At 55.3% G+C, this 116,060-nt stretch overlaps 7 protein-coding genes across 20 annotated transcripts; 4 read left to right on the top strand and 3 right to left on the bottom strand.

Moving 5' to 3' along the window:
* Positions 1–16,218: 16,218 nt before the first annotated feature.
* IL12RB1 (interleukin 12 receptor subunit beta 1) lies at positions 16,219–31,594 on the bottom strand. 4 transcript variants are annotated; one of them, XM_037028853.1, is made up of 16 exons: positions 31,431–31,594; positions 30,608–30,670; positions 29,603–29,729; positions 29,018–29,190; positions 27,441–27,580; positions 24,393–24,426; positions 23,778–23,906; positions 22,976–23,058; positions 21,881–22,118; positions 20,474–20,641; positions 19,650–19,787; positions 19,150–19,305; positions 18,664–18,798; positions 17,691–17,796; positions 17,313–17,394; positions 16,219–16,670 (listed from the first exon to the last, which is right to left on the bottom strand). In XM_037028853.1, the coding sequence occupies exons 1-16, from the start codon at positions 31,489–31,491 to the stop codon at positions 16,332–16,334; spliced, it is 2,172 nt and encodes a 723-aa protein (XP_036884748.1). In that variant the 5' UTR covers positions 31,492–31,594; the 3' UTR covers positions 16,219–16,331. The 4 variants fall into 4 exon arrangements, with proteins under 4 accessions (XP_036884748.1, XP_036884749.1, XP_036884752.1 ...); XM_037028854.1 differs by having other exon boundaries at positions 19,650–19,784; XM_037028857.1 differs by having other exon boundaries at positions 16,491–16,670; positions 17,691–17,788.
* Positions 31,595–37,513: 5,919 nt separating this feature from the next.
* On the top strand, positions 37,514–72,514 carry MAST3 (microtubule associated serine/threonine kinase 3). 8 transcript variants are annotated; one of them, XM_037028956.1, is made up of 29 exons: positions 37,514–37,593; positions 42,365–42,396; positions 44,854–44,943; positions 52,926–53,014; positions 53,095–53,167; positions 53,863–53,941; positions 54,370–54,530; positions 54,719–54,794; positions 55,067–55,276; positions 55,370–55,471; positions 55,730–55,862; positions 57,351–57,412; positions 57,801–57,886; positions 58,655–58,863; positions 59,438–59,576; positions 62,254–62,386; positions 62,600–62,765; positions 63,316–63,417; positions 64,080–64,202; positions 64,989–65,098; positions 65,954–66,087; positions 66,625–66,869; positions 67,281–67,487; positions 67,786–68,012; positions 68,396–68,518; positions 68,991–69,127; positions 69,265–69,446; positions 70,325–70,565; positions 70,803–72,514. In XM_037028956.1, exons 1-29 carry the CDS (start codon positions 37,549–37,551, stop codon positions 71,080–71,082), a joined length of 3,996 nt encoding a protein of 1,331 aa, XP_036884851.1. In that variant the 5' UTR covers positions 37,514–37,548; the 3' UTR covers positions 71,083–72,514. The 8 variants fall into 8 exon arrangements, with proteins under 8 accessions (XP_036884851.1, XP_036884852.1, XP_036884850.1 ...); XM_037028957.1 differs by lacking the exon at positions 44,854–44,943; XM_037028955.1 differs by lacking the exons at positions 37,514–37,593; positions 42,365–42,396 and adding an exon at positions 43,947–44,569.
* A 1,384-nt stretch (positions 72,515–73,898) lies between these two features.
* Positions 73,899–85,766, top strand: PIK3R2 (phosphoinositide-3-kinase regulatory subunit 2). The gene is made up of 16 exons (XM_037028958.1): positions 73,899–74,094; positions 75,724–76,469; positions 79,212–79,304; positions 79,636–79,686; positions 79,767–79,898; positions 79,987–80,200; positions 80,584–80,669; positions 80,813–80,924; positions 81,013–81,111; positions 81,233–81,413; positions 81,513–81,638; positions 82,688–82,830; positions 83,056–83,232; positions 83,958–84,029; positions 84,207–84,377; positions 84,638–85,766. Exons 2-16 carry the CDS (start codon positions 76,148–76,150, stop codon positions 84,843–84,845), a joined length of 2,187 nt encoding a protein of 728 aa, XP_036884853.1. The 5' UTR covers positions 73,899–74,094; positions 75,724–76,147; the 3' UTR covers positions 84,846–85,766.
* A 2,173-nt stretch (positions 85,767–87,939) lies between these two features.
* IFI30 (IFI30 lysosomal thiol reductase) lies at positions 87,940–91,553 on the top strand. Its single transcript, XM_037028647.1, has 7 exons — positions 87,940–88,311; positions 89,236–89,418; positions 89,507–89,581; positions 89,836–89,928; positions 90,690–90,842; positions 91,024–91,077; positions 91,162–91,553. The coding sequence occupies exons 1-7, from the start codon at positions 87,955–87,957 to the stop codon at positions 91,222–91,224; spliced, it is 978 nt and encodes a 325-aa protein (XP_036884542.1). The 5' UTR covers positions 87,940–87,954; the 3' UTR covers positions 91,225–91,553.
* Positions 91,554–92,859: 1,306 nt separating this feature from the next.
* Positions 92,860–96,570, top strand: MPV17L2 (MPV17 mitochondrial inner membrane protein like 2). Of its 3 annotated transcripts, none has more exons than XM_037028651.1 (5): positions 92,860–93,936; positions 94,528–94,698; positions 95,501–95,577; positions 95,695–95,823; positions 96,027–96,570. In XM_037028651.1, exons 1-5 carry the CDS (start codon positions 93,750–93,752, stop codon positions 96,117–96,119), a joined length of 657 nt encoding a protein of 218 aa, XP_036884546.1. In that variant the 5' UTR covers positions 92,860–93,749; the 3' UTR covers positions 96,120–96,570. The 3 variants fall into 3 exon arrangements, with proteins under 3 accessions (XP_036884546.1, XP_036884547.1, XP_036884548.1); XM_037028652.1 differs by having other exon boundaries at positions 92,861–93,936; positions 95,695–95,911; positions 96,239–96,570; XM_037028653.1 differs by having other exon boundaries at positions 92,861–93,936; positions 95,695–95,911; positions 96,027–96,040.
* Positions 96,233–101,663, bottom strand: RAB3A (RAB3A, member RAS oncogene family). Of its 2 annotated transcripts, none has more exons than XM_037028649.1 (5): positions 101,510–101,663; positions 100,178–100,405; positions 99,048–99,166; positions 98,359–98,448; positions 96,233–96,369 (listed from the first exon to the last, which is right to left on the bottom strand). In XM_037028649.1, the coding sequence occupies exons 2-5, from the start codon at positions 100,403–100,405 to the stop codon at positions 96,270–96,272; spliced, it is 537 nt and encodes a 178-aa protein (XP_036884544.1). In that variant the 5' UTR covers positions 101,510–101,663; the 3' UTR covers positions 96,233–96,269. The 2 variants fall into 2 exon arrangements, with proteins under 2 accessions (XP_036884544.1, XP_036884543.1); XM_037028648.1 differs by lacking the exon at positions 96,233–96,369 and adding an exon at positions 96,615–97,435 and having other exon boundaries at positions 98,324–98,448; positions 101,510–101,662.
* A 2,879-nt stretch (positions 101,664–104,542) lies between these two features.
* Positions 104,543–115,782, bottom strand: PDE4C (phosphodiesterase 4C). Its single transcript, XM_037028851.1, has 15 exons — positions 115,593–115,782; positions 112,710–112,901; positions 112,115–112,151; positions 111,950–112,023; positions 111,742–111,794; positions 111,277–111,389; positions 111,106–111,199; positions 110,417–110,580; positions 110,119–110,217; positions 109,542–109,706; positions 109,363–109,462; positions 108,579–108,733; positions 106,898–107,020; positions 106,466–106,648; positions 104,543–105,937 (listed from the first exon to the last, which is right to left on the bottom strand). Exons 1-15 carry the CDS (start codon positions 115,736–115,738, stop codon positions 105,536–105,538), a joined length of 2,100 nt encoding a protein of 699 aa, XP_036884746.1. The 5' UTR covers positions 115,739–115,782; the 3' UTR covers positions 104,543–105,535.
* Positions 115,783–116,060: the final 278 nt, after the last annotated feature.

The raw sequence follows: 116,060 nt of genomic DNA, 5'->3' as shown, positions 1-116,060 counted from the left end.
TAAAAATGTATTGGCTGATTATGTGATATTCAAAGTTAGCCAGGAGCCCAGGTGTCTGTTTGTTCATTCTGACCTGGCCTGGGATGAAGCCCCCCCCAGCAGGTTGTGCAGATCCTGAGGGGACCCCGGCCAGACTCAGAGAAAGCACCTCATGCCTCATAGCCCTGAGGTTCATCAGCCTTGTCTCCCCAGGGTGGGAAAACCGGGTCCCCGTAAGGTCTGACGATTAGCGCGCACATCTGCCTCTGGTGAACAGGCACAGGGCTGGTGTGACAAGAATGGCACCATTATTCAAGAATTGCCCTGGAACATCAACAGGAGCCTTGGGACAAGAGAGGCCCCACAGGAGGGCAGGAGGCCGGGTCTCTTCATTCATAGCACCCGCCCCCCCCCCTGCCGGCCCCCGCCCCCTTGCCGCACCCAGAGCCCAGGGCACCCAGGGCCTGCACTGCTCAGTCAAGAGTGGCTGAATGAGCCCTGGCTTGTAGAGCTCAGTGGACTGAGCATAGGCCTGTGAATCAAAAGGTTGCTGGTTCAGTTCCTAGTCGGGCCACATGCCTGGGTTGCAGGCCAGGTCCCTAGTGAGGAGCAGATGAGAGGCAACCATATATTGATGTTTCTTTCCTTTTTTAGAACAAAACAAAACAAAAAGAGTTGCTGAATGAATGACGCCAGCTGGACAGGGTGAGGCGTCTTCCGTTGCCCCACAGGGAGAAGGACAAAAGTCCCCGCACATCCTTGGCCCAGGAGGGGGCCAGACAAATAGCACCTGGCACCTCTTCTGTGCTGGAATTTCCCAAATCGCCTGCTTGCCCAGTGCACCCTCCAGCCCATGGTGCGGTGGCCAGCTCGGGGCTCACGAGGCAGAAGGCAGGAAATGTGGCTGCAGGCTGTCGCGTGGGGTAAGGAGGCAAAGAGGGGAGCTCTGGGACGCCCAGCTGGAAACTCTCAGGGCTGAGAGCCAGGGCTGGGATGGGCACAAGAGCAACCACATAATAATGGCCACCAATGCCTAAGCGTGCCCAGCAGGTCTTGCTGGAAGAGCTCTGAGTGAAATGCCACAAAAGGCTCACCAGCCTGGTTCCATAAGTATCTCGGAGAAGGTGAAGTCAGGGAAATGCAGCAGCTGACGGAGGACTTGTGGTGACCCCAGGATGCAGGGGGTCTCAGTTCAGGCCACTGTGACAAAATACCAAAAGCCGAGTGGCTTAACCGACAGACATTCACTTCTCACAGTTCTGGGGGCTGGCATCGAAGTCCCAGGCTCTGTGCCAGCTGGCCCTCTTCCCGCTGAGTCTCCACCCGACAGACAGGGTGAGGGCGCTCTCTGGGGTCTCTCTGTTGGGTCCCTAATTCCCTTCTGGGGCCCAACCCTCATGGCCTCCTCTGGCCCCAGAGGCCCGCCTCCGAACACTACCTCTGAACAGCACTGGGATCAGAGGTTCCGGTTATGAAATTCAGGGAGGCACAAACATTCCGTTTATAAAAACACCCACCATTCTTCCACTTTTGAGGTGAGATGGAGCCCAGTGTCCAAGGCCAGAACGGGGCCGCTGAACCTACTGGCCCATTTTTTCTCTAACCACCGTAGCACCGCCTGTAAATGGCACTTTGGCCACCAGCAGAGGGACGTGGGTGGTCCCTCCCCCAGGCCCCTGGGGGGTTGTGGCAGGCGGAGTCCCCACTCCCTGCCCATAGAATCTGTGACGCCCTGTACCTGGTTGGCACAGACAAGAGAGTTCGTCTAGTGCTCGTCACTGCAGACCTGGGTGAGGGGGCACAGGCGGCCCAGGGGCCACGGGGGACTTCCCGGAAACCGAGGCGTTAGATCTGGGCTGATAATTCTGGGACTGGGTGCGTTTGTCCAAGCGCATCCAAATGTTCTCGACCGGATGTGATTTACACCCTCACCGACCTGACCTTAGAAGATTCCAGCCCTGGCGGGTGTGGCTCCGCTGGCTGGCGCGTCATCCCATAAACCGAAAGGTGGCAGGTTTGATTTCCGGTCAGGGCACACGCCCGGGTTGTGGTTCGATCCCCAGCCAGGGCACATACGAGAGGGCAACCAATCAATGTTTCTCTCTGTCTCTTTCTCCCCCTTCCTCTCTCTCTAAAGGCAATTTTTTGAATGTCCTCTGGTGAGGATAAAGGAAAAGAAAGAGTTCTGGGACAGCGATTTTCAACTTCACTTTTTTATCTCTTGGCACACATAAACTAATTACTAAAATTCTACAGCACACCAAAAATATTTTTTTACCGATCTGACAAAAATATTAGATATACTTTGGATTCATTCACACCAGACTGCTATTGCGGTGTTGGCTGCTGTTGTCATTTTTTAAATTTGACACTCTAGGGAAAAGAGGGCAGAGCCCCTGACTAAATAGTCAGGTGTTGCATGTTTTAAACATTCTTGCAGCGCACTGGCTGAAAATCACTGTTCATTGATATTTTATTGGGAGCCTGTGAAAAAAAGGCAACATAAGAGCAAAATCTAAATGCTTTAAACATAGTTTTCTGTTCAGAGACTCCTGCTTTTGATTATAGCTCTGGAAAGATGAGAGGGGATCTTGTACTCCTCACCCTGATGTCCAGACTGCCTACACATGTTCTTTCTCTCCCTTCAAAAGAAAACACATCTATATTTTCAATTGTCTAAATATTGCCTTGGGCAGGTGGCTCAGCTAGTTGGAGCATTGTCCCGTGCGCCAAAAAGTTGTGGATTCACTCTCTGGTCAGGGCACATACTAGGTTGCCAGTTCGATCCCCCATCAGGGCGCGCACAGGAGGCAACCGATTGATGTTACTCCCTCATATTGATATTTCTCTCTCTGTCTCCTCTCCTCTCTCTCTAAAATCAATAAACATATCCTTGGGTGAGGACAAAATTTTTTTTTAATTCTATTTATTTATCTTTAGATGTGAAGGGAAGGAGAGAGAGAGAATATCAATGTATGGTTGCCTCTTGTACATCCCTGCTGGGAACTGGCCTGCAACCCAGGCATGTGCCCTGACTGGGAATCGAACCACGATCGTCTGGTTCACAGGCCTGTGCTCAATCCACTGAGCTACACCAGCCAGGGCAAAAATTTTATAAATATTAGTATATAAAGCATTATATAAACAAAGAAAAAAGGTAAAAGCAGTCAGTTTAGGAGTGGAGGTATTTATAGCTGTCCCAGCTTCACATGCAGACACTGCCTCAGTTTCCCTATCTGTATATGGGGGTGACTACCCTCTGCTGTGGCCTGGGGTAGGGACCTGGTGGAACCATAGGTTAGGTGCTATGGGGCTGGGATAAATAAATCCTGAGGTCGATTTGGTGTCTTTTGACCCTCGGCTGCGTTTGCTTGTTTTATGCCAAGTTAAGTCGTTGTCCATTGTCCAAATGCTGGGGTTGTTAACTTACAGGGACACCCAGGAGCACTGTCCAGGCCAGGCTTCCGTGCGCCACTGCCCCTTGACAAGGTCCAGGCCTGGGGTTACTGTTCTAGAACAACCTTGGGGTGGGGGAAACCCAGGCCAGTATCCTGACACCCTTCAGTCCTTAGTTATCGATGCTGGGCTCAGGGTGACCAATGGGGACCCTTATGGCCCAGCAAGAGGACCTGGGAATACTGCTTTGGGGCGCATATGGCCCTAGGGGAGGGGATGAACAGGGTCAGACAAAGAGCCCAGGCCTCATCGGAATGTCAGGTGCATCGACTGTTCTCTGGAGGCTCAGGGTGTTCGTCCCACTCGGGCTGGAGGCCTGGAGGCAGGTGCGAAGGTCAGACGGGAGACCCAACTGGCCTGTGGGATGGACAGTGGGAGACAGAGGGAGACAGAGAAAAGTGGGGAGACAGAGAAGGACACACAGAGACGGGGAGGAGAGAAGAACAGAAGAACAGTGCAGAGGCAGAGAAAGGGACACCGAAGGAGACAGACACAGGGAATGGACAGCGCGACAGGGAGACAGGGAGATGATGGGAGAGCAAAGGAGATGGGGAGGCAGAGAGAGGTTCCTGGACCATCAATCCCAACCCCCACATCCGGCCAGGACTCCTTTCTGGGCTTCCAAGACGGGGCCGTCTTGCATTCTGGTGGGGAAACTAAGGCCCAGAACAGCCAATCTGCAGCTTTCCAGGCCGTGACACCAGTGGGACCCCGAGGATAGGAAGGAACAGGCAGGACCCTAAGGGTTGGGGAAGGGGCGCTGAAGAATAAAGGAGACCCCGGTTCCCTATGGGCCTCAGAGGTGGTTTGGGTCTTGGAGCTGGCTTGTCCTGTGAGGAACAACTTGGGTCTCAGCTGACCCTGGGATCAGCAAGAACCTAACAAGGCCAAAGGGGAAGGGTGTTGTGGAAACAAGGTCAGTGCCACCTGGGTCTGCTGTGAACTGGGGACAGCCCACCAGTCACTGTGCATTCTTGACTGCAAGGCACATTTGAAATTTTCCATGACATGCAGTGTTTTGAAACGACCTCTGGGCACCTGGGGCTGATCCCAGGCCCGGGTGTCCAGAATGAAGGAAAATCTCAGCTCCTTCTGGAGGCCAGCCCAGAGTGGGGGATGATGAGAAAACTCCGAGAATGTCTGGGGCCTGAGAAGAAGGCGCCAGTGGCCTCGAGGGGGCAGCTGGGAATTCCTCTCCTAGCACCCCATGTTGTTGTGGGAATGCGCTGTACCCCCACACCTGCTGGCACTCAGGTTGGAATGACCAGAGCAGGGCCCACCCCTTCTTACCTCTGGGAGGGGAACTTGTACACAGAGGGACTCCCACCCCCACCCTCCAGGGGCCGCCTTCCCTGGAGATGCTGGGGGGAAGCCGGAACGCAGGGTGAGAAAAGGGTAGCCTGAGGTCTTAGGGCAACCGGGGCCTCACTCCATTCCCTGAGACCGGCAGGCTGGGGCGGGCCTTATCGTTGATGTCCCTGTGGAAATGGGCTGAAATCCGAGCGATCAGATCTGGAGAAGCACATCACTTCACCAGGAAAAATCGCTGACCCGCAGCTTCTATCAGAAGCAGGAATAGGAGGACAGGTAAGCCAGGAGCTTAAAATGAACTTGACGCACGTCCCCACACAGGCAGGGGGAGGTGGCAGCCGTGTGAAAGCGAGAGCATCTAAAAACCTCGGGGGAAAAAACCTCACAGAACAAACCTCATGGTGGAATAAGGCACCGATGGGAAAAGAACGAGCTACTAAAATGGAAGATCAGATGGAGGCTCCGCTGCATCGAGAAGGAGGAAGACATGAGCAGGCGGGGCTCTTAGCCCAGACACAGCTGCACTCAGAGATGCTCCGGAGGGAGCACGGAGGTGGCCGGTTTACCACATTCATGGACAGGGGGGTGGAGGCTCAGAGATGCTGAGTCTCCCCTTCTGATGTCTTCGCACAATCCCAAAGTTACAAGAGGGTCAGTTTCTTTTTTTCTTAATAAAATGATTCACTTGATAAAAGGATCCTGCCATTTACATGGAAGAGCAGAGAGTTGCAAAACAGTCGGGACACTTCTGCAGAACAGGGTGGTGTTACCTGTCCTACTGGATACCGGCACCCATTACAAGTCTGTGATTGAGTAAGAGGGATACTGGCACAGGGACAGACAGACTCACAGACCAATGGGTGGGAGTGAGATGCCAATAGACACTGGATGCAGGTAAGGAATTTTGCTCTGGACGGAGAAGTCCTGCCCCACTGTGGGGACGGGAAACCATTCCATAAAAGGGCCTGGGAAGTGAGAGCCGAGTTGAAGCAATGAAATTGGAAACTATGTCACGCCATCCACAAAACTCAATTTCAAATGAGTGAAGGGGTTACATGTAAAAATAGAATAAAATAAAGCTTGAATGCCTCAGTGGACAATGCAGGCAACCTGGGAACAAGATCCCAAACAAGGGCAAATAGGGGTTAGCTACATAAGAAAAGACCGATCAGTCTGCATATACTAAAATTAGGACTTCTTGTTCATCAAAAGTCACCTTGAAGAAAGTTAAAGGCAAATTACAAACTATTGAAAGACACACACACACACACACACACACAAAAAATACAAACTAGGGGGAGATATTTGCAATACACTAGACTGACAGAGGAATTGTATCGAACATGAAGACCCCAGAGAAGGAAGCGCGTGTGGTGAGATGTTTCGCTTTAATTGGAAATAAGGAAGATACAGATTAAAACGCCAATTAGATGCCATTTGAACGGCAAAGCTACAAAATCCAACAATACCAGTTTTTTCCAAGTGGCAGATTCACAAGAAACACGCACAACTGGGAAAGGGTGGATAGTTCCTACACTTCAGAAAAGCATCTGGGGTTTCTGATCACATCAGAACCACCCCCCCAACCCGCACCCCCGAAAATGCCTGGAAGAGAAATTGACGGCCTTCTCGTGGCCACGGTGGCGGAGTGTAGGCGCTGCCCCGTCTGGCTGGGGCGCTGTGGGAGGGCAGAGTGGCCCTTGCCTGGGATGGGAAGACATGCAGAAGTGTCCTGGGGGCTCCCAAAACAACGTCCCACTACCCGGGTGGCTCAAAACAACAAAAATGTATTCTCTCGCAACTCTGGAGGCCAGAATTCTGGATCAAGGTGGGAACGGGGCTGCTCCTCCCAGAGACTGAGGGAGAGTCCGTGCCGGGAGTCTCTTCTGGCTTCCGGGGAATTCTTAGTGTTTCTTGGCTTGTAGCAGCCCCACTGCACCCTCAGCTTCTGTCACCTGGCCTTCTCCTGCGTCTCAGCTCTTTCCTGTGTCACAGCATCTCAGGCCTTTCCTTTCTCTTAATGGCACTTGTCAGTGATGTAGGACCCTGAATCCATGACAATCTTACCTCAAGATCTTTACCTGCAAATACCCTGTTTCCAAATAAGGTCACGGCCACATGTTCAGGTGGACATGTCTTTTGGAGGACACCACGCAGCCCACTGCAGGGGGACTCTGGATCCCAAGGTCATACTCTAATCCATGGAGCACCCAGCAGCCCGAGCTCCAAAGACCACATCCCCGATGCTGCCTTCCTTGTTTCCCTCTGTGTCCCAGGGACCTGGCGCACAGCCGGAGCAGTGTTTAGGCTCCGGACAGCTGGGGTTTAGGTCCCAACCCTCCGGATCAGTTACTTGGCCTCTTGGTGCCTCCGTTTCCTGGCCTGGAAAGTAAAGCTGATAACATCTGCCAGGGGAGGGTTGCACTGTGGCCCCTCATAGATATGCCTACCTGAAAACTTAGCACATGAGCTTAAAGGGTCACAGCAGATGTAGCTAGTTACAGATCTTGAGAAAAGATCATCCAGGAGTGTGGTGACCCTAAGTCCAGGGACAGTTATTCTTACAACATAAGGGGGAGAAAAGGAGACAAAGAGAGACAGGAAGGAGGCCACTTGGAGGCAGCGGCAGAGATTGGAGTGCTGTGGCTACAAGCCACGGGTTGCCAGAAGCCCCCAGAAACTGGGAGAGAAGCCTGGGACAGACTCTCCATCAGAGCCTCAGGGAGCCCACACCTTGATTCCAGATTTCTGGTCCCCTTAACTGGAAGACAGAATTTGTTGTTGTTTTAAATATTTTATTTATTTATTTTTAGAGAGAGGGGGACAGAGGGAGAAAGAGGGGGAGAGAAACATCAATGTGTGGTTGCCTCTCATGTGCCCCCTACTGGGGACCTAGTTCCAAGCCCAGGCATGTGTCCTGACTGGGAATCGAACCGGTGTCCCTTTAGTTCTCAGGCCAGCATTCAATCCACTGAGCCACACCAGCCAGGCCTTTTTTGTTGTTTTAAGTACCAGTTTACAGTCATTTTTACAGCAGCCCCAGGAAAATTCACTTATTGCCTAATAGGACTATTGGGATGATTAAATGAGGGATGCAACCTGGTATGCAGCCTAGCACACAGTAGGCACATAATGTATGCCCACTGGGAGAATCAAATGTGCTACTTCAGCAAAGTATGAAGTAAGCACCAACTGTGGACCAGTGACAAGGCTGAGTGAGGACAAGGGCACTTCTTGCCCCAGATCCTATGCTCCTGGGCATAGGTGCCCCCCAGCCCAGACAGCAGGCTCTTGGCCAGTTCCTCTCACGATACACCCAGCCTCCCACAGTGGCCCAGCAAACCGGCTGCAGCAGGCAGTTGGAGGCAGATGCTATTTGCAAACTGAAACCAGGGCCTGTGGCTTTGGTCACCCACTTGCAAAACTGGCTCTGCTATTTCCTCCCTGTGAGAAAGTCCCTCAGTGAGGGAGGGACACCCCACACAGTGTGAATAACATGGGACACGTGACCAGGCATCGCAGAGGGCGGGTGGAGGAGGTCTGACTCCACTCCAAGGGGACTTGAGCAGAGACAGCACCTGGCCTATAAAGTAGAGCTGGGGACCTTACCTGAGAAAACTGTATCTCAGTTTCCCCATCTGCAACTGGGCCACCTGGGAGTGGAGGGAGAAAGTCACGGCTCCTGGCTGTATGAGTGACTTCAGTTCTCTGAGCCTCTGTTTTCCCATCCGGGAACTGGTGGGAAGCACACAGCCACCAGACTGGCCACATGGCACCACCTCTTTCCTGTGAGAGACACATATCGAACCTTATCGCCCTTCCTGAGACCATCCCAGGGTGACCTACTACTATTTATTTATTTTTCTTAATGATTCCATTTATTCATTTTTGACAGAGGGGAAGGGAAAGAGAGAGGGACAAAAACATCAGTGTGTGGTTGCCTCTCACAAGCCCTCCACCGGTGACCTGGCCCGTAGCCCAGGCATGTGCCCCGGCCGGGAATCAATCAGGCAGCCCCTTGGTTTGCAGGCCGGAATTCAATCCACTAAGCCACACCAGCCAGGGCTGACCTACTGCTCTTAAGGTGAAGCCCAAGGCCCTGCTCAGGGCCCTCCAAGGCCCCATGAGGTCCAGCCCTGCAGCCCACCTACATTATCTCCCACTACTGCCTCCTTGGGGCCTCAGCCCCAACACCGCCTCTTCCAGGAGGCCTTCAGTGGCTGCCTGTGTAGCAAGACCCCCCCATCCCCATGTCTGGCCGTGTGCCCTGTGTTATTCACACTGTCTGACTCCTCCCCTGGCCCAGACCATGACTCCCGCAACAGCAGGGGTATATCTCAACTGTCCCAGTTGTGTCCCCAGGCCCAGGCCCAGGGCCCGGTACACGGGAGGCACCTGGTAAATGACTCTTATTACCAGTGTGCTCATGTTGAGTACATTGATTTGACACTGCTTAGGACAAAATACAGACCCCTGATGGCAAGAGAGGGAGAACGGGCCAGGGGGTGGCAATGACATTTGAGCTGAGACTCGAAGGAGGTGGGAGAGCTATCTGGGCATCTGGGGAAAAGGTTCTGTGAAGAGTCATGGCCTGTGCAAAGGCCCTGAGGCAGGAGAGTGTCTGGCTGGCTGGAGGCCTGAGCAGAGCAAGGGGCAGGGGAAGAAGCAAGGGCAGCAAGACCAGCAGGGCCTGTGACCAAGGGGAGGACTTTGGCTTTTACCTTGACAGAAGAGGGAGCCACAGCAGTTCTGAAGAGGGGAAGGATGAATCTGACTGCAGCCACCATGGACAGAAGAGTGTGGGGGCTGAGAAGAGAAGCAAGGGGACCAGGGACAATGATGGGGCTGGAGCAGGTGATAAAAAGGGGTTGGATTTGGAAACAACTTCACTGGTGGATGGGGCAGGAAGGCAGAATAGAGTCAAGGACACCTGTTTGGTCCCATTTCACAGGGGAAACTGAGGCTCTGGGGATCTGGGTAAAGGGGAGGCTAAAAGGAACAGGTGGCCAAGATCAGGGAGGGAACCTCAGGCTCCCGCCACCCTGAGTCCCCAGGGCCACCAGCTTTCTCCTGATGCAGCCCCCCTCTATCCTTCTGTCCTTCTCTATTATTTTATCTTTATAATTTCAAACCCTGTCAGAGGGAAGGAGCTTACCACTCACAGTTGACAACAGGCATGACCTGATTTCACACAGATTCGTTTGTGCCCCCAGCAATCCCGAGACACCAGCACCATGCCTGTTTTACAGACAAGGAGGCTGAGGCTCAGGGAGACCAAGCAGTCATCCAGGTCAACGGATGGTAGAGGAGGGATCAGAGCCCGAATATCAGGCTCAGGGCCAGATTCCTGACAGTGTGGTCCCTGGGGGGACATTGAATGTCCCACCCTGGAATGCCTCCACAGTTCCCTGCCCCAGAGAGGGGCTGGGGCAGAGTTTTTACGTCCTCACATTCTTGCATGTCATGCATTTGTAAGCTCATTTGTTGATTCGTTCCCTGTCACTTCCAGGGCCTGCCTTGTGCAGGTTGGTGTCCCAGCTGGGGGGTTCTGAGCCTTAATGCAGTTTTGCAGAGTCAAGGCCAGGGCAGAGGGAGGCACGCGACGTTGGGGGTCCCCAGGAGTGTGGGAGGCTTTCTCAAGAAGAGACCCTCAGCCAGAGAATTCCTGAGGTTTCTTCTCTGCCCTTCTGTCCTACGCCATGATAAAAGGCAGGGAGGGTGGGGACACTGTGGGACTTCCTGACCCCGGAGTCTCCTTGGCCCTGCCTTGGACCTTGCCCGCTGGTCCCCATTTCCGGCTGGTACCAGACAGCCACCAATACCACTGGGACAGGGTCTGGGCCAACCGCCAGACTGGCCGCTGGGAAAGCGACTCCAGGCTGAGGGGCTGTCACTGCCCAGCCCGCCCTTTCGGAAACATCTGTGCTGACTGCTCAGGGACAGGAGGCGGGAAGGCGGCCGAGAACCTCAGAGTTCGGCGGTGGGACCAGGGCGACCAGGGTGACCAGGGACGGGTCTTCCTTATACAGGCCTCAGTTTCCCCATCTCAAAGCTGCAGGGTTGGGGGGACCCTGTGTCTCAAGACTGGGTGCTGAGCTGCTGGGCTTCCAACATTAGAAAGGTCCTCCAGGCAGCAAGTGAGGGTCCCAGGAGGCCAGGAGCAGGCTCCACAGGGGGAGGCTGGGGAGAGATTCAAAACTGGGTTTGTTGCAGGAGGCCTGGCCCAAGGACACTGGCTAGGCCTCAGCTGACCTGACTGGTGGGGGTCTAGTCTGGGAGCAGGGCTGAGGGAGAGACAGAGGCAGTGAGAGAGACAGACAAAGAGAGACGGGGGAAGGGTGAGAGGGAGACACACAGAGAGACTGGGAGAAAGACCGGACAGGAAGCGAGTCAGCCGAGGGAGACCCAGGCCCCACACCTAGCAAATCTGAGGGTGCAGAGCCAGATCCTGGCGGGCTGGACCAGGGAGCCCCTGAGTGGGATGAAGCTGTCTCCTGAACAAACCATGGCTCTAATGTCACAGATAATATTAGCTACGGCTTCCTAGGGCGCGATACCCTGGGGCCTGGCTCCCTCTCACCTCTCACAGCCCTCGAGGAGGGTTAGTTACCCTCGTTTCTCCCCCAGGGAAACCGAATCTCGGAAACTGCACGGCTGGCCGAAGGCAGAGCCAGGACCTGCCCCAAGGCTGCCAGACACTTGTCAGCTGGCTGTGACCTCCCCAGTCTCCCAACCCTAAGCAACAGGATGACTTGCAGAGACCAAATCTGCCCCTCCACACACCTCCCCCACCCCTGACCCCGGCTGCCTAGGAGAGTGTTTTCCTTCCCTCCTCTTGGGTGTTTTGGTTTCAGCAGGAACCGCCTGCCGGAACTGGAGCTGGCAGGGTCGGCCCAGGACTGAACTGGAACCAGGAGCGGCTCCGAGCCAGGGTGGGGACAGCAACCTCCATCCCAATCCGGACCAAACAGGTCCCCTCCTACCTCCCCACCTTCACCCCCACTGTCACCCCGTGCCTCAGTTTCCCCACCTGGAAAGTGGGGCCCAGCAAGGGTGCGGCCCCTACTTGTGGCCATTGGAGGCCTGTCCCTGGCCGCAGCCACGGGGCAGACGGCTCCAGCGCGGTTTCCCTCGTCCCTGCCAAGTTCCTGTGTTCTCCGTTATTAAACATTGATGGAGGCTGCTTGTGGCTGCCGGAGAACCTCTGAGTGGTAGGACAGAGTTGGAGGCAGACACCCCAACCCCAGCAGGGTTGGTTCAGGGCCAGCTGGGGGGGGGCACTTGGTTGATAGAAGGACAGGGACAGGTGCCTGCAGAGACCAGAATTCTTAGCTGTACACTTGAAGGACAAGGGACCAAAGAAAACACACAAATTGGACTCTGTATCAAACTTACAACATTTCTATGACAAAAGACACTCTTTTAAAAAAGGATTTTATTTATTTATTTTTAGAGAGAGGGGAAGGAAAGGAGAAAGGGAGAGAAACATAAATGTGTGGTTTCCTCTCATGCAGCCCTCACTGGGAACCTGGCCCACAACCCAGACATGTGACCTGACTGGGAATTGAATTTGTGACCCTGTGGTTCGCAGGCTGGCACTCAATCCACTGAGCCACACCAGCCAGGGTAAAAGACACTCTTAAGTTAATGAAAAGACAACCACAGAATGGAAAAAGATATTTGAAATCATGTATCCAACAAGGAGCTAATATCCAGAATAAAGAGCTCTTATAACTCAATAAAGAGATATATAACCCAATGAAAAGTGAGCCAGGATTCTAACAGACATGTATCCAGAGAACACACAAATGACAGATATGCACCTGAAAAGGTACTCAAGTCATTAGTCACCAGGGAAATGCACATGAAACCACAGCAGCACCACCTCACACGCACGACAATGACCAGACAGAACAACCGGGAAAAGGGGCTATTGATGAGGCTGTCGGAACTGGAATGCTCTTGACCACAGCTGACGGCAAGAACGTAAATGTGCAGCTGCTTCGGAAAAACCTGCTGGTTCCCTAATAAGTTAAACTCACGTTCCCCATACGACCCAGCAATTCCACTCCCAGGTATAGACCAACGGAAGTGAGGACCCACTCACCCCAAAACCCGCACAGTGTTCACAGCAGCACTGGTCACACTCGCCAAAAGGTGGAAATAACCCAAGTGCCTATCGACCGATGAAGGATAAACAGTAACACATCTACACAGTGCAATGTCGCTCAGCCGCACGAGGGAGGGGGCTCTGGCACACGCTGCAACGTGGCCGAGCCTCGAAAATATGTTGCCGCATTTCTTTCACAAAATAAGACACAGAAGGTCCACAGTGTACGACTCCACGTATGTGAAATGGCCAGAACAGGCGGACCCCTAGAGACCAAAAGCAGACTGGTGGTCATCAGGGGGAGTGACTGCTCATGGGGTTGGGGTCTCCTTTGGGGTCATGGAATGTTCTAGAACTAGATAGAGGTGCTGGTTGTACAACATGGTGAATGTGCTAAGTGCCACTGAAGTGTTTACTTTAAAAGGACAATTTGGGTGGTGTGTGAATATATATATATATATATATATATATATATATATATATATATATATTTTTTTTTTAAAGGAGGAATGGGCAAAGGCTCCCAGTTGAGGGCAGAGCATTCCTGGCACCTGGGGGACACAGGCCACCAAGTGTGAGAGGACAGGTCAGAGCTGTTCCTGGTCACCTCCTGTGGCCCACGGTCCCTGGAGACCTCTGACACCCAGCCCTGTCCTGGCTCGGGGGCGGCGGCAGAGACAACCTCTCTCTCTGACCAAACCCAGGAGCCACCAGAGAGACGGAGGCGGGAGGCGTCTGAGGGGTAAACTAAAGCAGCCAGTCTCCCTGGTGGTGATGCTTCCTGGCTCACAGTGGGAACCGTGAGGAAAGGGAGAGTCGGCCCAAGTCAGGCAGAGAGAGAGCAGAGGAAGTGAGAAGGGGGTAAGGGTCTGGTGTGGTCAGCTCACCCATTTTACAGCCAGAACACCAAGGCCAGCAAAACTGAGTCAGCTGCTGGGGACTGAACCACAACAGGAAGAATACGAACAAGTCACAAATCTGGTCTCCATTGCTCCAGGACAGTCTCTCCCTTGGCCTAAGAGTAAACCCTTAGGCCCCCCTGGCCCTTGAGCTGTGACCTCTATCTCCCCCTCACCCACTTTCATCAGCCACACCTGTCTCAGGCCCTTTGATCTTGCTGTTCTGGCCTCTTTTCATCATCTTGACCCTAGTGCCACCTCCTCCAGGAAGTCTCCCCCCACCCCTATTCCTCACACATCTGTCTTCCACACCCAACCAGGAGCCCCTCATGATGGGAACTGTGCAAGACACGACTTGGTATACAGTAGGTGCCCAACACTAACTTCCTGAATCAACGAGTGAATAAAGCTAGGAGATGTTGTCTACCACAGCCTTGACTCCTGGAGTTACTGGGAGGAGCTCAAGGATCACCACCCAGGGGAGCCCAGGGCAGACACTCCATAAGCACTGGGCCAGGGCTCTGCTAAGCAGGGTTGCCCAACCCACTGAGCTAAGGACCCCAGCCAGTGCTCTGAACCCCTTCCTGTTACACAGACAGGCAAGCAGATGCACAGAGAGGAATCTCCACAGGAGTGATCTCCACAGGAGAAACAGAACTCAAAGTGGCTTCAACAAAAAGGGAACCTGATTTAATAAAGAATCTTAGGGCTATAGGCTTCAGGCATGGCTAGCTCCAGGGACTAAGGATTCATTTTTCTGTACTGCTGTCCTCCTTGCAGGCTTCTCTTCCGGGAAAGCTCAGCCTTTCCCAGGTGGAAGTATGGTGTCCCTTTCCCCATTCACTTCAGCAAGTTCTAGGCAGTGCTCAAGACAGATTTAACTCCTACTCCTCGGTTCCAGAGGGTTGTGCCTGGGGGTAAGTTTTCTGCCAAACTGGGTCCTGTGCTACTGGGTGGGTCCAAGACTGGCACTGCAGACACAGGGGCCTCGAGCTCCCCGGAGGCTCCACTGTGGGGGTGGGGATGGAGGGGATGAAGCTGTTGACCCAGCATCCTCTCCTGTCTGTTCATCTGGCTGCACCACTGTCTGGGCCACCTTCTCGGGCTGGAGCCCCATCTAGACGCAGAGATAGGAAACTGAACGCCCCTCCCCCTAAACTGGCAAAACCTAAACCTCTTACCTCGCAGTCTTACCGGGTGTCTGACCTCCCTCACCCATTGTCCTCATCTCATTTTGCCATAAAACTCAGTGGTTCTGAGTTTTAATCTCTGCCCCCCACCTCGTTTTTTATTAAACCGGAAAAGTTTGTTTTGCAAACTCCGTGGGAGGTGCGAGGCGGAGGGACGGGCCGGCCGGCGCACGGGAGACACGGGCTGCTACTGCCACCTGCTGGTCATGTGGGAATGTGCGACAACTCAAAGTTGAGAGGGAGGTAGGGCGGGGAGGGGTCAGGAAGCTGCGAGTTCGGAGTATGTGCGGGGGTGAGAGGCGCTGGGCTTCCTGCAGGGCTTTGGTTGTGAGGAGGAGGGAGAAACTCCAGGTCCCGGCCTGAGCCCGGGTCAGAGGGCCAAGCGGCTCCTGGAAGGGCGGGGGCAGGTACTGGGGCAGCGAACCAAGGTTCCTGTTTTGGGGGAGACCCAAGCCCAGTCTCCCTTGGGCCGTCCCTCACCCTGCCCAGTCCAGACTTTGGAGAGTGATCATCCATCTGTGTCTCCTCCCGACTGGGTGCTCTTGGGGGAACCCAGAAAGAAAGATTAATAGATGCATGTGGAATGAATGAATGAATAAATGAATTCTCGGATTCCTATTTGGGGATTTTGAGCAGAAATTCAGGCTTCAGCCAGAGGAAAGACACCCAAGGGAAGGCTCATGTACTGAGGCTTAGACTCCCCCAACAGCTCTGTGACATCCCCGTCGTCACTACTCCCACCTTACAGTGGGGAGACTGAAGCCAGAAAGCTGCTCTCATCTCCCTCAGAAGGTGAGAGGCCCCCTTCCTTTCCCCTCACCTAGACCCTCTGAGCCTGGAGACCCTGCAATGCCTGGGGTCCAGACTCCCCATGCAGTGCTCCTGGGACAGGATGCCTGGCGCAGGGCCCTGGGCTCAGTTTAGCCTCCTTTGGGCCACCCGCCAGTGTATCCCACCCAAACAGGCCAGTGACAGCCCCTGTCCCTGTCCCTGTCCCTGTCCCTGCCCCACTGAGGTCAGGCCTGGTCTCATGTGGCAGCTTTTGTTTCATGGAGGTTCTTGGGGGTTCCCTCACAGGACTAGGGAGAGAGCAATGGTGGCAGAATCTGGAAATGGGGTATGGGTCCCTTGGCCGGAGTTTGACTCCTGCCCATGCTGTGTGGCTGCAGGAGAGCCACGGCCCTCTCTGTGCCTCAGTGGTCACATCTGTAAACTAGTCAAATAGGACAGTGATGCACCTCAGACTTCATGCAAGTGTCTGAATGAAACAGGCTGGGGAAGCAATAAGCATTTACTAACCAGCTGCTGTGATTTCAGCATCAGTTTTCCCGTCTATAAGATGAGGTAGACAGTTCTGTTTTTCCTTCAGGCCTCCAGGCCCCTGTGTCAAGTACCATCGGGCCTGGGGCTCTGCATTTGTTCTCCCAGGAGCAGGGACAGTCCAGCCGCCTGGACGGGGCTGCTCTCCAGCCTGTCCTGCCCAAAGAGCCCCAGGGCCCCTGCCTCAGGATGTCCTTGCACCTGTCTCTTCTCTTCCAAGGGCAGCTCTGTGTCTGGGGCTGGCTCAGGGGTGTCTCGAGACAGCTCCATATTGGCCTTGGGAGGGCTGGGTGTGTCCAGGTCAGCCCTGTCACCTTGTTCACAGGGCATGGTCACCACCAGGGCTTCTTTCAGGGACTCTTCCTCCTCCTGCAGGAAGTCTGCCGTGCTTGTCCACTGCCAAGCCTGGAGAGGAAGGACAAGCTGAGACTGTGAGCAGGACCCTATTTCCCGTTTACATAAGGATGGAGTGGACCTGGTCCCTACTGGCTAAATTCTCTAACATCTTGAGACGAATGTGAGGATCTGTTGGAAGGACCTCCATTTCTCTTTGGGAAATTGCACCTGCTTTTCTCTAGTTAGTGGGACTGGGCATGTGACCCTGAGAGTTTTACTCCAGTTAATGGGGGAAATGAACATTCTCTTCCACGGGGGAAGGCAGAGCCTGCCTGAAAGAAAAGCCTGTAGGAAGGACAGCAGCACAGAAACATGGATCCATAGTTCCTGGATCCAGCCATGCCTGAAGCCCACTATGCTGAATTTTTTGTTTTTTCCTATCAGTTTCCCTTTTGTGAAAGCCACTCTGAGTTGTTTCTACTACTAGGAAATGGCCCACAGGAAGTTTTCCTTTGGGCCTCTGCTTGCCCATCTATAAAATAGGACAGGTTTTAAGACTATACTTCCAGGGATAATTTCTATAGTTCATTAAAATAGGACAGGTTTTTTTGAGCCTCTGCCTTAGTGAGTTAGGGTAGAATACTCAGCAGAGCCCTGGCCCAGAGTATGGACCCAATCATCAGGACTTGGAATTAGACACAGAGCCCTTACCTGCTTCCCCTGGCTGCCAGGGAACTCCACCGCAGTGCTGGCACATGGTGTGGGCAGGGGTGGGCACAGGTGCGGCAAGGCCCTGGAGGGGCAGGGGAGCCAGTCAGAGGATCAGTGCTTCGGGCTATTCTTATTGTTTTGTTGTTCTGACTTTTTCTTATGTTCACCAGGTTGTAAAGGGAGTGAGGATGTGGGCTGGGGAAGGCAGTGCAAGAGTCTGCAGCCCCGGGGTCACATCCCACCTCAGCCCCCACTGCTGGACGCCCTGACCATCTGAGCACAAATTCCTACTAGGCGTGCGTGGTTATTACTATTGTTACTGCTGTTACTATAGCTGTTGTTGGGGGACCGCGTCGGGGAGAGATGACGATGAGTTACCTGCTCAGGCCGAAGTACCCTAGGACGCCCAGGAGGAGAATGCTCAGGAAGCTCCCCAGAGACGCGAGGATGATGGCCAGATCGGACACCTCCAGAAGCTGGATTTCTTGGGAGTGGGAGAGCTTGGGTTGGGGGAGGGATATCTCCTGCCTATGGTCAGGGAGGGCGCTGGGTGGGCCAGGCCCTCCGTCAACTCCCTGTTCACCCTGGCACACCATGGGCCCCCACTGTGCTTCAGTTTCCTCATCTGTGAACTGGAGAACCGGGGGACCCACCTGATCCATGTGACTGTGAGGCTTGGCACACAGGAAGCGCTCAGGACTCGGTCGCTGCCCGGGACCCAGAGCTGCCCCACCATACTAGCCTGACTGTTGGTTCCTGATTTCACTGCACGGACAACAGGCAGGGAGCATGGCAGGAACAGGGATCTCTGAGTCTTCAGATGCCTCACAGCCACATACCTCAAGACAACGGAGCCCACCTCCTTAGCTTTGTGATGAGAAACAGCCATTCATTCACATGCATTCATTCATTTACTCAATAAACAGCCCCCCTGCTCCCTCTTTCTCTCCAGGAGCCACCAGCTGGGGGAGGCAGAGCCAGACACAGACACCCTCACCCGTTCCCGGGGTGTTCTGTGAGGAAGAGAGGCAATCACAGCTGGAGGGTGCCCAGAGGGAAGCACAGAAGGCTTCCTGGAGGAGAAAGTTTTCACGCTAAGATTTGAAGGATGAATAGGAGTTTGACAACAGGGAGAACAAACATTCCAGGCAGAGAGGCCCTCATGGGTAAGGCCACAGGGGTATGAGAGAAGATTGAAAGGAGAGGTGTAGGATGAGGTTGGTGGAGGCGGTGGGAGCAGATCAGGCTGGGCCTTCCTCCCGAAGGCGATGCGTGGATGCTGTCAGACTCAGGTGGGATGGGCAGCACATGCTGGGTAAATTCCTGAGCCCAGCCCCTGGCCGCCACTCACCCATGTGGAAGTGCTGGGGCTGGCTCCAGGCGCCCCTCGCTGTTTCCGTGTCTGCTCGCACCTGCACGCTGTAGGCTATGCCGGCCTGCAGGCCACTGAGGGTGACCTGGGTCTCTGTGGGGTTCACGGGCAGCTCTGCATGGGGAGGCAACCAAGAGTCCATAGACCCCTTTACTCCCAGGCTGGGCTCAGGCCGTGGGATGTCCCCGTCCCCCCCCCGCCCCGCTGGATGGTCACACCATGGGAGTGGAGGTGCTGATATGAGTGAGGGTTTGCCATCCACACACCTGGCACGTCATGCGGGCTTCGGCCAGTGCCCACCAGGTCCTCTCTGGTTTAGAAGGGGTGGTCAGGACCCTTGAGTCCAATTGTCTTGTGTTATGGGGAGCCCAGAGAGGGGCAGTGAAGTGCCAGGGTCACCCAGCAAGGCAGGACTCAAGCCCAGACTCCTTTTTCCCCCGGCTAGACCTGGGCTGCTCCACGTACCAGACACCTGGTGGCTGTCCTCGTCCCACCAGCGTATGACGTACTTCTTGAGGACGCCGGGGCACGTGCTCAGCAGAGATGGCGTCCATTCCACCGACACCGAGTCTGGGCTGAGCATCTTCACCGACATGTGCTGGGGGACCCCAACCTCTGAGGCTGCAACCAGAGCCATTGCCACGGTCAACTCCAATAGTGCTAGCCAGGCACTTCCAGTCCAACGCTGTCCAGGTAACCTTGCCTCAGAACTCCTGGCTCCACCACTCATGGGAGGCTGTCACCTCCCCTCCCTGAGCGTCCCCTCACTTCTCACCTATAAAAGGGACAGTGCCTCTCAGGGTGTCTTAAGGGTGGACTGAGCTCACTCTACACGTCCGACCTGTGGCCAGGACCCAAAGTGCAGTAGGTTCCTCAAAAATAACGCCACTTACTGCCTCCCCCTGACTCCTAGGGCCACTGCGGAGTATTCCGGGGAGACCACCTGGCAAGTTTGGGCCACTCACCATTGCCCCAAAAGTGGTAGGTGGACAAAACTGAGGACCATGAGTTGGGCTTCTTCGGTTGTGCGGAGGCAAAAATGGTGATGCGGTAACACACCTTCTGCTCCAGTGCCCCAGGTGCTCGGCTCCAGAAGTGGGCTGCTGGAAGGGTTAGCAAGGACCAGGCCGTAAATAGTTTGTGTTCTCACCTCAGCACCTTTGCCCTGGCTGTGCCATCAGCAAGGAATGCCTAGAGCACTTCTACTCATACTTCAAAGCCCTTGCACCAATGTCCCCTCCTCTAGGATCCCTTCCCTGTGCTCCTCAACCCACCCCCAGCTCCTCCAGCCCAGCCATTATTCCATGGGTGGGGTATCCACACCCAGCTCTTCCTCCCCAGGTGGAGCTCTTTGAGGGACAGGTCAAGGCTAAAGCTTCCCATGACCCGGGCCAGGCCCAGGGCAGGAAGAGGGAGAGTGAAAGCTGCCCAGGCCACATGGCTCCCAGCCTTCCCCTCCAGAAGCCTCATTAATTTGTCACCAGCACATCTTGCTACCTGCCACCTTCCTTGATGAGGGTGAATGTTTAAGAAACACCATGGAATGTGAGACTCATTACCCGCCTGGGTGCCATCCGCCCAGGGCTGAGCCCTGCCACTCCAGGTTCCCAGCAGGAGGCTCCAGCATGCATGTGTGTGAGGGGTGAGTCTCCCTGTCTGTGTGATTCAAGCAAGTGGCAAGACCTCTCTGGGCCTCAGACACCCTACGTGTGCAGTCCCTGCAGGTCTGAGCTGGTGGAGCTGTAACAGGGGCTGCAGAGGCAGGCAGCAGCCTCTGCTGTCATGGTACCAGTTCCAGCAGGGTCCCGGTCTTTGGGTACAGTCAGGGCGCAGGCGGCAGCACTCTCGTCCTGGTTCTGGGGCTGCCACTCGATGCAGTACGTCAGGCCGGGGGCCCAGTCCGGCCAAGTCACAGTGGTCCCATTGGCCCCAGCACTGAAATTCAAAGCTCCTGGTTCTGAAAGGAGACAGGGAGGCAGTCAGGACAGCTGCTTTGGTCGGCCTCGCCCCTCTCAAGGCTTCTGCTGCCCCTCCCCGCCCTCTGGCCCAGCTCTCCCGGACAGGGCCTAGAGCATGGGTATCTGTGTCTCCCCACACTGGGAGCGGCCAGGTAGGAGACTGGGCACAGAGGGGACAGAGAGGCTGTTTAAAGGAGTTGCGTCCTCCCACAGTCTAACCAAGGGCTCCTTGCCAGGACACCCGCATCAATGGACTGACACTCCCTGCACCAGCCGTGGGTTGGGCGTGACCAGAGCTCAGAGGCCCAGGACACACCCGCCGAGTCCCCTGGGCGCATCTGTCCCACTCCCTGGATTAAGGACGTCTGCAGCAACCTCAGAGAGGTGGGGGCTGCTTCCAAACACCGACTCTGGGCCGCAGGCCGGTGCCCAAGGCTGCACAGACACCACTCTGCTACACAGTGAAACCACGATCCCCCCAGTGATACAGCAACTGAGGCTCAGAGAGGGAGTCGCCAGCCCAAGGTTACACAGGGAGGCGTGGCCCAAACCATATTCATGTATAAACATATATATATACACACACAGTGTGTATATATGTATGTGTATATATTACATATAACAAATATATGGTAATTTATTTAAAATAATACCTAATAACTTATATAAAATAAATGTGATTATATATATATACATATATATATGTATATATATATAATTGAAGACTTTTATATATAAAATCCTGGCTGGTGTGGCTCTGGATTGAGCACAGGCCTTCAAACCAAAGTGTCGCTGGTTCGATTCCCAGTCAGGGCACGTGCCTGGGTTGCAGGCCAGGTCCCCAGTAGCGGTGCATGAGAGGCAACCACACATTGATGTTTCCCTCTTTTTCTCCCCACTTCCCCTCTCTAAAAATAAATAACAATAAAATTCTTAAATGAACAGAGAATCAACCCTGAACTTTTGTGACCTTGACTCACTTACCACTCCCTGATCCTCCAGCCCTTGCCCCCAAAAAACTTTATTTACAAAAGAGACAGTTGGCCCGGGCTGTAGTTAGCTGGTGAGATTTTTTTAAAACATTGCATTATAACATTATGTATCTTGATGGCTGTTTTGGCACAGCCCTAAATTAGACACCCCTTACATTTCTGAGTCTCACCAACCTCACCCTGGTCTAGCTGAGAGGTGCCCAGGTCCCTGCCTCAGCAACTCCCCCCGCCTGGCCCGGGAGCCACCTGTGTGTGCGTGGGCAGGAATGTGCCAGGACTGGTTGGGGCCGGGGCCGAAGCGATTCTCGGAGATGACAGCCAGGTCGTAGGCAGCGCCCGAGAGGTTGAATGTTGTCTTTAGACCCAGGACCTTGGTGGCCTGGGCCTTGCACGGACAAGACAGCATGTGCAGGCGCAGGCGGTAGGTCACTCTCGCACCAGACTTAGGTCCACGGCAGCCTTCCGGGAGCCGGAGCTGAGGCAGCTGTCATGAGTGGGAGAGATGGCTCGTTGAGACCTGAACATGTTCATTGTCCTCATAGGCTGACATCAGGCCACAGCCCATGAACACAGACTCATCCGCAGTCCACAACTTATGACATGTGCCAAACATTCGAAAAATAATAAACCCTGATACTAGCAAGGCTGCCGGAAAACTGACATTCACATCCAGTGCTTGTTGGGTTTTTGTTTTGTTTTGTTTTTTTTGATGGGGAGAGTAATCTGGCAAAACCCGCCAAGAGCCAGGAAAAAAGTTTCCATTTTTGGACCCAGTGACCTCATTTCCAGTGACCTCAACTCTGGAAATTTTTCCTAAGAAGAGGAATCAAAATGAGAGGAAACCCCGGAAACAGAGGAAACTTCTCTGTAGGTTTATTGTGATGGCCCCTGGGGACCATGTTGAGTTGATTATGGTGAAATTTGTCATGGTTTTGCCCCTGACCCAAGCAAAAGATTTTCCCTCTGTCCCTCAGTTTCCTTCTCTGTAAAATGGGGTCAATTAGACTGTACTAGGGGATTTAAATCATCTTCCATCCAGATCAACACCATTGACCCCTCCCTGGCCTTCCAGCGTCCACCAGAGCCCCTCACAATATATTCCCCTGATGGCCACCAGAGGGAGGCCGAGAGCACCTGAGTCCAGCTATGTCCCTCCTCTGCTCACATACCTTCCATGGCTCCCCAGCATCTTCAGAGTTAAACCCCCGGTCCTCCCAGTTCCTACCACCTCTGTGTCTTGTCTCCCTCCATCTTCCACTTGCACACTGCCCCCCACCCCCAGTCTCTTGTCTTCTTCCCCCCAGGCCACTGCACACACAGCCTTGCAACAGCCCTCCTTACCTGCCCCTTCCAGGTAACTCGCCTCCTCCCATCCCGGCCAAGCGGCTCCACCAAGAACAACACCTTGGGCTGTGGGGGGATTTCTGCCACGAGACAGCAAGACAGTGACACTGGAGGGGGAATTGCAGGGGGAACCTCCTGCAGACCTTGGAGGGGGGCCTGAGACCTTTGCCTTCCCTCCCATGGAACACAGGATTCCATGGGTTCTTAAATACCTTTCCAAATCTGAAAACATAGAGATACATTCCACAACGCAAATGTACTTAATGCAATAGAACTACACACTTAAAATGTGTAAAATGGTGCATTTTATGTTACGTGTTCTTTCCAATTTAAGGACAAATCTGAAAACAACTCAGAGTTATTTCCCAGGAGATATGACAATGGACAGGAGGGGGCCTCAGCTGGCAGCGCTGGTGACAAATGTTGACAGTCACCTCATTCCCAACCCCCCACCCCTGCCCCAAGGCCATGTGTCCACTTCCGAGCTGCCCAGGCTCCAGCTTCCTGTGTGATCGGGGAAAATATCTTCCTGACGTGGCCACTTCCACCCGTCAACTCCTTGTGCCACTTTAAAAGAACAAAACCAACCAAATGAATTGGAAGGAGAGAAAGACTGATAAGTGTTTTCTTTTTAAATTATAGATTCGCCACAATCTATAAAGTTCCACTTGTTAATAACTTTCACCAATTTCTCCTGCTGCCTTATTTCAAAAACCTTGTCACTTGCCGCCTTAGTTCTAATACCCACTGCCGTATTTCTAGTGCCTGCCCCTATTCCTGTGGCTCTGGGCACTCTCACCAGAAGGGACACACACGGGACTGCTCCAGCTGCTCCAGGGACCTCCCGGGGCCCCTGGCCCAAGCTGCCGCCGCCGCCTTAGCTGAAATTCCTGGGCTTCGTTTACCTCCAGTGGGCAGAAGCACGACTCTGGGGGGAAGCAGGGCAAACATCAGGCCAAGGGGCTGTCCCACACCTGGGGGCGCTGGGGGCATGGCACTGGTCACTTATCCATTGTGCAGTTACAGAATACCAACGGTGTACATGCACATATTGGGTGCCAATTGTATACATGCAACTATACAGTGATACTATAGTATTGTTACTAAGAGCCAACTGTGTGTCAGGCCCTGAGGACAGGGCAGGAACAGGTCAGGGCCTGTCCTCCTCAGGCCTCCAGGATTATCTACTTCTTCCACTGTTCCTGGTTCAAGTCCCAACAGGGTCACCTGTTGAAATGCAACTTTGGCCGATGGCCTCTCACCCCGCCACCCGCCGGTCTTTGTTTCCTCACTTCCAAAGTGGAAATAATCCAATATCGGTGTAGGCCAACAGGTGTACAAAGAATTTAGCCCTGGCCTGGCACACAGTAGGGACTTGATAATTTGTTGCAGCTGTTGCTGTTGCTATTCTCACCGAAACCAGCACCATCCTGATGTCCACAGTCACCCTGGAATGAAACCATATTTATATGTTGTATGACATTTTGGCATTGAAAAATATTAGCTCTGATATTATTAGTAAAAATATTATTGTTTTATTATTAACATTTTATTTTAAAATATTATTTTCTGAGTGTGATGTGGAACCCTGGACTAGATCTAATATCAAAAGGAAGACATTCTTAGAAAAATGGGTAGCACCCAGTGCCCCCTGGAGTTTGGCCCATAGCCAGGTGCTCCGTGCGTCCCAGTCGGGGGTGAAGACGCTAGCAAGAGGGGAGCTGGGCAAAAGTTCTATGGGAGCTCTTTGTATTTCTTTGTAAATTTTCCGAAAACCTAAGATTATTCTGTGATTAGACATTTACTTAAAAGAATTATTTTAGGCCCTGGCTGGTGTAGCTCAGTGGATTGAGTGCGGGACTGCGAACCACACGATCGCGGTTCGATTCCCAGTCAGGGCACATGCCTGGGTTGCAGGCCAGTTCCCGACAGGGGCCAGTTCCCAGCAAGGGATGCACGAGAAGCAACCATACATTGATGTTTCTCATCCTCTCTCCTTCTCTTCCCCTCTAAAGATAAATAAATAAATATTTTAAAAAAGAATTATTTCAGGAGACAAAATGTATAATTTCCTGGAAGATTATTTTAGGAGGCAAAACTCATCTGCCTGCAGTGCTGGGTGTCAGGAGAGCCCTGCCCCCACTCCCAGAGTCACCCTGAGAGGTCCCTGACATCCTGAGCCTCAGTTTCCTCATCTACAAAGGAATCTGAGGGGGTCTCCTGCAGAATGTGCTTAGAGGGTTGGACATGAAGCACAGAGAGGTCTCTGCCCATCAGGGTCCCATGTCACCTGCTGCTGATTGATCCAAACCTAGTCACTTAGTGGGGAGACTGAGGCTCAGGGCCAGGCACACATTTGGGGAGAAGATGGGGCTGAAGCTGAGGTAACTCCATGCCCTCAAGAGGTGCCCGGCCTGAGGGAGAGGAGACAGGCCACAATCACAGGCTGGGGGTGTCTGTCTCCCTCAGGCTGGAGGCTCCTTGGTGACTGGGTCTGGGCGGGGGTTTCTTGCAGGCTCAGGCTGGTCTGGCTGGCGCAGTGGGAGTGCAGAGCAGGGAACAGACAGTGGCTGAAGAATGGACGAAGTTCCAAAGAAGACATACAGATGGCCGGCAGGTACATGCCAATGTGCTCCACACCACTAATCACGAGGGACATACAAATCAAACCCACACTGGACACCGCCTCACGCCTGTTAAGATGGGTGTCATCAAAGAGACCAGAGGTAACAACTGCTGGTGAGAGTGTGGACGTCAGGGGTCATCGTGCGCCGTCGGTGGGATTATGAAGTGAAGCAGCTGCTATGAAAAGCAGGGTGGAAGTTCATCAAATAATTAAAAATAACCCCGGCTGGGTATCTCAGGTGGTTAGAGCATTGTCTCCATACACCCCGGTTGCCTGTTTGATCCCGGGTCAGGGCACATACAAGGATCCACCAGCGGATGCATCAGTAAGTGGAACAGCAAATCAGTGTTTCTCTGGTGCGCTCTCTCTCCCCGCCACCTCACCACTTCCTCTCTCTTTCTAAAAATCCATAAATAGAAAAAAGCTTTAAATTAAAAATAGAGCCACCATATGATCCAGCCATTCCACTTCTGGGTATTTATCTGAAGGAAACAAAAACACTAACTCAAAAATACATATGCACCTCTATGCTCATTGCAGCGTTATTCACAGTAACCAAGACATGGAGTCCCCCCGGGCATCTGCAAATGGATGAATGGTGAAAGAAAACGTGGTATATGTACGTACAATGGGATGTTATTCATCCACCAAAAAAAGAGAGAAGGAAATCTTGCCACTTGTAACTACAGGGTTGACACTTGAGAGCACTGTACTAAGAAGTGAGGTAAGTTAAAGAAAGACAAATACCATATGATCTCACTTACATGTGGAATCTAAAACAAAACCAGAAAACTGAATTCACGGATAATGAGAACAGATCAGTGGTTGCCAGAGGCAGAGAGGTGGGGATGAGGGGTAGGCAAAATGGTTAAAGATGCCCCAAAGCTACAAACTTCCAATTATAAAATAAGTCATGAGGCTGCAATGCACAGCATGGCGACTACAGATAATAACCCTAAGCTGCGTGTTTGGAGTGGCTAAGAGAGGGAACCTTCAAAGGTCTCATCACAAGGAAAAGAACATCTGTCACTGTGTGTGGTGTCACGAATTAACTAGACTTACTGTGGTGAGCATTTTGCAATATGTACAAATATTGAATTATTATGTTATACTCCTGAAACTAATATAAGGCTGTATGTCAATTATATATTAATTTTTTAAAGATTGTATTTATTTTTAGAGAGAGAGGAAGGGAGAGAGAGAGGGAGAGAAACATCAATGTGTGCTTGCCTCTTGAGCGCCCCCTATTGGGAATCTGGCCCACAACCCAGGCATGTTCCCTGACTGGGAATCGAACTAGCAACCCTTTGTTTCTTTGTCTGATGATCAATCAACTGAGACACACTAGCCAGGGCTATATGTTAATTTTTTAAAGAAGAAGGAGAGAAGAAGGAATAAATGGGTGGAAGAACAGCTTCTTGGAAGAGGTGGCCCTTGAGCTGGATGCTGAGGGTGGGCTGCACTCAGATGTGCTCACATGGAGAGTAGGCAAGCAGGTGGAGAGAATTTCACGCACAAAGTCAAAGAGGCTGGAAATCTGGGGCATGGGTGGAGAACTGTGGCCGTTCAGGAGGTCACCAGAGGAAGCATGAGGCAAGTGAGGTCTGGCTGAGGACAAGGATGTCCTTCTGGGGGCAATAGGGAGCCATGGAGGGTGTGAGAACAGGAAGGTCACAATCAGAGCTGCATGTCAGAGAGACCTCAGAGGCTAGACAGGGGGTAAGAGTGGAGGCAAGGTGGGACAGGTAACAGATGTAGGGATGGTGACACTGATTTAGGGGAGAAAGTGCCCTGGGAGAGGCCTGTGCCCACCCCTAACCCGAGGAACAAACTCACCAACTTCCACAGGCTGCCAGGTGTCCGGCGCCGGAACTGTACCTCGGCGCCTTCCTGGCCGGCTGGAGTCTCCCACTTCATGTACAGCTGCCCTGCTCCCCCCGACACTTGGATGTCTCTTGGTGGAGGGTCATATTGAACTGGAAGCAGAGGTGGAGGTTGGAGAGGGGAAGCCGGCATTGGTGTGAGTTGTTGGTTCCAAAAATCCCAGAAAATCTGCCCATGCCTTGCCCAGCCCAGGTTAACCCACCAACTCCCCCGAATGTGAATCTGGGACGCCCTCTCAGTTCCCACCCAAGTCTGGGATTCTATGGGTCAAAGAGTCAAAATGTATACACAGGATCCTGTTAGTGAAAAGATCTCTAAAATATTAACACCCGTTGCTGACGAGGTTGTGGTGAGATGGCCACTGGTTCCAATTGCTGACAAGAGGACAATTAATAGATTCTATTTTCCTGGAGGACTATTAGGAAAATTAATCCTTGAGACCTACTTCAAGGAGCCTGACCTCTATCATGTTGTCATACCCAGTTCTACCTCAGGGCCTTTGAACTTGCGGTGGCACGCATGTCTCCACCTGGGACACGCTTTCCCCCTTTCTTGCTGCTGGACTCATTTTACCCCTCAGAACTCAGCTGGAGCTGGAGGCCTCCCTCGACCTCTCAGCAGCATCTGGCCACATGCAGTGGCCCAACCTGGCCCGTCACCCCCACTTAGATCCAGGCTCCATGAAGGTGGAGGCAGGGCCAGAGTCGGGTGAGATAATGAGAAAGGGTTGTACAAATATGGGGTGGGATCCTGTCTGTATTTAAAATCTTGATATTTTGTTTGTCATGGATTTTCCACATTGTTATTTTAATTTTCATATGTAATTTTTTAAAAAGATTGTATTTATTTATCTTTAGAGGGGAAAGGAAAAAGAGAGGGAGAGAAATATCAATGTATGGTTGCCTCTCGTGCGTCCACTGCTGGGACCTGGCCTGCAACCCAGGCATGTGCCCTGACTGGAAATTGAACCAGAGACCTGTCAGTTCACAGGCTGGTGCTCAATCCACTGAGCCACACCAGCCAAGGCTATTTTTGATTTTTAAAAATACTGTCTTACGGTGTTGTTTCTACTAACTACTGAGGGTTTTTTTGGCGGCCCCTTAAAATTTTGGACCTAAAGTGCTGCCTTGCTCACCTTGTCCTAGTCCCAAGCCCTAGAATGTGACTTACGACTTCCGCTGGTCTTGCCCATGGTTCCTATGGCTCAGTGTGGTACACAGTAGCAGCTGGAGGACTAGATGCTAAACGCATGTTGTTGACTCATAAAAATGGTTGGAACAAAACAGCAGGGCCCTGGCACCACTACAGTGTCAGGGAAAAACCAGGAACAAGCCGGGCATTCAGCAGGAGGGACGGGGAAGGGAGCCGTGTCTGACTCCGACAAGTCTGACAGCGTCTGCTGAGTGAGTGGCTGGAATCTTTGAGTCCCTTGCGAGGGGCCCAGAATCTCCCCAGGTCTAGGCCTGGTGGCCAGAGGCGTCTCTGGGTGAGGGAGGAAGTGAGGAGGCAGGGGAGAGCAGGGTGCTGACCAGAGCTGTAGTGTAGCTTCAGGGTAAGCTCGGGCGACTTCTCTGTCCTGTTGGTGGCCCAGGATTCCACCCAGAGGGTGACGTCAGAGAGCACAGGTACGCCGTCCTGGTCGGAGAACTGCAGCTCCGTGGCCGCGCCCGTGGAGAAGTAGCAGCAGCGCACGGGACTGAGGCTGCAGGGAGGAGGGTGCTGAGTCCAGGGTCCCAGTGGGCTCCAGAAATGTCTCAACCACAGCAGACAGTGGGCACCACCTCCCTTCCTCTTCCTCTGCCCCTCTGACTCTCCCTCCCCAGCCTGGGGCTTCCTTGGGGGTCAGCCTGGGGTCAGGGGCCTAGTGAGGATGAAAGCAGGACTAGCGGGACCCTGATTGCCACCCAGTCAGGGTGCCCACCCAGTCAGGGTGCCCACCCACTTGTCCCCTTACAACAGAGTCCCTACCCTCCCTGCTCACATAGGAAACCAATACCGGGGAGAGACAAGGACCAGCCCTGGGCTGCCATCACACAGCTAAGGGCAGGGGCACCGGGTCAGGGCCAAGGGCAGGATGGTGGGTGAGGGTTTGGGGTCTGGGGAGCGGTCCTCACCAGAACCTCAGGAAGTGGCTGACCCCAGCCGAGGGACCCTCATACTCCCAGGAACATTTGTAACCAGCACCAAATATCCGGTAGCAGTTCAGGTCCCTGGGTCCCGAGGCTGAGGCTGGAGAGGGTCCTGGAGGTATGAGAGCAGACCAGAGTAGAGGAGGGGTCTCTGTGCTGACACCCTCAGGGTGGACCTTCAAGACACGTATGTAATCCAGCATCTCCACAGTCTGAATGGTTCCCTCCACAGTCTGAAGGGCTGCCTGTGCCCTTCACGCCTGCCCTTCACGCCTGTCCCCCACCACCACCCCTGTTCCCCCTGCTCCAGCCTTCTCATGGACCCGCAACCACAGCAGGCTCACTCCCACCACAGGGCCTTTGCCCATGCTGTGCCCCCTTCCTCAGATCTTGACATTCCAGATGCTCCTCCCCTGTCACCTCCCCCACAACCAGCCAACCAGATGCAGCCCCTCCCTCCCCATCCCTCAGCCTGCTCTGCACACATCACTGTAGGCAATATAAGCATTTATTGATCTGCTGTCTACCTCCTGCACGAGGCTGTGACCCCAGGAGGGCAGTTGGGCTTGCAGCTGATTGCTTCATGACTAGGACTGCAGGTGCACATAGTAAGTGCTCAGTAAATGTTTCCTGAACAAAAGAATGGATGATGTACCTGCTCAGTGGCAGGATCTAAGTAGGGTGCATGATAAGCCTAAACGTCCCGGCAATCTCTGCCAGGGTGGGGGGATTAAAAATACAAAATATTTAGCAGCTGCTTAGCCCCACGTGCTGACCGATCTGAACAGGTGCCAGCCCTGCAACCCTGTTGGGAGGAGGTGAGGCTCAGAGAGTAACTCCTTCGAGACACCCAAGCTTGGGGACCACGCGCAGCAGACCATCAGGTAGGAGCTCCCAAGACCCCAGGTGGGCCCCAGTCTTTGGCTGGGCAGGAGGGAGCTGAGGGAGGAGCTGCTAGGGTTTCCCCAGACAGAGCCCAGCAGGACCAACCTGAGTCTGCATTCGGATAGGGTGGGTCCCGAAAACAGCACTGGGTGGTACCACAGGATTCAGCTGTGAAGGCAACAAAGAGATGATGACAGTCCTGACCTTTCACTGCATGGGGACCAGGGCTCAGCCTGGGGGCCGGCCTAGTGGCCATCCACCTCCTCACCCACTTTTCCATCTATGTACCCACCCAGCCTCCCACTCACCCCCCCATCCCTCTATCCCTCCACCGGTCCATCCAACTCCCAACCCACCCACCCATCAACTTCTTAGGCTACTCCTCCAAAGCAATCCAGGGTCCTCTGGACTCCAGCCCTGCCTGACATCCAGAGGCCCTGCAACCTTGCCAACCCCCAGTTTACAGACAGAGAAACTGAGGCACAGAGAGGCCAAAGTTGCCCAAGTTCACACAGCAGCAACAGCAGAGCTGGGGTAAGAGTCTAAACCCAGTCACCCGCGGGAGCTGGGCCCCTCCCATCCGATTGCCCAGGGTGGAGAGAGAGTATATATGAAACGACACTGTGTTAGGTGTACCCGTCATACACCTACTCGCTCATTATCCCTTCCTTAGCTATTTCTCATTGGACTCTGGGAGGTGGGAAAGGTCAAAAGATCCAGCCCACTCGACATAGGACAAAATCAGGAGCAGAGGGAGATGCCTAAGTCTGACCCCAGAAGCCATGGTCACCGGTCACCCATGTGACAGAGACAGAAAGGCGCAGCGACGCAGACCCAACCCTGGAGCCTGCCCAAGGCCCTCCACACGCACGCGCCCCCACCCTCCGCCCCAGCAGGAAGAGCAGTGGCACCAGGGTGGGAAACTCACCACCCCGCGTGGGGAACAGGAAGAGGAGGAGGAGGACCAGCCTGACCACCGGTGGCCCCATAGGGTCCGGCCAGAGGCCTGAGGCCTCAGAAGAGCTTGTGCGAGGCTGGTGAGGCCCCAATCGCCTTGTCCTGGCCCCAGAACACTTTGAAGCTGAGTAAAAAAGAAAACCTAAAAAAAAAAAAATCAGGTATCATGACCCCTCCCAAGCAAGCCAAAGTGAAAGAGAAACCCGGAAAGTCAGCTTGGTGGTGGGCGCAGCCTCACAGCAGCCACAACCCACTTTCAGGCCAAGTCAGACCCAGGGCTTCAGGTCTGGGGTTCTGTTCTGCTGGTCCCAGACCCAAGCTGGACACCAAGTGCCAGTCCCCTGGGTGGCCTGGGGCTCTGTGTCCTTGGTCAGGTCGCTAGCCCTCTCTGGCCAACCTCTGGGAGCTCAGTGTTCTTGGATGTCTGAGGTTATTCTCCCAACAAATTATTACGAGGTTGTTGCTGTATGCTAAGCTCCCCCCGACCCCACATGCCCACCTCCCCATTTCCCTACCTCCAGCCTCAGAGCGCCCTGGGTCTCAGCTCCTGGAGTCTCCTTGCTTTCTTTAGACTCAAATCGACCTTTCCTCTGTGTCTGTTTCTTCTTTCTTTTAAGGTTTTATTTATTTATTTCTAGAGAGACGGGAGAGGAGGGAGAGGAACATCAATGTGCGAGAGATACATCGATCAGTTGCCTCATGCCCCCAACCGGGGACCTGGCCCACAACCCAGGCATGCGCCCGGACCAGGGATCGAACCAGTGACCTTTCGGTTTGCAGGCCGGCACTCAATTCACTGAGCTGCACCAAAAGGATCGGCAAAAAGCCCACAATGTCCACGGAGATTCATGTTACGATATGGATGAATCTCAACAGCATGACACTAAGTGACAGAAGCCAGACACAGGAGGCCACATGGTGTCTGATTCCATCGATGTGCAACGTCCAGGACAGGAAACTCCCAGAGAGAGGAGGCAGATTAGTGGTTGCCGTGGCTGGGCGGGGAGCGGGGGAGTGACCGCTCCTGTGGACGGGGTCTCCTTCTTGGGTGATGGAATGTTCTGGAACTAGTTAGAAGGGCATATTGCACAACATAGTGAATGTACTAAATGCCTCTGAATTATACATTTTAAAACAGTTTGTTTTATGTTATGCAATTTTCAGCTAAAAAAAAACCATGTTCATGAAGCCAAGCAGGACTGAAGAGCAGCAGGAAGGTCTTGGCTGGGGGACAGCATCTGGGGAAACTGAGGCCCAGATGGGTAGAAACAAGGGCCCTCTTCTGAGGATACCAGTCCTGAGAGGCAGCCGGGCCAGCCAGGGTCAGGCGCCCAGCAGGCCATGAGATCAGAGCCACAGGAACAAAGAGGCAGTGTCCCAGGCCTGGCACAGTGGGGACGGGGACCCCGTGACCCCACACAGTGTCATGGCAGTGCAGTGGGGCCCAGGCCAGGCCCAGGGGGCACAGTGGACTTCAGGCCTGATGTGTGAGGCCTGAGGGAGGGGCAGAGACAGAGGTGGAGATTGAGAGATACATAAATAAAGATGGAAGAGACCGTCGGAGACATGGCCAATCCTGTGGCCCCCTCTCGACAATCCCGAGGAGACAACATCAGGTGTCCCATTTCACAGGTGGGGAAACTGAGCCCAGAGGTACCCTGACCACTCAAAGTCTGGGCTGGAGGTGAAGAAACAGAGCCCGTTAGTGGGGCAGAGCTTTGCCTCTTCAAGAGTAAGGCCCGTGCCTCAGGGCTACCCCCACCCCAGGGTTTGCCCTCCCGGGACTGAGCTTCCCTATCTGTACATGGGTTTCTGCTCACCAGAGAGCCCACGTGATCAGGCATTGTTTTGGGACACCCCTCCCCACTGGCCTTTGCTCCTGTCATTCCTCTTTCCCATCCCCCCGACATCACAGCAGCTGCTGGAAAAATACTGAGGGAGAGAGAAGCGGGGTGGGGGAGAGCTGAATGTAGGTGCCCCAGCTCCTTGGGGTTGGGAAGGGCAGCGTCTGGAAGTGTTCCAAAGGGCAGCAGGAAGAGCTGCCCAGAGAAGGGGGGTCTTGGCTTACATAATCACAGGGCGTTCCCAACAGAGGGGCATAGCAGAGGGAAAGGTGCAGTGGGACATGCTTTGGGGACGCCAGACAAACATGGCAAGTGTAGGGCTCTACGGGCAAGATGAAGGTGGTGAGGTGAGCCAAGGCCAGGAATGACAGACTAAAGGGCTGGGCTTTATCCCAGGGGTGCTGGGGAGCCAAGGCGGGTGTGTGAACAGGACCCTAGCAACACATGAGGCGGAGTTTCTATCCCTATCAAGGCCACAGGCCAAGGCTTGCCCTGAGGTTCACCACAGCCCACCGTCTAAGACTTTGCACACATGCGCATGCACTCGCCTGCATGCACACGCCCTCCCTTGGCCTGCCAGGAAGCCCTGAGGGACCCTTATTGGCTCCTCCCAGGCGCCCCAGAAGCACAGCTAAGATAGGTCCCCAGGGCTGCCCTGCAAACTGGGGGCAGGGAGGGGCAGTCAGGAAGGATCTGGTTACAGTCACCCATCCCCGGAAATCAGAAATCATGTCAGGAGGAACCACAAAATTTCCCCCACCCCCTTGGCTTCCGCTTTCTTCCCCTGGAAAGTAACCTTCATTCTGGGGAGGGCTGAGCTTCTTACCTCCGTGTGGTTGAGAGACCCTCATGCCCCTGAGAGTCACCAGAGGAGGATGTTGAAGGATGAGTAGGAATCTGCAAGGAGAAAATCTATCAGTTTATTTAATAAACACATTAATAAGCATCATTTGCCAGTAAGAACATTTTTTATTCAGGCAACCAGGACTTTCCAATGCCTGCTGATGGTCGTTTGAGGATATTTTAAAGAATATGTAGAAGGTTACCGAGAAAAAGTTTTTTTCATTCATTCAATAATCACATTTCTTGATGCCCCTTATGGAGACATCTGAGTAGGGTTTTGATGGATCTGTAGAAGTTCACAAAAAATATATATATTCCTTCAAAATGTTCTCTGGTGCTTCTCAAAGAGAATTTAAAGTGGATTTGAAGGATGCACAGGTGTTCACCATGAAAAAAAATTGCATTTGTTCAGTCAGTCAATAACCACTTCCTGTTGGACTCTGAAGGAGTCACTTTGGAAGGGGCCCTGGGTAGAGCTCCCCAGATAAAGCAGGGCATTTGAGACCTTCCTGGTGGCTCCCCATCCAACGGCTCCCCATTTCCCCAGCCTTCCACCTCCAGTACCTGGAATCTCTCTTTTCCCCAGGATTCTAGCCTAAGTCCCAAGGAAGACTATGATTGGCTGAGCTTGAGTCACATGCCCACATTATACCAATCACAGTGGCTGAGGTGAATGACGATTCTAGGTCACATGTCCACCCCAGCCTGACATACAGAACTTTTAGTTAGAACTAGCCAGGGACAAAACAGTTGGCCATTATAGGGCATGATCTTCCCATCACCCGGGATATGCAATCCACAACCTGAAGTGCATTTAGTGTAGGGTAGCCAGATAAAACACAGGACACCCAGTTAAATTTGAATTTCAAATAAACAGCACATAACTTTCCAGCATAACTGTGTTCCAAGTATTGCATGGGACATATACTGAAAAATTATTCATTGTTTATCAAAATTCATTTTAACTTCTGGGCTGTATTAGTTTGCCAGGGCTGACATAACAAAGTTTCACAGATTAAATGGTTTCAACATCAGAAATTTATTCCTAACAGTTCTGCGGGCTGGAAGTTCAAGATCAAGGTGTCGGGGGGGTTTGGTTTCTTCTGGAGGGGCTCTCCCTTGTTGATGCTTCCTTCCCCCCGCGTCTCCACGTGGCTATCCCTCTGTGCCTGCCGGTGTCCTAATCTCCTCTCCGTATTAACGACACTAGTCATATCGCATTAGGATACAGCCACACCCACATGACCTCATTTTACTTTAATCACCTCTTTAAAGGGGCCATCTTCTAAGACAGTCACATTCTGAAGTCCTGGCGGTCAGGATGTCAACATGTGAATTTGGGGGGAACACAGTTCAGCCCATAATAGCAGTTGCTGTGGAAAACAGTCTGGTAGTTTTTGAGAAAGTTAAAACATAGAGTTACCATATGACTCAGGAATTTGCTCTTAGATATACACCCAGGAGAACAGACAGCAATGTCCTCACAGCAACTTGCGCATGGCCGCTCACAGCAGCACCAGTCACAGAAGCCCAAACGCGGAAACGACCCAAATGTCCACCAACGGATGAATGGGTAAACAAGAAGTGTTACACTTGTAAAAGAATATTACTTGACACTAAACAGGAATGAAGTACTGGCATTTGCTACCATGCAGATGAATCTTCAGAACATCATGCCAAATAAAAGAAGCCAGGCACAAAGACCACATGTTGTACGATCCCATTTTTATGAAATGTCCAGAACAGGGGAATCCACAGACACAGGAAGCAGACTGGCAGCTGCCAGGGACAGGGGGAGGGGGGTGGGGAGTGACTGCTCATGGGTGTAGGGTTTCTTTCGGTGCTGATGAGATGAAAGCGTTCTGGAACTACATAGTGGTGATGGTTGCACGACTTGGTGATATGCTAAAAATCATGAAACTGCACTTTAAAAGGAGGATTTTATGGTATGTGAATTATATGTCAATCTTAAAATGTGTATGAGAAGAACAAGTCTTGCCTGGGAGTCCTGGATTTTTACGGGCTCAGTGTGGCCACCCTAACTTGGTGAGCCCTGCAGAACCTCACAGTGTGGAAGACTCCCCTCCGGCCTGACGACATACTCTATTGTCCAGGTCCCACAGTGGGACAGCCAAGGGGACCTGCAGTAGCAGGGATGGCGGGAGTCCCAGTATATGAGAGAATGTGGGTGCTGTCTTGGAACTTTGGGCTTTTCCCAGCCTCAGTTTTCCTTCTGCAAAGTGGGTCTGAACAATTATTATCAGGTACCAGAAGGAGATGGTCCTCATGAGGAACTTAGCCAGACACCCAGCTTGGCACTGGGCAAAGGCAGCCATCCCCCCAAAACAAACTGACAACAACTGTGGCTGCCTGTTCTTGTAAATAAGATTGTATCGGCATTAGGGCCAGGATTAGGGTGAGGCAGGTGAGGCCGGGTAGTGCAGAGGCAGAGTCTGATCCTGTCTTTATTTAAAATGTTGATGTTTAATAGATCATGCATTCTTGTGTTAGTTTTGGTTTTTAAAAATTTTGTGTTAAAATATTATTTATCTTGCCCTGGCTGGTGTTAGCTCAGTGGATTGAGCACGGGTTGCAAACCAAAGGGTTGCCAGGTCGATTCCCAGTCAGGGCACATGCCTGGGTTGTGGGCCAGGTCCCCAGCAGGTGGAGTGCCAGAGGCAACCACACAGTGATATTTCTCTTCCTCTCTTTCTCCTCTTCCTCTCTCCCCCAAAATAAATGAATACAGTCTTTTAAAAATATTATTTATTTTGGTTATTGAGTCAGGGGTGCTTAAAGATTCTGCACAAGACCTAGCTGGTGTGGCTCAGTTGGTTGGAGTGTCATCCCGTGGACCCAAGGGTCGCTGGTTCAATTCCTGGTCAGGGCACATCCCTAGGTTTCCAGTTCCATCCATAGTCGGGGCACGGACCAGAAAACAACCAATGGATATCTCTCCCTCATAACGATGTCTGTCTGTCTGTCTGTCTGTCTGTCTGTCTCTCTCTCTCTCTCTCTCGCCACTCCCCCTAAAAGCAATGAAAAAACGTCCTCGGGTGAGGATAAAAAAAACTTGCACGAAGGTCAGTGCCTCACTCACCTCACCCTACCTGCCTTGTGCCCTGGTCACATAGATTAACCTCGTCCAGCTTCAGTTCCCTCATCTGCAAAATGGGGATGCTACTACTCCCTCTCTTCTAAGGGGATTCATTGATGTTTACTTCTAGGTTCGAGGTGGGGCGGGCCCTGGAAGGGTGGGGCGGGCTTGCCCAATGGGGGCAGGGCCTTCTAGGAGGGCTCCACAGAGGGGCGGGGCCAGGCCGCACCAGCTGACCGGTTTAGCCAATGGCGGGGCCTCTCAGGCTCTGGCAGAGCAGAAGGCGAGCTGACAGCGAGGACTAGATGACCATGGACGAGCCGAGCCTCCTGCGGCGCCGCGGGCTCCAGGTGAGGACTCTGAGCGGGCGGGAGCGAGGCCGAGTGGACTCGGTCTAAGGACCGGGCCGGGGCTTAGGCGGGCCAGGGGAAACTGAGGGAGAGGGAGGGGAGCGCTCCGATTTCTCCCTCTTGCCCAACCACTTCTCAAAGTGCTCGCCTGGCGGGAAAGGGGTACGCTTCTTTTGTCATGTGGGGAAACTGAGGCTGCAGATGTTAGCCTGAGAGCTTTAAAGGGGATAAGAGACTCGCCTTCCTTCCAGCTACTCTAATAAAATGAGCAGCAGCAGGTCTTGAGCGCTCACCAGATGTCCATCGTTGTATTGATCCCATTAGAGTGATACACTAATATTAATTAGTGGGTATTAAAACTTGCCACTGCGCCCCCGCCTCAGCTCATCCCTAAGGCAAGCCAGGGAGATTAGGGCTGTCCAGGCGCTCATTTGTCAGATGAGGAAACTGTATCTGAGAAAGTCACTAGGCTGAGGTCACCCCGAGTCTTTAACCAGCTCTCTCAGGGATTTTAACCGAGTCCTTAACCAGCTCTCCCAGACACAAGCCATTGCTCCTTAGCTATGCGGGAGGTGGATGGCTGGAAGCACCCTTGCTTCTTGGGGCCTCAGTTTCCCCATGTGCCATAAGCCCCCCCCCCTTTTTTTTACCTGGTCTGGCGTTCAGGAGGCTGAGCAGAGACCTATGTTCAAACCCGTGCAGGGGCCCTGTGACCACGGTGGCAGCCTTTCTGGGTATTGAGAGGATCTTGCCATTGCCCTCTGGGTCTTAGATCACACCCTTACTGAAGCCACAAGGTTGCAGGTGGGAAACCTGGCATTTGTCATTGATCCAATATTTATTGAGTGTTTGCTGTATGCCTGGCTCTGAAGATGCAGCAGGATGTTCCCCATCCTCTGCTACCCTTCTCCTGGACCTCCCAGCCTGGTGAGAGAGACAAAGGCCAAAGCAGCAATGACCCTGCGGAGTGGTCAGCTGCAATGTGGGATGCTCAGGCACACCAGAAAAGGGCAACTGAGCAAGTGTAGCTGGTGGCCTTGGGGCAGAAGAGGCAGCAGCAGGTGGCAGGCAGGGTGTTCGGGGGAATGAAAGAGGCTGAAGGCAGCTAGAACCTAGAAAGGATTGAGGTGGGGGGCACTGAGGCTGGTGAAGGAGGGGAAAGGCAGGTCTTGGACCCAGGCTGCTGCAAAACTGTGAACTCTGCCAAAAGTCGGGGGGGGAGATGCAGGGCAGAGAACTGCCCCCCGCAACCATCGAGAGTGTGGTAGGGGTAAGGGGAGAAGGACAGGAGCCAAGGCCAGAGGCAGGAGTGAGGGGTCTGGGTGCAGAGGAGGGGGTGGGGACAGACTGGTGAGCAATGGGATGTTGGGAAGGGACAGGCCCCGCCTGAAGCCCCAGTTAGACTGGAGCCCCACCCGCAGCCTCCTAAAATAGAGAAACTGCCTCCGGGTAGGCGAGTGGGGGCGCTGCTAACGTCAGAAGTGGGGGCCTGCTCCATGGGGAGGAAGCACCATTCCCTGATGAGTCCCATGTTACAAAACAGGAAACCGAGGCTCAGAGATGTGTATCCACTGTCCAGGTGTCATAGCAAGTAGGTGAGAGAATCGGGATTTAAATCCAGGCACATCCTGCTTCCCCTCCAGCCAACCCCACACTTGCCCACGGACCACCAGTTTGCAGGCCACCAGTTTGTGTCAGATGCGAGTCAGGGGAAGAAGTAGAGACTGGTCCTTCCTGGTTTTGGTTAAGCTCAGACTTCTGTGTAGCGTTTATAGGAGCCAGTTAACATGAGCTGTTATTACTTCCATGACTGCTACTGTTTTTTCATCATCTCCCACTTGGAAAGAGAATTTTAAAGCACCGGATCTCCAAACAGAGCCTCGGGAGCAGAGAAAGTGCCTAGAGCCTGTGTGTGGACTTTGCCCCTGTTGCTGCTGGGGAGGTTCTGTGGAAAGTCATCCTGCCTCCTTATGGCCCACTTATAAGTTCCACCTACAAGTGGAACTTATTCTCCTCCTCCAGAAAGCCTCTGCTCTGTGTGATGTGGTCCCTGCTCACATCTCTCCCACTTGTGTCCAGTTGAGGACTTCCCATCGGGATTGGTGCCCACCTTTCGGAGTCACACCTCCACCCTCCTGTTTTCCACCGGCCTGCTTGCCCAGCCTGGCAGCCCCCTCCAGCCTGTTCCCTCCCTCTGGGTCCCTTCTAATGGCCCCAGTATGGGGGTGTCTGTGCCCTGCTCTGTCTCCTCCAGACTGGGGGCTCCTCGGGGTACAGCTGAGGCTTCTGGAAAGGAAAAAGCATGGCCAAGCCAGTCAAGCACAGAGATGCTGTAAATATTATCTTTAAAGGGCAGTTCCAGGGGATCATCAGCACCTCCTACTCCCCCTTAGGCGGGAGTCACGCCAGGAGTGGGGAACAGCCGGCAAATAGGGGCCTGAGGGTGGAAGCAGAAGATGCAGGGAGCCAAGGTTTGGGGGCAGCACAGGGAGAGCTCCACGTAGGCCCAGCCTTGGGGGTGGGAGGCTGACCATCTTCCCGCACCTCCCTCTGCCACTTTACATCTTTTTGTATTTTGTAAGCAAATTTATATTTATGGTTAAATTGGTGGTTATCATTAACCTTACAGAACTATTGTCTTGGCTCCGATTTATAGAAGCCACCTTGAACTTGCTCTTTGAGTCCTCTCAGGACCTCATGCAACTGGGCCAGTTTCCAAATGAGGAAACTAAGGCACAGAAGGATGAAAGGCTTAGAGGGAGTCACACAGCCCCGATGTGGGGTAGCTGGACTGGGAATCCAGGGCTGTCAGGAGCTTCAGAAGGAAATGGGTGGAATTGGGAAGGGTGCACCCAGTGCCCGGGTCCAGATCCCAGTTTCTCTGTTTCTCTGCTTAGTAGGAGTTGGGGGACGAGGGAGCCAGCATAAGCTCCTATTACAATGGTGGGGGGCGGGTAGAAGAAGACTCTAGTGGTGGTGGTGGTGGCTCCTGGGTCTATTACCTCTTGCCCTGAATGGTAGTGAGCTTCCTGTCCCCGGAGGTATTTAAGCAGATGGAGACCTCAGGGTGGCAGGTTGACCTCCTCCTACCTTGAATGTCTTGGTTTTCTGAGCTCAAAGTAGCTGAGCGACAAAACACCCCCATGGACCCTCCTCTTCCCATGCCTGGAGGCCCTGCCAACTGCTCCAGAGAGGGTTGTCCAGCACTTGGTCCCTTCCGGCCCCCTCCAGTTGGCTGCGGGGGCCGATGAAGTCACTGGTTGCCACAGCGAACACCCTGCTCTGGACGTGGGAGCCAGGAGCCCACCTAGGTTAAAAATAGTCGTGTGTCCTGGACGCCACCACCCCCTGAGTGTGGGGGTGCGGAGTGGGGGGTGCCACTTAAGAAACCTGGACTGTCCGCCTGCTCTCCACCAAGAAGCGTGGGCAACTGGCTTCCCCCAGCATCTCAGTTTCCCAGACTGTAAAAAAATGGACACTGCTCCTGATGTGCAATAGACAGCTCAGTAAATGTGAAGTTTACCGGGATGGTCCACGGAGGCCCTTGCTGAGTGCAACAACAACTCACAACAACAATAATAAAAATAATGGCTGATCCACCTGGGGAACCTTCCTGATGTTACCTCCAACTTGGAGAAGAGAGAACTTAAACGTGGGGAGTGCAGTCACTCAGTCAAGGGCCACACAGCCTGGACAGAGGAGATCACAGATCCAGACCCAGGCCCAAGTGTTCCTAGATTCTGAACTTGTGCTGCATGGCCCTCTGAGGATTTAAAAGCTCTCCAAGTGAGCCACATTTGAGAGTGCACTCCGGGTCCACAGTAGACCCCAAGCGCAGGCCTCTCTTTGCTCTGCCTGTGGTGAGAGCGCCCGGGGTTGGGCAGGTCGGCTTGCTGGGCTCTAAACGGGTCTTCAGTAGGGGGATGATGGGCCATTGCCTCGCTCCTCACCCACCCAGGACCCAGCCCGGTAGGATTTGTGGTGCAGAGGGGATGACTTTCAGATCTGGGAGGGGCAGGGTGAGACAGACTCAGGACCCTCTCTTTCCTTGGACCTCTTGTTCCTCGACAGATTATTAGTACTGTTGGCATACTTCTTTATAAATATAACTGATTTGTTATTTTAAATAATGAAGTTATTTTTAATGCAGGCAGGGTATGAACTGGACAGGGAGGTAGATTAGGAGTCCAGGAGGGACTTCTGGAGCCGACCTGCCCAACCCCGGGTGCTCTCACCACAGGCGGGGCAAAGAGAGGCCTGCGCTTGGGGTCTACTGTGGACCCGGAGTGCACTCTCCAATGTGGCTCACCTGGAGAGCTTTTAAATCCTCAGAGGGTCATGCAGCACAAGTTCAGAATCTAGGAACACTTGGGCCTGGGTCCGGATCTGTGATCTCCTCTGTCCAGGCTGTGTGGCCCTTGACCGAGTGACTGCACTCCCCACGTTTCAGTTCTCTCTTCTCCAAGTTGGAGGTAACATCAGGAAGGTTCCCCAGGTGGATCCCTAGAGAAAGGGATGCTTGAGCTGAGACCTGAGGGATGAGGTGCAGTTAACTAGCACTAGAGAGGAGAAGGGAGTGGGCCTGGCAGAGGACACAGCAGGGGTGAAAATGCCAAGGCACAGCTGAGCCCAGTGTGTGGGGCAAGCAAAAAGAAGGCATAGCTAGGGCAAAGAATATGGGACCCACCGTTGGGTGAGATGAGTGGGGGGTGGGCAGGGATGAGAACAGCTTGTGTCCCTGGAAATGACCATTGTTTTCATCTTCTTTCAGAAGGAGCTGAGCCTGCCTCGCCGTGGACGTGGGTGAGTTCACTTGGGGCTGGTGGGCTGGGTGGGGACTCCGTGGTGCTGGGCACAGACATTTCAACAGCAGCCTCCAAATCATGAATTTATTTAACGACTACAGCAGAGCTTCTCACCTTGACCCTATCCCTAGTGTTTGCAAAGGGCTTCACAAGTGCCTTACTTGGCCTTACCTTTTGGCCTCACCGCACGCTGGGAGGCCCAAGCTAGTTTGCGAATGAGGAAACTGGAGGTGCAAAGGGGTTGCATCACTAGCTCAAGGGCACCCAGCTCAGAAGGGGGCAAACTTCTCTGGCATCCAGAGCCCAGAGTCAAGAATTCCAACCTAACATCCTGGAAGTTTCTTGCTTGCCTTCCTTGATGGGGAGCTCAGTTCCTTTCAGGGAACATGGGTAGAAAATTGTATCCTTCAGGGTCACATAAGCATTTCTATAGGTTGGTATTTTTGGATCCCCAAAGGTTCAAAGAACATTTTGCTCAGTACCTTGGCTGGTTAACAGATGGAGAAAACAAAGCTCTGGAGAGGGTGGGGTTTACCTTGTGCTAATGGTCTGGAGGTGGGTGAGTGCTGACACCCTCTTTTTGAGGACTGTGTTCAACCAAGTTGGGGGTACAACTGTCTTGCCCCTCAGTGAAATTACTCAACAAACTTTTTTTTGGAGCATCTACTGTGTGCCAGGCTCTGTTCCAGGCACAGGGGACATGGGGACTAGTCATGGCCGGGCCCTGCCCACGGAGCTCACACTCTCTTGGGGAGAGTGATGGTGAAGTGATGTTATGAAGAATAGAAATGAAGCACATCGGCTTGAGCCCTGAAGATGTGGGGCCTCCTGGAGGAAGTGACATTTGAGCCTAAATCTGGAACAAGAGGAAGAGGCCAGGGGGGAAAGTCTAAGGGGAGCAGCATTTCAGGCAGAGGGAACAGCGTGGGCAAAGGTCCTGAGGTGCAAACCAGCTTGGCATTGGAAGAACAGCTGGGAGATGGGGGCAGCTGGAGTGAGTGAGCACAGGAGAGAAGCAGGAAGAGAAGAAAGGGAAAGCGCTGGGGGTGGGATGAGAGTTTGAAATCTGATGGTGGGGGTGGGGACAGAGTGGCCCTCAAGCCCTAACCATCTGCTCTCCAGGGACTGGGAATAATGCAGCTGATGGGGAGGGGCCTGAAAGCCTCAGTAGAGGCTGGGGCTTGGACACTGCCCCAGTAGCAGGCACTGTCCTCGGCCTTTGCCCAGGTCGGGTGGTGGACGGTGAATCAGTCCAAACCACAGAGGGCAAACTCCCGCGCCACGGGACAGAACTGGGACAAAGACTCCCTGAGGGCTGCCTGGTCTCTGCCACCTGTGGTATGCCAGACTGAGTCCACCCGGGGACTCAAGGGAGCCAGAGCCAGACACAGACAACACCCGTCCTGTGGACACCCGACCTTCGGGGTCCCGGCTGGACATGAGGGAGGGTAGGGTTTGGGGCAACCCGGGTGGTCGTGTAGGGACGGCTTCGCGGAGGAGGGACGAGTGGGGCCAAAGTCGGATCTGAACGAGGGGGCCGACGTTCCGGGCAGAGGGATCCCCACGGAGCACAGGCCTGGAGGTGGGGCGAGGTCCTTGGATGTGCGCACAGAGGCTGAGACCCGCCGCCAGGGGTCGCCAAGGTCTGGGATGGAGAATAGGGGCGGGGCCTACTCCAATCCTGGATCCCGAAGACCCCTAGGGAGCAGGGCAGAAGAGTCGGAGGGGGAGCGGGACTAGGCGATGGAGAAATGATGCAGCAGAGGAGGCAGTGAAGCCCTTCCTTTCCCTTGGTTCAGTCCGCGGGCCTAGGACCTGGCAGTCCCTCCCTCCCCCGGTGTCCCTCCCCACAAGAGAGTGACACCCGACACTCCAGCCCGCACCCTAAGCACTCCTGCTGCCTTGCTGGGCCTGCGCGCAGGTGCGGGGCTCCGAGCCCCGCCCCGAAGCGGAGAGAGCCCGCCCTCCGGGCCCCCTATGGCCCAGCCCCTTGCCGCGTCCGCCTGGTGTGCTGTCCCCACGTCCGTGTCTGTCGGTCCCTGTTGGATTGAACCACAAGCAGGGTTTGGGGGCCACAAAGGGACTGTTGGTATCCGGCCGTGTAGACGCGGTCCCGGCCTCACCATGAAGTCACGCAGGGACAAGCTGCACATCCCGGCGCTGACCCTCGAGTGAGTGGCTGGGGAAGGGGAAAGGCGGGGTGGGCAGGCAGGTTGACAACCACCCTTCCCCTGCGTCTCTGTTTAAATCTTCCAGAGTCGCACTGCTGCCTCCAGGGAGCTTTCCTAGGTAATCTGTCTGTCCTGGTCCTTGAGGCCTGCAGAAGATCCAGAATCCTGGGCCTTGGGTCCCTTCTCCCTTCTCCTAGAGAACCGGAGCCCTAGTTCGGCCTTTGGATTAGGCCACACGAAGGGGCCGCTGCCAGGTTCACCGTCCCTGGCCTCTTTCTTTGCAGTCTATCTCCGAGTAGCCAGAGCCCGTCCTTGCTGAGCCCCAGCAGCCCCTGCAGCCCTTGCAGCCCTTCCCTGGGCCTGCACCCCTGGAGGTAAGTGTCAGCGAGCAGGGAGAGGCTCAGACATGCCCTGGTACACCCCAAAGTCTTCTTGGAAACTGCCCAGAGATACTGTGGGCTGCTGGCCTCACCTCTCTGGGCATCAGTTTACCACTATATAAAATGGGACTGTGACTTACACTAGGGTCCTGATGGGGAAATTCCATTTTCAGCCATAGCCTGCATGTCCCCTGTCCAACAGGTGGCCAGGGCAAGGCCAGAACTTGAGCTGTTGCCCAAGGTCCTGAGACAGATGCTGGGTTCACAGGGCTCAGAACCCTCCTCGTGAATGGGCCTGGCTCCCAGGCTGTGACCTCAGGGATCCTCCCCTCTCCGCTGGCCAGAAAGTTCCTCCCTCTGAACACACACACACACACACACACACACACACACACACTCAAGCTTAACCAGCTGAAAAGGTGTAGGCAGAAAAGAATCAGCCTCCCGTTCCCTCCACAACCCTGGGAGTGAGGCCCCCTTCCTGACCCCATTTCCCAGCTGAGGAAACTGAGGCTCAGAGAGGAGACACCAGTTCTCCTGGCTCAGTATGTCAGGGGGCCAAGCAACAGAGCCAGCTTGGCCACCAGAGTCTGTTGAGAGTGTGAGCCACCCTCTGTGATTGATGGGGCTCAGAGTCTCGCCCCCATACAAGACAGAAAACCAGGGTCCTCCTGGGCTCCCCACATAGCTCAGGCACCACTTCAAGGAGGCAACAAGTGTGAGGTCAGTGGTGCCTAGAATTTGATGGCCCATCAGTCTTTTACATCTTAATGTGAATGAGCTGCTCAGCTTTTCCCACAGGCCTTAAATGGGAAGAAGAAAACAATTTGGAACCTATGCTGGGTATCAGGCAATAGGCAAATACCTTCATTCAGTCACTTCATTCAAGCATTTCTTAGGCACCTGCTGTGTGCCAGGTGCTAAGGATATAGCTGTGAACAAGATGAACATAGTCCCTTGTTCATGGGACTGTCAGGAAGTGGGCAATGAACAAATGAGTGGACAAAAAAGAAATACATTTAACTGTACTTGAACAACAACTAAAATAAAATTTAAAAATAAAAATAAAGCACTTAGACCAGCAAAAAACCCCAAAACATTTAGACAGAGACCTCACAGCAGAGATTATGTTTGAGCTGAGCCATGGATAGAACTATGGGAAGAGAGACAACGGGCAGAGGGAATTGGATGTGCAAAGGTCCTGGGGCAGAACTGAGATTTTTATAAAGCTTCTGTGGCTGCCATAAGGGGAAGAAAGGGTCTGCTGGAACAGAGGATAGGAGTGGAGATAGCAGAGGCAGGGAGGTGGCTAGGGCAACATCTGGGTAGGAGATGGTGGGTCTGGACCAGTCTGGTTGCCCAGTGGGAGACGGGACTGCTTGTAGCTCCTACTTAGCAAAGGAGGACACTTGAGACTTCAGAGGTATGGGACCTCAGATTATGATGTCCAGAGGCACCTGGGAGACAGTGTCAGGCCAGAATGGACTCTGAGTTCTTGGCCTCAACCCCAGGAAATCCCAGGAACCTGTTGAGAGCAGCTGAGCCAGTTTTACCAGGAAGAAATGGAGGCAGTTTGGGGCTTTAGCAGCGGTCACTGGGCGGCTTCCTCGCCACCAGGGGGCAGCAGAGCCTCATCGCTTTGGACCAGGCAAGGAACTGGGTCCTTGCCTCTCCTGTTGCAAACATCCTGGGAATAAGCCCACATTTGTCCCCTCAGTCTCCCACAGGACGGTCCGGCCCCTTCGACCCCCTTGACTCCTCCCTGTTCGTCTCCTCATCACTCACCCTGCTCTAGCCAAGCAGCTTCCTGGACTGCCAGAATGTGCGCTAGTGTAGCCTCAGGGCCTTTGCACTTGCCCTTTCCACCCAGAACTTCATTTTCTCCAGGTCCTCCTTTCTTCATTTTTCAAGTCTCCATCAAGCTCACAGAAGAGGAAGCCTTCCTTGAACACCCCTTGTTTAAGGGCGCTCAAGTCCTGGTTACATTCATTATACCCATCTATTTTTCTCACCCAGACCTCATCATGGGTGTGATTTTCATGTTTTTTTGTGTGTGACAGTTGGCGTATTTTTCTTACCCAAAACTCTTGGAGCAACCTTGAGGGCCAGACTTTGATATGTCCTAGTCATCCTATACCTTCCGGGTACGCCAGGCACACAGCAGGTGCTCAGTTAATGCTCGTGGCGTGAACAAAAGGGCGGCAGCTGGGAGGGCACTGCTGGTGGTGGTGGTTGTAAGAGGGGTCGAAGAAGGTCCTGAGTTGGACCCTCACAGACAAGGGGGTGACACAGGCTGTTCCAGGCAGGAACAGCATTACAGAGGAGTGTTCCTTCTGGGGCCCTGAATGCCAGGATGGGAAGAATTTGGATTTCCTACCTAGGGTGCTGGGAGCTAGCTGCACAGGGTATGGGGCTGAGAGGGGTGTGGACATCTCATGGGCAGGCAGGAAGGGCTCAGGTGGTCAGACCAGTGAGGGGTCGGGGGATCTGTACCCCTTCCGGGGGCGCATCCATTTACACACTCTAGTACAAGCAGAGAGGCAGAGCCCTAGTCTCGGACAGGGGCAGGGTCTGAGCTCAGGCAGAGGGATTCACTCAGGAGTGGAGTTTTGCTATAACAGCAATGAGAAGCCATGGAAGTGGTGCAAGCATGGGAGGGACATAATTTGGTGAGCGTTGGGCTGGCGCCGAAGGTTAGTGGTTTGGCCAGTCTCCCACAGGAGGCTTTGCTGTGGCCACAGGCCCTCTTCACTGTTGGCTGCAGCCCCTCATTCTGCAGAGGAAGAAACCGAGGCCAGATGGACACAGGAGAAGCATCTACTGGGAACACTGGTGCAGTGGGTGTGATGGGGGTGCGGAGGCGGTGCAGAGTGTGGCCACGGCCGAGGATGAGAGACAGCTGCTTTCTTAACTATGCAGGAGTGTCCTCAGCACATGTTGGGGGAGTTTGTGGGTACAGCCTGTCAGCACATGGTGATACAAGATTGTGGCTTCATCTCCTCTTGGGTCCCCAGACCTGGGTCCACTTAAGCTCCCCTTATACAGGTGGCTAGATGCCTAAGGGCCATCAGTGACCCTTCCCATCCTCATCTCCACATCCGGCCCCTCACAAGACCTGTCCCTTGGCCTCAAATGCAGTCCAGAATTCACCTACTTGTCTCCATAGCCCCACTTTGGTCCAGATCTCAGTGTCCCCCTCCCAGGCCCTGTCACAGCCCCTCAGTAGTGTCCTGCCACCTCCATTCTTGCCCCCCACAGCTCCTCTTCCCAATAGCAGACATAGGCAGGTTTACAAACCTAGTTCAGAGCATACTGTTCCCGTACTCACATGTCCTCCATGGCTCCCCATGGCTCCTACAATAAAACTACTTTCCCTGGAGCCCACAGTGCCTACGTGGTCAGCCCTGCTGGCATGTTCCCCTCAGCCCCGCCTCAGGACCTTTGCGTGAGCTGTCCTCTCTGCTTAGGGCACTCTTTGTCCATGGCTGGCGCCTATCTTCCTTCTCCCTAACTCAGCTGGCTGCTGTGTCACACCTGTCCTTTGCCAGTGTTACACCTGTCCTTTTTTCCCCCTCCATCTTAGTGATTGAAATTAACATGTTCATTTAATTGTTTTCCATATGTTCTCTGCCTCCTGTACCAGACTAGGGACCCCTGAGGGCAGGGATTATTTGTGGCTTTGTTCTCACTGGGTCCCCAGGGTTCAGCAGAGGCAGGCACACAGTAGGTGCTCAGTCAATGTTCATTAAGTGAATGAATTGCCAGACATAAGTGTTTGAGCCCCAGCCTGGCAGACCTGGAGAGCCCTCCTGGGGAGACATACAGCAGGCATCTGGGCCACAGGACGGGCCACTGATGGTGACACTGGGTATGAGGGGACAGGATGGGGAGCCTGAGAGAGACTCGAGAAGCAAAACCGGTGGCAAGAGAGATAGGCAGGTTAGGGCTACACAGTGGGCGGCAACACCCACTCTATACCCCAGTCTCCCCTCCTCAGAGCATCAGCTGTGGTCCAGTTACCAAAGTGCTGTGTGGCCTGCAAGGGGGCCGCCCTCAGGGTGATGCTGCCCCTGACTTCCTGGGGCTGTTATGAGAGGAAGAAGGATTCATTTATTGTCTACTGTGTGAGACATGTCTCCTTCCATGGTGAACACAGGGCGTTGAACCCCCAGCCCATTGCTGGGTTCCCTTCTGTTCCACGAGCGGTACGTGTGGATTGGCGAAACAGAGGCCTAGAATTTAGCCCTATGCTACATTTACATATAATTCCTATAATCTTGTCAGCCCCATTTTCCTCCCATTTTACAGTTGAAAAGACTGAGACTTGCAAAATTAAATCGGGCACCTGATTCCTGACAGTGGCCAAGTTGATGGCCTTTTCTGTCACACAGACTGGCGGAGTGTGTCATATGCCCTGACTTAGTTTGCTGAACATGCTCTCTGTGTCAGTCCAGTACTGGGAGATGCTGGGACCCCAAGGAGCCCAAGTCTGTGGAAGACAAAGGCAGACAGATACAAAAGAAGGCTTCCTGGAGGAGGGAACGCTGGATTTTATCAGGCGGAAAGGGCATTCCAAAGAGTGGAGGCAGCGGGCACGACAGCATGAGTCCCGCCAGGTGGAGGGATGGGCCTCGAGTGTCACACTTAGCAAAAGGGCTTAGGGCCACTGGAGAGAGAAAGGGGTCCGCGATCAGATTTACATTTTGAGGGAAAAGAGCCAAGTTCCTAGGCCCAACCTCCAGCTGCCGCCAATGCCAGGTCCCCGCTGCCACTGTCATACTGGCAACGCCCGGACCTTCCATCCGCGGCCCAGGCAACACCCCACCCCTCCGCCCGCGGCCCTCGCAACACTCCGCCCACTCGGTCGCACGCGGAGCTGCTGGCAACGCTTCCGCTTCGCTCCCCCGCCCCTGACAGGCCCCGCAGGGCGGGGCCCCCCTGCACGCTCTTCCTCCTCGCCTCCCTACCCCAGCCCCGCGGTGCCCCCCCTCACCCCGCCCAGCGCTACCGGGCTCCCGGGGTCGATCCCGTTACGGAGGTTCGCCCTCGGCTGCTGCCGGCTGCGCCCCCGCGCCTCCAGGGCCTCGGGAGGCACAAAGGGAAGGAGCAGCATGTCCGATCCCAGCTACTGGACGGCGGTGGCGGCTCCGGGCCACAGGAGCCGCCTGGCCAAGGGCGCACTGCTGCAGCGCTCCAAGAGGTAGGGGTCACGGCGCCGGCGGAGTAGATACTAGTGGCCAGGAGTGTGTCTCCAAGGTGTGGCGAGGGCCACTATTTGAGGTGGTAGAAAGGACGCTTTGGGATCGAGGTATCCGCTTGGGTCTCAGACACCCTCTTAATGTCCCTGGGTGCCCACACTGAAGTGTCTGTCTGTCAGGATCGCAGTTGGGGCGGATGAGGCAGCAGGGAGTTAAGACTGAGGCAGAATTCGAACCCAGGGCTCTGGGCCCAGGTTGACCTGGGGAGAAGCTTCTTGGAAAAACTGATGGTGATCTTTCCTCCGGACCCCAGCTAGAAATGTTGGTTCACAGATTGGTGCCGCAAGAGGCTGGGGTGCATGTGGTAGTGTCGGGAGCACCAATCTCTGTGTTTAACCTAGAGCAACTCCTGGCCTCTCTTGGAGTCTCAGTGTCCCCTTCTTAAAAGCAGATACTAAGCAAGGCCTGTGGACTCTACCGGACCTAGATCCAAATGCCAGCTCAGCCACTGCCAGGCTCTGTGACCTCAGGCAGTTTCTTTACGTCTCTGAACTTGTGTGTTTGATCCCTGCTGGGAAGGGGCATTCCCACAGGGGAGCACAGGCAGAGGCTGGGCAGTGGAACCCTGAATGCCAAGTCCAAGGGCTTAGATCCTTCTCCCGGAACCTGGGGAGCCACACAGGGTTTATGGGCACCTCAGGGACTGGGTGAGGCAAACTGGTTTCAGGCTCTTGTTTTCTGCCATATTCTCCTGTTGAGCCACATGGGTGGTGCTAGGCTGCTTCTCAGGGTCCTGGGCCTCCTCCAGGGAGGGCTCAACAGATAGCAGGCCACAGATGCTCAGAAAGTAAACAGATGGTGCTCACTTCCCCTTTGACACCTTCTATTCGGCCGTTTTCAAGAATGCCCTGCCTAAGAACAAGAGGTGGGCCCCCAAGTGTTTTTCCCAAATGCTGTTGGAAGTGACAGATGATGAAGGTGGAGGTGGGAGTAAGGAACCAGGTGAAGGGCGGGGAGAGGATGTGGGGCTGGTGCGTGCCTGTGCACATGCGTGCGTGCGCACGCGTGCGTGTGTGTGTGTGTGTGTGTGTGTAGGGGGTTGGCAGGAAGTTTTGCAGGAACCTGTGGGGTTTCACTTTTGCTTCTGTACGTCAGATTAGAGGACAATCCCTGTGGCTGTGGACATCTGTGGCCTCAGTTTCCCTGGGCTGGGAAATGGGTGCATGTGGTCTCTCCCACCTCCTAGCTTGTTGGGATTGACAAATAGTGACTTAATTTGCTGGGGGGACATGGCTGTGCACCAGGTCCCACAAGTCTTGTCAGGGAAAAAAATGACAGTACGTGTACCTGCCACCAAAGCTGAGCCATGGGTACTGGTTTTATCAAACCTTCAGACACCCTTATCAGACAGATACAAAAGAAGGCTTCCCGGAGGAGGGAACGCTGGATTTTACCAGGCGGGAAGGGCATTCCAAACAGTGGAGCCAGCAGGCACGACAGCATGAGTCCCGCCAGGTGGAGGGATGGGCCTCAAGTGTCACACTTAGCAAAAGGGCTTAAGGCCACTGGAGAGAGAGCACTGCAGTGCTTCCCAGCACTGCACTGGCTGGTGTGGCTCAGTTGCTTGGCATTGTCCCACAAACCGGATTCCCAGTCCGGGCACATGCCTGGGTTGTGGGTTTGGTCTTCAGTTGGGGTGCCTCAGAAGGCAACCAATCTATGTTTCTTTCTCGCACATGGATGTTTCTCTCTCTCTCTCTCTAAAAAAAAAAAGGTTCCCCAGCACTTGCAAGGTATACCAATGGGAAAACTGAGTCTCAGAGGGGCAGCTTTGGGCAGGCTGGACCTAAACACCGCCTGCCCCTCACCCCATGCCTGTCTTGTTGCCTGGGTCAGTGGCTGACTGTGCCTCCCCACCTTCGCCTGCACTGTACCTTCCACCTGGGACACTGCTTCTGGCCCCGTGAAGCCGGAGGTTTCGCCTCCCTCCCTGTACAGGGCTGTGGCTGAGCTGCGTTGGCGGCCGGGTGTGTGGGCTGGTGCACTCAGTAGCAAGCAGAGCTGTTGCTGGGCGACTGCTCTGGTGGGGGGGGGGGGTGCCAGTGTCACTCCCAACTTCCTTTTGCCAGGGTGGGTGCTGGAGCCAGGGCACCGGTGGTTTCAGCCTGGGCAGGGGCTGGTGGCCAGGAGCCAAGATAGAAAGAAATGTGTGGGCAACAGTTTGACAGAACAAGAGACAGGGCCCAGCTGTGCAATATCCTGAGTTCAAGGTTTTTAAGGGTCAGACTGGCATTTTAGGGGGATTCTTGGGGAGGCATATTGTCAAGAGACAGGGCCAGTGCCCTGGGAAAGTGTGCACAGAATGGAATGGGGGACTGCCTTAACCCACCTGCAGGATCCAGGGTCCCTTCCACCCTGTGCTGATTCTCCAGAGCTCCCGCCAGGTGTGGGAAAGGTGCAGGGGGTGGGAGTGTGAATGCGGAAGCCTGAGAAGGCAGGCCAGGGGCTCCTGGCCATGCACGGTGACCACCAGGAGGCCAGAAGCACTTCATGCCACCACTGATAATAACAGTAATAGTAGATTTAATAATAGTAATACTTGTCAAATATGACTTACTCTGGGCCTGGAAATCTGAACTAAGTAAGGGCCACAGGGGAGTCCAGCCAGGGGCAGAGTGGGAGCGATTGTGCCCGGCTTCCTGCCCTGCCCCGAAGCCAGCCACGAGTGAGCTGCAGCCCTGGGTTAACATCTAACCTTATCCCCACCCGCCCCTACAGCTGCCGCAGTGGGAACCGCAAGAGCCTCATGGTAGGAACACCCTCACCAACCCTTTCCCGGCCCCTGTCACCTCTGTCAGTCCCAACTGGTGAGCATGGGAGCCAGCGGGTGGGCACTGTGTCCTGTCTTCACCCCTGATGACTCAGTTTCCCCTGGCCTCCTGCTCAGCAGGCAACAGCCCCCTGGATAGTCCCCGGAACTTCTCAGCTGTGTCAGCTGCCAGCTTCCCCTTTGCCCGGAGGTGAGTAGTCCCTGGCTTTGGGGGATGCTGTCCTTATGACTGGTGAAGGGACAGGCAGGGCGCATGCACCCGGTGGACCTGCCTCCTCATTGGCCTTTTCCCATCCCTTGGCCCCTGCCCTGCCTCGGTCCCTCCCTCTGGTTTCTGCCCCTGCTTCTCGGCAGCCACGTGCCTCGCACAGACAGGTAATTTCAACGAGCCCCTGGGGGGGAGAGGAGACACCACCAGGTCTAAGAATCATCAATTCACTGAAAGTAATTCATTCACTTGACGAGAGCTGGTGGAAGACCTGTTGTTTGCCAGGCATTCAAATGTCACTTATTCATTCAACACCTGCTGAGTACCTGCTGTCTGCCATGCCCTGTGCTGAGGGGCTGGACTCTGGCCCTTGGGGAGTCCTCAGTCTTGTGGCGGTGGCCAGAGTGTACCCCAGCAGGTACAACTCAGAGGTGGCAGCTTTGACTGGGGCTGAGTAGGAACTCTCTGGCAGCTGAAGTCAAGGAGGACTTCTCGAGGAGGTGTCTGAAGGATGAAGAAGAGACACGTAGTGGACTTGCCCACCCTGAATCACTGTTCTCAGCCTTATAAAGTGCCTCTTCCAACCGGGCCAGAATCTGGCAGCCACAGTGTTCACCCCTGGTCCCCACAAACCGCACAGGCCATGCCTTCCTTCCAATTCTGATCCTCCTCCTCAGGGCTGATGGCAGAAGATGGTCCCTGGCATCCCTCCCATCTTCTGGCTATGGAACCAACACGCCCAGCTCCACCGTCTCGGTACCTGCGGTCCCCCTTGGTGGGCAGACGGGCGGGGCAGGGTTGGAGAGGGACATCTCTTTGGTTTTTCCCGGGGGTCAGTTGTGCAGTTTGCAAACTCCTAGCTTCTGCCGAGGTGCTACATGCTGGGCCATGTGGAGGTCCCTGCAAGGACCCAGCCTTAGCCCCAGGAGCGCCCAGTCTGGAATATACAGATATCCCTAGCCTGTGGGGTCAAGGCCTGGATGGAGGGGATCTTGGGGCTACCAAGGGAACAGGCAGAGACGGCTTCCTGGAGGAGGGGGCATCAGAGCTGGGGTATTGAGGGGCCAGGCAGGAGAATATTACTGTCTGATGATCAGCCGGCAGCCTTGGCCTTTAGGCCCAGTGCTGGGGTCCTGGCTGTGGTGCTGACCACCAACCACGGCCCTCATACACACTCCTGCCAGTCGAGCTCATCCTCCCGGGAGCGTCTCCACCAGCTTCCTTTCCAACCGACGCCAGACGAACTGCGTTTCCTGTCCAAGCACTTCCGCAGCTCAGAGAGTGTGGTTGATGAAGAGGGTGGCCACCGCTCACCCCGCCTTCGACCCCGCTCCCGCAGCCTCAGGTGGGCCTTGACCGCTAGGCCTTGACCACTAGCCCCTGCCCTAGCACCTTCTCGGGCTGGCATATGGACCCCACGTGGCTCCTCCTCCCCCGCTCACTGGCTGGGAACCTACCTTGGCCTGGCTCGGCCCCTACCCCTGGGCTGGGTCTCAGCTCCCACGTCACCAGTTGATCATCACCCCCCTTCAGCCCTGGACGCACAACAGGAAACTTCGACAACGAGATCGTCATGATGAACCATGTGTACCGAGAGAGGTTCCCGAAGGTGGGCAGTGCCCTGTGGCTGGACCGGCCCCGACACCCGTCCACATTGCTCTCCATCTGTGTGGTAGACAGGCTCTCTGTCTTCTTGGCTGTATCCCCACATCTGTCCATTGCTCTTTTTCCCTCTTGGTCTCAAATGCTGCCCCCCGCCATCCTCTGCCCCCACCAGCTACATGGTCGCATCTCTCTCTCCCCGCTGTCTCTTCTACTCCCATCTGCTCTTGCTGCTCCCCAGTCCCGTGCCATGACTGGCCGCCCGTCTCCCCCGCCCAGGCCACGGCCCAGATGGAGGGCCGTCTGCAGGAGTTCCTCACTGCCTTTGCACCTGGTGCCCGGCTGGCCCTGGCCGATGGCGTCCTGGGCTTCATCCACCATCAGATCGTCGAGCTGGCCCGCGACTGCCTGGCCAAGTCTGGAGAGGCACTTGTCACCTCCCGCTACTTCCTAGAGATGCAAGAGAAGCTGGAGAGGCTGCTGCAGGATGTGTGTGGTGGTGGGGGGGCTTGAGGCTGGGGTCCTGGGTGGGGTGGGGCAGGGACACGTCCAATGAGTGACGTCCCGCCCACCCGCCTGCAGGCCCGTGAGCGTTCGGACAGTGAGGAGGTCGGCTTCATTGTCCAGCTGGTCCGGAAGCTGCTGATCATCATTTCACGGCCTGCACGGCTCCTTGAATGCCTCGTGAGTCCCCTAACATGGCCAGGGGCAGGGCCCTTGCAGAGCTGAGGCCAGATCCCCAAGCTACAAGACACAGTTCCCATTGTGTAGGGCTTTGAGAGGCTGCCAGGCTGGGGTGGGCTTCCTGTAGGATGGGACGGAGCTGAGACCCCAGGGACAAGTTGGAGCCACTGCTCAGAATGCTCCAGACTGAAGGCACAGCCCTTGCGAAGGCCTGGCGATGAGACCAAGCCCCGGCTGACCAGCCCTCTGCGCCCCCAGGAGTTCGACCCTGAGGAGTTTTACCACCTGCTGGAGGCTGCTGAGGGCCAGGCTCGAGAGGGCCAGGGCATCAAGACGGACCTGCCACAGTACATCATTGGGCAGCTGGGCCTGGCTAAGGACCCCCTTGAGGGTGAGCTGGGTGGGGGAGGGTGGAAGGAGGAGACTGAGGAGAGGCTGAAGTAGAGTCATGTTGTCCTTGTCTCTCTGTTTCCTGCCCTTGGTCCTTGTCTCTCTGTTTCCTGCCCTTGGTCCTTGTCTCTCGGTTTCCTGCCCTTGGTCCCTGTGAGACCCTCTGTGGGTGAAATGTCCAGGGCCCCAGAGTCAGTTGGCTGCACATTGGACCCCTGACCTGCCAGGGCCTTGGGTAGTCAGTGTCCTCAAATGCCAAGTTGAAACACGCCAGGACACCAGGGGACCACCACTGGCGATGACATTCATATTGTCCTGCAAATTCACAAAGCCTGTTCTCAGTTTCATCTGACTGTGGCCCTAGAGGTGGACTGGGAGTCAGACGGGGCCACTTGTAGGGACAAACTCCCCCTGACAGCCAGGGCATGGGGGTCCACAAGGGAAGCATGGAACTTGGATTTGCCCAGTGCAGGGGTGGTCAGGGCAGGCTCTGAGAGGAGGTGACACTCAAGCTGAGGATGGAGAGGTGACCAGATGCTGACCCAGGGAAGCAAAGGGGGAAGAACCAAATGGGGAACAAGAAAGGCCCTGAGGTGGGGCTATGCCTGGTGTGTTGGAAGAGCAAAGAGAGGGTACAGCTGAGGAGCAGAGAAAACAGGAAAGCTGGGGGAGGCAAGGGGGTTGGTGGGTCCTGGCTGTAATAGTCGGTGCCCACCCAGCGTCATTTCTGCGTTGTCTGAGACCAGGCTGCCGTTATCCCCACTTAAAGCTGGAGAGACTGAGGCTCCAGGCAGATGAGGGCGAGCAGGGCATCAGACACAGGCGTGCCGAGGCTGAGCACTGGCGGATCGGCCCTGGGGCCAAAGCCATCCTCCTCTCTGTCCAGGGAAGACGACGCAGGTGGTGCTGGGGGTAGCCGGGTGTCAGAGGGAGCAGAAGTAAGGCAGGTGGCTGCAGATCACCTACCCAGCCCCTGGGGGGCCCACTGTGGATGGAAGGGGGCCTCGCTCGCCCCTGAGGCTCTGCCGCATCACATCCCAGCCTAGCTCTGGGGCCATGAAACACTCTTCATTGCCACTGTCACAGCTTACAGTTCAGAGACCACTCATTCCCATCTTCTACCAAGCCCCGGGGCTGGGCTATCAGGGGCTCCCCCTGGGCCACACTGTGAGCTAGGAGTTGTTAGGTCACCAGGAGGCCGGTCACAACTGGTGTTCACTGGCCCAAGGCTGGGACCCTGGGCTTGATAAAGACTGAGCAGCCGGAGCCTGCTAGCTAGCCCTCCTGGACGGCCCCTCAGTTGTTTAGTCTAGCCTCCTGGATCCGCCTGTGACTTGGACACAGTCCGGGCTCGTTGGCAGTGTCCTGGGAGCTGGTCAGGGGAGGCTCCAGGTTCCCAGTCCCAGATGAGCCTTGGAAGCCCCAGGGCATCTCTGGGTGATGGACAAGATGTGGAGGCTCCACTTAAGGCTCCTCCCTCATCTTGCAGAGACAGTGCCTCTGAGTCACCTCGATGACAGAGGACAAGCCCCAGCGCTCGAGTCCCTGGAGGTAAGGCACAGGGCGATGGGGACCCACACCTGTCTTATTTTTTCCCAGGGCAGACCAGACAGCCAAGGGAGGGTCTGGGTTTGCAGAAGTTTGTGTGACTTGGTGTTTGACAAATGCCTGTGGCTGTGGGGGCAAGGGGGGAGGGTTAGATTGCCGTGCTGTGTGGGAAGGGCAAGGCGGGGCTGGAGGGGGCACCGGAAAGGTGTTTTGGAGGATGTGTGCTTTTCTGAGAGGAGGGCACAGCTTGGCAAAAGCTCAGAAACTCGGACCGTGAGTTGGAGAAGTTTGGGTGGGAGAGGAAGTACCATCAGGCACCAGGACTTGGGGGCTAGAAGAGCTCAGCCCGCTCTTCAGGGGGCCAGTACCCGGAACCCTTCTTGCCCCCCAGAGCCATGCCCTGGTCGGCCCGTCACGGAGGAAGCCCTGCGAGAGCGACTTTGAGACCATCAAGCTCATTAGCAATGGAGCCTACGGGTGAGTTCTCGGGTCCCCCATGGGCCCATTTCTCACATACTCACGGGGATGCCTGAGGCCCCATGGCCTCTGAGTGTATGGACAGGGAAGCTGAGGCCTGCAGAGGGATGAGGAGATACAACACAGCCAGGCATGGCCGCAGATGGTTTCATCCCTGGTCCAGGCGTAGCAGGCTCTGATCGGAGAAAAAAGGTGACCACATGGTGGCAGTGGCATGCAGTGAGCCCTGTTTGTCACTGGCAGATTGCAGAGGGGTGGGTGTGGAGAGTCCCGGACAGCCTGAGACCATCAGAGCAAGATGGGAGAGGGGGCCAATGGCATGGTGGCAAGTCTGTGGATCCGAGAGCCCCAAAGGGCAGCAACAGCATTGCGTGGGTTCCTTATAGGCCCAGGGCCTGTCTGTGGCCGGGAGTAGTGGGGTACAGTTTCACCAGGTATGTAAAGCCAGAAGGGGCCAAATGGCTCATTTGGACTATATTTAAATTGGTTTGAGTTTGGTGCAGGGTTTTGAGTTAATGGGTCTCAGCCCAGTGTGAATAAGTAAACATTCTAAGGGCCAGCACACCGGGGCCACGTCTGGTTCATTTACAGGGCACCAAGGAGGGCAGCCTACACCTGGGAAGAGGGGTCGGGAATGGAGAAAGGTGTCCCAGGTGGGGAGCTCAGCACAGGCCATGGCCCAGCAGATCGGGTCCTGGGCCCAGGTCTGTGTCCCAGGTCTGCCGGGGCCTTGAGCTCAGGCCCCAGCAAGCCTGGACCTCCTCCCAGGGCCGTCTACCTGGTGCGGCACCGGGACACTCGGCAGCGCTTTGCCATCAAGAAGATCAACAAGCAGAACCTGATCCTGCGCAACCAGATCCAGCAGGTCTTCGTGGAGCGTGACATCCTCACCTTCGCCGAGAACCCCTTTGTGGTCAGCATGTTCTGCTCCTTTGAGACCCGGCGCCACCTCTGCATGGTCATGGAGTACGTGGAAGGTGCGGTCCCTTGGGCTTGCATGCCTCTAGCAACAGGGAACTCACCCTCTTCCCGGGAGAAAGCCCCTCCTTGGGCCAGGGTGCTTTGTGCTCTAATCTTCTTGCATTCCCAGCCTGCCCTGGGGACCGTCAGTCTAGAACAGGGGATCGGGGTTTGGGGAGCCCAAAGAAGAGCATGCGGGCAGGACCCTAGAGGATAGGGGAAGGATGTACATCCTAGGCAGGGGAGACTGGTGGGCAGAGGCCTGGAGGCTAGAAGAATAGGGGAGGGCTCAGGAATTTTGGCTTCAGGTTGCAGTTCAGGATAGAGCAGGGCCTTCGGGTAAGTGCAGGAGCAGCCATTTACGAGCATGTTGCCAGGCAAGGAAAGAGAATGTGCACTTTGTAGGCACCCTTAACAGAGCTGCTGCCCTGGGGGCGAGAAGCAGGAGGCAGGGTCTACCCTCCCCAAAGCCCTACCCAGTTTTCCACCCTGATTCTGTACCACTGGGGACCTTTGCACCAGGCAGGGAGGGTGCGGAGGTGTTGGGCAGGCTGTACAGCCTATGCCTCTGAGCACCTTGGCCCCTTGCAGGGGGTGACTGTGCCACACTCCTGAAGAACATGGGCCCGCTGCCCGTGGACATGGCCCGCATGTACTTCGCGGAGACGGTGCTGGCCCTTGAATACCTGCACAACTACGGCATAGTGCACAGGGACCTCAAGCCTGACAAGTGAGCCACTGGGGCTTCAGGGACCACCTGCAGGGTTGGGGACAGGCCTGGGAGGGCTGAGGGTGGAGTTTGGAGCCATGCAAGGCGTGAGGCCCAGAGAGGCACGGGGGTGGTGCCTCAGCGGGGTCTGGGGCTGCTCAGGAGTCCCACCTATCGGGATTCTTTTGGCATCATGGGGTCCCTACTAACGAGAAGGCAGGGAACTTGCACATGGTGAGCACCTGGTGTGTACAGAGAGAACAGTTATTTAATAGGCACCTGCTGTATGCAGGGAAAGGACTGTGCACTTATGGATGTGGAGCCAGGCAAGGAGAGGGAATGTGCACTTAGGACGCATAAACTGGACATAGGAAGGAATCATGCACTCAGAGCTGCTGCCGCACAAGGAGAGCGAGCACGCACTTAGGCACCAGCTATATTTAGGGAAAGGGAGCGTGCATGTTTCTAAAACTTATACGTGAAGAAAGGGACTGTGCGTGTCTTGAGCACATGTTATGTTTTAATGCAGGAAAGGAAGAGACGAATGTTGATCGGGAGTCTTAGAATATTTATTTTATTCCAGCATCTAGTAAGCACCTAAGATGTGCCAGTTCTCGATGGGTGACGGGGGGAGACATGAGCATTAATGTGAATAATCCTTCCTGCTTTGTAACCCCTACATAATTTTAAAAGCACTCTCCCCTGCACGAATTGAGCACCTGTGGTGCACAGAGGAAAGGGCTCACCCATGTACTGAGTGCCCTCTGGATATGAAGCAAGAACCCCATGTTTCTTGGGTACTTGCTGTGTGGAGTTGTGAACATAAGCAATAAGAGCCCTGTGTGTTTTCAGGGCATCTCGTAATTTGTAAGAGGCTTAGAAAACAACGCAAATATGTATTTGGCACCTGCTGTATACCTAGGCCTGTGCTTGATGCCCTAAGGAAGCGCTGTGCCCAATGGGCCTCTTGAGATCATCCCAGAGTGGGATGGGGTCCTCTGAGCTTCTCAGGTCAGACCCCAGTGGAGGGCCTGCCCATCTCAGGTCCCTCATGTGCGAGATGGGGCAGGAAGTTGCCCAGCCTTAAAGGGTTGAGAGAAGGATAGGCGCATACAGTAGGTGCTTGAGAAAAATACTGTTTCGTTTTCTCTTGGAAAGTTTCAAATACACCCCAAAATCAAGAGAAGGTACATTAGTTCCCTAGGGCTGCCTTAACAAAATACCACACACCAGGCAGCTTAAGCAAAAGAGATTTATTCTCGCAGTCTGGAGGCCCGAAGTCCAAGATCAAGGTGTCAGTGGGGCCACCCCCTCTCTGAAGGCACCAGGGAGGGACCTCTCTCCCAGCTTCTGGCAGTTTCGTGGCCTGTGGCAGCATCACCCCAGCGCTCACTTGGCGCTCCTCCTGTGTGCATGTCTGTGTCCGGACTTCCCCTTTCCATAAGGACCCGGTCGTGCTGGGTCAGGGGGCCAAGAAATGTCCAAGTGTTCAAGAAGTGAATGACTTTTTTAAAACCAGGAACTGTCTTTCTTTCTTCCTTCCTTCCTTCCTTTCCTTTTCTTTCTTTCTTTTCTTTCTTTCTTTCTTGCTTTCTTTCTTTCTTTCTTTCTTTCTTTCTTTTTTACTGATTGATTTGAGAGAGAGAGAGAAACTGATTTGTTGTTCTACTGATTGATTCATTCTTTATTCCTGTATGTGCCTCAACCGGGAATGCATTACACAGCCCTGGCGTGTTGGAACCACGCTCTAACAACCAAGCTACCTGGCCAGGGCAAGAAAGGAACGTTTTTTAGACGGTGTGCCTGGAGGAGCCCAGGAAACGCTGGCTGTCTTAACATGGCTTTGGCGGTGGAACCTGTGGCTGCACAAATAGCTTTTTTCGCAGCTGCTGCGCACAGGGGTTTCTCGGGAAACACCCCTTATTTTTCAAAAGCAGCAGAGGCCCATAATAGGTGCATGGGATTGTTCTTTACAGAGTTGAGGTTCACAGAAGGTGCCAAATAGATGGCTCATCAACAACCTGCATGTACACAGAGTTCTACGGGGAGCTCTCGGGAAATTTATTTTTCAGCTGCAGGGGTATCCAGGAGGTGCGTGAAAACGTGACTTTATAAAGAAAGAGCATATGGTTCTGTCACGTAGCAAACCATGTATATGTTTCAGTGAGACAACTTAAACCGCAGCACACGTGGTAGATGTGTGAGTTTTTAAACAGTGGGTCCACTCACGAGAGGCACAGACTCGTATCTGTATACACCAGGTGCTCAAGGTGTGTTCATTTTTCAACATGGTAGGTAAACAGTAGGTGCTTGCAAAATGTTTGATGTGTTACAATAATGGACGCTGGCACAAAAACACTCTGTAGATACCTGCCCCCCAAGTAGGTATTCAGGGGATGGTTTAACACACAGTTGGGAGGTGCTGTGCTTCTTAGGAAATTTAGTTTTGCATAGCGAAGTATTCAGTAGGTGCTCAATAGCAACACCAGATGTACCCAGTAGGTGCACGGAGATGTTTGCCAAACTTGTATTAGTGCCCGAGACCCACTGATTCTTGTGGTAATGTGGCTGTGCACCAGAAGGACCTCTCTGTCCCCTGGGGGTCTCCAGCCCATCCTGGGTGGAGCTAAGCTCCAGGGCAGCAGGAGCTGCCGGTGCCTGGGCTGCAGCCCTGAGTATGCCGCCTGCCCACCCACAGCCTGCTCATCACCTCGCTCGGCCACATCAAGCTGACCGACTTCGGCCTGTCCAAGATCGGGCTCATGAACATGGCCACCAACCTCTACGAGGGCCACATTGAGAAGGACACCAGGGAATTCATGGACAAGCAGGTGGGCAGGCAGGCGCCCCCCGGGGTGCTGGGCCCCCTCCATCTGGAGTCTGACCCCAGGACATGGCAAGACTTGGCAGCAAAAAGGAGGAAATTGGACATATTTTAATTCTACCAAACCCTTATTCCCAGCCTGGGCCCAGCCTCCTGGCCTCTCCTGGGGTTTCTCCTGGGCTGGGGGCCATCATCAGTTTCCCCGTTCTGCCCGGCCCAGGTGTGCGGGACACCTGAGTACATCGCGCCCGAAGTGATCTTCCGCCAGGGCTACGGCAAGCCGGTGGACTGGTGGGCCATGGGCATCGTCCTCTACGAGTTCCTGGTGGGCTGCGTGCCCTTCTTTGGAGACACCCCTGAGGAACTCTTCGGCCAGGTGGTCAGTGGTGCGTTGCCCACCCCCCAGGGCTCAGGGCAGCAGTTTCCCCATCTGCGCTAGAGAAGGGAGCAGCCCCGTGGGTGGGCCATGCCTCTGCGGGGCGCCTGGCCCCATCTGCACACACAACGGAGGATAAAAATGGACAGCCCTTCTGGAGCTCACTGCCCAGCAGGCAAGATGGACAGTAAATGGGATATATAAGCCAATTATGAAGCAATTAGATGCCAAAAATGCTAAGAAGGCAAAGCAGAAAGGGGAGGGGCAGGGGGCCGGGACGCTGCATTAAATGGAGAGCTGTGGAGGCCTCAGGACCTGTGAGCAAAGACCTGCAGGTGTGAGAGGTAGCTGTGGACATAGAAGAGGGGAGGGTGCTCAGAACAAAGGCTGGGAATATAAGACAGAAAACTGTGCTTGAACAAGAATTAAATTTTTTAAAAAAGGCTGGGAAGTGGGACCGAGCCTGGCGTGTTGGACGAGCAGAGGAGGCAGCTGGCGCAGTGAGCGAGGGGAGGTGCTAGGCGGAACTATCCCCACCCTTTCACTCCCTCCCCCCTTAGATGAGATCATGTGGCCTGAGGGTGAGGAGGCCCTTCCAGCTGACGCCCAGGACCTCATTACCAGGCTTCTCCGGCAGAACCCACTGGACCGTCTTGGCACTGGTATGTGTGGAGGCTGGGGTAAATAAGAATTCTACTTGAAAGGCTGCATGGAGGAGAGGGACTCAGAGCTGGAGTTTTGAAGGATACATAGGAGTTTGCCAGGAATTAGCACAAGACCCTGAAGGAATCGCAGGTAGCTGGGTCTGGTACAGACGCGCGGCACTGAGGCTGAGTGAGTATGTGGGCCTGCAAGATCTCCAGGGGCTGTGTCCCAAGGTCCTCAACGGCCCAGCCCAGTAGGTCCCACTATGCCAGTTTTCCCAGCCGCCTAGTGGATAGTTAAGGAACTATTTGAGACTTGTGCATGAACCCATTAACACTGCTACTTCGGTCACGTTGATGATGTAGCCTGGCCACGGGAGAGAACAGTGGGGCCAGAGTTGGGAACAGGACACCTTCAGGCCATCAGCTCTGCTCCATGGAGCAGAAATGTGTGAAAAGACCCAGGAAGGAGGCCCTTCTAAGGCTCTGGGGTTTCCACAGGTGGTGGTATCTCAGAATCCGGCAGAAGTAAGAGCGGGGCCTGGGTTGAAGCCCCAGCTCTGTTCCTCTCTGGGCTGTTAAGAGTGGCTGGCTCCCCCCTCCCATCTTTCTGGTTCTGTGTCGGCCGAGTTTTGGTACCCACTGGCTCAGGGGCCAGGCTCAGCCAGGCGTGTCTGCAGGTGGCACCCATGAGGTGAAGCAGCACCCCTTCTTCTGGACACTGGACTGGACAGGGCTTCTGCGACACAAGGCCGAGTTTGTGCCACAGCTTGAAGCCGAGGACGACACCAGCTACTTCGACAGTGAGTAGGACACCCAGGGGCGGACAGGGGCGTCTGCTGGGGTCTCTGCCCAGGCTGTGCTCCTGGCCTTGGGTCTAGAGCTTCTGACTTCCTGAGCTTTCTGAGAAGCTGGTGCAATGTGCCCCCTGGCTGGGATTTCCTGTGCTTCTGGGTTCAGGAGGTACAGCACCCCCTGAAAGGGTAGGAGGAGAAACCAAGGGGCCGAGAGTGGCACACCGTCGCCTGAGGCCTTCCAGCAGGTTCAGCTTCCCAGCAGGGGATCCTGTCTGGGAGGGTGGGGCACCTTACTGAGCCTTTGTGGAGGGGTCCCCACAGGTACTTCTGTGGACTCTCCCCACCCAGGGCTCCAGCCAAACACAGCAAATGCCCTCGGTTTCCAGCGCCTCCTCCAGAACTTGCTGTGTGATCTTGGCCATGTCCAAAGTCCTCTCTGAGTGTGTTTCCTCTTCTGCAAAGCGAGGCTACTTTACATCCGAGGTGCACAGTTTTCCTAATTCCAGGCAACTGATCTCAAGGATGAAGACACTAAAGCTCAGATGCACCGATTCCCACCGACCGTGCCACAGCTTTTAGGGGCACAGCTCGGATGGAAGGGAGTCCCAGATATTCACTCTGCTACCAGGCCTCTTGTCCCTAAGTGCCTACACACTTGAGGCATGCTGGGCCTGCCTCCAGGCCTGTGCCCTGGTGGTGCCCCTACTCCACCCTGCCTGGGCCACCCTCCCCACCTCACCTCACCACCTTCTCAGCCACCTCACGCGGCTGCACGTGCTCTCCCTCCCGCAGCACGCCTGGAACGGTACCGGCACCTGGGCTCTGAGGATGACGAGACCAATGATGAGGAGTCATCTGCGGAGATCCCCCAGTTCTCATCCTGCTCCCACCGGTTCAGCAAGGTGGGCCCCCAGCTGGGATGCAGCTAATGCTCAGGAAATGTTTGTCTTGGGCGGGGTTTTTTTACCGTGATAAATACAGCATAAAATACAACATTTTAGCCATTTTAGAGTGTACAAGTCACTGACACTTAGCACATCCGCAATATTGTGCAATCATCATCTCTGCCTAGTTCCAGACCATTTCCATCAGCCCCGAAGGAGACCCCGTCCCCGTGAGCGGTCGCCCCCTACACCCCCTACACGCACTCCTCCAGCCCGACAGCCCCCAGTCCGCTTTCCACTTCTGCGGATTTGCCTCTTCCGCACCTTTCATGTAGACAGAGTCACATGCTGTGTGGCCTTTTGTGTCTGGCTTCCCTCCCACTCGGCGTGAGGTGTCCAAGGCTCATCTGCACCGTAGCGTGTGTCCGAGCTTCAGTCCTTCCCAGGGCTGAGTGACGTCCATCACGTGGATGGACCTTGTCATTTTATCCTTCGTCAGCTGATGGACATTTGGGTTGTTTCCACTTTTTGGCAATTGTCACTAGAGTGCTTATGCTGAGTGTCATAGTCTCACAAACTTAAGTTCCTTCCTTTGTTTATAATTTGATCAAAAACCCTCTGCACTACCTGTGGGCTGGGCTCTGGGCAGCTTGTCCTGATCATCAGCGGAAACCCCGGCTGGGTTCCCCTGGTCTCTGAGCCTCTCCGAGCCTCGGTGTCTCACCTGCACGGTGGACCATGGACTCTGCTGTCTCTAGGGACATGCTAAGTAAGGATTGAAGGAGGTGAATCACAGGGAAGCACTGGGCATGTAGGGAGTGGATGTGGCTCCTGCCTCACTTCTTATTACTGTTATTTTTTATTACTTCTCAGGTCTACAGCAGCTCTGAGTTCCTGGCTGTGCAGCCGACCCCCACCTTCACCGAACGGAGCTTCAGCGAGGACCGGGAGGAAGGATGGGAGCGCAGCGATGGGGAGTATGGCCGCCGGCTGAGCACTGAGGTCCGGTAGGTGGGCTGGTCAGTATAAGCAGATCCAGCTTCCAAGCCTGATGGAAGGTGGAGCCACAAAATCTAACACTGAAAAGAGCTTCCTAGTGGCCTAGGAGTAAAGGGTCAAATGTACGGGCCAACCCGTCTGACCCCTGCCAGTCTAGCCCCTATCATTACTCCTTCTGTCTTAGCCTTTCTATCCATGCTAAACACGGAGCAGCCGTGTGCCATCGCACAGCTCAGCTCTTGTTGGCATTGTTTCCTCTGCCCAGAATACCCTTTGCTAAAAAACTCCAATTCCTCCCTCACAGTCCATACTCAGCAGAAATAATCAATGTCTGCTAGAGGGTGGGAATTGGAAGCCGGGTTTTAAAAAGATGAATAAGAGTTCTCTGGGTAGACACAAAGAATGGAGCAGGCAAGGGAACTCACCCTGTATTTTCAAATTGCCCCTGACTCTGGGCTGAGAGTTAAGATGTGGCCGCAGCGGGTGACTGGGTATCCTGGGGTGTGGGTACCTGGCAGGCATGACTTGGGCTCTTCCCTGCTCAGGCTGAGGTCCTGGACATCCTCGGGCTCCACCTGCTACTCATCCTCTTCCCAGCCTGAGCGGGGACCTAGCCCATCTCTCCCGAATGCCACCGGCCCGGACACAATGCCCAAGTTTGCCTTCTCGTCAGAAGATGAGGGGGCCAGCCCAGCCCCTGTAGGCTCCAAGAAGCCCATCTTCACTCTTGGGGAGCCTGACCTGCCCCCAGCAGCCACCCCAGCAACAACCAAGCCCTCCAGCCTCTCTGGTAGGTGGTGCTGAGGATGGGAGGGGTGGTATCATGGAACGTTTCCCAGAGAAAGGACGATTTTGAGATAGGTTTTGAAAGATGAGTAGGAATTTTTCAGAGAGCATTTAAGATAGGAGAGGTCAGGGCTCCGGAGAAGCCTCGGGCCTCAGCGTGGTCCCTAAGGAGCCTCCAGCTTCCTTGGGTCAGGATGGGACAGGAGAGAGGGATGGGCCTGGGAGCTGCCATAGGGGGAGCTAGGGGTCTGATGACTGGGCAAAACGCTTCCTGGAAGAAGGCACTTGGAGTGCAGCTTTCTGGGGAGACGAGTGTAGGAAGGGTACACCGGAAGAGGGAATTGCCTGAGCAAAGGCCAAGAGGCTGCACCGTGTCCATGTCGATCTTAACCTCCTGACCCTGCTTACCCCCCAGCCGACCCCACTGCCCTCAGTCAGGCACGCCTACGGAGCAACAGTACTGGTGCCCGACACTCCACACCACGGACTCTGGATGCCAGCCGGGGCCACCGCTTAGGGGGCCCCAAAGACCCGGCCCCTGAGAAGTCCAGGACTTCCCCAAGCAGGGGCTGTGTGCCCAAGTCAGCCTCCGTGTCCGCCCTGTCACTTATCATCACAGCTGGTAATGCCTGGGGCCCTGTCTTGTCTTTGTTCGTCTGTCCACATCCATTGTCACCAGGGGATTGGGGTCTGCTTTGGCTGGGGTGTCAGAAGCTGATGTTTGGCCTGAGCCCCAGGAGAGGGGAAGGGAGACCTGGGGACTGGCACAGCGTGGCACGTGCAGAGGCCTGGCAGAGGGAGCATGCCTGGAGCACGGAGCAGCAGTGAAGCAGCCAGAGTGGTCAGCATGGTAGAAGGGGAAGGCACTCTACAGGGGGGCCCACAGGGAGTGACCCCCTCCCTAACCCTCATCCCTGCAGATGATGGCAGCGGTGGCCCCCTCATGAGCCCCCTGTCCCCACGCTCACTGTCCTCGAACCCGTCCTCTCGAGACTCCTCTCCCAGTCGAGACCCATCTCCCGTGTGTGGCAGCCTACGGCCCCCCATCGTCATCCACAGCTCTGGCAAGAAGTACGGCTTCAGCCTGCGGGCCATCCGAGTCTACATGGGTGACAGTGACGTCTACACTGTGCACCATGTCGTCTGGGTGAGCTGGCCTGGGGTGGGCACAGCCAGCTGGGCCTGGCGTGGGGCTGTCTGTGCCCTGCTCGGGTGCCCAGCTGAGGGCCTGGGGCCCAGGACAGGGAGCTGGTGCCCCTAGGTCTTTGCCATCCCTGTCAGTTATGAGGGGGTTGGGCAAGATGGACAGGGGGACAAAGGCCCTGAGTGGGCATGCAGCTCAGGCGTCATGCTGGCAAGTGCACAGTGGGTGGGTTGTCCTCCCTCTCCTCAGCCCAGGGCGTGGCCTGTCCCTTCTCCAGTGGTCATTCTCTGAGAAGCCCCCAACGTCAGGGAAACTGAGGCAAGTGAAAGGCAGCAGCTTGCTGGCGTCTCTGGTGGTTGACCGCTGACCCTGCCATCTCCCCACAGAGTGTGGAGGAGGGGAGCCCTGCCCATGAGGCGGGCCTGCGCGCCGGAGACCTCATCACGCACATCAATGGGGAGTCAGTCCTGGGGCTGGTACACATGGATGTCGTTGAGCTGCTGCTGAAGGTGCCACCCCCTCTGCCCACCCACGGGGTTCCCAAGACCCCCACTCCCTGTCCACCCTCAGGGCTGCCAGTATCCCCACCACCCCTTGGCCTCTACTGCTGGTTCTCCATGGGTCTCCCTCCACCCACGCCACTGTTCCCAAGCCCAGGCCCTGTCCCCCAACTCCCCCTGGAAGCCCTTTCTGATCCCCTGGGGTCTGTGCCATCTCTGCCTCCCTCAGGCCAGACGTCCTCAGGGGCTTAGGCCTGAGCGGGAGACATGGGAGGGGGCCGGGCTGGGCTGAGCAGCTGGGACCAGCAGATAGGTGGACAGTTCATCGGATGGGCACACAGACGTGGGCACATGTTCGTAGCCCAGATTGTTAGGTCCATGACTGGACAGGATCTGGGGCTTTGGAGGACAAGCAGGAGATTGGGGGGTTGCTCATGGGATGGAGGCACACAGGAGAGACCCCTCACCATCGCTCCTGCAGAGCAGCAACAAGATCGCCCTTCGGACTACCGCCCTGGAGAACACATCCATCAAGGTGGGCCCTGCCAGAAAGAACGTGGCCAAAGGCCGCATGGCACGCAGGAGCAAGCGGAGCCACCGGCGTGAGACACAGGACCGGTGAGCAGCCAGGGAGTATGGATGGGGGAACCTCTATCAGCTGGACCAGGGTGGGGGTGGTGGGGCACTGGAGGTGGCAGTCCCGAAGCTCCTGCCGAGGGCAGGGCTACTGGAGTACCTGAGGTTCTCACCAACAGGCGGAAGTCACTCTTCAAGAAGATCTCAAAACAGTCATCAGTGCTGCACACCAGCCGCAGCTTCTCCTCCGGCCTCCACCACTCCCTGTCATCCAGCGAGAGCCTCCCAGGCTCACCCACCCACAGCCTCTCCCCAAGCCCCACCATGCCCTGCCGCAGCCCTGCTCCTGAAGCCCTGGCAGGTGGGTGCACCCAGGACCACCTGGGGAGGAGGGAGCAGACAGAGATGGGAAGATGGACAACATAATGTAGGAAACAGATGACTGGAGTCTAAGAGGCAGCCTGGGCATAGGCAGAGACAGGTGCAGGGCCAGGGAAGTGTGTGCCCAGCAGACGGAACATCATTGGATAGAGGCATCTAGACTGGAGGGATGTGCAAGCCGGGGGAGGCTGGAGAGGGGACACTGGAGGGTGGATCAGGCCTATGAGCTGGGCTTAAGGCAGTAGGCAACCACAGAGGGTGTGTGGGCAAGAGAGGGCATGGAAAGATCGTTTTGGTGCAGGAAGGGATGGTGACATGGTCCAACAGTGAGAGACAATCAGGGCAACCCAGAGGAGAGGCAGGGAAGGCCTCTAGAGGAACACCACACCACCTCCAGGAAGCCTTCCCTGACTCCTGGTGACCCTAACTACTTCTCTCCCTCTGGCCACCCCCCAACCCGACCTCATGGGTCAGAGTTATCTGTACTATCTCTGCCTTCCTCAGACCAGGTGGCCTCTGGGGCTGACCCCCGAGAGTGGGTCAGTAAGCAGGGCCCTGGTTGGATAAGTCTGGGGGCCAGTGGACAGATGGACTGTGAATGAGTATCTTTGGCCTAATGAATGACGAGTCATCAGGTGAGAAGTGGATGAATAAGAGCTAGGACTTTGATGGATGAGCAGCTGTTCACCAGATCTAAGCCCAGGGAACAGCCTTGCAAACAACAAGAGGCAGGAAAAGCAAGCATGATAGGTAGCCACCTGGAACAGTGTAGGCTTTGGCAGGTGCAGTCAGTCTCAGGGCCCCACCTCAAGGCTAGAGATGAGGCTGGTGGCCCTGACCTTCCCCTGTCACCCACAGACACCGCATCCCCACCCAGTGCATCTCCAAGCTCCAGCAGCCCTGCCTCTCCAGCCGCTGCTGGCCACACCCGCCCCAGCTCCCTGCACGGCCTAGCTGCCAAGCTCGGGCCACCCCGCCACAAAACTGGCCGCCGCAAGTCCACCAGCAGCATCCCACCCTCCCCCCTGGCTTGCCCACCCGTGCCTGCACCCCCACCCCGCTCACCCTCACCCCTGCCTGCACCCACCCGGTCCCCAAGGTTGCGCCAGGGCCAGTCAGCTGACAAGCTGGGTACAGGTGAGCGGCTGGATGGGGAGCCAGGGCGTCGCAGCCACGGGCCCGATGCCGAGCTGGTGGTCATGCGAAGGCTGCACCTGTCTGAGCGCCGAGACTCCTTCAAGAAGCAGGAGGCTGTGCAGGAGGTGAGCTTTGATGACCCCGCAGAGGAGGCCACCAGGCCACCAACTGTGATGCCACAGATTGAAGTNTCCCCAAGGTTGCGCCGGGGCCAGTCAGCTGATAAGCTGGGTACAGGTGAGCGGCTGGATGGGGAGCCAGGGCGTCGCAGCCACGGGCCCGATGCCGAGCTGGTGGTCATGCGAAGGCTGCACCTGTCTGAGCGCCGAGACTCCTTCAAGAAGCAGGAGGCTGTGCAGGAGGTGAGCTTTGATGACCCCGCAGAGGAGGCCACCAGGCCACCAACTGTGATGCCACAGATTGAAGTGGAAGGTGCTGAGGCTGTGTCCGGAGCCCTGGAGCCCAGTGGGAAGGACTGATCCATCCCACCTGGCCTCCCCCTGGCCTGGAAGTCATGTATTTTTTGTGCAAGGTTCTTTCAGTCAAGTGACACCTGGATTGAGACTAAGCCGCCAGTCTGTCACACCCAGGAGGCAGGAAGCCATCACAGTCCTTGCTGGAAGGTGGAGTCAAGTGCCTCCGTGTTTTGGTGCCCATCAGTCAGGGTGATGGGGCAGGAATGGGGGCTGAGGGTAGTATTGTAAATAGCAGCAAATCCCTGTGACTAATTTATTACTTTTTGTAAACAATAGCCTGATGGAGCCACCCGGGTCCTGCCTCTTGCACCTGGGACCCCATTTGCAGACCCTGACCCTGGGGCGCAGAAGGAAGCACTTTGGACAGGTTACCTGTGTTCTTGTTTCCTCATTTTTCTGTACTTGTAAATTTTTTTTAAAGTTTTTTGTGTTTTACTTGATCCCATCCCTGACCCAAGACACACCGATGGGGATGTGGCCCAGATCACTCATCCAGACCCAATCTGGATGCGACTTGGAGAGTCTGTAATTGATTCCCCTCCATCAGGAGACCAACCTGGTTAGAGTCTGCCTCCAGTCCTCTGGACTTAGGGGATGTGGGAACTGGGGCTTTGACGGATGAGTAGGAGTTCATCAGATCTAGGCAGAGGGGTCATCCACTCCCCTGGGGGACATTAATGCCCCAGGAGATGGAAGCCTCAAAGAGCACTGCCAGGGCAGAAGAATGTCCACCCTGGCCAAGATGTCACATGTTTGATGCCCACCAGGGTGAGCACTAGGATATGGTGTGTCTGTGAAACACCCGCTGATGGTTCCCTCCATGTGTCGGAGCCTCCCTGGGGTGAAATTCGAGTAGAAAACCCAAACTGGGGGTAGTGAAGCCCATGTCTGAATCTTGGTTCCACTGTGTGGCTCTGGGAGAATGGCTTCTGCACTCTGTGCCTAGGTTTCCTCATGTTTACAAAACTAATCCCAATGACTTTATGTGCCAAACTCTTTTACTCATGGCTTGTCCCTCAGCCAGCCTTGAGAAGGCTGGAGCTGGTGTCATCGTCACCATTTTAACAACAATTAACAGAGGCCTGATGAGGGGCAGAGACTTGTCCCACAATTGCCTGGTGAGAGTCATGCAGCCAGGCCCTGCTGTGGGCCTTGTCAGCAAAGGAGCTTGAATGCAGAGTCTGATGTCAGACTCAGCTGACCCCAGCCAGCCCATGATGCTGTGTGACCCATGGGGGCATCCCAAAGCCTCTGTCTCCCATTTGGAGGTGGCTGGCTCATTTGTGAGCACTTTCCAGATCCTGCAGCCTGCTCCATGTCCTCCCTGCCCCTCTTCCAGCACTGCCTAGTGTTGGAGCTAGACCAAGGCTATGCATGACTTGCTTCTTTCTTCCATCATGAAGCTGAAAGTGAATAAAACCCACATTGACAAAGAGGAGTTCCAATGTCTGGATTTGTGAACAAGGGCCAAAAATGAGTAAAGGAAGAGCAGGGTGGGGTGGGGTGAAAATAGACCCCTTGCTCAAAGTCATTTTAAGTGGGTTCTGCCTGCTGCATTGGATGGAGTTCACCGAAACTCTCCCTGATGGCTTCTCTTGTCCTGGTCTCCCGCTGCCCTCTCCCTGTGAGTAGTACCCATCCTGGACTCCATGGTTAAAGGTTTCATTCAGCGCTGGTAGCTTAGTTGGTTAGAGCATCATTTGGATTCACCAGGGTTGTGGGTTCAATCCCTTGGTCAGGGCAGATCCAGAAGCAGCCAATAGATGCATGGACGAAAAATCGATGTTTTTCTCTTTTTCTGTCTCTCTCTCTCTGAAGTGTTGTTTTTTTTTTTAATTAAGTTTCATTCAGACACCCGTCTGGGGCCCTCAACTCTGTTAATAAATAAACCACTTTTTGTGTCCTTTTTATACTTGCTTGGGCTATGACCTAAAATTACCCCGGTCTCCGAACCCAGCTCAGCCCCAGTACGTTTGTTTACTTATCTAGCTCTCAGCTGGAAACCTTTGGCCACGCCCCAGTGCATTTGGCTAATAGCCATCTGTATTTGTTCCCCTGTTGGAAGTGTTCAGGCATAGGATAGGCCGGAGTTCATGCAACTGCTTCCGGACGCTCTCGGCTGCCATGGAAACGACTGCAACCCCGGCTCCTTCTGGTTCCACAGCTTGCTCTCTTTTTCTAATTGACTTGTTTTTACACTTATCTATGCATTCGTTGATTGACTCTTGTATGTGTCCTGACCATGGATCGAACTCCCAACCTTGGAGATCAGGAACAAGGCTCTGACCAACTGAACTACCGGCTGGTGTCCACAGCTTTCTCTGGTAGCCTCTTACCCGCTCCATGGCCTCCTATTTCCTGAGCTCTGGGTCACATCACCCGCCCTCGGCAGCCGTCCATTCTTTAGCAATTTCCGGAAGCTGGTGGCCTGTCTCTCCTAGGGCCTCATTTGGCACAGAGCACGCTACGTTCTTTCCAGAAATTCCACAGTCTAGGGACTCAACTTCTATTCCCAGTCCTGGAGGAGCATGCTCGGCCATTTCCGGAATCGTTTGGGCGTCGCTAAACTCAGCCGAGCCCACCCGAGCCCAGCCTCGGAATCGCTCGTCAGATCCGATTGCGTTGGGCTATTCCAGACTCGCTGGGTCCTATCTAAATTTAGCCAGTCCAGCCGAAGTTAACCTCGGGATCAGTAATCTAACCCGATTGTGTTCGGCTGTTTCCGGAAATGATTGGCTATCACCCGGACACTCTACTTTCCAGTCCCGCGCGAGTATATTCGGCTCTTTCCGGAAGCACTCGGACCTCCCCTGGCTCTATCTCGTCCTTCTTTCGCCCGCCCGACCCGAATGTGCTCGGCTATTTCCGCTGAGGGTGGGCCGGGCCGTTCGGAACCTCGGCAGCAGGGGAGGCGGGGATCCCGCGGTGTCGCTGACGGCGGCCCTGGTGGAGCCACGGGTCGAGCTGCGCTCTTCGTTACGGCTGCCGTGGCGTCGACGTTAGTGGCCACGACCAGTAAGTCCTGGCCTGCTGGCGTGGCAAGCGGGGCTGGGGGTGCGTGCAAATGCGGGGCTCCTAGACAGAATGTGGGGCTGGGGGGGGCAGAGAAAGCTGGAGGCCTCGGGCTCTACCTGGCAGCCATGCAGTGACCGTGCAAAGTGGGGGCGGACCAGGGTGGAGGGTCCTCCAGGCAAAGATAAGGGGCTGGGTCCTGAGTCCGGAATGGAGGGAGGCACTGCTGGCAGTGAGGCGTCGAGGAAAAATGAGGGGCTCCAGGCATTGTGTGGGCATAGTAGGGTACGAGGCTCCAGGGTCGGCTCCACTTCCGGTCCCTGGCGTGGGCTGAGGGGTCCACGAAAGTCTGCCTGTGCGTCTGAACACGCATGAGCGCGCAGGCCCTGCTTCCAGCCGTGGAGTCCCCGCCAGGCCTGGCTCTGCCACCCTCTGCCTATTAGATTTGGAAAGCACTGGGTCCTGGAGCGCACACCGGGCGTGTACAAACGAGTGCAGGCAAGCGGATCCAGGCAGTTTCTTGGACCTTTCCCCTCTGGACCTCAGTTTCACCACCTGTAGAATGGGGGTACAGGGGTCATGGGGCAGATAAGTTGGAGCACCTTGGGATGTGGATCCTCTGCTCCCCCTTGGACATCTCCTGGGGCTCTTTGTGGTGGTGGTAGTGGGGCTGGGGGGGAAGCTCCAACCTCCCTGGCAGAGGCCCTGTGTAGTCGGTGACTTTCCTGAAGCCACCCTGAACTACTGGCAAGCAACTTGCACCTCAAGCCTTTGCATGCGGCCAGTGCCCCTTCCTGTCTTTAGTGAGGGCTTGCCTTCTAGAAAATCACCCCCATGCCAACCTCTCAGAAGCACTGAACCTGCAAAGCTGATGCTGGGAATGTGTGTGTGAGCTCTGTCTCCCTGAGACTGGTGGCTCCTGGGGGTTGGTCATCACCTGCAAACGATAGCCTCCCCCTTGGCGGCTGCGATGCCCTCTTGCCATCCACCCATCACCCTGGGGCCAAGGTCCCCGCAGCCTCCCACTGACCCCTTCATGTTCTGAGCAGCTACTGTGGGCTCAGTGCTGAGTCAGTCGGGATGCCTCTTCACTCCTCCGTTGCAGAGATCAGGGATCCCCTTGCCAACATGTAGGGGGTACTCTGCTGGGACGTCCTTTCCGACCCCTGTGTGCCCTGGCTGCTTCCTGTGCTCAACTGACCCAGCCCCTTCTGAGGGCTCCCACGGCACCCTCGGTGTCTCCAGTTGCCCTACCTGCTCTGAGTCAGTGTGGCCATGCGGCTGCTACCGCCTCTCATCCATCCCCAGCCTTCAAGTTAGGCAGATCTGGGGTTTTGAGTGCTGGCTTCCTGGCCAAAGATCTCCCTGCCCTGAGCCTCAGTTTCCTCATCTCTAACGGAGCTTGTTTACCCAGCATGCAGTATGCCTCAGACAGGTACCCCAAGGAAGGACAGTTATTGTACTCACTTTACATTGGGGAAACTGAGACCCAGAGAGGGACAGGAAATGGCCCAAGGCGACCCAGTGAGTGGGGGATTCCAACCAGGGATTTGGGCCTGTCTCTGAGTTGGGAATGGGAGGAGTTTACCCTGGCTTACACTGCCTTGCCCTGCCTTGCCCATCTCCCCCTAGGTAAGCATCCCCTGCCGAGCATGGTGACAGCCTGTGCCCTTGGCTCCCTCACCTGGCACAGCCTGGAGAGCTACCAGCTTCGGGCACCGATGGCCCCCCACATGTGGGAGTGAGTGGCCTGGTCCAGCCCAGCCCTTTGGATTGAGGGGGGTTAAAGCAACCGAGTGACCAGAGACCACACTGCCAACCTCCTCCCACTAGCTGACGAATGATGGACAGAGCAACGAGTGACCCTTGTACGGGTTGTGGAGTGATGACAGGAAGCAAGGCATGAGTATCCTCTGTGTCACCTGTACCTGCTTGGTGGAAATAGAGGTCTGAGCACCTCAAGCTGACCCAGGGGACCCTCCTGGCCCCCACCCAACTGATGGGGTCACTGGGGTCTCTAGCAGCCACCTGACCATACGGACTTCCTCTCCCCACCATGGCTGGCGCTGACGGCTTCCAATACAGGGCACTGTACCCGTTCCGCCGGGAGCGGCCAGAGGACCTGGAGCTCCTGCCAGGCGATGTGCTGGTGGTGAGCCGGGCAGCCCTGCAGGTATTGGGTGTAGCAGAGGGCAGCGAGCGCTGCCCACAGAACGTGGGCTGGATGCCTGGCCTCAATGAGCGTACTCGGCAGCGCGGTGACTTCCCGGGTACCTACGTGGAGTTCCTGGGGCCTGTGACCCTGGCCCGGCCAGGTCCTCGGCCCCGCGGCCCCCGCCCACTGCCCGCCAGGCCCCGAGAGGGGGGCCCAGAGCCAGGTGAGCTGCAGGTAGGGGCTCTGTCAGGGTTGCGTGGGGTGTTCCCTCAGTCCCTCATTGGTGTCAGGCAGTGGCACCTCTTTCAGGGGAGGGGGAATAAGGACATTGAGTAGTTGACAAATGTTGGCTGCTCTGCTGTCAAGGGCTGGGCACAGTTCACAGTATTGGGGACACAGGGTGGACACAGGCCTGGCCCTGCCCTCATGGGCCTGGTTCAAGAAGTGGCAAGAATGTGATTAGCTGACGATAAAGACTGTGAGAAAGGAGCTGGGGCTGGCGGGCTCCAGGCAGTGGGCCTAGCAGGGCAGAGGCCATGGGGTGGGAATGTGACGGCTTCAGGGAAAAGCCAGCAGGGCCGAATGGAATCAGGAAGGGGAGGGCAACAGGGGCCGCTCTTCGGGAACATCATAGGATTCATTTTGAAGACAGTGGAGAGACAGTAGAATTCAGAGGCTCAATTTAGCTTCATTCTGTGGTTTGCAACCAGAGTCTAGTCCTTTGAGGCACCTCCTTTATTACCCTGATTTTAACCAGTTTCCAAAATGGAGGGATCCGTGAAGCCCAGAAAGGATGGGACAATCGAGGTCATGCAGCATGGGGTGCAACACACCCTCCCTAAAGACCTTCGGCTATCCCCTCTTCCAAAGGGTGTGCTGGGAGTAGCGACCCAAGGACACTGAGCACACGCTGAAGTCGCTGCCTGCTGGGCAGGGGTGGGTTCTAGCCAGGGAAATCAAGGCTCAGGTTGTGGGGAAGAGGCTGGTAAGTGCTGAGTGCCCGGCATGGTCTGCTCCGACCTCACAGCTGCCCAGTGAGGCCCATGTACAGATGGGGGGACCAAGTGGGTGAGACTACTCTCTCAGGACCCCCAGTGAAGGTGAAGGTCCTAGGCGTCACCATGACCCCAACCAATGACCTGTCTGGTTTTGTTCCAGAGGAGAACACTGATGGCCACAGAGTCCCATGCCACGGGGTGGAGTGGGGCACCAAGGTGGTATGGTACTAGTTTGGGATTTGTAGCATCTGGCGTCTCTGGGGCCTGGGCCCGCATCCTGCCTCGGTCTGGAGGAGCAGGAGGCGGCCCCATCCGGGCTCCCAGCCAGAATCTGCCTCTCCCCCTGGTAACAGCCGCCTCCCTCCTCTGCCTGGCCCAGGTCCAGCCTCCACACACACATCCCCACTCAGGGCAGCCGTCCCGCCCTCCAAATCTTCCAGGGCTGGGTGACATCGGGGGTGGGGAGGAAGGCCTCTCCAGAACTCAGTTTCCTCATCTAGAAACAGGGAGGATTGGTCTCTGCCTTCGGGCCCTGCCCCTCCAGGATCCTGGGCCCAGCAGGGGTATGCTGGGGAGCATGCTGTGGCTGCCTGTGTTTCCTCCATTCCAACCCATGCAAGGTACTGAGTGCAGCACCCCGATGTCACCTGGGCTGTGCACGCACAGTGAGGTGGTTCCCTCTCTGAGCCTCAGGTCCTCGTCCATAAAATGGGGTGACGCCTGTTCTGATGGAGCCTCCCTACTTCACAAACTGATCACAGACAAGTTTCAGAGTCAAGTTTCAGAACTGTGGCAGCCCCACCAGCTGGGGCTTTACCCACCTCCTCTCCCCTTGATCTCTCACTGTTTTTTTCTTGGCGTTTTCGATGTAGCTGGGCCTTTCTCCAGCTTGAGGCGCCACCTGGCCCATCACTCAGGGAGGCCCCACAGGCCCCGGCTTGCCCCTGTTGTGTGCCAGGGCGTCCCGCCGAGGGCCAGGACGGCATCGAATGGTGTCAGTGCCTGCAGAGCTGCTGAACACAAAGGGCCCCCTGGGAAACTCAGAGCCTGAAGAGGGTGGGGCAGGGTGGCCCCTGGCACCCTCTGGGAGTGGTGTCAGCCTTTTAAAAAGGGGGAGATACATTTTTCAAGACAAAAGGACTGAGAAAGTAGAGGAATGTCTTTGGAGTGAGGTGTTCAAACCGAGACAGGGATATTTTCTTTTTTATTCGTTCTCTACTGCTGTGTTATTCCCACTAAGAAGGAAGAGATGATGCCAATTTCTCGGTTGAGGAAACTGAGGTGCAAAGAAGGCGGGCCCTGTGCCGGAGGCCCCGCAGCGAGCAGTAGCAGGGGCTGAAACCTGCTGTGTGAGTCTCCTGGGGCTGTTGTAACGAACTCCCACAAACCTGGTGGCTTCAAACCACAGGAGTGTATTTTCTCACGGTTTGGAGGCCAGAAGTCCAAGATCAAGTGTTAGCAGGGCCGCGGTCCCTCCACAGTGTCTAGGGGAGGATCCTTTCTACCTGTTCCAGCCTCGGGTGGCTCCAAGCATCCTTGGCTTATGGCTGCACCACCCCAGTCTCTGCCTTTGTTGTCATGGCCTCTTAGAGACACCGGTCATTGCATTTAGGGCCCTAAACCCAAGATGATCTCATCTCAAAATCTGCAAAAACCCTGTTTCCAAACAAGGTCACAGCCACAGGTACCAGGGATTAGTATGTTTTGGGGAGGACACTAATCACCCCACTACACATGTTCTCTGATGCTGCATTACTGATATCTTGACCAAGAAAATTGTTTCCCCCTAAGTTGGCTCTGCCACCCCCAGCCACAGGTGCCTGCCTTCCCCAGGGTGGTGGTCCAGCAGCCAGGCTCTTGCCTGAGCTGGGCCCTGCCTGGAGCTGCCCTAGCTGAGAAACAGCAAGCCAGGAAGGGGCCTAGGGTCCTTCCAGGGACCCCACCAATACACTGTCCCTTTCTGCCAGGCCTCACACTCCCTGACCTGCCTGAGCAGTTCTCCCCACCTGATGTGGCTCCCCCACTCCTGGTGAAGCTTGTGGAGGCCATTGAGCGGACAGGTGAGCCTCATTCTGGCCGCAACCCCCAGATTCTCCTTGCTTACCTCTGGCGATGGGCGATTCATCCCTTAACAGGGCTACTGGGCTCACTCTGCCTGGGAGAAGGCTGAGCCCAAATGCCCTGAGCCTCTGTGTTGAACTGGGCAAGGATTGACTCCCAGGGGCAAATGGGACTATGGACACTGGACCTGCCATTGAATGTGCTGGGTCCTCTGCCACCTCCTCCCCCCTGCTTTCATCTCTGGGAGGTTGAGTAGCCACCCCAGTCCCCATATGGGGTCAGGGCAGCATTTGACAGCTGTCTGGCTCCTCTTTCTCTTCCCCACCTCAGGACTAGACAGTGAATCCCTCTACAAGCCTGAGCTGCCTGCGCCCTGCACAGGTGAGGGGGAGTTTCAAAGGGGACAGGGGCAGGGAGTTGACTCCAACAGCCCCACCAACACGGCACCCCTGCACCCACAGACTGGTCCCTGGGTGACATAGACCAGTGGGACTCAGCAGCCCTGGCTGATGGCATCAAGGGTTTCCTGCTGGCGCTGCCTGCACCCCTTGTGACTCTGGAGGCCGCCGCCGAGGCCTGCCGTACCCTGCGAGGTGAGCCTGGTGGAGAGCCCTGGGCTGGGAGGAGCTGGGGCAGATGAACCCGGCTCACCCTGCTCCCTGCTCGGTGATCTTTCTGTAGAGGCCGCGGGGCCCGTGGGGCCAGTGCTGGAGCCCCCGATGCTACCACTACACCGCGCGCTCACGCTCCGCTTCCTGCTCCAGCACCTGGGCCGGGTGGCCCGGCGCGCTCCTGCCCCAGGTCCCGCTGTGCGAGCCCTGGGCGTCGCCTTTGGGCCGCTGCTGCTCGGTGCGCCGCCTCCCCCACTGCCTCCGCCAGGGGTCGCACCAGTTGGGTGAGCAGCGGGAAGGTGGGGACCTGAGGCGCATAGAGCGGGGCGTGGTTGCAGGCCACATCTGCTGTGATGGGGGTGGGGCGGGGAGGGTAATAAGGCTGAATCTGAGCTTCAAGGACACCCCGCCCCAGAGGACTTGGGACCTAGACCAGAGGAGAGGCACGTGTGTGGTGCCTGCACCTTCACCTCTGCTCCCCTACCCTAGTGCTGAACTCTTTTTGTATTGAGTTCTTACATACGTAAGTGGCAGCTGGCTTCCCACACCTGCCTGCATCATCTGCCCTGCTTCCCAGCTCTCTTGTGTGCCCCCAAGGAGTGCAGGCACGTTCAGGACCACGTGCAGATACCACAGCTCAGCGCTCACTGCACTCCCCCTCCCCCAGGACTGAGCCCAACCCCGACTTCCCAGCACTGCTGGTGGAGAAGTTGCTTCAGGAGCACCTGGAGGAACAGGAGGTCGCACCCCCAGGTGACCCCTTTTGCATCATTATCTTCATTGTGGGAGGGTCAGGAGTGCTGACTCCAGGCCCCGCCCACACCAGCAGGCTCGGGTGCAGTGGGACTGACCACAGTTTAGAGTTGGTGCTCACTGTTTGTTTTTCTTTCCCCCAGCTTTGCCACCTAAACCACCTAAAGTAAAGCCGGCCCCTGCAGGGCTGGCCAATGGGGGGACCCCGCCGCCCTCCCTGCAAGATGCTGAGTGGTACTGGGGTGACATCTCCAGGTAGGGTCGTGGAGTAGTGCCATGTGGTGGGAAGGGCCTGAAGGACCGGGTCTGTGGTCCGTGACCCCAATCCTGGGTATCCTCACAGGGAGGAGGTGAACGAGAAACTCCGGGACACACCTGACGGCACCTTCCTGGTCCGAGATGCCTCCAGCAAGATTCAGGGAGAGTACACGCTGACCCTCAGGTGGGGGCCTGTTTCTTTGGGATGACTGGGGTGAGAGGTGAGAGGAGAACGTGTGCGGTGTCAGGGTCAGGAAACCTGGGGATCCTAGTGGACACTGATACCCCCTCTTATCCACTCCTAGGAAAGGCGGGAACAACAAGCTAATTAAGGTCTTCCACCGTGATGGGCACTATGGCTTCTCAGAACCACTCACCTTCTGCTCCGTCGTGGACCTCATCACCCACTACCGCCACGAGTCACTGGCCCAGTACAATGCCAAACTGGACACGCGGCTTCTGTACCCTGTGTCCAAGTACCAGCAGGTCTGGGACCTGGGCGGGAGCTAGAGAGGGTAGCCCTGGGCCTCAGTTTGCCAGTTGACCTCACCCAGTGTCCACTGACCTCACACTGGGTATCCTCAGGACCAGATCGTCAAAGAAGACAGCGTGGAAGCCGTGGGTGCCCAGCTCAAAGTGTACCACCAGCAGTACCAGGACAAGAGCCGCGAGTATGACCAGCTGTACGAGGAGTACACGCGCACCTCCCAGGTACCACGGGCCAGTGCACACGAGGAGACTGAGGCGTGGGGGCCAGTGGCAAGGCCATGTGGACAGACAACTTCTTGCAGGTCCCAGAGCAGTCACTTAGCACTGGAGACTGCCCTGAAAGCATAGAAGTAAATGCACATGGTTGAAAAAAAGAGAAGAAAAGAACAAATGAGACAACACCAGCCAGCCCCTCAGAAGCAGCTGGGCTGAGACCTGGGAGGTTCTCAGTTAAGCCTGTGCATCTCTCAGGACCTCAGTTTCCCCACCTGTAAACTGGAACTGTGTCTTAATTCTTTCTCGGGCCCCTGCAACCTAGAGGTGATTCACAGTGATGGCGATAATCTGATGTGGGGCAAGACAGACGGTTAGGAGGTCTCACATTAAAGAAAGTATCTTCTAAAAGGGGAAGGGGTGGTTTCTTCACTCTGGCACTGTGTTGATAACGTCCTTTGGCAAGCCAAGATGCAAGTTACTCCGATCGACTGTCTGGCAACGGCTGTCAGGCTGGCAATGGCTTAGTCTCTCCCGTGGCTCCTGAAGGGCTTCTTCCTTCTCCTCTTTTTGCTGATGGTCATATAAGGCTCTGGGTGGACAAGATGCCTGCATGGAATCTATTAGGAGCATCATGACCTTGGATATGACTTAGGCTCCCTGAGTCTTACTTTTCCCGTTAATAGTTCAGACTTTATAGGGGCTGTTGGCAGGTTCTGTGAGGTGGTGCGCAGGAAGCGCTTGGTATAGCACCTACTCTGAAAAGGAGCCCCACTAACTGTAGCAACTAGATTTGTCATGAATTCTCAGCAAAGCTAACAAGTCCAGGTGTTGGTAAGGCACCCAAAGGAGTTTATGAAGGAGAAATGGGTTTGGGGAACGAGGGGTTGAAGGTTGAATAGGAGTTCGTTTGGTTTAGTAGGAGCTAGAGGGATGACATGCCTGGCAGATGGAACAGGTTGGGCAAAATCTCTGTATCACGGCTGGGATCTGCCATCGCCCTCATGACGAGCTTGTGGGGAGTCCCAGGAGATGCTAAGATTCACCCTCTCCTCCAGGAGCTGCAGATGAAGCGCACTGCAATCGAGGCCTTCAATGAAACCATCAAGATCTTCGAAGAGCAGGGCCAGACTCAAGAGAAGTGCAGCAAGGAGTATCTGGAGCGCTTCCGGCGTGAGGGCAATGAGAAGGAGATGCAGAGGTGAGTCCAGCTCCCTTGCCCTGCTCTACCCCATTCAGTCCAGTGCAGTGCAAATGGGGAAAGAAAGGAAAAAGGGGGCAGCTGGAGTTTGGGGGAAGGGAGGGTCCGTCAAAATGGTCTTCGAAGGCTGAATAGGAGTTCACCAGAAGAGAAATCAGAAGCAGCATATGCAAAAACTTGAGGCTGGGAGCCATCCAAGGCCTCTGAGCCACACTCCTTTCCCAGAATCCTGCTGAACTCAGAGCGGCTGAAGTCTCGCATTGCTGAGATCCACGAGAGCCGCACCAAGCTGGAACAGGAGCTGCGGACCCAGGCCTTGGACAACCGGGAGATCGATAAGCGCATGAACAGCCTGAAGCCGGACCTCATGCAGCTGCGCAAGATCCGAGACCAGTACCTGGTGTGAGTGCCCTGCGCTTGCCTGTGGCCCTATTGTGAGAATCTTGGCAAGGGCTCATTTCCCACCTGGGAAGAGATGTGTGCACCTGCTGTGTGCTGGGTGCTGTGCTGAGTCCTCTCCAAGTCCTTCGTAGTTTTCCCTTTCCAGCCCTGGCCGGGGAGCTCAGCTGGTTAGAGCATCATCCCAATATGCCATGGTTGCATGTTTGATCCCCAGTCAGGGCACATACAAGAATCAACCAGTGAATGCGTAAATAAGTGGGACCACAAATTGATGTCTCTCTGTTTCTCTGTCTCTCACTACTCTCCTCTCTCCCTCCCTCCCTCCCCCTTCCTCTCTAAAATCAATAAATATTTTAAAAATTTCCCCCTTTCCAGCTAGGGAAAGTAAAATACACAGATAACTGCCCCATGCAAAGGCCTACAGCACTATGTGCAGCCCCTAAGGCTAAGCCTCTGGTGGTGATAAGACCCTGTGGGATGGTGCATTCTGGAGGCTCCGTATGTGTCAACAGAAACAATAAACAGGGTTTTCTGACAGAGCCAGCCAGTCTCTCCCACCTTCAGGCTGTGCTTGGCCAAGCCAAGGCTGGCCCTGTGTGGCAACTGGCACTATCACACCAAAACCCACCCTTGCTGGACAACCCTCACCTCTAGCCAGGCTGGACTGTGCCCCTGTGGGCTGGCCCTGCCTCTGCTGCGTGAACCACCTTTTCTCTTCCTCCCAGGTGGCTCACCCAGAAAGGTGCCCGACAGAAGAAAATCAACGAGTGGTTGGGAATCAAAAATGAGACTGAGGAGTGAGTGACCACCTGAAGGGGGGAGGGAGGACTTCCCAGAAGATGGGCCATTTTTGGTGGGTTTTGAAGAATGAGTAGGAGTTCACCTGGAAGGGAGCATTGCCCAGGGAACATCCTCCAGGATGCCTCAGAGGCTGGTGGGTAAGTGACCAGGGTCCCTCCCTGCCCCTTCCACAGCCAGTATTCCCTGATGGAGGATGAAGAAGACCTCCCCCACCACGAGGAACGCACGTGGTATGTGGGCAAGATCAACCGCACGCAGGCTGAGGAAATGCTGAGCGGCAAGCGGGATGGAACCTTCCTCATCCGTGAGAGCAGCCAGCGGGGCTGCTATGCATGCTCTGTGGTGTGAGTGCCTGGTGGGGTAGAGGAGCTGCATGTTCCTTTCAAGAGCTCTTATTGAGCATCTGCTGTGTGCTGGGACTTGGGAAGAAGACCCCTGTGGCTGCCACAGGAAGAAGGGGTTATTGGGGACAGGGGAGGAAGCTGGGACAGCATCCAGGCCAGAGGCAGTGGGGTCTGGACCATGTCAGGGTCTGGATTGGAGAAGTGGCTGGGCGAGCCCGTGGAGTGCCACCCATTTGACCACCTATTTGCCCACACCACAGGGTGGACGGCGACACCAAGCACTGTGTCATCTACCGCACGGCCACTGGCTTGGGCTTTGCAGAGCCCTACAACCTGTATGGATCGCTGAAGGAGCTGGTGCTGCATTACCAGCACACCTCCCTAGTGCAGCACAACGACGCGCTCACCGTTACGCTGGCCCACCCTGTGCGGGCGCCTGGCCCTGGGCCCCCACCCACGGCCCGCTGACCTGGAGCAGAGCTGAGCTGCCTGGCCCAGGCAGCTGCGGCCCTGGGCTCCGTCTCTCTGTCTGTTTCAGGTTCTGTCTATCTCTCTTCTTTGTGAATCTTTCCCTGTCTCAATCTCTTTTCCTCTTCATCTCCTTACGACTTTGTCTCTCTCTGAGATCTCTCCTCTCTGTTTGCCTGTCTGTGTCTCTCCCTGTCACTTTGTCTCTTTCTATCCCCATCTCTCTGTCTCTCTTAGCCTCAGTATCTCTAAGTCTCTGTGTTAGGGGAATTCACCTCCTCCACTCCATACCCCCTTTCCCCACGGGCACTGCCCTCCTTATGGCTCTGGCTGCCCCTGCAGGTCCCTGGGGTCCCCCAAGCCCCACCTACCTGTACCTGCCATGTTTACAAAGGCCCCTGGGGTGCTCAGCCCCAGCCTGGGTTCCCTGACTTTTAAGCCATAGATCTGGGGTCAGGGCAGGAAGGAACTTCGCTGGGCCACTTCCAAGAACCTCGGCTGTGACATTTGGGGCCGGGCAGGTCCCGCCCCACAGACCCAACTTCCCCTCCAAACCCTGAAGTGAAACCTGCCACCGGTTATCCCCACAACGCAAAATTATTAAAAATAACCTCGTGAGCTGGCCCTCCCTGACCCCAGGCTTCACAGGAACTGACGCTGCTGGAGGTACTGCGGGGGGTGGGGGTCCGAGACCCAATGCCGCCCCAGCAGCCCCACTCAGTGCCGTCTCCAGACTTCTGGATCATGTTGGGTTCTGATTTTACATTTCCTTGACTGTAAAGCCCATTTTCTCTCCTATTTTGGACGAGAGCCCCAGTTTTCTATGCTGCCGTGGACCCCCTCCTGCCCGCCCAGCTAGGCTGGCAGGCAGGTTTTGTATGGTACGTTGATACTGATGTGGATATAAAACCGTGAACTCGGTGGGTGCCTCTGTTGTTAGTGCGGCTTCTCCGTGGCCATTGTGTCCTGGGGCCTGAGCTTCACAGGGTCACACAGAGATGAGCTCGAGTTTAACTCAGGCTTCCAGTGAGGATTGACCACGTCTGCCCCCGGTTTAGCCTCTTATGTACAGAGAAGTTGAGCGACCTGACCAATATCACACAGCAGAGAGGTTCAAACCCTGCGCTTTGCCCACGCCCTGGCCTGACTAGGGGACCACAAACCCCAGCCCAGCTCTGCACTGGCCTTCTGTGCTTAACTCCTAGCCCTCAGCCACCAGCCGTGCCCTCTGACACGCACCTTCCTCATTGTCAGATGGGGTCAGTCATCACAACCCCTACCATGCCACCCAAAGGGTTCCTCCATGCCCTTGGTGCCCTCAGGGCCAGTGTCCCTGCTGATGCCCTTTCACAACTGCCACTTACATTGAGGCCCAGGAGATACTGAGCTGGGTCCTCAGCATTAACTTAGACTCCTGTTTACTATCCCCCATCCCTAAGGCCCCTGTCCCTTTGTCCTCCCCACGCCCAGGTGTGGGAGCCTTCTGCCCTCCCCTCTGCTCCCCATACAGTACTCAACGCACCTGAATCAGTTTAGGGCACCAACAGACCTCATTTCCCACTGGGCTTCCAAGGGGCAGGAAGTGCATGACCTCAGAGCCCCCAAGCCTTCCTGGGCACTGCCCCTACTCTGTGCCCAGTCAGGAGACACCCACCCCATAACTGCAGCCCAGACACTGTCTCCTCTGTGGTCCTCACCCACTGCATAGGTGTTCTTTGGGTAAAGGTCACCCTCTCAGCCTAAGGTCACCTTACTCAGCAGTTGAGTAAGCCTGGAGTGGAGGGTGGGGTCTGATAACAGCCAGGGAGTCCTCTAGCGCATGCACTCCACCACCAGCTGGGTTTCCTTGGCAAAGTTGCTTCCCCTCGCTAATCCTGCTTCCTCTTACCTAGTGGGGTTATTAGTTGCTACCCAACAGGACACCTATGAGGGTCCCATGACAAAGCGGGTGGGGTTTTATGTATGAGTCCATCCAGAATTGCAGCAATATTTATTATTGCTTCCATCCTGCCCAGCACAGGGAGAGCACCCAACTAGCTCCCAAACCTATGGTCCTTTGATTTGCAGAGACTTCAGGAAGTCTCCTTCCTTTGCTAAGGATCTGCAGGTCTTTCTCTGCAGGGAAAGCAGAGACGTGGCTGTATTCCAGGCCAAGTTGGGCATTTCCTCCCGTGGGATCCTGCCCTATGTCACAACTGACACTGAGGCCCTGCAAAGTGCGACTCTCTTGGTCATTCCCCCAGTACCCCCAGCCTTCTATCTGTCATTCTGGCTACCCTGTCTGCCTGCCTGCACTGCTGTCCTCAGTCAACCCCTACCAGGGCCACAGCCCAGCTGCCTGCCCCCCAGTCTGGGCTAACTCTCCCTCTGCCTCTGAGCCCTCCATGGTGGCTTTTTCCCCCACGCCTCCCTCTTCTCCATTTTATAGATCGAGAAACTGAGGCTTTGTCGCTTGAGGGACCCAGTACAGTCCTGGGGCTAACAGAGTCTGGCTGACTCTGCTGCTTTGGGTCCTACATGGCCACACACCCCCACCCCCACCCCGTGGGCATAGTTCAGGTTTCCCATAATTAATGCTCCAGCCCCTGCTTATCTCTCCCCAGGGAGCTTGACAAGGGCTGGGGTGCAAAAGGAACGCCAGCTTTCCTCTACCTACCCCACGAGCCAGGGGTGGGGGGCCAAGAAGAGTGAGCATCCCTACTGCTCTGGCTTCTGCTTTCCAGCCCAGCTGTGGCCAAGTCTGAGTCAACTCCACGGGACTTAGCAACGGGGCTGGGGAGCCCAACAGGAAGTGGGGAGAGGGGCAGGGCCGGTAGATTGGGAGTGACGGGGGTCCTGGGCTGGGCTAGGAAAAAGGACCGCGCAGCCAGAGCCTGCCCCGCTCAGTCAGCGCACCGGGTCCCCCTGCTAGGGGCAGGGGCTGGACCACCATGGCTGCCCCAGAAGGGTCCGTGGCGTGAGAAGACCCTTCTGTCTCCTGTGTCTCTGCCTCTCTGTCCCAGAGGCCCGACCCAGCGTCTGTCCCAGGAACTCCAACCCCAGCTCCACTTGTCTGGTCCTGGCGTGTTGCAGGGACGGAGTGGGGGTGAGGAAACAGCACAGAGGCCAGATGACCTCGATTGCTGGCCCAGCACCTGGCCGGGGGCGGGGCGGGGCCGAGTTGGAAAGGGACACCCAGAGGCAGAAGTACAGCCATCAAGCGACTTCAGGCCAGCCCCGGGAGGCGGGGGCCCCGGGAGGCGGGGGCCCCGGGAGGCGGGCCCGGCTTAGGGGCAGGGCCACGGAGCGGTTAAAGGCCGTCCCTTCCGCGGGGCACTTCTCCCACCACCGCCCCTATACCCACGCTGTGATGGCCTGGTCGCTACTCCTGCCGTTTCTGCCGGTGCTGCTGCTGCTGCTCCAAGTCCCCACGGCAGCGCACGCGTCCCCGCTGGGCACACTCCCCCAGGGGGCAGCCCCCTGCAAGGTAGGAACCGCGACCATGCGGGTGGGTGGGCGGGGACCGGCGCCCAGGCCGGGCTGGCGGCTGGTTTCCTATCCCCAGACGTGGCTGGGGCAGCCTGGGGTCTAGAGGGAACACGCCCCGTCAGTGCGGAAACCCCCCTATTTACCGTAATCCCAGGCAGTGCGACCATACTCTCCGAGTCCTTTCGCTTTCCCATCTCAGGCTGAGGATGCCCCGCTGTCCCCACCCCGTCCCCGCCCTCCCCGCTGGAGGACGCCTGAGCACCTGCTGTGTACATCTGGGGTGGGAATAGGAGTCTTCCCTTGGAAGCCAGGGGAAGCCTGCCTACGGCACCCGCACCCACTAGGTGCTGCCTACTGGATGCACTTCGGCCGGGGAAGAGCCCCAGTGCCTCTGGGGCTCAGCAAACATGCCCCGGAGGCTGAGCGTCTTGCTCACAAACCTGGGCGCCTGCCCGCTTTAGCTAGAGCCGGAAGTCGGTACTTACTAGGTGCCACCTCCGCAGGAGACGTGGGAGGGGTTCATGTGGGCCCCTTGGGAGGAAGAGGAGTCAGAGCAGGTGTATGGCCAAGGCTCTGGGCATGAAGTGGCGACATATGATCATCCATTAGTCTCCTGTGGTATGCACCTCCAGGAAGGCAGGACTGAGGTCAGGGATCTGAAGTGTGCTTGCTTCCAGTCCTTACTGCATCGGGTTCCCCTGGGCCAGAGGTTTCACCTCACTTGGAAGAAAGTAAGAGCTATGCAAGTGCCTACTGTATGTGAGTCTGTTGTGTCCATTTTGCAGCCTAACAGATGTAGGGATTCGGTAAAGCCTTAGAGTCAGGAGTGTATTCAGGATGGAGCACTCACTGTTTGCAGCTCCCTTTCTGCAAAAGAACCAAGCAAGGCTACACTTGCTTCACCTCTCTTCCTCCCACGCAGGCTGGTGCCCTGTGCCCACAGGTGCCCCTTGGGAAGTCCGACTCACCACCCGTCAACGTGAGCCTCTACTACGAGGCGCTATGCCCTGGATGCCGGTACTTCCTGATCCGAGAGCTGTTCCCAACCTGGTTGATGGTTATGGAGATCCTCAATGTCACACTGGTGCCCTATGGAAATGCCAGGGTACGTGGGAGCTGGGGAAACTGAGGCATGTGGCCAGGGTTGGGAGGCACCTGGCAGGCTGGTCAGCATTCACCCCACTGCCTTGCAGGAGCAGAATGTCAGTGGCAAGTGGGAGTTCACGTGCCAGCATGGGGAGGAGGAGTGCAAGCTCAACAAGGTGGAGGTGAGCAGCACCCCCAAACCAGCACCCCCTCTGTGCCGTGGGAGGCACAGAGGCCCAGGAGGCTGCAGGTGGTAGCGAAGGTGAAATCCAGACTCAGAGAGGCTTGGAACCAGCTCTCTCCCCTGCCTGTGTGCCTCCATTTTACCGAAACTCCATCCATTGCTTCGTTATCAGACACCCATGATTATTACCAGAGGGGTCTTGGGGTGCTCTGCACCCCAATCTGACTTTGCCTGCCCACTCCCCACCCCCAGGCCTGCCTATTGGACAAGCTGGAGAGCAGCGTGGCCTTCCTAACCATTGTCTGCTTAGAGGTAACAGATGACATGGAGAACAATCTAAAGCCAGTGAGTAACATCCCTTGTTTGGCCTATGTTGGGGGACCATGGCCTTCCCAGCACTCAGACCCCAGTTCAAGTCCCGGCCCCAACCACCACTCTCTGTATAGCCCCAGGGAAATGCTGTTCCCTCTCTGAGCCTCAATCTCTGGATCAAGGGAAGGAAGATCTTCGGGGGTATGGGGAGATCGAGAGTACCTTCTCTAGGATGAGCCTCTGAGCTGGGTTCGGATGCACAAGAATGTGCTGGGACACAGACGATGACCATCCTCTGGGGTATGGGGATGACAGGATGGGCCTGCCCACCTCCCCGGAGGATTATGAAAAAGAACTCCTAACGGAATGACTCATCTGCCTGGATCATTTATTCATTCATCAAACATTTGGGCCACCCAGGGAGCCTCACCCTAAGACACCCCAGCCCAGCAGAACCACAGTGGGGCTGGCAGAGCATAGAGCAGGAGGGAGCCCTCAGGAGATGCTGAGGAAGCTGGAGGATGAGTGTTCCTGGTGGAGGGAATAGCACAGATGGAAGCTCTGAGGAAAATGTAGAGGTCAGGGGCTGCATGCCGGTCTGGTCATAGGGGACTCAGGAGCATGGGGGCCCCCCACTCAGGCACGTATGAAGCACTTGCTGTTTGTAAGCATTGTTGCAATGCCGTGGACCCACTGGCCCCTGTTGCAACTGAGGAAGCAGAAACTTGATTTGGGGGCCAATGGGGAGATAACAGGAAGAGAGCTGAGGCTCACTGGCCCTCCTCTGTCCTCAGTGCCTGCAGGTGTATGCCCCAGATGTGTCCGCAGATACCATCATGGAGTGTGCAACAGGAGACCGGGGCACACAGCTCTTGCACATGAATGCCCAGCTTACAGATGCTTTGGAGCCGCCCCACCAGTATGTGCCTTGGGTCGTCGTCAATGGGGTAAGAAACACTTGTAGCCCTCTGATCAGCCCCCAGGCAGGGACCAAGGTAATGGATGTGCTCACCAGTCTGGGAGGCAGGTGGCAGGGGCCAGACTCAGGGCCATTTTTAGCCCCTTCTGGGTTTGGCATGGTTGGTAAGGGCAGGTGGCACTTGTGACCTCCTGTCTTCCTTTGTGCAGAAACATTTAGGTGACAAGAGCCAGCTCCTACCCCTTGTGTGCCAGTTGTACCAGGTAAGTCACACAGGCAACAGAGGGACTCAGTGAGTGGGGCTAGGGTCTCCTTTCAGGCCCCCAACTCATGACTGCCTCCTCCAGGGTGAGAAGCCAGATGCCTGCTTACTCATGGCCAGCTCCCACAGGGACGTCTGCCTCAAGTGATGGCCATTGTCCTTGGAGGGAACTGATGGAGGAAGAATGAGCTCCCACCGGCCCCCGTTTTTCTGATCCCTGACTCACCAGCTATGGTTCACAATCTAGATAACTTACACATTCCATGAAGTCCGACTCAAAATTTTGCCCCAAGATCAAGAATCTTGCCCCACCGAGAATGGTGCTACATTGAAATGAGCTTAATAAACCATTCCAGATGCTCTGATAACAGCCCTCCATTTCCCCCACCACTCCCACCTGTGACAACTGCTATTTTTCTGTTTCTATGACTTTTACTTTTTCAGATTCAACAAATAAGTAAGATCATACAATACTCATCCTTCTGTGTCGGACTTATTTCATTCAGCATAATGTCATGTTTTCACAAATAGTAGGATTTCCTTCTTTGTTTTTTTTATTGTCAAATAAGATTTGTATTGTCCCTTTTGTTTAAAAGAATCTCAAAGAAAGAACTTCTTTTGCAGGTCTAATTAGATTTGCTTGGATAATTTACGTAGCTGCAGTAAGCATTCAGTTTGCTTTGCTGGAAGTTTCCATTAAAAAATCTCAGGTTGGACTTTGAAAAGCCTCTATGGTTGGCTAACTAAAGGTGAGAAATTCTACCAGGCTTCACCTGCCATATCTATGCCTTTTGACATCCCTGAAATGTTACAAGGACCTCAGTGGGCCAGGATCGTCCTGGAAGACAGACTGCCAATCAGGTGTGAATAAGTTTTCCTATGAGGATTTTGTAACACAGCTTTCAAAAGTGAAACTTGTTTTCTTGAATGTGGTTGTTGCCAAAGTTTTTTTTTTTAAGATTTTATGTATTTATTTCTAGAGAGAGGAAGGAAGGGAGAAAGAGAGGGAGAGAAACATCGATGTGTGGTTGCCTCTTGCACGCTCCTACCAGGGAGGTTGCCCACAATCTAGGCATCTGCCCTGACTGAGAACCGAACCGGCAACCCCCTGGTTCTCAGGCAGGCAGTCAATCCACTGAGCCACACCAGCCAAAACTTGACAACGTTTTTTTTTTAACCATGTTGAAGGATTTCCACTGAGATGCAGTAAAGTCTAAAGCCTGGAATACCAGGCTGAGGTACTTGAGACCAATAGGAAGTGCTGAAAGTAGTTTGCCCCCCAAAAAGGTAAAATCATGACTCTCATACAGATGTCAAAATGAGCATATGTTAAAAATGATTAATTCATTATTAATGAGAACTGTTCAGTTGTTAACACCATATTAAAGGAGATCCAAAGCAGACAAATCAAGAATATTTAAATGAATATTCAAAGTAAGGCAAAAATAATTGGGGGAGACTGTCTCTCCACCTGACAGAACGCATTTGCATGTCCATAGGCAAAAATTATTTTTTGCTGTTATCAGGTATAACTACCGAGTTTATAAAAAGTTCCCATAGAATCAGAATCGGAATATCCTGAAGAGGGTACTGTTAATACAGGGCAATTTTTTCGTAAAGTTCCATGTAACAAATAGTCTAGATTTTACAGGCTACAGTCTTTGTTGCAATTCCTTGTAGGGACAGGAAACAACACAGAAACAAATGGGCCTGCTGTGTTCCAATAAAGCTGAATGTTAATGACACACGTTTGAATTTCATATAATTTTCACATTATCCAGAATATTTTGATTTTTCCTGAACAATGCAAAAATTTAAGAAATATTCTTAGCTCGTGGGCCTCACCAGAGAGGCACTGACAGGGTTTGGCCCACGGGCTGTAGTTTGAGTTTGTGACATGCTATTCCTGTAGGTAATGCACAGGTTTCCGTTGAAACTCACATTTTCCCTTACAGGAACAAAAGAAATAACATGGGTATATAATTATTTGTGCGGCAGCGGGGTTGCTGCGAAATAAGTTAATGCACTTTATGTGCTGGGAACAGTGCCTAACACTATTCTGCATCTAAGGTCAGATACTCAGCTAAAGTCAAGACCAAAGTCAATTTCTGGACCTGACACCCACTGGGCTTCGCCCCCAATTCCTTCAGTCTTTGCGGAATTATACAAGACTTCCACCCCTCTAGCTGACACGGCCACAGATCTGAATTTTCTCTCAGGAATGCCGCGGGAATCTGGCTATCTGGAGCGCTACTAGACCAGAGCTGTGCCAACTGCCTAAGATTGGCCATCTTAACGCGGGAGGCGGGACGACAGGAGTAACTAGTCTGAAATTGGCCAATGCGGTACTGCACTAATAAGTAAGAGGGCGGTGACTGCTACCCAGAGGTCGGTGCCGGAAGAGAAGAGAAAACGCAAGTGAGCAATTGGCAAGCGTGGTGGGGTCGAGGCTTGCTTTTGATTGGTCCACAGTCTACGCGTGATGTCGTTCATCGATTGGCCAAGGAATGAAATGCCAGTCTTTATTGGCTAATATCTCTCGGGGAGGGGAAAGTGGAGCAGCGAGCTGTCAGCGCTCGGTCCGCGCTTGGGCATCTCGGGCGCGGCCGGGACGCTAGATTGGTTGGCACAGGCGGGCGGTCCAGACCATCAGTTCCTGGGCCTCCACGTGCGATGGCATCAGGTGGCTGGCGCTGGCTGCGCGGCCTATGGGCAACAAGGCAGCCTATGTTTCAAGGCCGTGCGCTGCTCGTTACCAACACGCTGGGTTGCGGCGTTCTCATGGCGGCTGGGGACGGCGCACGCCAGTCCTGGGAGATCCGCGCCCGGCCAGGCCAGAAATTCGACCCAAGGCGCTCAGGTGAGCAGGCCGGCACTGCCGACCCTGGACCCCGGGGAACCTTTGACTCCGACCTCAGATTTGGAAATCTTGGGACCAGACCCGCGGGCCGTAACCCCTAATCCGTGGCCTGAGTCCGGCTTGATCTCTACGTGCACCCTATAACCTGACAGCCCCTACCCATGTCTCCCTTCCATAACTGGGATGTCTGTCCATTCCCACCTTTGAAGTCTCGTCCCCGCCCAACCCCTTGTTCGCTTCAGCACTAAGCCTGGGAAGCTGGACCCGGGGTAATCAAGGGCACGTGGCATCTGGACCCTGACAGCCTGGGACTGCAGCCTGGGATTGCCCTGTGGCCCCAAAGTTTCCTACCCTCTGTGTTTCGGTTTCCTCCTCTGGAAATAGGGGCTATGGTGGAATCCCCTCCTAGGGGGTGATAAAGGGATGAGGTGAGATGTAAATGTAGCCCCTGGAATGGTGCCTAGCAGTGGAGCTAGTAATGAAAGAATATCTGGGTGGGCCCTGGGAGAGCATTGGGCTTACTCAGGGAGGGAGTGGATGGGGGGCTTTAAGGAACTGATATGGCCACTTTGACTCTTGGACTGCCCTCAGCGAGCATGTTTGCTGTGGGCTGCAGCATGGGACCCTTCCTACACTACTGGTATCTCTGGCTGGACCGCCTGTTCCCTGCATCTGGCCTCCGTGGGCTTCCAAACGTCCTCAGGAAGGTTCTCATCGACCAGCTGGTGGCCTCTCCCCTGCTGGGGGTCTGGTACTTCTTGGGTAAGGAGCCTCATGAGCTTGAGCTTTGCAAACCCTCATAGGACGGGAGGAGCAGAGCCAGCCTTGTGTTAAGGATGCCAAGGCCCATTCTGGTACACCTTCTGTGCAGGTGGTCCTGGACTGGAGGCTGGGTCACAGTGGTGACAGGACAGACCTAGTGGGGACAGCTGTGAATGGTAGAAGCACAAACAATGGTGCTAAGTGTAGGAGGGATGAGGACAGTGTCTAATGGGCTCGGGTGGGGTGGGGTGGGGCTTAGAAGGGGTTGCCAAAGGAGAGGAACTCAGCTGAGATTTGAAGGAGCCAGAAGGCAGAGGAACAGCAAAAAGAAGAGGAGCAGAGATTGGGATTCAATGGGGCACATTTACCCCAGCCCTTGCCTCTGGGAAGAAAGTCCTCACCTGTGCCCCAGCCTGCAGGCATAGTTTCCTCATCTGTTGAAAGATGGGTAATAAAATAGCTTTAGGGTGGAATGGGTGGAGGAGGACAAAGGGCGGAAATCGGGACAACTGTAACAGAATAACAATAAAACATGACTTAAAGAAACAGCTTCAGCATCAGGAAGGGTGTCTTCTTTTGGACGCACCTAAGGAATCTCCTTAGGATCTTCCTTTGGATCTCGCTCACGGGACCCACTCGATCGTGTTGTTTCCCCACCCCTGACACCCTGCTGTCCCGCCCTTCTACTGCAAGGCTGTTAAATGTCAGGTCCCGTTTCCTAGAACAGTGTCCCTGAGGGGTCCTGCCCCACTGGCTCCTCAATGGGACTCCTAAGCCTCTGACACTCTCATTTCCTTGCCAGGTCTTGGCAGCCTGGAGGGCCAGTCCCTGGAAGAGAGTTGCCAGGAGCTGCAGGACAAGTTCTGGGACTTCTACAAGGTGGGCATGTCATCCCAGCCCCGCCCCCCCACCATTCATTCTCCTTCCCCTTACTTCTGTCCCCACCACTCACAGCTCCTGGCCGCCACCCTTACTGCACTCTTTCCCTCCCCACAGGCTGATTGGTGTGTGTGGCCAACTGCACAGCTGGTAAACTTCCTCTTTGTGCCACCCCAGTTCCGAGTCACCTACATCAATGGCCTGACACTGGGCTGGGACACATATCTATCCTACCTGAAGTACCGGGTGAGCGCATTGGACAGACCAGGCACCCAGGAGACTCCTTAGGGGCCACACATATGAGCCCCAAATGGCAGTGCAGCCCCCCTCCAGGGTGAGTCCCCTGTGGCCTGGACACATCACACCCCATGGTGGGCAGGCGGTGGGGGGCTGGGCAGGAACTGCTCATCAACAGGGTGAAGACCGAGCCCCTCTCAACTGCCTAACAGGACCTCAGGCAGGTGGAGGGCTTGGTGAGAAGCCTGAAGGCACAAATGTGTGTGACCAGACCCTCTTGTGTGGACAGATCCCCGGCTGCCTGACATGCTCAGCATGAGTGGCACTGGGCAGACTGACTTCTAGCCCACCTGGGGAGTAAGGGGAATGGGTCTGTAGCAGGCCAGGGTCCTGGGCCAAGTTACAGTCCCACCCTTTCTCCTAGGCACCTGGTTGGGCTGCTCCTTCCAAGCCCACTACCAGGCCTCCTTTTCCCATCTGGAACACAACCATGAAGATGTACAATCATCCCTCCTGACCGGGAGCCTCTGTAACCAGGATGTCTCATCCTCAGCACTGGGCCCCAGCCCCTCAACACTGCTGTGGGATGGGCTCTGAGCCCTGGAAGAGAGGTGGGAACATCACCTGTCTGCTGTGAGCAGGGCCCAGCCTGGAGCTGGCCCCCGGGATCTGGAGCTTTAGCCAGGGCCAGGCAGCACCAGGGTTGTTCTGGTCACAGTCTGTGTAAATGTAATTAAATTCTCTCCATAATTGAAAGTCTCATGGCTGATGACAGCCAGCGCTGGCAGGTGGCACTCATAGACACAACATCGTCCACTTGCTTTATTGGGTCTGTGTAGTGTTGTCATGACATCTCCTAGGGGCACATTTGACACTCATGACGTCAGACAAGTCGCTGTGTGTGTGGGAGGGGTATGTTCTCAGGGCGGTGAGTAACCACAGCAGCCCCCTCTCCAAAAAAAGGTAGAACTTGGGGGCCAGGAGCCAGGTGGGCCATTGTGGGGCTCTGGCCCACTCTGTGGTCCCTGCTGAGACCCCACCATGTCCTCGGCCCACCAAGGGGCTGGCAGGCCTGGCTACCTCCCATCACCTGGTCACCCTGCCCTCAGGTGCATCTGGCCCCCTCTTCAAAACTGAGAACTATTGATGGGGTGAATTTTAAAAAGGTGGGGTCTGGAGAAGAGGGTGAGGGGTGAGTTCCAGGGCCACAACAAGCCACGGCAGAGCAAAGACAGGGCTGTGTGCACAGGGCGGGACACAGGGGGCAGTGGAGCCAAGCCCCCAGGGGACATCTCCAATAAATAAATAAATAGCTACGATAATAAATAAGGGTGAAGGGCTAAGTTGGGAAGTGGGGGCAGGGGTCTAGTGCCCATGGCCAGGTGGGATCTGATGGGGTGGGGGGAGGGCAGGGATGGGTGGGCCAGCTCTCAGCAGGCGCAGTCCTGGTGTGGGGGCGCCTGCTGGTCCGTGAGCTGTGGGCCCTGCTTGGCGCCTGTGACAGCAGGGTCAGCTGTGTCCAGTGACTCAGACATCTTCTCACAGATGACGTCTACCAGGCGCTCAAAGGTCTGCTTGACGTTAATGTTGTCCTTGGCACTTGCCTCAAAGAACTCAAACCCTGTGGTCAGGGGAGGGAGGAGTGAAGACCCTGGGCACCCCCCTCCCAGAGACATTTCCCTGAGGCCAGAAATACCTGGAGGTTCCCAGTGCCCACTGAACCGTAAAGGCACTGGCAAGTCCCATGGGAAGTAATGCTGAGCTGGGTTAGCCCTATATTTCCTGCGCTCCTTGCTTTGCCCTAAAACTGTCCCCTTCTCACGGTCCCCAAGGCCCTGGCAAGACTCACTCCCCTACTCCCACCACCTAGCCCAGTCCCATACACTGTCCCCGGCAGCCTCTGACACTCAAATCCAGCCATGCCCACCCTGCTCACGCTCTCAGGGGCTCCCTATTGCCCTCAGGAGAGTCTCAGCTCTTCAGCATGTGGTCAGGCCCTGCATGATTGGCCACATTTTGTCCCAGTGACCCTCATGTTGCAGCTGTGTGAAAGTACCCGACAAAATGCACAGGATCTTTCCCACCTCCGGGCTTTGCCCAAGCTGTTCCCTCTGCCCGAGGGACCACCCTTTCTTCAGGCACCAGATGCGATATCCCCCCTCCACAAAGCCTTCTTGTGGGCATTTCCCGTGGTACTTCCCCAGCCCAGGTTCCTCTCTCTCACAAAGCTGGAGGCCTCCTGAGGGCCCAGAAACACCCAGTATGAGGCTGGGCAGTGAGGATGTCAGAATGAACCAGTAACGTCCTGCACAGTGAACTACAAACCTGTCAAGATCTACCTCACTTGGGTCCTGGGTCAAGGCCAGTTTGCAGGAAGCATAAATTGTCTGGATTCAAATCCAGGTCCCATCCTGGCTTTGCTCATAGACCTTGGGTGCGTCCCCTCCCCTCTCAAGGCCTCAGTGTCCCTCTTCTAGCCTGAAGGTGTCCAGCCCCTCTGAGCACTCACCAAGGTGGTCGGCCAGCTGCCGCCCACGTTCTGACGACACCACCCGTTCATCCTCCATGTCACACTTGTTCCCCACCAGCAGCACCTGGGCATTATCCCACGAGTAGGTCTTGATCTGGGTTGACCTGGAGGTCAGGGCAACGGGCGGTTTGGGGCTGGGAGCATCTGAGCTCCGATCCCTCATCCCCTTCCAGGCTCCCAGCTCCCCATTATCCCGTGAACCTGGCAGGTTTAGTTTCTCTTCTCTGTCCTGCCAGAAAAACTGCTGTCTCTGGATTTCTGCTTCAGTACTTCCTCGATCTTCAAAATCTTTCAAGCAGCCTCTCTCCGCCCGCCTGCCCAATCCCTGTCCCAGAGAGAGCTTCTCCTTCCTCAGCAAAACCAAAAATTTCCTCAAAATGTATCATTACTTCTGGGCAGAAATATAAATGTTTCTGTCCTCTATAACCTGTGCAAACTGTCCTTTTATGTTCTGTCATTTCCCCAGCCCCAATTTTTTTTCTGTATGTTTAGATTCATTTTTTTCACCTGAAATCCTTTTTCCTCACTATTTGGAGCCAATGATGCTGTGTTTTAATGATTATAGACCGACAGCAGGTCTGGGGCCCTAATACTGCTATTTACATATCTGCCAGGGGGCTGGGGTTCCCTCATCAGCCTACGCCCTGGGCTTTGCACCAAACCCAGCTCAGAAAACAGTCTGAGGGGCTGGAGGTGTGCTCACCAGTCCTGCACAGCATTGAAGGACTCCTCGTTGGTGATGTCATACATGAGGATGAAGCCCATGGCACCCCGGTAGTAAGCTGTAGTGATGGTTCGGTACCGCTCTTGCCCTGCTGTGTCCTGGAGAAGAAGAGACAGGGTCAGGTGGGACCCAGGTATAAGATCCTTGATGGAAATGAGCCCTGAGATCTAGTCCAATTGGTTCAAGACCCAGAGAGGAGTAGGGGCTTGCCCAGAGGCACAGGGGGCCAGGGACACCCAGCCAGCCGCCTGCACCAAGAAATGTGGTACTAGAACATCCTACAGAGTCTGGTACCTTCAGAATCGCTCCCTCATTCACCAATACATGTGTACAAGGCATTGCCCTGTGCCATACACCACACTGGGCCCTAGGGACATGGCTGTAAACCAAATTGACAAAAATCATTGCTCCTGTGGAATTGACAGTTCAACACAGGAAACAGACAATAAACCCATGAAAAGGAAGAAAATGTATCCTATGTCAGAGAGCCATAAGGACTGATGCCGGGGACAAAGCCTGACAGGGATGGGCAGTGTGGACTGGGGCAGGGTGCAGAAATTTGGGAGTTAGGGAGAGGGCCATGGGACAATCAGGGCAAGGACAATCCAGGCAGAGGGCATAGCCAGGCCAAAGATGCTGCCGTGGGACTGACCCAGGCAAGATCTCCTAGGCCAGGGGAGGGGTGTGGAGTTTACCCTGCATGAGGTGGGAGCCCTGGGAACTAACAGGCTCCTTCTGGCCTCTGTGGGGTTGTGGGAGGCAGCCAGGTGACCCTGGGGGAGGTGACTGTGCCTGTCCTAGACAATGGGGTTGGGGGCCAACATCCATTGAAACCTCAGACTCACAAGGAAGAACTTGCAGGGGAGGAAATTGAGGCACTAAGCCCAGTGATGCTCCTGCAGATACCAGGTACAGGGAAGAACCCAGCCCTGGAGGGCACAAATTAGGCTCTGATGGAGGAGCAGGGGCTTTCTCTTCTGTAACTTTGGTGCTCAGTAGGCACACGGTAATGCCCAGTTGTGTGAATGAATGAAAGAGATAGGAAAAGCTGGAGCTACTTTTCCCATAAGGGAGAATGATGAAGCTGGGAGTCCCCCAACTAGACCCACCCAGATCTGCAGCTTGATCCTCTTATCATTGCGGTAGATGGTCTTGACCTTGAAGTCTATGCCCACAGTGCTGACAAAGGCAGGCGTGAAGGAATCGTCTGCATAGCGGAAGAGGAAGGACGTCTTGCCGACACTGCTGTTACCAATGATGAGGATCTTGAACATGTAGTCGAAGTTCTGGTCCGAGGACTCCTTCTGTCCATAGCGCGAGTCTGTAGCTGACGCCATCTGGGGATGCGGGGCTCAGGCTAGTGTGAGGGGTTCCCCTGCCAACCCCAAGCCCAGGCACAGGATGGAGAAAACACCAGAACCACAGAGAGGTACTAGCTCGCCACCAGAAGCCCTAGTACTAACTGTGGAGCCCGGAGCAGAGGGCCCGCTGTGACCTTGAAACGAGGGGGAGGGGGGCATCTCAGGGAGAAGCTCAAAGAAACCGGTATGGGGACACCCCTGTAGCCCCTCCAGCAGGTCTGTGCCCCAGGTCAGGCTGTAACCCTAAACCCTATGGCTGCGCTGGGAGGGGGTGACTGCGGTAGGCCCCGCCCCCCATCAATCATTTATGTTTCTCAGAACCCAATGCTGGCACACGTGGACAGTCCGCTGGGACACACGTCTGTAGCCCCTCTTTCCCCCTCACTCCCAGGCTGGGGGAATTCAAGTTGAGGCAGCTGCATAATGTAATAGGGTGGAGCATGCACACAGTCACGTGCACACAGCAGGGCACCCATTCACCCGTGAACGCGCGTGCACATGAGGGTTGAACTCATTCGGACACAGAACAGAGAGACGCACGCAAACACCTGTCTGCACACCGACATGCATATATAAAGGTGCAAATCCAGGAGCCCTCCACCCATGCAGGTGTGTGTACCTAACCCACACGGGTACGCATCCCCGTGTATGTATGAACACGACCATGCACGCACACGCACAATCCATGCGTCTCTCTCAAGCATGCAGCAAAGGCACACTTGGGTCAGGACCCTCGCTGGATCACATGGTCATAGCCAGGTACACACGCAAGGGTACACCCAGACCTGCTGACACAGGCGGGCGCGCACACGCGTGTTCACACCCCGTGCACGCGCACGCACACGCACAGCTTCCCGCAAGGTACTCGCCTCGCCTCCTCCTCCGCCGCCGCCGCAGAGGAGGGGGTGGGGAATGAGGGTCTGGCAGTTAAGGGGAGTCTCCTACCCAGGTCGGAGACCGCCGCATCCTCCCTCATTTAACCCCCGCCAACCTCGTCGACCATCCCCACCAGCCCATCCACCAAATGAAGGTTACTTAGGTGCTTTGAGCGAGAGTGCAGCGGGCCGCCCAGGAGCTCACCTTGCCCTGCACAGATGCGGTAGCGACCTTAGAGACGGCGACTTTTTTGGCAGCGGCGGTGAGGAGCCCCCAATGCGTTGATGTGGGGCTGCGCGGCAGCGGCTCGAGCCCCTGCAGTCTGCGGTGACGTCCTGCAAAGAGCGGGGCGGGGCCTCACATGCAGATACGGCAGTGACGCCATTCTGGGGCGGAGCCGCGGGAGAAGAAGTGGCCCACTAATGCCCTCAGAGCTAGGAGGGGCGGGGCTCTTGCGCAGATTGACGCACAAGTGGGGCGGGGCCCCGTGTGCACACCCAGTAGCGGGCGGAAACGTTTAGGAAGGGAGGGATCACCTGGCAGCCCCGCCTCTCCTAAGTGTCATGGAGGCGGGGCTGCGCGGCAACCTCTCACTGGCTTAAGCAGTCAAGCGACGGGCTGGGTAGCCAATCAGAGATTATTATTTTCCCCTTCTGTCCAGTGGTGGCTCCCCAGGCGTAGGGGACCAGATGAGGCCTTGGCAGAGCTGGGGTCGTCAGGGGGCGTTCCCCTTCCCCTGCACCGCTCATCCTAGGTGTGACTCTCTGGCAACCCCTACCCAGGCCAAAATGGTGTGACTAATCGTCAAACGCTCCGAATCCCCAATTTCAGAAAAGAGGGACAGAGGTCGAGAGTTGCAGCATACCCCCTATTTATGGGCTTCAAAATAAGTACAAAAGGAGAAAAGGCGGAAATAGGGGAGAGACCCCGTCCATTTTCTGAGATTAAGACCCCCAAAGTGGGCTGGGCTGGTAGATGCACCACACTGTTTCTAAGATGAAAGAAGAAATAAGCACCAGGAGAGTCACCCCTCCCCACCAATTCCCAGAAAAGAAGGAAAGAGTGCGATGGACGCTCCGACAACCCCTCCCCTGCCTGCGCCCCATTTTCCAGAGAAAAATTCGAAGAAAAGGCGGAAATAGGGCAGACAAACTGCCTGTCCCCTACACCCGCAAAGCCTGCGATAAAAGATCGGAGAACAAGGAGGGTAAGAGCGAAGCTAAAGAACGGGTCTGGAAGAGACTTCACCCTTCCCTGGTTCCTGAATGAAAAACAGGGCCGGAGAAACCCCCTCCCTCTATCCTGAGGAAACAAGACTCAGAGTGGAGACTTTGAGGGCTCAGATGCTCCATCATTTTCCCCCCAAATCTTGAGGAGGGTAAGTCAGAATTGCGGGGTCCTGGAGAAAGAAACCCTGGCCCCCATTCTAGTTCCTTGCCCCCAACTCTCTCCAGTCCCCAGACACAGCAGGAGGCGTGTGGCCCCAGGAAAATCCTGACACCCTCCCCTCAGACTGCTCCCCAGGAGGTGGGGGAGTGGTGCTCATCCTATTTATAAAAAGCTTTCCAGCTTCTGAGGCTCGGGGAGACCAGAATAACTTTGTGCCAGAGGCCGCCCCCTCAATCCACGCAAGCCCCCCAGCGCCCCAGAAGTGCAGAATGTCCCTTCCACTCTGCTTGTATTTGGTAAATCTGTTTTATCTAAAGGTAACATTTTGCCCCTTTCCCCTAGTTCACCTATAAAAGTATCACAGACCCACTTCGGAGAATTGGGAAAATTCAGGAAAAAATCCACAATCAAATCCCAGCTCTGGGTGGGCTCCAGGTGTGGCTGGTCCAGGAACGCAGTGGAAGTGAAGACTTGCATGCCTCTTGGTTCGCTGACCTCCCTGCATCAGGCTTCATACGTGGGTGGCACTCGGAAACACCAGGTTTTTTCCCCAGGGGAGAACCCCACAACAATGTACACCAGATTGTCCCAGATAAATTTGTATTTTAACATAGAAATGACACTGGGCCTTTATTGCTAATAATCACTATTCAGCTCTGAAATTAGGGATGATTGAATGGGGAGGCTGCATACTTCAGAAGGGTCCCCTGCATGGCAGGGGAGACAGAGTTGTAGGGGAGAAGTGCCCCAAACCCTCCCAAGTCCCATCCTACTCAGAGCATGACTCAGGACACACTTTCCTCAAATGTTACCTGTTCTTGCAATTATGGGACCCTCACAAAGAGCCCACTTCATCTGTGAAATGACAAAGGCTTCAGGAGGTTAAGGGCCTTGTTCAAGTTGGCAAAGTCCATCTTTGAGGACACTGAGGATGGTGCAGTGTTCCTGGCTCAGACAACCGGAAATCATGATCTGGAGTGCATGATGGGCATGGATTAAAGAATCCCCCAGAGCTTCCACCAGCGCCAGGCTAGGATGGGAAATCAGGGAGGACCTCCCAGAGAAGCGGTGCTGAGCTGAGACCCAAAGAGTTAGGATGAGGAAGAAAAGAAGCATTCCAGGTGGTGTGCAGAGCATGTGCAAAGGTCCTGAGGTGGGGCCATGCTTAGAGTGTGGGTAGAGTGTAATCAGTAGGGGGAGTGGGAGGGATGCCTGTGGCTCAAGCTGAAGGGGAATATATGAGTGTTCTTACAAATGGGTGAAGAAAAATCCACAGGGAAATAAGGTGAAATGCTGGAGGCAGATGGTTTATGGGTGAGGTTATAATTAAATTTTATTTTCTTCTTTATGTTTCCATTATTTCCAAATTATTTACTATGAATACGTATTACTTATAAGTAAATGGGAAGGAGAAAAATTATAAATGATTATCCCCTAAATCTCTGTCTTTTAAAGATCTGAAAGGAAATGCATCAAGCTCATGACCCAGATGACTATGGAATTCTCCCTGTGGAATTCCATAGTAATTATGGTGATGATGAATTACTGGAATCATTTAGTAATGAAGCCAGCTGTTTCATAAGCCAGAGGCTGCGGTGCGGACCTGTGTCATGCATACATTTTCAGGCACGCTGGGAGGGAGGCAAATTGGGGTGTGGAATACTGAGCCTTCCAGATACAGGAACTAAGCCTGATACTTGAACACAGAGCTACCTCCTCTTCTCCCACCCAGCGAAGCCACGCCAGCCCCAGGCTGAGCTCCAAGAACGGAAATGCGGAAGGTGCGGCTGGCCAGGAAGACTCCCAAATTTGCTGCGTCTTCGGCCGCCAGGGGTCGCCGCTGGCCAATATCCAGGGCCCAGCTGTGAGGCCTCCAGCAGGCAACAGGACCTCTCTGTGCCTCAGTGTCCCCATCCATGAAGTGGACATGATACTAGTTTAGGGTAATAGGGTTTATTTAACCCCAGAGAAACATTAAATGACCAAAATTTCTAAGATATTTCAAGGTGATCGCAAACATTACCTCTCAACCAAGGTTTATCCAAATGCTAGGATTAGGCTATAGAGGAAAACTGGCCCTGGGGGGAGTCTGGGACACCCTCAGAATCAGGAAGGGTATTGTGTGTGTTGCGGGAAACTCTGTGCTTTTGTTCCTGTTCTATAAGAGGAAGAATGTGAAGGGGTATCGACAGGGTGTCCCGGGGCCAGAGAGAACAGGTGCACCCAGGGACACTGCCGAAGACAGAAATTATAACTACTTAAAGCAATAACTGACATACAAGTAGCAACAGGCTACATCAGTCTTCAGAGATGTCCCCACACAGAGCCTTCTCTTTGTTGCCCCCTTACCAGCCCCCTCCTGAGCTCCAGGACCAGAGTTGAGACTGGGCAAAGCGTTGGTGCACGCGTTTCCCCATTCAAGGTCCCGTTCTGCAGGGAGCTTCCCAGAAGATGAAAGGGAGGTGCCAGTGGAAGGCCTCTCCTTGGAGCTGACTTCTCACCCCCTTGCTCAGGGCTACCCCAGAGGCACATAGCGGGCATAGGCCTGGCACACAATAGGTGCCCAGTCAATATCTGATAAAGAGTGAAAGAATAAGCTCTGGATGTGGCTGAAGAGTGACCGCTGGAGAAGTTGAGCCTGATCCAGCCCCAGCTTCAGAGCTGACTCTGAAGGACAGCTCTCTCCACAGAGCAGGAGATCAGAGTGGACCCCAAGCCGGATGCCTTTGATTTGACCCTGAAACTTGCCTATAACTAAAAGCTTGGTTGTCTCTCTGAATGTGTGAAGAAGGCCAGGCCTGGGACCTCTTCCTGGAAAGTCGACCCACTCATTAGGGACCACTAGGTTCCAAAGGACTCAGCCGCTACATTGCCCTCATGGTCCACGCAGGGCTTGCCCCCGGTCCTCTGGTTGTCTAGGCACAAGGCCTCAGGATCTGTGCTGGCCTCAGGAGACAGGAGCTTAGTGTCAGGTGACTCTGAAGCCTCCTGAGCCAACATGCTCTCCCCCTCCTCTTCCTCCTCTTCCTCCTCTTCTTCTGCTTCCTCCAGAGTCAGCTCAAACTGGAATCTATCATGGCCACCCTGCTCAGGGATGGTGGCGTCCATGGGGCTACGGGGGATCTTGCTCTGGTACCACTCGCGGTTGTCCTCCAGTGTGTCCAGCAGGTCTTGTGCATCTGGATGTACCAGGTCAGCCCACGTCTCCCACAGTGGGTGGGCGATGTAGTCAATAAAACCCACCTGTAGGATGACACAGGGTTGTGGGGGAGAGGCAGTGCGCTGTGAGTCGCCATGGCACCTAGACCCAGTCCAGCCTCCAGGCCTTCGCCTAAGTTGTTCTCTCTCCCTGGAATGTCATTTTCCAACTCCTATTCATTCTTCAAAACCCCCTTCAAACAACCTCTCCTGTAGAAAGCCCCCCTTACCCCTCTGGGCTGCCCCAACCCCTAAGTCTTTCCTTCCACCCCAGCCCTGACCCATCAGGGCTGGGTATATGTGTCCCCTCAGACTAAGAGCCCCTCCAGGTCCCCTAAGCCTACGCCATTCAGAACACATTTTCCAATCCCATGCGTGCAAATCCCTCTCCCTGAAGCCCAGAGAGAAGGTGCCCCAGGCTGACCCCATGCAACCCAGGGCAGACCATGGCCTTGGGCCACACTCCCTCATTGACTAGCCTGGGGTCAAGCCAGAACTCCTGGGGTGGGCTCAGCCACTCCTTTCCCTCCCCCATACCACATGTCCTCCATCTTAACCCAGTTGCTCTCCGACCTGAGACTTCTCCACTGAGGCCGTGTGCTTGTCGCACATGGGGCTGATGTCCAGGCCCGCCTCTCGCTCACGGTCTCCCTGCTGGAAGAACTCAGCCATGATGCGGTCCGTCCACTGGCGGTACAGGGGCAGTGGCTTGGTGGGGTTGCTGAGGTCCGCACAGTGTACCAGGTTCTGCAAGACCTGGGGAGATCGAGGCTTGGGAGGGCTCAGGCCAGGCCTCCCCCAGGCCCGGTTAATCCCCACCGCCGTGGACACGCCCTTCTTACAGGTGGGGAAACTGAGGCCTGGGAGGAAAGGAGCAGCTACGGCATGGTCACATGAGTCTCGGTGCCTCTGTTTTTTCAAGCTTGGCACATAGTCAACACTTATAAATGCAAGCTAAATGAGAGGCATGGAAACCAAAGCCCCGGAGTCTGCCCAGCTACACACCTGGATACGGTCAGAATAGTTGTCCAGCAGCAGGACCCCCAGGCTGGTCACCTTCTTGGTCTCCACCATGGTCTTGAGGTCAGCCAGGAGGTTCATGTGTTTGGACATGTCAGTGGCCAGCACCTGGGGGCAGGTGAGGGGAGAATGACGGGTATGAACATTGCTCCCTCCCCACCCCTAACTCCCAGACATCATACCCGCTTGGACACTCAGCCCTCCAAGCTTCGGTGTCCACATCTGTAAAATGGGGGGATGTAACGGCATTGGCTGCACACCCAGCTCACAAGAGATGAAGCAATGGTCCCATCTCTGAGCTCACTGGGCTCATGGGGTGCATCCCACATGTTAGAGATTAAATATGGGCCCTGGCTGGTATGCCTCAGTGGATTGAGTGCCAGCCTGAAAACCAAAGAGTTGCCAGTTTGATTCTTAGTCAGGGCACATGCCTGGGTTGCAGGCCAGGTCCCTGGTGAGGGGTGTGCGAGAGGCAACCACACATTGATGTTTATCTCCCTCTTGTTCTCCCTCCCTTCTCTTCTCTCTAAAAATAAATAAATAAAATCTTTTTTAAAAAAAGATTAAATATAGAGGTTGAGGTGAGAAGTACTTAAGGTTAGCAGTGAGGAGCAACCCAGGATATGGTCTGTGCAAAGGCCCTGGGGCTGGATGAGCTGAGGAACATAGAGGAAGCAGTTATGGCCAGAGCAAGTGCGGTTGGCAGGAGCAGAGAGGGCCTCAGGGAGGACTGGGGGACTTATCCAGAGGGCCATTGGAGCCACAGGTTAACTTGAAACTGGAGGTGATGTGACATGATGCTCCCCAAATCTCCCTGTGACCACTGTGTGCCTGGGACGGCTGTTTTCAGCAGTTTGGAAGGAAGTTCAGCCCCAAACACAGCTGCTTAAAAATCAAGTTCACTGGACCCATGTAACTCCAACCCAGGAGTAACCATAACCTCATCTGTGGGCTTCTCCGAGAATCAGACAAAAGCCTCAAAACTTCTTCCCAAACCTGCAGTCTGCCCCCAAATGATGCCCACTACCCAGGGCCCCCTCTCTGTCTCACTAAAGTTTTAATTTCTCATTACTGGGAGCCTTGTTTCCTTTGAGCCCTCCCCACATGCAACTCCCTCTGCTGGGGATGCTCCTCCCAGCTCATCCTCCCCACCCGCAGGCCCAGCCCCAGTGTTCCTTCCTGGGGAAGCCCTTCCTGACCTTGAGCATCCCGCATCACAGCTCTGTCTGCAGGCCACCCATCACAGCTCTGCTCAGGGATCCCCATCATGGTTCCCGCCCACGTGCCCATCTCCCCACAAACTGGAATTCCCAAAAGGCCGGAACTGCCTTGGTCATTGTACAGTGCAAGCACACAATAGGTGCTTGATAAATGTTTGGAAAATGAATGAATGAGGCATAAGACCCCAAAACTTACTGGTGTTTCCCAATCTAGAAAATATCAAATGGCAAACTAAAGGCTCAGAAAAAGTTGCACCAGAAACCCCAAAAGCTCAGTTTCCACATCACTCATGTGTGAACCACGGCCAGGACCAAGGCCCTGCTCATCCCATCCCATCCATTTGATAGACCAGGAAGCTTAGGCTTAGAGCAGAGACAGGCCCAGGTTCAACCGAACCCCCAACCCAGCCAAGATCACCCCACCCAGTCCATAGCTTCAGCCTCACCATGTCGATGACCATTCTGCGCAGACTCAGCCACTGCTTGGTGCTGAGGTTCTGGAAGATGTTACAGTTCTCTGCCTGTAGCAGCTTGAAGCCCACAGCCAGGTGGTGGTTCTCCAGCACAGAGGCGTCATTGTACATAAGCGCAAGCTCTGAGTCTGTGCGGAAAGCAGGCAGCCTCAAGATCCGCCAACCAACCCGCCTCACCAAAAGCCAGGTTTGGTAAACTGTTGGCAAACTCCTACTCATGAATTGAAGCTTCAATTCGAATGCCCCCTCCTCCAGGAAGCCTTCTACGACCCTGTCTCTCCCTCTGGCCATGCTCTGACTCCACAGGGTTGAGGGCATCTGCGTTCTGCTCTGCCTCCTGAGACTGGAGTCTCCGCAAGGACTCGGTGCAGTGGGAGATGGTGTGTGGCAAGTGTTGGCTGAGCAGCAGAGTCTTTGTGTAGTTAGACTCTGGGATCCCCCAGTGAAAGCGCTCTGCTCTCGTCCTCAGTTCTTCGGGGATGTACACAAGAGGTACCCAGTAACTGCTCACTGACTGAGTTTTTCGGATCCCTTAAAGGACCCCAAACTTTCAAATCACAGTGGGCCCAGATCAGCTCTGCCACATTTGCTATTCTCCCATTTATTGAGTGTCTGCTATGCACCTGAACCCACTCTGAGTACCTAAGGGAAAGAAGATTGCCACGGCCATTTCACAAACAGGGACACTAGGTTCAAAGCAGGGGTGGGACCACCAGATACTGTATGACTGACAGGTGGAACAAGACCCCTGACTTACTGGTGTTAATGAGAAACTGGTTGGAAACTCCAGGATGGTCCACATCATGGATGGCACTTGCAAAGATGGCAGCCAGGACTTCCAGGTCTGTGAACACAGCCTGAGCAGGCATGGGCATAAGAGGTGAGGGACATGCTCTCTGCACCCTGTGCCCACCCAGTCTGCTCATAGGGCCATACCTCAAGTGCAGGCATGGCCAGCATCACATGCGTGGACTGGGCCACGTCGGCAGCATGCAGGCTGTTGTGGTAGGCCACATCGGCATGGTAGTGACCCTCCAGCGTCAGCAGGTAGGTGACAAGCCTGTCCACTGGGATCTGGAACGTCTTGAGCAGGTCACGTTTCTGGTTCATCACAGGCCCCCAGTTAGGACTTCAGCCTCCAGGCAGCAGAACACTCTGCTCCTACTCTCTGTTCTCCCCTACTGGACTTCTCTCTGTCTCTCAAATGCTCCACCTTCCAGGATGCCCTCAATTTTGAACTCACTTGGTCTCTATCCTTCCTCTCTGGTCCATCCCTGACCCCCACAGCAGTTCCCTCCAGAATGGGTCTCTTCAGGCTTGGGCCCAGGGCTGAGGCTTGTTGATAATCAGCAATGAACTACTACTCAACCTAGTGAACTCCTATTCATCCATCAATGTCCTGTTCAAATATCCCACTTAGGGGTGTTAGGGAGGAGTCTGTCCCCTGAGGTCTTGAAGTAGAAAGAGGTGAAAGAAACCCAGGGGTACTAGAAGCCAAGGGTATGGGAGGTACCTGAAAGATGCTGAATATGATGGCTGTGAGGGGCCGGTTCCCACTCAGCTCTGCCACTTTGAACACATCAAGCCCCCACTTATCGGTGTCCTCCAGTTCCTAAAATGTGAAGAACTGGAGCTTGACCCCAGCCCAACTTCCCCAAACTCTAGCCCTATGACACCCTCCCCCAGGCCCCAGATCTTATATTTAGCCCCACTAGCCCAATATACAAATGGGCAAACCAAGGCTCAAGATAAGGCATCCAAACAGAGCCCGAACTCTAGCCTGGGCCTCGGCATTCTGGTCGGGAACCCACCTTGGCCAGTTGCCCCTCCTGGTCAGTCTGGACCCCCAAACGTGGAATGGTGGCTGTGGAGAGGCTGGCATTGTGAGGGAGCTCATGCAGGCCGCTGATCTGGGACATTGGCCTCGGGGGCTCCGTGAGGGTCCCCCTGGGTAACTCCACCTCAGTCTGCTGGTCTGGAGGGAGGGCAGGGTAGAACTCAGAGAGAGAAGCTAATTCACCTGCTAGGGTTGTCCTGCCTAGCCTAGACTTTGCTAAGCCTCCAGATTAACCTATTTTCTTTTTACCTGGATCAAAGTGAGCTCAGAGCAAAGTCCCTGTATGGCCTAGAGCTACCCCTGTTTTCATGGCTGCCTCAGTAACCCCTGATAGACATGGCCCCTGAAAGCCTGGGGCTCAGTGTTTTTCCCCAAACAGCCCAATCTCCTTTCTATCTCCCAAGCTGGAGACCCAGCTGTCTGGTTTCCTCTATCTCCTTCTTGGGAAACTTCTACTCATGCTTCAGATCCATAGCTTTAATGTCCCTCTCCTCCTGGAACTTCCTCCTGTTCTTCCTCCTGGCCCAGTCTTCACCCATGTGGCTCAGGGTGTCCGTGGCTGGCTCTGCCTTCCACAGACTGTTTGTAACGGTGGAGTCTTTCTCTTCTTCCTTCTTCCTACCTCTGTGTGTTGCCCAGGCAGGGACAAGCCCCACAGCTCACCCAGGAAGGTCCGGGAGATGTACTCTGACACCTGGGTCCCGGATCGGCTGGTTTCAGACAGGTGCGTCAACTCCCGATTCAGCATCCGCTTGAACTGCAGGGGAAGGTGAGGACGGTGGTGAGGAGTACTGTGGGCGGGGGCGAGCAAACTCAGCTCTCTGGCCTCCTCACCTTGTTGGAGGCCATCTCCCCCACCGAGTGCCGGGTCTGCAGGGTCTCCAGCTGGTCCAGACACCAGTCCAGCTCGTCCAGTGTCTCCAAAGCCAGCTTCTGCCCAGCGTCCTCTGGGGGCTGAGCTGTCAGGGGGCTGCTCCACCCCCACTCGAGGACCCCACACCCTTTATGCCTCCATCTCCACGTCTGGACCCTAGAGCCCTTCCCAATGGGGCCACTCAGGACCCCAGGATTTGAGTTGCACATATATCCCCAAGTGGCTATATGACTATGGGCAGGCCCCTGCCCCTCTCTGGGCCTCAGCCTTCCCATCTGTAATACAGGTGTGGTAGACTCCATCCCTGAGGGTGTTTTGGGGGGTTAAAATGGGCCTAAAAGACTCATGGACTGGGGAGGTCACCGAGGAGAAGAAATTGACAGCAGCCCCACAGTGGGAGGAAGGGGTAGGAGCAGGCACATTACCTGTAAGTGGAGGGGGCTGACTGCCAGATGGGGGGTTCCCGACGGATGCCTGCCTGCAGTACAGTTTGATCAGGGGTGGCTTGCCTCACCCCTGTGACCCCACCCCCACCCAACCCACCTTATCTGCCAGACCGTGACCCCATCCCCTCCTCCCAGCCCTGCCCTGTCATCTTCTCTGCCAGGCCCAGCTCCACCCCCCCCCATGTACTTGGCTGCCCTGAGGCCTTGCAGGTGGGCTATCGCTGCGACATTTCTCCGAACTGTCCGAAGACTGGCCAGGACCTGTCAGGAGGGGAACAGTCAACCTCGGAAATGGAGGGGTCGACTTAGCCTGCTTGGTTCCTGCAGGGAGAGTGGAGGAATGGACACTCACCTGGGCAAAGGGTGTCACAATCATGTCTTCTCCGTGTCTGTGGGGAAATGGGACATCAGAAAGGGCGGTTAGGGAGGTCTCCTGCGTGTTCCCATCTTCTAGATTTTGCCCGCACTGCGCCCTCAGGTAAGCATGTGTTTCCTTCGACTCCTCCTTACCATGCCCTATTGGTGCCCGGGCTCCCCTTACCTGACTCTTCCTTGAAACCCACCACAGCCTCTCCGACCATTCACTCACTTTATCCCCACCTCACACATGGGGAAACTGAGTCCCAGGAACAGCAGGGGTCTTAGAGGCAAGATGATATTATGTTATTTCCCTTTTATTATGGCTACCAGGAAGTTCGAATCAATGTGTTTTTTCAGTTGCTACTAATTGTCCTTAATGTTTCTGGATTTCCTCCCAACCCCAACCTAAAGTCAAGCACAGATCACTAGACATCATTCTGGGCAAGCTCAACTGAATAAGTGGCTGCTTGTCAAACTCCTACTTAAACTTCACAGCCCCACTCAAATGGCTACTTGAAGGAGGTGTGCTGAATGGAGGAATAAAAGAAGGAGGAAGAGAGGAGGAGGCCCACCGGCCTCAGACTCACAGGTCGCTGGCCACAGAGGAGTTCCGGGACATGGCCTTAGGCGAGAGTTCATAGTCGCTGTCAGACCGGTACAGGAAGGACTCCCGCCGTTGGCTGTGCTGGGCAGAGGTCTGGATGCCCTGGCCAAGACCAGGCCCGACCTGGGGGTCCAGGGCACTTCTCCCACATAACAGAGCATTTTCCAGGTCAAAGCTGGAAGCAGAGGAGGCATGGTCAGAGCAAACCTGTCATTTCACATCCTCACTGGACCAGAACCGTGGGCCAGGAAGGAGTAGCCTACAGTTTGTTCACCTGCCTCACAATCACGCCTTCTCAGGGACCCAGCACCCCTCCTGCCTTGGTCTGTACCCAGAGCCTTCCTGCTAGAGCCAATCTGGACTCCAGGACGTGAGTTTCAGATCTGTCCCCAAATGTCTGTGTGATCATGGGTAGGTCTCAACCTTTCTCTGGACATTGACCACCTGTCTCTGATACAGGCTGGCAGAATCTCCCCTGAGGGCGCTTTTAGGGTGCTACGGCTGAGCCCCTGAGGACACCTGGGCGTCCGCATTACTAAGGAGGAAGCTGAGGTCCGGGTCGCATGGGCACTGGAAAAGACTTTCTGGGCTCTCTCCTCTCGAGGGTCTTGGGTCCAGCCTAGATCCTGCCATTTCCGAGGTACCCCAGAGCCGGGAGAGGCCCTGCCCCGAGTCAGCTTTGGCCACGCCCTGGCTCAACTGACACCCACCCCACCCCCCATCCCCCGGTCAGCCTCAACCTACTCGGCCCAGCCCCGGTCTCGCGGACCACGCCCCCAGGTCCTCTAGTCCCCTGCTTCATTTTCGCCCGAACGTTCTGCCCGTTCTCTCCCGCCTTCGGGCTTCCGCACGGGTTGTGCCCTCTTCCTAGAGCACGGGCCTCCCCGTAACACCTCCTGCGCGAGCGATCGCCGAGTCCTCCCTCCCAGTGCTCTCAGCCCTGTACTCCCTTCCTTCCACGCTCTGGGTAATGGGGAATTCCTGCCCTTCCCCTTGGGGTCAGGGGTCAGAGAAAGAGTGGGAGGGGGCGTGGCTCAGAACAGAGGTCCTGGCGGGGGAGTTAGCAACCGGGGAGAGGGGCTGCCTGTGGACCACAGGATTGAGAGCAGCCTGGCAGGAGACAGGGAAACACCGCCCACGACTTGGGGCTTCTGGCCAAGGGCCAGTGTCCACCTGATCCCCCGCCAAGTCACACATCCGGAATTCCGCAGGATTCTGTCCGTTGCAGCTGGTTTCGGGCCGCATCGGTCAAGCAGGGCCAGGTTTGACTGAGGTCCCCCGGGCCTGATCCAGCAGAGTCCGGTGGAGGGAGTTCTTTTTGACTGGGCACGTCCGAGCGCGCTCGGGCAGGTTCGGACACTTTCGGGCCAATCGGCTGCGCCCGGCCTCACTCGGGCGAACTCGGGCGGGCTTGGCCTTGTCCCGCCTCGCCGCCGGTTCGGCTTCAGCCGCGCCTAGAGAAGCGGTTCCCACGCGTGTGTTCGAGCTCCTTCCTCGCGACGTCACGGAGATGGCTGGGGCTTCTTAACCCCAACCTGCTTAGCAGAGGGAGCGGGGGCGGGCGGGAGACGCTCTTAGGGCCACTGGCGGCTGGTAAACTAACGCGCCCTCCAAGGGGGAGGCCTAGGGGTGGCGAACCCTCCCCTCCTCGCATCTCCTCAAAGGTTCCGGGAAAGCGCACCCACGGAAAACTAGGAACACTGAGGCTAGGAAAGGCCAACAGGGCGCCGGGTTCGAATTCCGTGAGCCGGCACGCAGGGTTAAGGGCCGGCCGCAGCTGGGGAAGCTGTTTTTCTTTCTGCTCTAAATTTAGCTGGGAGCGGCGGGGCCGGGGTGTGGTTCCAGGACGGGGGCGCCCGCGGCTAGGTCGTCCTGACTGTGGGAACCGCGCGTCTTCCATGGCTAGACAGGTAAACCGAGGCAGGGGCTTCGCAGGGACCCGCCATCCTCCAGCCTCGCCTTCTGGGACCCGAGCGCGCTGGGGACGACCCTCCAGATTTCCTTAGCAGGCGTCTAGTGGGCGCCCTGGGGACGATCTCCGGAAGCTGGACCCCCTGGCGGGTCGCAATGATGCCATCAGGGACCGTGGCCACGGCTGCACTCACCCCTGCCAGCTGTCACGGGCCATGTGACTTTGGAGAAGGGACCTCCAGTCTGAGCCGCTAAGTGCCAAATTATCAAGGGGGTGTGAATGCAGCACAAGCCGGGCACCAGGTACCAGACACAGTCGCGCCCACAGGCCACATTTCCGACCCTAGCCTTGCCCCCACAAGCTACGAATTCACATTCGCGTCCTGAAGGATTCGAACCCAGAGAGGTCACCACCAGTCCTTGGAGGACACCACCGAGCTGCCCTGTGCGGGTCCGCTCAGCCTGGGGCGGCAGCTCCCCTCTTGCTACAGACGCCTTGCCTTGCCCCATAAAATCTGACTTCCTCCGGGGACGCTGAGGGTTTCGCGTGAAGCCCCCAGACCCTCTCATCGCTGGCACCGGGAGGGATGAAGGGTAGCAGACCAAGGGGAACAGTGACCCTCTTTTCTCTTCTCACCTTTGAGACACTCAGGCCACTTGCCCAGGTGGGAGGGTCAGGAGGAGCCGTGAGCCTGAGCCCATCCTGCTCTGGGCCGCACAGCTGGAGAGGGACAGGCGGCTGGTCCCCACACCCCCGCCAGCCTCATCCCCGGCTTGCTTCCAGGCAGCAGGTGGAGGGACACAGATAGGACAGGGGGAGACAGATACGAGAAAGGGCGGGAGGGGCAGAGTGTGCATGCCCTGACCCCTAATCCGGCCCCAGCTGTCCATAACTGTGTCCTTCCCACCTCCAGCCTGGCGGTCCGGTGACCCCTCTACCCTCCTCTCGCCTCACCACAGCGGATGGGCCACGGTGAAGCGCCGCTGCAGGCGGATGCTCTGGTTCACCAGGAGCTTCCTGAAGAGCCCTGGGGAGCCGCGTGGGGAGTCTCGGGGAGAGCCGGGCCCAGAAGCCGAGGCAGGCGCTGGGGCACCCTGCATCTCCGCAACAGCTTGGAGGCGGACGATCCCCGGCGGTGGAACCTTTTTTAGACAGCTGCGGGGGCGGGGCCGGCGGGGAGGGGGCAGAAGGAGCACTGCCCCGCCCCACCACTGGACCTTTAGGGGAGGCCCCTACCGGGACAAACCAGGAAACTGAGGCATGGAGCTGGGTGCCACTCTCTGCTCTCCCTCTGTGGGGGTGGCCCCGTGGGTCCCAGAACCCAGATCTTGTGCCACTTTCCTCTGCCAACATGTCTCAGATTAGTGCAGCTCTCTGGGCTGAGTTGGCTGAAGAGAGTGAGATGCAGATGACAGACAGGGA

Source organism: Sturnira hondurensis, unplaced genomic scaffold (assembly GCF_014824575.4).
Source record: "Sturnira hondurensis isolate 20B ecotype Veracruz unplaced genomic scaffold, ASM1482457v3 Scaffold0020119, whole genome shotgun sequence".
Classification (NCBI taxonomy): domain Eukaryota; kingdom Metazoa; phylum Chordata; class Mammalia; order Chiroptera; family Phyllostomidae; genus Sturnira; species Sturnira hondurensis.
The sequence above is the reverse complement of the archived record's forward strand: the minus strand, read 5'-3'. Positions and strand labels throughout refer to the sequence as shown.

What these genes read in the sequence shown, in the direction of transcription:
- IL12RB1 (XM_037028853.1), bottom strand. Translation starts at nt 31,491, where the DNA reads ATGGGGCCACCGGTGGTCAGGCTGGTCCTCCTCCTCCTCTTCCTGTTC. An exon ending in CTATCCGAATGCAGACTCAG is followed by an intron (nt 29,730 to 30,607) that starts GTTGGTCCTGCT and finishes TCATACCTCCAG; the next exon opens with GACCCTCTCCAGCCTCAGCC. An exon ending in AGCCACTTCCTGAGGTTCTG is followed by an intron (nt 29,191 to 29,602) that starts GTGAGGACCGCT and finishes TCCTCCCTGCAG; the next exon opens with CCTCAGTCCCGTGCGCTGCT.
- MAST3 (XM_037028953.1), top strand. Translation starts at nt 49,701, where the DNA reads ATGCCAGGTCCCCGCTGCCACTGTCATACTGGCAACGCCCGGACCTTC. An exon ending in CTTCGGCCAGGTGGTCAGTG is followed by an intron (nt 62,766 to 63,315) that starts GTGCGTTGCCCA and finishes CTCCCCCCTTAG; the next exon opens with ATGAGATCATGTGGCCTGAG. An exon ending in TCGTTGAGCTGCTGCTGAAG is followed by an intron (nt 68,519 to 68,990) that starts GTGCCACCCCCT and finishes TCGCTCCTGCAG; the next exon opens with AGCAGCAACAAGATCGCCCT.
- PIK3R2 (XM_037028958.1), top strand. Translation starts at nt 76,148, where the DNA reads ATGGCTGGCGCTGACGGCTTCCAATACAGGGCACTGTACCCGTTCCGC. An exon ending in GGAGGCCATTGAGCGGACAG is followed by an intron (nt 79,305 to 79,635) that starts GTGAGCCTCATT and finishes TCCCCACCTCAG; the next exon opens with GACTAGACAGTGAATCCCTC. An exon ending in GGCCTGCCGTACCCTGCGAG is followed by an intron (nt 79,899 to 79,986) that starts GTGAGCCTGGTG and finishes ATCTTTCTGTAG; the next exon opens with AGGCCGCGGGGCCCGTGGGG.
- IFI30 (XM_037028647.1), top strand. Translation starts at nt 87,955, where the DNA reads ATGACCTCGATTGCTGGCCCAGCACCTGGCCGGGGGCGGGGCGGGGCC. An exon ending in AGGGGGCAGCCCCCTGCAAG is followed by an intron (nt 88,312 to 89,235) that starts GTAGGAACCGCG and finishes CCTCCCACGCAG; the next exon opens with GCTGGTGCCCTGTGCCCACA. An exon ending in GCAAGCTCAACAAGGTGGAG is followed by an intron (nt 89,582 to 89,835) that starts GTGAGCAGCACC and finishes CCCCACCCCCAG; the next exon opens with GCCTGCCTATTGGACAAGCT.
- MPV17L2 (XM_037028651.1), top strand. Translation starts at nt 93,750, where the DNA reads ATGGCATCAGGTGGCTGGCGCTGGCTGCGCGGCCTATGGGCAACAAGG. An exon ending in GGGGGTCTGGTACTTCTTGG is followed by an intron (nt 94,699 to 95,500) that starts GTAAGGAGCCTC and finishes TTTCCTTGCCAG; the next exon opens with GTCTTGGCAGCCTGGAGGGC. An exon ending in AGTTCTGGGACTTCTACAAG is followed by an intron (nt 95,578 to 95,694) that starts GTGGGCATGTCA and finishes CCCTCCCCACAG; the next exon opens with GCTGATTGGTGTGTGTGGCC.
- RAB3A (XM_037028648.1), bottom strand. Translation starts at nt 100,405, where the DNA reads ATGGCGTCAGCTACAGACTCGCGCTATGGACAGAAGGAGTCCTCGGAC. An exon ending in GGATCAAGCTGCAGATCTGG is followed by an intron (nt 99,167 to 100,177) that starts GTGGGTCTAGTT and finishes CTTCTTCTCCAG; the next exon opens with GACACAGCAGGGCAAGAGCG. An exon ending in TTCAATGCTGTGCAGGACTG is followed by an intron (nt 98,449 to 99,047) that starts GTGAGCACACCT and finishes CCTGACCTCCAG; the next exon opens with GTCAACCCAGATCAAGACCT.
- PDE4C (XM_037028851.1), bottom strand. Translation starts at nt 115,738, where the DNA reads ATGCAGGGTGCCCCAGCGCCTGCCTCGGCTTCTGGGCCCGGCTCTCCC. An exon ending in TCCTCTGTGGCCAGCGACCT is followed by an intron (nt 112,152 to 112,709) that starts GTGAGTCTGAGG and finishes ATTTCCCCACAG; the next exon opens with ACACGGAGAAGACATGATTG. An exon ending in TCAGCCCCCTCCACTTACAG is followed by an intron (nt 111,390 to 111,741) that starts GTAATGTGCCTG and finishes CTCAGCCCCCAG; the next exon opens with AGGACGCTGGGCAGAAGCTG.